Source organism: Polypterus senegalus, chromosome 9, assembly GCF_016835505.1.
Source record: "Polypterus senegalus isolate Bchr_013 chromosome 9, ASM1683550v1, whole genome shotgun sequence".
NCBI classification, from domain to species: Eukaryota; Metazoa; Chordata; class Cladistia; order Polypteriformes; family Polypteridae; genus Polypterus; species Polypterus senegalus.
This window is the reverse complement of record NC_053162.1, coordinates 87,077,702-87,221,880: the sequence shown is the minus strand read 5'-3', so window position 1 is coordinate 87,221,880 and position 144,179 is coordinate 87,077,702. Positions and strand designations below refer to the sequence as shown.

The 144,179-nt window shown below is 37.4% G+C and overlaps 1 protein-coding gene and 1 long non-coding RNA gene across 8 annotated transcripts; one reads left to right on the top strand and one right to left on the bottom strand.

Moving 5' to 3' along the window:
• Positions 1-31,352: 31,352 nt before the first annotated feature.
• Positions 31,353-35,369, bottom strand: foxf1 (forkhead box F1). The gene is made up of 2 exons (XM_039763395.1): positions 34,024-35,369; positions 31,353-32,049 (listed from the first exon to the last, which is right to left on the bottom strand). The coding sequence occupies exons 1-2, from the start codon at positions 35,006-35,008 to the stop codon at positions 31,889-31,891; spliced, it is 1,146 nt and encodes a 381-aa protein (XP_039619329.1). The 5' UTR covers positions 35,009-35,369; the 3' UTR covers positions 31,353-31,888.
• A 720-nt stretch (positions 35,370-36,089) lies between these two features.
• On the top strand, positions 36,090-87,883 carry LOC120535499. Of its 7 annotated transcripts, XR_005634911.1 has the most exons (7): positions 36,090-36,318; positions 50,739-50,826; positions 73,963-74,111; positions 77,809-77,865; positions 83,911-84,190; positions 84,342-84,611; positions 85,947-87,883. It is a non-coding gene; the product is annotated as an uncharacterized LOC120535499 (long non-coding RNA). The 7 variants fall into 7 exon arrangements; XR_005634908.1 differs by having other exon boundaries at positions 73,966-74,111; positions 83,911-84,611; XR_005634907.1 differs by having other exon boundaries at positions 83,911-84,611.
• The last annotated feature ends 56,296 nt before the right edge of the window (positions 87,884-144,179 follow it).

Sequence of the window (144,179 nt, the reverse complement as noted above, 5' to 3'; positions counted from 1 at the left end):
TGACCATACGTTCTGAACCCCAAAGGTCATGCGAAAAAAACAATTTCTCCTCGGGGATTAGCAAAAATCAAGCCCACAGGTTTACTTAAATCAGGACACAATGGTAAGGTTAAATAATAAGTGTTTTGCAACAGAGGCACGTGACATGCCTGCCTGCATCATGCTAGTGGCACTCTGCCCTGCTTTTGGTGACATTCAAGACATTAAAGAATGCACAGAAATCTTGCTAAGTGTGGCCTTTGTCTTGCTGGGTCCTAAGCTTTGAATTAAGGACTTTTTAAGGATGAGTTGATCAGGAATTGTTAAATCTGGATCTTATTGAACAAATGTGTAGCTTATGTACTATGGTGTGCTTGGGAAGCTGCAGTGCCTCACTGCCAAAGCAAAAATATTGGTCAGAGATTTTTGGTTGTGAGCAAGAAGTGCAACTATCAATTTGCATACAGGTCCGTGATACTGACACTAAAATTAGTTTTGCAGATGCTTTAGCAATTGTGAAATGCAAAATTCAATAAAAAAGACTTTGCTGGTGTTTTAAAGGCAGAGAGTAGAACTTTAGAGACATTTAAAACTCAAGTTTGTTATTTTGGAGGGATTTGTTGGACAGGATTGGCAAGCTTTGTTCATCTGAATGGCCTGTTTGGGTCAAAAATGTTCTAATGTTCGGGCGGCACGGTGGCGCAGTGGTAGCGCTGCTGCCTCGCAGTTAGGAGACACAGGTTCGCTTCCCGGGTCCTCCCTGCGTGGAGTTTGCATGTTCTCCCCGTGTCTGCGTGGGGTCGCTCCGGTTTCCTCCCAAAGACATGCTGGTTAGGTGGATTGGCGATTCTAAATTGGTCCTAGTGTGTGTTTGTGTGTGTCCTGTGGTGGGTTGGCACCCTGCCCCGGATTGGTTCCTGCCTTGTGCCCTGTGTTGGCTGGGATTGGCTCCAGCAGACCCCCGTGACCCTGTGTTTGGATTCAGCGGGTTGGAAAATGGATGTTTTAATGTTCTCCAGACCTTGTCACAGGTAGCTACCCCCAATTCTTCAATCTGAGAGGCTACTTTTGAGAAATCACTATAGCAATGATGATGATGAAGAAGACAGTTTGCATGACCAATGCAAACTGCTTTATTTGAATTGAACAGAAAAGCTTCATGAACTAGTGTATTTATGTTCACATAAAAACTTTTCAGTTTAATTGGGATTTTTTCAACGAGATTAGGGTCAAATGTTTTTGATAAAACCACGTAACTATACAGATACAGTATAAAATAAATATCAAAGGTTTCATTGAATGAGTCTAATTGCTCTTCAAAATATGTCAGATATGTTTTCTCTTTTAATAAGAATTAAAAAATGTAAGTGAAAATCTCCCCTGATGCTGTTAATTTAAGCTCAGCACACCCCTAGCCCGATTTGGATTTTGTAAGTTAGACAATGTTATGCTGTTTAGTTAAAATATGTTAAGTCCTGAATATTTGCCATTTGGGTGATAATGTTCTTTCTTTTCATCCCTCTGCAGACAGGAAGATTGGCAGCTCCCTTCCACCGACGTCACTTTCGCTATGTTTCTGTCTGTACTTGCCTATGCCTGTCTGGTTGCCATATAACCAAAAGAACAACCATCTTGGGCAGTCAATAGTTAGGATTTCAGTCTAAAGAAGATGCTTTTGCATATTTCGCTCATTTTCAATTATACGGGGTTCGCCTAAAGGTGCCCTAAGACTTCGATGGTCTCTTACACTACCCAAAAATATTTTCTTTCAAAAGTGCTCCTTAAATTGCATTGCCTATCATCCCATGATATACTTCATTATAATATATTTCAGATCAAATTCATATCATTTAAAAGTGTATAGAATTGTTTCATTTTCATTAGAGACTCTTGGTATTTCTTAATTTAGGCTAAAGCCCCAAATCTTCCTGCGGTCAAATATATGAAGAGTGATTTTTAATGTTTGACAGCAACAAACAAGGAATTCTGTAAAATGTTTACATACATTGTTTAAATAGTGAGAATATAATATTGCCAAACCCCTCCATCCAATTCATGATCATGAAATGCCACAACCTTTGCTAGAAGTCTTAGGCCAACTGGACCAGTCAAGATAAGTTGCCTCTCCATTTCAGGATCCTTACACAGGAGACAATTTACAATTGCCTAGTATCCCAACATGTATGTATTTTGGGATCTGGAAGGAAAAATGGTGTACCTGAAGAAAAACAGTCAGACATGTGAAGATATGCAAGTTCCTCACAGACAATGATTGGGAGCAAATTTTAAATACAGGATTCTTGATCCTTGAGATAGCAGTGATAAACCACTGTGTCAAAATGCCACATATATAGTACTATTCATACCCCACGGTAAACAAACAGGTATCGCTAGCTAAGCAGAAGCAAGGTACACAGCAAAATGCACAGGTAAAGCGACTTGAACGCAGGCTGTCATGTGAGTGAGGAGGGCCCTGCCCGAAAATTGCTCCAGGGGTGCTGTACTACACCTGACGTCACGCTTCCCCCTCCCCTCAGCCTGCAGCCTCTGTCTCAGATTAGTGCTAATATATCGCTCTTGCAAGCGAACTATGATTCTTAGCACAAAATCAACCAGAATGTTCAAGCAAATTATAGAAAAAAACCCAATCTAAAATAGTTTTCTCATTCACTAACTAAGCGGAGATAAGCTACACCCCGAGACTGGTGCGTGAGTGAGGAGGGCCCCGGCCCCCCTCCTCTTAGTCTGCTGGGTGTCTCTCGGATTCACGCAAATATATCAGTACCACAAGCAAACTATGATACATAGAAATGTCGCAAAATCAACCGAATCGTTCAAGCAAATTTTGGAAAAAACCCAATCTAAATCCGTTAATTTGTTCTATTGTGAAAAGGGGACAGACATACAGACATGCAGACAGACAAACAGATGTTGGACTTTATATATATCTCTCTATTATTAAAAAAAATCCTGGAGAGAAACACAAGGGCGTCAAGATGTGATCTTCAAGTAAAGATCACGGAAGAAATTTAAAAGAAACCGCGAGATGGCCATGAAGCGTCTTGTGGTGACCTTAAACATGAGACTTTGTGCCAAGAGATTGACCCAAGACTGTCTCGCGATGACGTGGAACATGAGTTTCTTGCAAGACATGCCCTACTTACAATCAATATCAAATAAGTCAAGAGGCAGCAAAACATTCAGTCGTCTAAAGGATTTGAGCACACACAGATCCAGGGCTCTCAGCGCATATAAATCGTATAAGGACAGTACATTATAAATGAAACATCGACGTCTAAGCGAAGAAGAAAGCAGTGCAGAGAAAAGAGACTCAGTGTGTGTCCGGAAAACCAAACATGGGGGTTGGCGAGCGAAGCGAGTATAGTATAGAGATATATTCATAAATATATCTTACAATAAAAGTACATAATCCAAATAAATATTCAAAAACATGGTTTGTTTTACCAAGGCCACAGTGATAAAGAGCTACTGCTAGAGTCTGTCATGTTCTTCATCATATTTTAATTGATTTGCTGTTGTGCATTTTTAAATCTTGGAGTTCCCCGTCTGAGGAGTTGCACAAGGTATGTGAAGTCTAAGTGTGACATGGCAGTTACTCAGTGATATCAGCAACTCTCCTGTGCATATCTCTTTATTTTTAGCTCTTATACCAAAAGCAGCTTTATGATCTATGTATGGTTGTGTATTATTCACCTTTTACATTTTCTTAATTTCATTACATTTAAATGTTTTGTTTAGGTAAATACATACACTGTATAATTTCCTAAAATCGAAAATTTTCTACATAATATAATGACAAATATTTTATTTCTCTGTATAAATATAATGCCTAGTGCTGCTAGGATAGATTATGGGCCACAATGACACCGGACTGTATTAGCAGGTTCATTATGTACAGTAAATTCATTTTTGTAAGACTGGTGTCAGAGACGGCTGGGGAGGCAACCCAGCCGGGACGCCCAGGATGACCGGAGGAGGGCTTGTGCCTTCCCCAGACCATGTGGGGGCGACCGCCCTGGTTGCTTTGGGGACTACCGCCAGGGGGCGCACCTATGCCTTTGGAGCCCTGCACCCCAGCACTTCCGCCACACCCGGAAGTGCTGGGGGGAAGAAGACTGGGGACACCCGGAGTGCTTCCAGGTGCACAGTCGGCACTTCCACCACACAGTGGAGTGTCCGCGCAGGAGTGTCAGGGAAACACCTGGAGCCCATCCGGGCTTGCATAAAAGGGGCCGCCTCCCTCTTTTTGATGGCTGGAGTTGGGTGGAAGAGGACAGAGCTCGGAGGAGAGGAGTGGAGGCAGACCAGAAAAGAGAAAGGCATTGTGAAAGGCCAGGACTTGAGGGGTGATTGGTGCTGCGGCACTGGGTTTGTGCACTTTATTGTATAAATAATTGTAAATAAACGTGTGTGTGGTGATCAAAATCATGTCTAACTGTCTGTGTCCGGGCTGTACCCCACATTGGCATATATTGAGCTTTTGAACATTAATGTGATAAATATTATGCTATAAGTATAATTGTTATATTTTACATGGTTATAAATATAATTTAAACTTGATGTGAAGAATTTAACATGTGGTGTGAGCAGGGCCGGCTCAAGGGTACATTGTGCTCCTAGACAGAATTGGTTGCAAGCTCCCAAAAAGACACCCAAAATACAATCCCCTGTTTTAGATTTGCACGGTCGGATCATCAATGAATGAAGAGATGGGTTCCCCTTGGAGATCAGCACCCCCACTATCACATATGAAACCAAAGAGCAGAGGTGGGTTCTGCCTTGGAGACTGCCACTGTCACAATTGCAGATAAAACTGACAAGCTTAGAGATGGTCATGGGTGTAAGACCAACCCTTCTGCTTTGCAGAATAAAAGTATGTTTTGGCAACCTACATGAAAATGGGGAAGATCTGCTTAATGCTACAACTTTTCTACTTGATGCACTTACCTATAATTGATACTTAGTCTTCAGTAGTGTTGATTCACCAGTTTTTCACAGAGAATATGCTGTGTTTGTCAGGGGCCTTTGTTCACTGAATATTTTTCTGTAAATGTACTGTGCTGTCAATATTGATAATGTTTTATTTCCCATTGCCCCATGATGTTTTGCAAGGCCAGCATGATATCACAAAGGTGTAGCAGCCAATGTTGGATGGGACTGTATATAGTATTGGACTAAATATTAGCAGAAAAGTTGTGAATAAATTCAAACACAAACATGCATGCAGAAGGAAAGTGGAAATTTGGAGGTGTATTCCTGTCCTAAAGGTATTATCTTTATGTATGGACTTGTATACGACTTGTACGTAATACTGAGTCTACCCCTTTAATATTATTATCCAGAGTGCTGTGCTGTTAACGCAAACAGAAAGGAGTGAAAATTATATTTGGGTCTTGTTCATTTTTATAGCAGAAACGTTAGGAAAAAAAAAACCTGTTTTCTGTTTAAGAGAGGTGAGTACCTGCTATCTGTGTGGGGCAAACTTTACTAAATTCATGCTACTTGTCTGTGAGATTTATAGATGCTATTCAGTGACCTATTAAAGACACCTACTACCACAGTAGCTGTGATATTAGCTTACTTGGCAGCTCTTAATGTTTGGCTCCAGTTTTCTTCTTCACTTTGTGTGGTTTAAAGCCTTTTTATTACTAAAGTTGTTGGGTTTCATTAGTTTTTGTATTTTTAAATTTTGGACTTTGTTCTCTAGTTAATTTTTGGTTGCAGATTATCGAATTCTATTCAATTCTTTTTTTTTTTTTGTATTAGCGTTCTTGACTTGAGTGCGGTGCACTTTACTTAAGTGTTTTTCTGGTTTGTTATCTTTATCTTTTAACTTGTAGTGTTTTCATTTTTTTAAGTTGCAATTTTGTAATTAAGTTGTAAATTTGTAATTATAATTGTCATTTAATTATTAAAATGAATAAATTCACATATTCAGGTTTTGTTTTGAGAAAGGTGTCACCAAGTCTTTGGCCTTTAGCTGTTTGGGTGAATTTCGTAGCAGGAAGCAGAAAATATTTTCTTAAGCAAGAATTCTTTCAGCAAGAGTAAATGACTTCTAATTAAGAAATTGGGTTGGAACAAAAACCTGTAAAAATACAGTCCCAGTGTACATTGTAAAAAAATACTAATTTATTACAGACCTCTTTAGTTTGTAACAGTTTATACATTAAAAATAAATATATATTCATACTTCAGAGGTGACCTTGTTTAACTTGTATTACTTGGCAATATGATATTTAAATTTGAAGAAAAAATATCTCTCAGTTATTTGCAACCATATTTTTTCTATTACAGACAGATTTTTACTTTTACTTTTCAGTTTTCACAGTAGGTTCCATTTTAGAAGGTGTAATATGCCTTTCTGAAGAGAATCTGGTGTGCATTTTGCCCTGTAACAGGGGTCCTCAATCACGGTCCTGGAGAGCCACAGTGGCTGCAGGTTTTTGCTCCAACCCAGTTGCTTAATAAAATGCACTTATTGCTAAAGTAACACTTCTGCTTCACTTTAGTGATTTTGAGCCCTTATTGCTTAATTTTGTCTTAAACAGCTATTTTAATTGCTCCTTATTATCAATAACATGCAAATGACAAGAGAGAGCAGCATTTCTCCATTTAGCTTATTTACATTTACACCTGTGTGTATTTATCTGCACTATTGGGTTTAATTAAATACTGGAAAGAAAAATGAAGAGAAAAAAGTGAAGGACTGAGAATTACTCGTCCATTTTAGCCTTCAAATCATTTGCATGGTAGAAAGGGAAAGAAAATCTAGGATATGAGAATGACCTGACATAGCAGAGTTAATTTAATTTCATAGCTTGTTAGTGCTTTATTGGCAAGAATTGCTTTCTAATTAAGCAACCAGGTCAGAACAAAAACCTGCAGCCACTGCGGCTCTCCAGGACTGGGATTGAGGACCCCTGCCCTATAACCACAAATAGAATGGTTATATCTTTGCATCCACAAGAGGGAGTAAAGAGTCATAAATGAAAATCAGTCAGGTCCTGAAAACACCAAATTAAAAATTTAGACTCTCACACCATATGTGCTTCATGTTGTTCTGCATTAGCTGTACAAAACAATCCCATAGCCTATGGGATCATGTATTCCATATTTGACATGGGTTTCAAGTAAATGTTTTGGATTAGTGAATAAAAGTATAGTTGCTCATCACTATTCAAATTATATTCAGATTATACCAGTCTCAAATTAAAGTTTTCTAACTTTTGTTTGAACCTGATTAATTGTTAGTTGTAACTTCTAATGTATGAACAAAGATTTTTCAGATGTGACCTTGCTGTTTATATGAATTATTCAGATGAATGACATCCATGGGCTCAGGTGTATGAATACCTTATTTCATGTCTAAATAGGATTTTAGTCTTTGAATAAGTTACTCGAAATTGGATTTATATAAAAACAGTCCTAATGTCAAGCTGCATGGTTTCGAGTAATATTCTAGGGCAGTGATGGCAAACCTTTTAGAAGCCGAGTGCCCAAACTGCAACACAAAACCCACTTATATATTGCAAAGTGCCAACACAGCAATTCAACCTGAATACTGAGGTTTTAGTTTAGATAAAACAACTCATACATTAACATCTTTTGTCTTAAAAGAAAAACACAATAATAAAGCTTTCAATGATACAAACAACTTTTTATTGAAAAGTAAAAGTTTGCATCTGGCATGCTTTTGAACAATTAATGTGATTTTTGCTGTTGTATGCATGCTGATAATTTGTCTAACCTTGGCTCATACTTTATAAGTTTGAGAGCAACACATGCAGTACTCAGGTCATCTGTTAGTCTGTTTCTGGTGTCAGATTTGATTTAATTCAAAGCTTTAAACAGCTGCTCACACGCATAAGATGATCCAAACAAAGTAAGGAAAGTAATCCCAAGTGCTTTCATTGACTTAAAATTATTTGGTAGGGAATTCCACACTTTAAGGATTTCATTTTCAGAACTAAGTGTGCTGTCCTTTGTCATCCCTTCTAGCTTCTCAAGTGTTTCACGCAGGTCTCCCCCACTAACCTCCATTCCTGTTCTCTCTTTTTTTCCCCTTCCATCTGCCTCGCGTTTCAATTATATATTATGGGGACGTGGATCAGGTGTGTCGATTAGCAGCTCTTGGCAACAGTTACAGATGCAGACGACCCCTCATCTATGCACTTAAGCGAGGACTACCCGCATCATTAAGCTTGCAGGAACTGCTCCGGCCACACTACCATGCCCCCCTCAAAGCTGTGAGTGTGGCGATTATCTATTAAAACTAGCCTTTTTAATTTTGAGCTGTGGACCCACTATACCACCCTCCAACCTAGCTCCACCCAAGACAGGGGAGGGAAGAAGTGCTCTCATTGGGCTGTTGGGCAGAAGGGCAGGTGATGTGAGAAATGTCCTCAGGAGAGCATGGAGAGGGGGAGGTGAGCAGCCCATCCCCGCATCCCTCTGGCTTTTTAGTAACGAGCTCTGTGCTGCGGCGATGGTTCGCCACCACTGTTAGGGCCTCATGTGTAAACAGTGCATATGCACAAAAATGTTGCATATGCCCGTTTCCATTCTCATTTCAAGATATATAAAAAATAAAATTTGGCGTAAAGCCACACACATTTTCACGACAGCCTGACACCATGAGTATGCACTTTTCTGATTGGTTTTGCAAACTGCCGGCACCCAGCGTCAAAGCAGTATTACTGTTTCTGTGGTCTTTCTTTTTTAGATTCACATCCATGACAGACTGTATCAAACACTCCGAAATGAATGCACAGAATGGCCAAACTATTCCAACTACCATAGCTGCTTTAGTGTTGTTACTCTTAGTGCACCACTAAGAGTAATGTAACCTGTTCATTTATGTGTGATATCACAGCTGCACAGGTTGTGTTGAGAGCGCAGAGGATTACAGCTTATGGCACAGGATACAACTTCCAGCCCTGGAGGACATTTATAGCACACACTACCTCAGGAAAGCCACCAGCATCTGCATGATTCCACTCACCCATGCCACAGTCTATTTGAACTTCTGCCATCCAGCAAATGCTTCAAAGCATCTTTGGTTCTTGAGGTTTAGAAACAGTTTCATCCCAAGAGCTCTAAATGCACTCAATCAGTTATCAAGTGCTCCCAGTAGAACTGTTTGTACTTATAATTACAATTACCTCACTGTAAACTTGCACTACAATTGTAATATTGCACAACCTGAGCCACTTATGTACCATCTGCACTATGTGTACTAAATGTACATGTATATTGTACTTATGCATTCATATTGTATATTTTTAATGGTTTTTGTATCATTTTTTTTTATCAATTTATAGGAAAATAAGTTAATGGAGGACTTGCATATTGAATCTTATTGTTAAAGAAATTATAATAAAACATCTTTAAAGTATCTGGTTCATTCTTAACCTAGACTTTCTCCATTTGTAAGTTAAAGCTTTGAATGTGGTTTAGTAGAGCCTCAGAAGCATAGAACTTAACTTGCTACCCTTTATAAACTTATAGACATCAACAAACGTCTATCCTAAGGTTTTTATTACATGTATATTTACATTTATTTGCTTAGCAGACACTTTTATCCAAAGCAAAGGCAAGCATAAGAGGTAAGCATGAATAACATTAGGCTAGGGTAATAGGACAGGTAATAAAAGTTGATTGCCACAAGTGAAAAGATGCAATGACTGATACATTTACAAACATAGATTAATGACCAATAAAGCAATTAAACTTAATTTAACAATAAATATTGTACAATAAGTATAAAAGATCACAAAGTTTTTTTTTGTTTTTCAATCAGTCAGATATTCATACAACAGATGGGTTTTCAATTTCTTCTTAAATACATTGAGGGAGCCAGCAGTAAAGGTGGAGGTGGATAGCCCATTCCACCAACTGGCAGCTACAAAGGAAATAAGTCAGGATTGAGACTAGATACCACACAGAGGTGGCATCACCAGACACTGTTCACTGGTAGACCTGAGTGGGAGAGAAGGAGCATAGAACCTCACCAGTGTCTCCATATACTCAGGTCAGAAAAAGACAGCTGCTCATCAATCACCACCCCAAAGTTGTGTACAGACTTGGCAGGTGTTAGTGACAGGGAAATAAGCTGGACAGAGAAGGGGTTGAACAGACTGGCTGGCCGGGATCACAAGAATTTCAGAATTTACCAGCTTGAGCTGTAGTTGGTGGTCCTTCAATACTATATACATAGACTGTAACTGATACTGCATTGAGCTCTTGATGGACTGACAGGTACAGATGGGTATCATCAGTATAGCACTGATAAGAGAACCCGTAGGATTCAAGATGGAGCCCAGCAAGGTGATGTGCACAGAGAAAAGTATAGAGCCCATCAGCAATCTTTGCGGTACACCTATGCATGTCTGGTGTGCCTATGTCAAGTCTCCCTGCCAGAACATGCTATAGGATCTGCCTGAGATGTAGGACTCAAACCATCTGAGAGCATTTCCAGTGATGCCAGGGTCAGAGGGGGTGGCAAGAAGGATGTCATGGTTGCATGTGTCAAAAGCAAAAGAGAAATCTAGCAGGATCACAACCGAAGACATGTTGATAGCTCTAGAAAGTCATAGCTGATTGACCACTGTTAGTAGGGCTGTCTCATTTGAGTGGTTGGTATCGAGAACTCCATTCTGTACAAGGAGGGAAGAGACCTGGTTATAAACAGAACGTAAGTGTTTTGGAAAGAAAGGAAAACAGAGACAAACCAATAGTTGTTAACTTGGGATGGATCAAGTGTTGGTTTTCTGAGAAGTGGGGTTATCAGAATATGTTTGAAGATGGAAAGGAATGTGCCTGACCTGAGTGAGATGTTAATGATGTGTGTAATTGCAGGAATGAGTGAGAGGGGATAGGTTCAAGTGGACAGGTAACAGGGTGATTGGAGAGGAGGTTGGAAACATCAGTGGCAGAGAGTGTGGAGAATGTTGGGTGATGTTTGGAAGGTGGCATAATGGGTGGCAGCGAGGGTGAGAACTGATCATTGATGGCAGCCACCCTATCCTTAAAAATGGTGGCAAAGTCATCAGCAGACAAGGAGATTGGGGGAGGGGTGGAGAAGGGTTAAGAAGGGAAGTGATAGCAAAGAACAGAGAGAGTGTGTTGGTGGTGCTGTTAATTCTGGTCTTGAAGAACTTTATTTTAGCTTTGATGGTGGCTCTGTCTGAGCCTTTGACTTCATCCATTTCCTTTTGTCTGTCTTGAGGTCGGTCCGTTGATTTTAGAATACTTCTGAAAGCCAGGGACAGGAGGGTCTTTCACGTGCAGGCCTTGAAGAGAGAGGATAAACACTGTCAAGACAGGAGGACAGAGTCAAGCATAGTGTGTCTGTAGCAGAGTTGGTGTTGAGAGTGAAGAAGTGATATGGTGGCAGGAGAGCAGAGGAGACTATGGAAGAGAAACGGGTGGGAGAGAGGGAGTTGAGGTGTCAGTGAAGGGATGCAGTAGGGGGAGGAGAAGAGGGAAGCAGCTGAGAGAACTGAATGAAAAAGTGGTCAGATGTGTGTAGAGGAGTGACAGTTGCATTTGTGGGAGTGCAGTTGCAGTTTTCAAAAATGAAATTGTAGTTTAATACATTTATTTATTTTTTAAGCACTTTAAAAATTACATCAAGGCTGACCAAAGTGCTGTACAATAAAGCCCAATATATCAGACACACAATAACCAAAGGGTAAAAGAAACAGAAACACATAAAAACATAAGAGCTGAAGAAATTCATAATAAAAAGTACACAGATAGTCAACATATCATACTGGGTTAAAGGTCAGGGATTAAAAGTGTGTTTTTAAATAGGATTTAAAGACAACAAGTGAAGGAGCCTGCCTAACATATAACAGAAAATTGTTCCAGAGTTTTGGAGCTGCAACTGAAAAAGCCCGATCACCTCTGAGTTTGCATCATGTCTTAGGAACACGTAAAAGCATCTAGTCTGCTGACTTGAGAGAGTGAGACGGTATATAAGGGTGCAGCTGTTCCGACAAATAAAATAAGGCACAACCATTAAAGGATTTAAAAACAAATACAAGGATCTTAAAATGGATTTGAAAACGAACTGGAAGCCAGTGAAGGGAAACCAAAATTGGGGTAACGTGCTCATGCTTGATTGTACCAATTAAAAATTGAGCAGCAGTATTTTGCACCAGCTGTAGGCGAGCAAAGGAGGCCTGGTTAATTCCAAAAATAATCGCATTGCAGTAATCTAGATGAGAGGTTATAAAAGCATGTATCACTGTTTCAAGGTTGCATTTAGACAAAACAGGCTTGATTTTTGTCTGTCGCCTCAACTGGAAAAAGCAAGATTTTACCTCTGTGTTCACATGGCTATCAAGTTTTAAAGTAGAATTGATTTTTACACCTAAATTTGTGATCATGGATTTCTTAAATTGAGCCACAGTGGAAAGGTCGATGCAGGGGGTCCCACTGGTGCCATTGGGCCTAAATAGCATCACTTCTGTCTTGTTCTCATTAAAATTTAGAAAATGTAATCACATCCAACTCCTTATGTTAATAAGGCAATCAAGCAGGGGCTGGACAGAACATCGACCAGGGCGCTTCAGAGGAAAATAAACCTGACAGTAATCTGCATAAAGATGAAAGGAAATACCTTGATTCTGGAAAACAGTGCAGAGTGGCAGCTGGTACAAGGAGAACAGAAGTGGTCCCAGGATGGAACCCTGTGGTACCCCTAGAGGTGGAGGTAAAATCATCAATGCTGACACAAAAGCTTCTATCTGAGAGATAGGACCTAAACCATTGGAGAGCTGAACCTGTGATGCCCACCCACTGCTCCAACCTGGAGATGAGAATCTCTTGGTCTATCGTGTAAAAGGCAGCTGTTAAATCCAGAAGCATGAGTAGTACAGTACTACCCTTAAGAGAGTGGACTCAGTGCTGTGGTGAGTTTTAAAACCAGACTAGAACACTTCCAGAATTGCATGTTCGTCCAGGAAGAACTTCAGTTGGGTGTAGATGACTTTTTCCAAGAGTTTGGACAAAAAAGGTAGGTTGGAAATAGGCCTAAAGTTTGACATTACAGAGTGGTTAGAATCTAGACTCTTAATGTTGACAAAGCTACTCTGATGATGAAGCCTAAATTTGGTAAGACTTAACTTTTAAGGAAAATTTTTAAAACAATGACTCTAATAAACCCCTAACTGGGAATTATCTCAAAGTACTATGAACGGCAAGGAAATTAAGTCATACATACCAAATTAGAGGACCTCGGTATACATTATAAAAATTATAAAAATTACATCCTCCATGACAGCAGTGGCTCCTGTATCGGCTATATTAATTATAAAATGATCAATTTATTACATACCTTTTTAGTTTTTATAATAGTTTATGCATTATAAATAAATGTGCTGGGGTGGCAGCATAAAGATGAAAGACGCCTCACGCCTGGACAAACTTGTTAAGAAGGCAGGCTCCATTGTAGGATTAAAGTTGGACAGTTTAACATCTGTGGCAGAGCGACGGGCACTAACCAAACTCCTGTCAATCATGAATAATCCACTGCATCCACTTAACAGTGTCATCTCCAGGCAGAGGAGTAGCTTCAGTGACAGACTTTTGTCACTGTCCTGTTCCACACTATGCGACTCTTCAATTCCACCCGGGGGAGTAAATGCGAACATTAATTTTATTTTAATTCTTTTCATTTTTATTACTATTTAATTTAATATTGTTTCTTTGTATCAGTATACTGCTGCTGGATTATGTGAATTTCCCCTTGGGATTAATAAAGTATCTATCTATCTATCTAAATAAATATATATTTATACTTTAGAAGTGTCCTTGTTTAATAGAGCAAAAATCATTTCTAAATTTCATAGAACTGTGGTATTTAAATTAGAAGGAAAAATATCTTTCAATTATTGTCAGGTTGTTTGTTTTAAGGCAGGAACCCTAGGTGGATTTGTATCCATGTGCTTTCTGTTAGGAAATGACAGATTTTTATTTTGTTACTTTTCCACAGTAATAGAATTCACAGCTCTAAAAACCTAAGACTCCGCCAAGCCCGGGCTATTCAATTACAAGAGCTGTCGGACTAGAGTTTCATATCCACGATGGACCAAACATTTTCAGCAGCCGATACAGGAGCCACTGCTGTCATGGAGGATGTACAGCAACAGCAGAAGCAGGAAGCACATAGTGTGGTGGAAAAAATGTTTTTACGATCTGAAACCAGGAAAGGATATGCCAGGATGAAATTATTAGGATGCAAAAGCAGGAAAAGACATTTCAGGAATATACTATTACATCCCAAAACCTGGAAAGGAAATGTCAGGATCAAATTATTACGATCCGAAACCTGGAAAGGAAACGTCAGGAAAAACTCATTGCGATCCGAAAAATGGAAAAGGAATGTCAGGAACAAATTATTACGCTCCGAAACCTGGAAATGAAACGTCAGGATGAATGCACTGAGCTTGAAAAAATCCAAAGAGAACTGCAAGAGGGCACGAAGCAGAAAATGGCCGACAGTGGGGTAACTCGCGTTGAAATCGTAGTTGACTCGACGAACAGATTCAGAAACTCCTGTCCCGACGGAGATACCTTAGAGATCTGAAGGCCCGGCTGCTGGATAAACCGTCCTCGCCATCTGGAACCGGCGAAACATCAACCAGCAGTGCCGACCTCACCCCCGCGTCTCGTAGGAGCGACGCCGCTGATGACCTCGGTGGATTTCAGCTATGCAGGCGGGGGTTCAAGGCCAGAGCACCTCCATCGGCACAGGCGAGCATTTATCTCAGAACCGGTTTGACCCTCTCCGCGTCCCCAGTTCGCCTTCAGCCCCTGGTGATGTAATAGTGGTAGGTGATTCCATCGTTAGAAACCTTAATGTCGCATGCCCTAATGCAAAATCGTTTGTTTCTTGTTTCCCGGTGCTCGTGTCCGAGATGTAATGAACGCGCCAGCAGTCTACAGAAACACAAGGAGAGGGCAGTTGGATCAATCGTCTTGCATGCCGGCGTAAACGATATAAGGCACCGACAATCAGAAATCCTGAAGGCTGACTTCGCAGCTTTGATTAAAGACACGAAGGAGAGGACCCCATCGGCAAAGATCTTCGTTTCGGGTCCACTACCTCTCGTCAGACGATCCAACGAGTACTACAGTCGTCTGCTAGGATTGAACAACTGGCTACAGGGTTTCTGCAAGAAGAAGGATGTCGGTTTCATCAACAATTGGAATCTCTTTTTGGAAAGGCCGCGTCTCTTCAAGCGTGATGGCCTGCATCCAACAGTTTCGCGCCGGTCCTCTCCGAAAACATATCGAAGGTAATTCGTTTTTCTTGACTATCTATCTCTGCTCTTAACCCCTTCCGAAATAATACTGTTGTGCTAGGACATGATGAATGTTTAATAGAGTCTTCCGTTAAAGTGCACACATTAATACTGTAATAAGCAATCTCAATGCACGTAGAAAACCTAGGAAATACGGCATAAACTCCAATAATCTAATTAAAATCACTATTTTAGAGGAACAATGTATTAAAACTATAAAACAGATCACAGATTAAACAAAAATACACACAGAGCGCGCTAATAATAATAATTTAGTTCCTATTCCAAATATCAATAACGCACATAGTACTCATCTCTGCACCTCCGAAACATTAAATATGGCACTATTAAATGTTAGAGCTTTAACTAACAAAACGTTTTTTATCAACGATCTTATTAGTGATAAAAAGATTTTATTGCACTAAGTGAAACATGGCTTAAATCAGATTGTCTGATTTAATTACAGTTGTACTCGTGCAGATTGCCAGGGGAAAAAGGGAGGTGGATAGGCTAACATTTAATCGAGCGATTAAAATGTAAAGATGTCAGTTTTGGTAAGTTCAAGTCCTTTGAGTATCTGCCGTTGTTATTCATGGAGATTCTCAAGTTCTAGTACTATCCGTGTATAGACCTCCTAAATATAACGCGTCTTTTTGAGGAATTCTCTGACTTAATGTCAATTTTAATTACTAACTATGACACACTCCTAATAGTTGGCGACTTTAATTTTCATATAGATAATCAGTGTGATCTAAAAGTAAAAGAATTTATGAACCTCCTGGATTCTTTTGATTTGAGACAACTCATAAATCAGCCTACACATAAAGCAGGTCATACATTAGACTTAGTGATTACTAAAGGACTGAAAGTTGATATAAAACAGATCATTGATATTGGTCTATCAGACCATTTTCTTCTACTTTTAATATAGAAATAATGATAAAAACACTCATGAGAAGCATATTGTTAAAAACGCTTCTTTGACTCGCAGCAGCTTTAAAACTTACAAACATTTTAAGCAATCAGTCCGTTTATAGTGCCAGCTATAATAGCGAGGATAATGTAAATAGTAAGGTGGAAAGATTTAATTCTAAAGTGAGAGCTGCTGTTGACATAGTTGCACCTGAAAAGACAGTGAAAAAATCTTCTAGCATTGTTATACCATGGAAGACCCAAAGAGTGTCTGATTTAAAGAGAACATGCCGTAGAGCTGAGCGTCAATGGAGGAAGACTAAACTTACTATCCACCATGAAATATTAAAAGTCAAAATAACAGAATACAATAACACTGTCCGTCTTGAGAGACGCTGCTATTTCTCAAGATTATAAATAACAATGCTAGTAATCCCAGAGTCTTATTTTCTACAATTGATGCCTACTAAACCCAGGTAGCTCAAAGGAATGCCTCCTAAGTGCTTCCAGTGAAACCTGTGAGGCTGTCGCTGTATTTTCAATCAAAAATTAATGATATTAGAAATAACATAGTATATCCTCCAACACTAAGGATCCTCCTAAACCCCAGCATCCTGTTATAAACAAATTAAACTCTTTCACTAGGATAGATTTACCTGATTTACAAAAATAATCTCTCAATTAAAACCTCCACCTGCGTCCTTGACCCGATACCAACAAGGTTTTTCAAAGAAGTATCAGGCGTGCTAATTGATAATGTTCTTGACATAGTAAATTCGTCACTAGATACTGGGGTCTTCCCAGACTGTCTTAAGACTGCTGTAGTTAAACCCCTACTTAAGAAACATAATCTTGACCCTCGCTCTTGAAAATTTTAGACCCATCTCTAACCTGCCTTCTTAAGTAAAGTTCTAGAGAAGGCAGTCATTATGCAGTTAAATGACCACCTAAATAAACATGCTATTCTTGATAAATTTCAGTCGGTTTTAGAACAAATCACAGCACAGAAACTGCACTCGTTAAAGTAGTAAATGACTTGCGGGTAAATGCAGACAGAGGCCATTTATCTGTTCTCATCCTCTTAGATCTGAGTGCTGCATTTGACACCATTGATCACAACATTCTTAGAAATCGCCTTAGTCAATGGGTGGGCCTCTCTGGCAGTGTCTTAAATTGGTTTGAATCCTACCTGACAGGGAGAAAATTCTTTGTTAGTTGTGGGAATTACAACTCAAGACACATGATATCCAATATGGTGTTCCACAAGGCTCTATCCTGGGTCCGCTGTTATTCTCAATCTACATGCTTCCGTTAGGTCAGATTATCTCAGGGCACAACGTGAGCTACCACAGCTATGCTGATGACACACAGCTGTACTTATCAATAGCACCTGATGACCCGATTCTATTGATTCACTAACACAATGTCTGACTTGTATCTCAGAATGGATGAATAGTAATTTTCTCAAGTTAAATAAAGAGAAAACTGAAATTTTAGTGATCAGCAATAATGGATACAATGAGGCTATTAGAAATAAACTGGATTAAAAGTCAAGACGGAGGTAAAAAGCTTAGGGGTGATTGTTGACTGTAATCTGAATTTTAAATCACATATTAATCAGATCATTAGGACAGCATTTTTCACTTAAGAGTTAGACCTCTTATATCACTGAAAGATGCTGAGAAATTAGTTCACGCGTTTGTTTTCAGTCGACTAGATTACTGTAACGCACTCCTCTCAGGACTACCCAAAAAAGATATAAATCGTTTGCAACTAGTGCAGAATGCAGCTGCTAGAATCCTAACTAGGAAAAGAAAATCAGAACACATTTCTCCAGTTTTGATGTCACTACACTGGTTACCTGTGTCATTCAGGATTGACTTTAAAATTCTGCTTATGGTTTATAAAGCCTTAAATAATCTCGCCCCATCTTATATATCGGAATGTCTGACACCTTATATTCCAAATCGTAACCTCAGATCCTCAAATGAGTGTCTCCTTAGAATTCCAAGAACAAAACTTAAAAGAAGTGGTGAGGCGGCCTTCTGCTGCTATGCACCTAAAATCTGGAATAGCCTGCCAATAGGAATTCGCCAGGCTGATACAGTAGAGCACTTTAAAACACTGCTGAAAACACATTACTTTAACATGGCCTTTTATAACTTCATTTAACTTAATTTAACTTAATCCTGATACTCTGTATGTTCAATTCATCATAATAACTATTCATGGTGGCTCTAAAATCGTACTGACCCCTACTCTCTTTTCTGTTTCTTTTCCGTTTCTTTGTGGTGGTGGCCTGCGCCACCTCCACCTACTCAAAGCTTCATGATGCTCCAACAATGATGGATGGATTAAAAGGCAGAAGTCTACGTGACCATCATCATCAAGCCCTTCCGTGAGAACCCTAAATCCAAAGAGGACTGTTTCATTTATGTTAGGTAGAATGCCCAGAGGGGACTGGGCGGTCTCATGGTCTGGAATCCCTACAGATTTTATTTTTTCTCCAGCCGTCTGGAGTTTTTGTTTTTTTGTCCCCTGGCCATTGAACCTTACTCTTATTCGATGTTAATTAATGTTGATTTATTTTGTTTTCTTATTGTGTCTTTTATTTTTCTATTCTTTATTATGTAAAGCACTTTGAGCTACTGTTTGTATGAAAATGTGCTATATAAATAAATGTTGTTGTTGTGTAGTTGGTTCCATTTTCAAATGTGTATTATACCTTTATTAACAAAATATGTTGTGCATGTTGCCCTATAGCCAGTTACAGAGTGGTTATATCTTTACGTCCACAAGAGGGAGTAAAGAATCATAAATGAAGTATAATCTTCTCATAAGAACGCCCAAACAAAAAAATCCAGGCTATCACACTATACATGTCTCACGTGGTTCCACATGCAAAGTACAAAACAATCTCATACCCCAGTGGATCATATATTCCATATTTGAGAAAGGTTTAAAATAAATATTTTGGATTAGTGTTCACAAAGCCACTCTGATGACAAAAGGCTTATTTTTGAAAGATTTAAATTTTAAACAAAATATTTAAAAGGAAGTCCTTAATAAACCCTGTGATGAACGGCCAGCAGCTCATCCCGGCTGACACATCCAGGACACTAGATGGCATCCTCCCTGTAGCCTTGACGTGCCCTGGATTCCCGCAGGGCAAAATGGAGTCAGTTTCTTCTGCCCTGTTGGGTGCTGTGAGTACCGCCAGGGGGAGCTCATCCAAAACCTGGGGATTTTTACAGTTATGCCAACCCGGAAATACTTCAGAGTCATGAGGATGGAAACCTGCAGTACTTCTGGGATACTTGAGTAAGGACTATGCGTAGTTGACCCGGAGAAGGAGTACTTCCAGGTCATGGACTTGAAAAGGATGATGGGAAATGATTTGTTATTGGGTATAGTGGAGGTGGAGGTGCTTGGTGCACATTATTATAGTAATAAATTCATTAGTGGGACCTTTTATTTGGTGTTTTGGCGTATTGTCGGAGGGTTTGGAAGTGCGAAAGTACAAAAGTTTGCCACTCCTGCAATCCACCCTATAGACTACTATAAAACATGAAAACAGCTCAGAAAATTCACTATGACAAATAAACAAAGTACACATATTCATACTGTGAGCAAATATATTTTTTATATAAAGGTATCAACCATTTTAGAGTTACTAGATAATCTAACACATGTTAGGTTACTAAAACTAAAATACTTTATAAAAACCGAAATAGACATCAACAAATGCTCAAATTCCATATAGATAATGACAGAGCTGACAACAGAATCCAAATCCCTGTATCTAAGTGCATCTTACTAACCACTGTTACATATTACTCAGATTAATGAAATATTACAAAGTATAAGCTAAAATTAAAACTAGTCATACCTATAAAGTACAAACTGAGTTAGAACTGTATAATCCATTTTTTTAACAGTTGTTGGTTTCATCATAATGGGGCAAGGGGTGAAGAAGCAGCATTCCAAGCAAAGGGAGCAATGAACAAAAGTCAACATCTTCTATCCAGGATGTTGCTTTCATCACTCTGTCTCTTTGCTATCTCCCATCTCTCATCTCTCCCTCTCTCTACATATCTTCCTGCTCTCTTTTCCCTAGTTTCCTCTGTAGTTTTCCAGAAAAATCATAGCTGATCAGTCTGAAGGAGACATTCGGTGGAAAAATGTACAATATAACATAGTTCAGTTCCACCCAAGTTAGCTAAATATCATTTCACAGCCAAGTCAGGTAGGAAAGTAATTGTAGGCAGGAGCAAAATAAATGTAATTGTATATTAAATGTGATGTTTTACTGTAAATTACTGGCCAAAAGTGTTTGTACATTCATGGATTTTCTATAATGAAATTAAATCTTATTATCAAAAGGACTCAAAAATGGGCACAACATGAAATTGATAGCTCACCAGAAGACCTTTGCTCTTCTGTGACAGTTTTGATTTTTGGGAAAAGAAAATTATAATGATGTGCCATCAAAAATGTACTGTTTGAAAGATATAAAGGAACATGTAGATGATACTACTGTATTTGCATAATTCTTTGTAATGGGTGACACTAATATTTTCACTAGTGTTTTACTCTAAAAGAAGTGGTAACTTGATCAACCCAACACACAGTCGATGGTACAGCTTTATAGGTCTCACAACATTCTGATGATACATTCCATCTACTTCCCTCAATATTCTGGAATTAGACTAAAAAGTCTTTCTGATGCAGAACACTTGCTCATATTAAAATTTCTTCACATAAATACATCTCTCCCTAATGTTGCAGTGGGTTATTATTTTAATATCTTGGAATGATTGTCTTTCAGTTATCTATATTCATATTCTATTTGACATCAGTTAACTGCTTTTTCCAGCTTTTCTCCTTCTGGTGGTCTGTTATGTCAAAGATTATTTGCAATAACAAGATACTCAACAGACAGCGCAGCCACTTTGTGAACATATTGCCGCCTCTGAGAATTTGGACTGCAGTTAATTCCCTTCTGTGGTGTTTTCTGTGTAAAAATTGCATTTTCTCCTTTTGCTGGCTTGTGTTTATTCTGCGTAAAATCCAAAGACATCATGTCAGATTCTTCAGAAGACTAAACTGGTCTTGTATTAAGTAGTGCATGTTGTGATAGAGTGGAATCCTCTCCATACAGATTCCTAGCTACTGCCAGGTTTTTGCCTTGGTTAATGCAATTATCTTCTGGGTAGCATGAGCGTATAAAATAAAAGAGTAAACTAAGAAGGCCAGAATAACTTCTTGTTTTCAGCTGCTATGGCATAAAGTTTTTTTTTTTTTTTTGTATGAAATCTACAGCAAACATTTGTTCACTCTCTTTTCAGACTGTAGCCTATTAACTGCTATGGGCAGATTTGTAAAGGAGTATTCATGTTTGAGAAAAAATACTTTCTGAAATGACATATGGTGGACATGATATTGTAAGACTAGAAATTTATCAGCTAATGGTAGATTTTCTGAAAAGAAATTTATTGCAACGCTAAGAATAATGTAAGCTCTGTCTTACGATCAGATGTTAATTTGTGAGTGTTTCCTGAAAAATATTGTAACTAAAATAGTGTGTTAAATCCTTCATAATCCATGGGCTCCTAATTCCGCCTAAGTGTTTCTTAATCTGGCTACCATTTGAGCCAACTGTAGCGACAAACTTAAATTCATGTCCTGAAAAGTCTTTGAACATTTAGAATACTTGACATGATGCAATTTACATGATGGCATTAATGCATTTGTGTGATAATTTAAAATAAATAAATTGTTAAATAAGTGTAAATTATGTGGCCTATTAATAATTGCAAATTTATAAGTTGACAATACTGCCAAATTCTTTGAAAGCTTAAGGAATCTATGCTAAGGTTGCTGCTAGCTTTGCTTTACTTTATTACAATTGGTTATTACAATACTGTATTACAATTACAATACTGTATTGCAGTTGGTTATGAAGGGAAACAAGAAAAAGCAAAAGAGAAAGAGAACAATTGGAGGTTAGTATATTTTAGGAGTGATTGTATGGCTGAAATAAAGAATACGTGCTCAGAACAACATCCATTCAATTCTGCGTCTGAGTCTCTGATCACCACCCAACAAACCCAAACCCAACACACACATTATTTAAATTAAAGTAGCTGATACCCATTCATATTCCCAGCCACTTGTAGTTTCTTCACATCTATGTAAAAGCTTCTCTACATTGAATGTGCCTGTGATTTACAGTCTAAGAATTTTAATGGATTTTTGGGCAAAGTGAACGGGGAGTACACACAACATTTTCAACTGCAGGGCATTCGGACTCTGTGCTGGAAGACAAGAAATGGTGAGCTTGTTAGTGGATGACTACTAGATCAAATTTGTGCGTACCTACTGACTTCTGTGGCTGACTCACAGAGAGGCTGCTGAAGAACAATATTATGTACCACATCAGTGAACCTAATACATGGTGGAGCACAAGGTATGGCCATAACTGGAAAATACATCACTGCTGTCTTCATGAATTGGCAGGTGGCATCTGATTTCCATCTTAACCTTGCTGAGGTATGACAACTATATGTGGAATACTTTACCGATAGAAATTTACCAGGCTAATACTGTACAGCAATTTAAAAAAACTGCAAAAAAAAAAATATTTAAAAATGGCTTTTTTGGAGCTATATTTTAGTCATTGGGTTCTGTCCTTCTGTACTAATCTGTTCTATTCTCTGCTGTCATTTCTGGTTCTTCTGTGGTGGTAATCTGTGCCACCATCCCCTGATAAAGGTACCGTGCTGCCCCATGTGTTTATAGATGAATGGGGGATGTCCCAGATGTCCACATGATCATCATGATCAAATTCTTCCATGTAAAGTCTGAAACCAATAAAAATGATTTAGAACATATGTGTTAGGTAGAATGCTCAGTGGGGGCTAGGTGGTCTTTTAGCCTTGGAACCCCTGCAGATCTTGTTTTTTTTCTCCAGCCTAATTTTTTTCATTTTTAGTTTTTTTCTGTCCTCCTAGCCATCCAATCTTACCTTTTTCTTTGTTACATACTGTATAATATTATTGCCTAACGTTGCTTGTTTATGTTTTATATTAACTTCCATTTTACTTCATCTTGTAAAGCACTTTGAGCTACGTTGTTAGTATGAAAATGTGCTATTTAAATAAATGTTGTTGTTGTTGTGAAATGTTGCCACTAGAGCCGATGTTCATCTGACAAAGGAGAAGAGAAGAAAGAGAGGAAGGTTGAGAATTCCAAAATTGCCTGATCTTAGGGCACAGGGTGTATACCAGGCTGGTGTTTATGCTAGACGGATCATCGGCACTATCATTTTTACACAGTGTTTGACCTGGTGATATCATGCACCACATACTCCAGGTTGACCTTATCTAACGACATAGCAACCACCAGCACAAAATCCCAAGGTGGTGCCCATAAAAATGCAAGATAAATGTGACAGAAAGCAAAAAACTACTAGTAGAAGAAAACAAATGCATCAAAACAAAAAGATGTGACCACTGAATTCCTGGGTCTTAAAAGCCTGCTGAAACAATTTATAGAGTCACATGAACCAAAATAAAAAGGAGTGGCAAATCATGGGTGTAGTGGTTAAGGCTTTGGACTTCAAGCCCTGAGGTTGTATGTTCAAATCCTGCTACTTGCACTGTGTGACCATGAGCAAGTCACTTGACCTGCCGGTGTTCAAACTGGAAAGCTAAAAAGAAGTGTAAAGATAAGCTTTAACAGTAAGCTAATTGTATTTAAAGTGTATTATGTCGCTCCAGAGACTATCTAAACACAATAATAGCATTTCTGGATGACCATGGTATTTTTTTTTATTAGATAGATACAGTGGTGTGAAAAACTATTTGCCCCCTTCCTGATTTCTTATTCTTTTGCATGTTTGTCACACAAAATTTTTCTGATCATCAAACACATTTAACCATTAGTCAAATATAACACAAGTAAACACAAAATGCAGTTTTTAAATGATGGTTTTTATTATTTAGGGAGAAAAAAAAATCCAAACCTACATGGCCCTGTGTGAAAAAGTAATTGCCCCCTGAACCTAATAACTAGTTGTGCCACCCTTAGCAGCAATAACTGCAATCAAGCGTTTGCGATAACTTGCAATGAGTCTTTTACAGCGTCTGGAGGGATTTTGGCCCACTCATCTTTGCAGAATTGTTGTAATTCAGCTTTATTTGAGGGTTTTCTAGCATGAACTGCCTTTTTAAGGTCATGCCATAGCATCTCAATTGGATTCAGGTCAGGACTTTGACTAGGCCACTCCAAAGTCTTCATTTTGTTTTTCTTCAGCCATTCAGAGGTGGATTTGCTGGTGTGTTTTGGGTCACTGTCCTGTTGCAACACCCAAGATCGCTTCAGCTTGAGTTGACGAACAGATGGCTAGACATTCTCCTTCAGGATTTTTTGGTAGACAGTAGAATTCATGGTTCCATCTATCACAGCAAGCCTTCCAGGTCCTGAAGCAGCAAAACAACCCCAGACCATCACACTACCACCACCATATTTTACTGTTGGTATGATGTTCTTTTTCTGAAATGCTGTGTTCCTTTTACGCCAGATGTAACGGGACATTTGCCTTCCAAAAAGTTCAACTTTTGTCTCATCAGTCCACAAGGTATTTTCCCAAAAGTCTTGGCAATTATTGAGATGTTTCTTAGCAAAATTGAGACAAGCCCTAATGTTCTTTTGCTTAACAGTGGTTTGCGTCTTGGAAATCTGCCATGCAGGCCGTTTTTGCCCAGTCTCTTTCTTATGGTGGAGTCGTGAACACTGACCTTAATTGAGGCAAGTGAGGCCTGCAGTTCTTTAGACGTTGTCCTGGGGTCTTTGTGACCTCTCGGATGAGTCGCTCTGCGCTCTTGGGGTAATTTTGGTCGGCCGCCACTCCTGGGAAGGTTCACCACTGTTCCATGTTTTGCCATTTGTGGATAATGGCTCTCACTGTGGTTCGCTGGAGTCCCAAAGCTTTAGAAATGGCTTTATAACCTTTACCAGACTGATAGATCTTAATTACTTCTGTTCTCATTTGTTCCTGAATTTCTTTGGATCTTGGCATGATGTCTAACTTTTGAGGTGCTTTTGGTCTACTTCTCTGTGTCAGGCAGCTCCTATTTAAGTGATTTCTTGATTGAAACAGGTGTGGCAGTAATCAGGCCTGGGGGTGGCTACGGAAATTGAACTCAGGTGTGATACACCACAGTTAGGTTATTTTTAACAAGGGGCAATTACTTTTCACACAGGGCCATGTAGGTTTGGATTTTTTTTTTCCCTAAATAATAAAAACCATCATTTAAAAACTGCATTTTGTGTTTACTTGTGTTATATTTGACTAATGGTTAAATGTGTTTGATGATCAGAAACATTTTGTGTGACAAACATGCAAAAGAATAAGAAATCAGGAAGGGGGCAAATAGTTTTTCACACCACTGTAGATAGATAGATAGATAGATAGATAGATAGATAGATAGATAGATAGATAGATAGATAGATAGATACTTTATTAATCCCAAGGGAAAATTCACATAATCCATATTATTATTGACTGAGATGAAAGGTCAGTGTTACATCACATCTCTAAGAATTTACACGCCACCGTTATATGAACTGTCCACCATTACAGCGTTGTAGACAGTTATCATAGAAGAGTTTACATGTTCTTCTCGTGGGTCACCATTTTGAGGAGCATCCACAGCTTTCCAATAGCATGTGAATGAAGTAAAATGGAGAAGATTCTTAAAGAGGCAAGAATGTGTAGCAGGTGAATGAGGAAACTGCAAAGGGGCAAAACCATAATTTTAAATGATTAAGGAAAAACTATACTTTCTTTTACACTATATTACTCATTTGTTTTTAATTTGAGTTCTGCTCTTTCGTACACTTTTAGAAATCAAGGTGCCAGAATGTTTTTTCAGAGTGATGCCATAGGGGAAGCATTTTTTGGTTGTCAAAAGACCCATTCTGATGAAGGCTTCAGAAAGAACCCTTATTTATTTAGGTTCATAACCAGCTCCATAGAGTAAATAACTATAAGCGGATTTGTGAAATACCAATGGCTCAAGATTTTAAAAGGTCTCTTGCTTCTTACAGTATCACAGGGGAAGTCCACATTTTCTCAGTCTGTTAGTGTCCTGCTAGGTAGCCTACCATACATTAAAGATTTCAGGTTTTTTCTACATATTAAGAAGTTTTTCAAAGCACAAATAACCAATTTCATAGGCAAAGAACCCTTCCCAGAATGAAATGGTGCTTTGTCGAGCAATAGTTCTACGAAGAACCACACAACCCAGTAAAGAACCATAAAGTTCCACTAAAGAACCATCATTTTTAAGAATGTACTTGTAAATTACCTGTGCATAGTGGTGCAGGGACTGGCACTACTTCTTCAAAGACAGTTGTCACAGTAGTTTGCATGTTATGCCATGAGCCAGCATAGCTTTCTCCATTCAATCTGTTTTCCCTCCACATCTCAGAGATCTACAGGTTGTGTGTTGATTGGCACAGTATGAGTGAGTGTGAGAAGGAGTGTTCCTGAACCCAGTGATGCCTCCTGCCTGGTACTGGTTCTGGTTTTAAGAACGATACAGTGAGAATACAACCCTACAATTACTTTACCCAGGCTGGAACGAAAAGCAAAATATCATGTGATTAAAATTATTATTTTAAATGACAACAGTAAAGCCTAAATATTCATTATGAATTAATATTTTGATTTGATATATTATTATAGTATCACCGAGAGGAAATTGTTTTTTTGCCTGACCTTTGGGGTTCAGAGTGCAGGTTTAGTCGTTGTGTAGTGCTCCAGGAGCAATTTTCAGGTTAAGAGCCTTGCTCAAGGGCCCAACAGAGTAAGATACCCTCTGACAGAAATGAGACATGAACCTGCTACGTTCCAGATACCAGCGCAGATCCTTATCCTCTGAGCCACCCAAGAGTGGCATTTGGGGGTGGCAAGTGGGGTGATTACCCTAGGCCCCGCGCCTAAGGGGGCCCCGCTTTTGAGGTCCACGTGTCTCGTTTGAGCGGATCTGTCAAGTTATATTCTCCAGTATAAATCAACCATGTCTCAAGACAGGCTTTGCGGTCTGGCAATCCTATCTATAGAAAAAAACATTGCATCCAGATTAGACTATGAAGATGTCATCAACAACTTTTCCAATCGGAAGGCAAGAAAAGTGGATTTTCATCTCTGAACCTGAAAACCAGTAAGAGAGTTCATGATGATACCGCTACGCTAATTTTACACTTCCTGTCGAAACACTGAAACTCAAATTTTATATGTAGGCCATAAACATGTCCGAATATCAATGCACAAAAACATGCATTGATAATGATAACTGGCTGACATGACATCAACGTGAGTTATGACTATGACATCCTGCATATCGAGTATACTTGCAATTTGGGTACTTTGCTAGATGAGGCCCTGCTAATTTCTGCATGACACCGCATCGCATTTCGTCATGGTATTGTCATTAATTATGAATTGCAATTTTTAAATAGATTATATTTTTATATTTTCATAAAGTTTGCATGTTATCGTTCAGAAATTTAGCTGAATACGGTAATGAGAAAATCTGGTGTATGTTAACATTATTTTTATTAAATTCGTGGGCAACTTTATACAGTCCACACATAGCGGTAACAGCATTTGACGTAACTGGCCCCACGTGGGGTTGGTCATCCCTAGGCCCTGCACACCCTTAAGGCCACCTCTGGAGCCACCACTCTGTCCTAAATACTGCTTAGTTTAGTGATAAGTGTTACTTCCTCACATACCCAAGGATCTGCATTCTATCCCTGTACCAGTCATTCTTTGCATGGAGTTTTGAAATTCTTCCTGTCTCTGTGTTTTGTCCAGTTACTCTAGTTTGCTATTAAGATGTGTTCGTTACATAAACCTCCTAGCTTCTCCAAGCTGGCCCAGGGCCATCTTAACAGCATCATTGGCCTGCAGACAAAGTAGTGGGCTGTGGCCCCTGTTTTGATAGCAAAACATACATAGACATTAGAAACATTGTGGGCCCTTATGTTCCTGGGGCCCCCAACCAGTGCCTATTGTGACCATACATTAAGATGGCCCTGAGCTGGCCCAGTGTGCTTTGTACTGTTAAAAGAATGTTGTCCAGGGTCACTTCCTGTCTTGCATGCTGTGTTGGAGGAATTACAAATAATGTAATCGCTATCTATCTATCTATCTATCTATCTATCTATCTATCTATCTATCTATCTATCTATCTTAGAGTATGATGGCTTTGTAAAATGGATTTAACATTATTAAATCTATCTCCTTACTTGCCATTAATGAACTTTTGTTTCCTTATTTCTTTTTACAAGAATTCTAATTTTTGTTTAATCCGAGAAATGCACAGTAACGAAAAACAGTTAATAAGACAATACTAAAGAACACATTCAATTCAACTATTTTTTTGTTGTTACTTCCACATATTGCCGCTGGAGGCCACTAGAGGACAGTTTAACATCTATTTCAGTTTAAAGACGTTTAGGGCTACGTATTCTACACGAATAAATCACGAAAGAACCTTAAAAGCCGCTGAGTTCTTAAACAAACTCGTGTGATCAAATATCAGCCCGTTTTGATGGGCTGTGGGTGGTCGCGGTACACTTATAAGAAACCTACTTAGCTTATTTTTGTTCCATATAAATATATCGTGCATACAGAATACGAATATGTTAAACGAATCATTAATCCAATCATTTGTATTACTTTTGTTGGCCTTTCCATCTTTCTCAACCGTACAATTAGGGAAACAAATAGTTGTAACTGTTGACACGCTGGCTGTAAGTTAAGTCTGGGCACAGGCATAATTTATAGACTCCAGTAAGAAATGAACGTGTCTGATGATGCCTGCATTCGGCACATACTGAAGAAGGCACAGAGGCCGAAACGAAACATTTCTTCCTTTTTCCCCTCCTGAAGGCAATTTAATTTCAACTTCATCTTTAACATTTTCATATTAACGAATGCGTTATTGTTTTCTTTATGATACACATGCCTGAAAAAGGGATTATTGCAGTTTCAGTTTTTTTTTCTCTCATTTTTATTATTAGTATTAGTAGTGTAGTAGTAGTTGCAGTAATTTTAGATAGTCTAGGGACTAGTACAGTATTACAATAATAAACTAACTAATGGAGCAACCAAGAATAGGCCAGTTCGGTTTATGATTTAAATACAAATTGAAATTGCATACAGCAAAATGCCACATCTGAGTATTGTGTAAGTCACAAAATCAAGATGTGTAAATACACTGAGCAGTAAAGCCTCACACCTTCTCAAATTCTTAAAATGTTACGATCAAAAGGTCTTATGGAGTCTCCTAATGCCAGCTTGGCTTTTATTGTACGCGCTTTTAATTAACTCATCAAAGTTATACAACCGTTTTAAAAAACTGTTAAATTCCTATTATATAATTTATACAATTTCATACAGGATTTGTATAAATTACTGTGGATTTGTAATGTGCAGCATCAGTGTTTCGATAAACAAACAAAATTAAATAATCATATGGATTATAGAAAAACTCACAAATTAAAGACTAATGACCCCGAAATCGACTTTCATTTTTTGCGCTAACATTCTGTAATTACTGAGGAAATAAACATAGCAGATTTGACAAAAAAAAAAAAGTCCGAAATTGGATGGAGGGCTAGATGAACAGATGGATGGAGGGATTGATATGGAGAGATAAATAGGAATACATTTCAAATTATGGATCAATAATAATAGGATCGACTATCCTATTAACGGCTCCACCAAAACATTATTTGTGAAATACAAAGTAGCTCCGATTTATCTTTTACATTGAAGATGCACAGAATTCTCGCTTGCTTTTCTTTTCTTTTTACTTATTGCAAGATACCGAATTGCGGGGCTTGTTTATGTCTAACATAAGTTTGGCAAAGTTGCTTTGCATTTTAAAATGCAATCAAAAATACTGGAAATTAATTACTTGTTAAATGCACTAAATATGTCATATTACTTGGAACATTAGGACTGCACGTTTATACCAATCTGACTTAAAAAACAGTGCCAAAATCTTAAAAGAGTGCTAAAGGAAAAACGCATACGCTTAGGCATTAAAAATAATTGTGCAGTAACAATATATTGTAATACCAATACTATAACAAGTGGGATCGTCACATTGACGGTAAATTAAACGTTTAGAATATGTCATGTTAATTAATATAAATTTGAAATGAAGAAATATTTATAAAGAAAAGGATCGACATATATAATATGTGCATGGGCATCGCCGCTCTTACCTGGATACGGCAGTGGCGTGATTATATATGATGATGATGATGATCGATGAATTTCCAACAAAGTACTCAATAAAGTAACAACACAGTATTTTTGGAAATATTTTGTTTATAGTTGTTTCTAACAGTTTCACTCGGTCTGCATGCCAAAATGTTTCGTATATAATACATTACTGTGTTGTATTTACAAATTTAAAATTGTCAGAGACTCACTTAAGAAATTACATTTACAATTTATACAGTGCAGAGAAAAATAACATGACGTGTAAAAATACAGATAAACACAAGGAAATAAGTCATATATAAACTATACGTAAATGAAACCTGGTAACTTTTCCAATACAACACATTCTATAAAAATAGTCCTTAACGGCAAATATTGCCTGTAAATAAAAATCATTCAATATTGTTACTTAGAAGCTATCGTGTCTTTAAGGTTAAAAGCAAGTATGCTGAATAAATAATATCTCATGGACTTTAGGAAAAAAGTGCCTTCATTTCTTTGCAAAGGTAATTTGGGTTCATTAAGCTAGATATCTGCTTTAGCTCATTAATAAAACAGCTTTTTCCGATGCCTGGATTTGCCTTGTATTTAACAGCAGTAGGTGGGTGGCAAAAAAAAAATGTAAAAAAAAATGGCGAGTTTGCAATAAACCTTTTTAGAGATGGAATACAGTCAGCAACTCGTATCGGAGTTTTTTTTTTACTTATATATAAGTAAATAACAGTAAGTATATACAAACTTGTGTACTGGTATGTTATATATATATATATATATATATATATATATATATATATATATATATATATATATATATATATATATATATATATATATGCACAAAAACAGTACGACACGTTCGTAAAGTCTATTTAGCACAGATACAGGTACATCTGTGAATTTATCTGCCAGCAGAATCGTGCAGTACCAAAATCCTGATTGTCGGGCTTTGATTTCAAAAGTCGCTAGTTGCACAATATGCGCAGTTACTTGATTGTCTTCAGTATTCAGTCATCACGGTATTTCACGTCTTGCGTGTCTTTTGCCTCGAGCAAGTCCGTCCTCTTTGCTGTGATCTGTCCCGCTGGTCTTTTTCAACTGTCGTAGATGATATTATTTCAGAATCTTTCTTTAGGACTTTTTTCCTTAGCCAACCTTTCTTCAGATAAGGCATTTACACGAACACAACTGATTTTCAGTATTTTCTCGCAGGTAATGTAATTACCTGTACTGTACACACATTACGGTCACTGCTATTTGGATATTACTTCTAAAAGATTTGTACTAAATGAATTGCTCCCGTTAAGAAAGGATTTTAGTGGCTTCCACTGATAATTGGTGTCCTTTGTGACAATCACATAACACATGGCTTAATGTCCTGATATGCCACTTGTTGGTGATAGTAAGAGCCACTGCCAGTCGAATGCATTGCCGAAGATGTCATCGCGTTGAAAGAGAAGACAAATTCTTTTCGATCGCACATGTTGGGTGACTGTGAATGATACCGCGGGATACCTGTTAATGAAAAAAAAGAATAGTTTCTGATATGGTGACAGAAAAGACCAAAATCCAAAGACGATGAATCACCACACTACAGACAAGGGTTTCAACTATTGTAAAACACGGTGCTTATTTAAAAAGCTGCGTATTGTAACGTCTTAAAAAATAAGTGTTAGTATTGTTATTGCTATTTTAAGTTATTTGCTGATAACGTACACTTTATATTCCCTAAGTACCCTATTTAGGCTGTTAAATAAAAATTCAGGAACGGTCTTTCATTTTTTAGTAAAAACTGGAAGTGTTACCCCCTTTTAATGCTCAAAGCGTTTCTTTACGGTCATTTTTATAGTATAATAATTCTTTTGTAAACATATCCTGAAATATGCATTACTTTTAACCTTTTCATTAATTTTCATAACTTACCAGTCATGTACCAAAATAGACTATTTCCTTTAAATAACGAAAGAACTTAGTAAGGTATAAGTTAAATAACTAAATTTCCTTACGCTTGACCTTTTTAAAGAATGATATTGGACAAAGATATTTAAATACAAATCTCAATAATTTCACTATACTGGTTCTCGGCTTGTGACATTTTGCTGCCAACATATAAGCTTGCCGGAGACCCCGACCTATAGGTGAACGGGTTGGAAGATGGAAGGTTGGAAAGATAGATGGATGAACTAATTCAACTATTGCATAGCTGAAACATTGTGATTAATCGCCATATAAGATGAAAGTAATCCTAATAATGTATCAACAGCTAATCGATTTTAAGTTCGGAATATTATGGAAATGTAAATTTCTATGTTCAAATTTTATTTAACAATGATCATGTCAAAGATCAATATATAAAATACATGTCCTTTATATGCGTTCGTATTTGTTCAGTTGGTTATTCTGAAAATAAAGAATATGGTGGTCATGTTATGTATTATTATTATTATTTATATTAACATTATAAAGCTTTATTTAAAATGGTATCTTTTTCGGAGAAATTTAACATCACTGTGTGGACAAACTTGCACGGGCGAACTCTGCCTAAATTAGAGGAAATGAGAGCAAATCAGAATAATAATAAAAAGTCTGATTGCTAATAGTTAAGAAAAGCAGAACTAAGAACAAATTTTACACATCGCCTGCGCTAAATAATGACCAGGAATTATATTACTTTGCAAAATATGGGTTTGATTTTGTTTTAATTGACAGCGGAGAGGACTGTCTAGTTGCACGCCATTTAATCCCCCCAGACTGCTGAGTGCTCAGGGGATCCCCGTCTGGCTTCACTGCTGACTGTTGTTCTTGCCTCTGGATTGGCACCCTCTGTAAACACTCTCCCTGCAGAGATGCCCCATGCGTGTTTTCTTTAACCACCTACAGGAATGCATTAGGAAAACAAGAGGCAGGGTTAAACCTTCTGTTTATTATTTGGACAAACCCCTGCCCAGGACAACCAGGACAGGAAGCTAAAGTACTTGACTTCCGCGGGTATTGGCTAATTAGTGGTGTCTGCTTCTAGATATTTGTCCTGGTCATTTTGTTTTCTAATACCTCGGACCGTTAAACGTTATTTGTAAAGGTCTGACGGTCACTGTCTTGACCGCACCTCATATTATTGAAGTTGTAACGGCGTGATAAGTAACAACACAGATTAAGGTTTAGTAGTTTTCTTCACAAATGCTCTCATAAACTAGGGACCACCAATATGGTACTCCATATAAATAAATCCTTGCTTCTATTTAAGGTCCATTTCCATGGAAATTACCGAATGTTACTAAATGGCAAAATCTACAATTAAGGCATTGTATTATTTTACGAGTGATGGCATGGCTACAGTAATTTTTAAAAATGCAAATGCTTTTTCTTAGCAAAATATACTGAGGTATTATATTAACTAATTATTTCCATTTGCACAAGGCTTAAGACTTCATATTTCTAGATGAGCAACAATGACCAAATTCGGCCCTTTAGTTCTTTAAAACTACTTACCTTGTAAGTCTGTATTATGGCCGTTCTGGTGAAGATACGACTGGTCAAGCGCGTGCGTTGAAAGACTTGGCTGCAATGGATTTGTCCCGGGGTTGCAGGGTGACAGGGACTGCTGTTTGATGTAGGACGCTCCGTTATTTAGAGCTGAAGAGGCCGAAGGGGCCCAGGCCGAGGCCGAGCTAGAGTACACTGAGTGGGGCTCCATGACACCGCCGCTGGTTAGCAGAGGCGAGGCCGGCACCGAGTTGTCATGATGCGTGTAGTCTCCAGCTGATGCGCCGGTGCAGCTTCCCATATAGGAGTGCCCAGTGTTCGCTGACAAATGTGACACAGAGTGGCCCCCCAAACCCATTCCTTCCACGTTGCTCGTCAAGTGACCGTTCATCATTCCAATCCCACTGTCTAGAGACAGGCTGTTGGGCGGACAGGTAAGGGCACCTCCAGTACCCTGGAAGTTGTAGGTGTCTGGGAGGTGATTGAATCCTAGTCCGTTCATCATGCTGTACATAGGTTTGAGCGCTTGGCATTTTCGCCTAAAGCCCCTCGGCCGTCTTCGGAAGGAACCCTCCTCAAACATGAACTCGCTGGCGGGGTCAATGGTCCAGTAGTGACCCTTTCCTGGTCTACCAAGACCTTTGGGGAGCTTAATAAAGCATTCGTTTAAAGATAAATTGTGACGCACTGAATTCTTCCAGCCTTGGTAGGAACCTCTGAAAAATGGAAAGCGACTTTGAAGAAATTGGTAGATCTCACTGAGTGTCAGCCTTTTAGTCGGTGAACTCTGAATTGCCATTACTATCAGAGCAATATAAGAGTAAGGAGGCTTTTCGGGTCGCCGGATCCCGGCGTTTGTTTTCTTGCTTTTCGTAGTGGAAGAAGCTGTCTCCATGACGGTCGTTTGGCTGTTAGGTTTATCCGCAGCTGTAGACATCGGGCTGCTCTGGGCGGGGGTCTGGGATGAAGGTTGCTGAATTTCCGCCGTCATTTACAAAATCCTCTTTTTAGGGCAAATTTATGTTCGTTACCTGAGCTTCAAGCTAGCGGTTCAAGTGTAAAAAAAAAAAAAAATCAGAACTGTTATCAGAAGAAACCGCGTGCTGCTGATGCCAAAGAGAAAACCAAACAAAAACAGTGCGTGGGAAAAAAGAAAGAAAGAAAGGAAAAAAAAAGTCTGGAACTCCGCGTTCAAGTTGCTTCCTCTGTAACTGACGTTTCTGAAAAGTTCTGCCGCTTTCAGCGTAGCTTGCCGGGTGGCTCCTTTAATTTCCAGTGCTTTACTCAGGGAATCGCCTTTCATCGGTTTAGGTCTGTTCTCTCCCTTACAGGGGAGCTCGCCTTTTACTTATCTCTTGTCATCGGCGTCTTGTGCACTCTTGACAGTCAAAGACGTAAGAAGCGACCGATCCCCGCCCAGTCCCCCTCCCACACAACAATCTGGGGTGGGCTAAAGCGAGCTAACCGCAAGTGTAATTCACTAGCTACGAGATGCATTTCTGCTTTTGCTTTTTTATATTGTTTCTCACAAATATTTTTAGATAGTATTTGATTGTGTTGTTGGCACCTTAACTTATAATAGAATACACTGATTACAAAATGCAACGCACTAAATGTATTTATCCAGGCAATGCTGCTAAAACACCAGACCCTTCTTGTTTTGTTAAAGCTCTGTGGGGCAAATAATCTCTTTTTGATGTGAACAGAATTGAGTTGAATTGTCTATATATAGGTTGTCTCATCTTAACAACGTAACATTCTCAAACCAGTTTGTTTTGTGAAATTGCAATTATGCGTTGCATTCTGTGGCCTATAAGCTATAAATTAGTGCTTGTAATACCTTGTGTAAGTGCTTAGGGTACATGGTGCCTTAAAATCTAAAAATAATAACAGCAACAATACTAATAAAGTGTTTAAAAATCAAAGAATGTGTTAACAGAGAAGGGCATATCCATTCAAATGTCCAGTTTCTGATTTCTTTTCAAGATAGACAGGAACATGGGCAGGATGTTTATACTGCAAAATGTAAACATATTCGCTGGGCTTCTTTAAATAAAAATGCAGGCAAAACCTCCCGCTAGATCTCCTAATGCCCCTTTCTGATCCACGTAAAACATGCCATCTTTTACTCTGTTTAGTTACTTACGCTTTAAAAATAATGCATGTTTCAGTCTCTCCCCAGACCTCGTATGCATGAAAAGAAAAATCAAATCAGCTCCACCTCTGCGGCGTACGGAAAAACGGAACCCAAACGGGCATCTGACACTTGCATTGTTGATCAGATATCACTGACAATCAAAGGTAAGTCACTTTCAAGGGCTGGCACTTTCCTCCAAGACAAGTGACGGGATTCACAAATTGAGTGTCACTCTGTTCCCATTCGGACTTTTTCGTTGCCTGTCAGTTCTAAGGAGGGTGGGGATTTATGGGCTGTATCAAAGCGAAGACCTCTGGCGCCTTGTAATTGTATTAACCTTGCTTAAGTGCTGCAATTATTATATTTGTAGGTCGGACTCAAAAAGTTTTTTAAAAGCATGCTTTCACGACATTTGTGTATACGACTCAATTTCCCACGCTGGAAATGAGGAATCGGATTAAAATATTCAATCTTGAGAAAAGGTGAAGTGTAAAATGTTAAAGGAATACATATAAAGCATGACTCAGAATATAACAATCGCGTAAAAATATAAACATGACTAAAGTTCAATTAATTTGTTTAAAGAAGAGTCAGTAGTTCGAATGAAGTGCCATACTGCTTAATGCAAAAGTTTAGGATTACTTGAAATTTTTTCCCAACATTTAGTAAATGGAAAGTACGTTACTATTATTACACAAACTCTGGACTTTTAAAATCGAACCAAACTAGTAAGGTTCATTATTCGCCAAATATTATGCGGCGTGTAAACGAGTATTTATTCATGTATTAATCAATATTAGACGTTTCCTGCAAATGGGCCCTTTCATAGCACAGAAGTAAATACGGTTTAAAGTGAAATTCTAATTTGTAATCCCCAAGAGGGTGGAAATGTTCTTCCTAATCAGCTCAGCAGAACGTTGGGCCCGCGGTGCTTTACAGGCGACGACCGCTTCGTTTTGACCTAAAGCCCACAAACTGAAGAAGTGATTTGTTAGCTGAATTCATTCATGTTTTAACTACCTGAAGAACAACCTAGATAAAACTACAACTATATAATGTAATATAATATAAATGTCTACTATTTTCAATGAAATTACTAAACATTTGTTTAATTCGTTTGGCGTTTTCAAGTAAAGAAATCCAATAAATGTTAAATGCTGCAATTTTTGTAAAGTTGTAAACTAAAACAATTCAGTTTACATAAGGCTTACGCAACTTTAAGAAAACTTGAAAGATTTAAATGCAATAATGAAAATTAAATACAGCTCAGCGTTTCTGTTTGTTACAAGATGCAAATATAACAAATTTAAACTAAGCTAATATGCAAATGTATAATATAATATAATATAATATAATATAATATAATATAATATAATATAATATAATATAATATAATATAATATAATATAATATCTTCAATAAAACATATAAACCCTCCTTTGCTTCTTTTGGCGTCTATAAGTAATCAGTAAGTGTTACCCGATGCAGTTTTCAGTTTTTGCAGGTCTATCTATCTATCTATCTATCTATCTATCTATCTATCTATCTATCTATCTATCTATCTATCTATCTATCTATCTATCTATCTTTTATGGTTTCTCAGTTCAATCTTGTTTCGATAAAAGAAAAATCCGCCAAACGGCAAACCGTAATAATAAAAATTAGGGAGCTTGTATAACAATCGAATTTACAAGAACTTTACAATGAGTGTTTTAACTAGTGAAACTTAAAATAACGATTATAAAGCCCGATAAATTTTCCGATTAAACACTGCCATTTAAAAATAAGCTTACCCGAAGGTAATGATGACAATACTCAATCGGGCTTTGTTGTTTATTGACAAAATTTCTAATTAAGAAAACAGATTGTATGGAGAACGCACTACAGGTATAATTACACATATATTAAGCAATTGGTTTTGCAAAGTGGTCATTGTATGAAGTGAGTGTGTAACCTGAGGACAGCCATGTATATAGGTACTATTTTCTTAAGTAGCCTGTGCACTAGGTGCCCCCGGTTGCATGAGGCCAGTCCATTTATCAGTGGTGCAGACCACCCAGCGTGAGGGCAGGGGCACGGGCAGGCGCGCGCCCCTCTCTCCTCTCCCTGCTTTTAATTAACGCTGATGACTTCACTCCAAGAAGACCCTGTGACAGATTTCGCTCAGACCCTCCCCGCTCGTTCTGCCTACGCACTGCAGACCATATAGTCTTTTCAGTCTTCTGCAAATTGATCCCCAAAGGTTTACATAAACCAGAAGGGGAGTGACAGCACTAATTCCACCCGTTGGTAAAAAACAGAAGATTGGCATTTTGTTAACTTGTAAATGTTCCAGCTAAAAGGTGTTGACAGGACAGAGTAATATTTTACGTGCACTTTGGACAGCTCCTTGGCATTGGCAGAGCACGAACAAGATCCCTCTAACCGAGATTAGTCCCTGTCATATACCGGGGGCTGACTATTAATTAATACACACATTGTTTACTGAAAAATGCTTTTAATTAATGTTTGGAACAACTGAACTTTAAAAATGCTGTAGCAAGCCAATTGATTTGTCAGATAATATGGAGCAGCAATAACATTGTATCTAACGATCTATCTATCTATCTATCTATCTATCTATCTATCTATCTATCTATCTATCTATCTATCTATCTATCTATCTATCTATCTATCTATCTATCTATGTTATTTGTCTTCTTAAGAAGTATCATTGTAGTATATAAAACAGGCTGCATTTGAAAAATGTTCGGTCTCTTCAGAACTATAAGGCATTAATCTCAAAAACGTTTCGCATCACTGTTTACATATTACAGTTTATGTGTTATTTCTAGTGAATGTATATGCGTCTATACATTTGACACATGCCCTTAACATTAAGTTCATTTTTTGGTCATACATAAGTATTTTTTTTCTGACAGAGCCCCAAGGTTACCCCTTTCCACTTGGCCCTTTAAGCTGAAAGCACACATTTTCCATGACGTTTTTCAATGAAATATTTGACAACATTGCATCCCTCGGAATTTACAGCCACTTCGCTGAAGGAATTTTTCAATCTTTGGCATTAACGCTCGGATATTAGTCACTAAACTGACTTGCATTCCAGCTAGCATCATTAGTTTTAGAGGACATGCATTTGCAGGACCTTCTGAGGTTCGCTGGAAAGTTTGAATTAAGTCAAATTATGAATATTAAGTAACGGTAACTTTAAATCAAACGCCATTATTGCGCCATAATGCAAAGTTGTTTTTATTCTCCGTAAATTTCTTTCCATTCAAATAGGTAAAATAAAATTAACAACATAATATAAATGTAACTTAAGCAAAATCGCATTGCATTATTGTGAATAATCTAACATTTTCACTCTGAGTTCTTTACTTCGCAAATTGTCTAAAATATTGCCATTTAAAATATGTTAAAAGAGTGAGACATATAACGGTTCCACCTTTTTGCTTTAGAGGGAGTAAGATTTAAAATCAGCAATGTAGTTTAGTATTGCTCAGTATAAGCTCAAGATGTGAAGCCGGAAAAAAAAGACAATAATAGGGCAGAATAATTTACGAGACACGCTTTTCAAGAATGGTTATTCGCATTCATTAACTTTAAGATACCATGCCGCACAGTAAATTTTTTAATAATATTTCAATGTTGGTGTGGTTGTGGTGATGGTGATGCATTATCTAACAACACATTCACAAACTCGCTTCTGTTATTCGTTATGTAATATATTAAATGATCTCAAACTTAATGCAAGACTATACGCGACAAAGCAAGTAACGTGTGAGCAATTCTAGCGACTGATCACTGCTGAAAATTAACTTGGAAATCAATCGTTTCTTTTTTATTGTCTCGTAGACGAGCATTTCGAGTTGAAATGCTGTTATTGCCATATTTAATAGGTCGTGTCACGTGGTATATATACCCTTGTACTTTTTTTCCCCAAAAATAAACTCATCGCATCACCCTTTATCTTTCTATATTACCATTTGATTAAGAGAACTCGATGGAGGAAATTAACTTAATTTTTTGGAGACCAAAGTAACATGTAACAATGATTTATATATAAAAAAAAAAAAAAATATTCCCAATGACGAGCCGACATTGACATTTTAATAGTAAGAGAATCTAGTAAAATTTTGCAAAGTACTAAGCGTAAGTCCGTTGTTTTTTCATGTGTGTGACGAAGAATCGAAAACACGTACACTTATTTATTAAAATAGACAGACAGAAATTCCTTAAAATAAGGTGTAGGACTTTTACATTTAATACTCGGCTTATGTCATCTGTTAAATTACACAAATTGGTTCAATTGTTTTTGTTTCCGGGGTGCATTGTGCACTCGAACCTTTTGTGATATCAGAAGCACAGAATGAGACCCCTTAAATATATTTTGCCTATAGTTTTAAGCATTTGGTTTCGTTGCTGAAAAATAATACTTAAGAGATAATTATCACATTTCTTCGACATATTCATTGGTCACGGGGTATGCGGAAATGATTCTAGAACGAAAAACCGCCTGAGCCGTCACTTTCTTCTGGGCACTTCACTCACTGCATGTGATAATGCCGCTATAGTGCTATATTGAATGAATGAATGAATGAATGAATGAATGAATGAATGAAATTGCAACAATATTTTTTGTCGTACCTTTTACTGTATAGCAGATAAAATAACCTAATTTATAGGTGCATTATCACTAACATGTTGAGAAAAATATTTCCAATTACACCTGCAAAATACAGTAATTGTGGCATATTATGGCATATAGGATTCCGTCATTAGCGATCGATGTTACATGTAAATTTTTGAAAACCAATCTTTCAGAGCGCATAGCACATCCAGTAGCTTCACCATTTAATGTGAAAATGAAATGCTCAGCAAATAATAACTTTTCTTTCGTTTTGAAAATGGCTGTTTTACCTATACGAAATAACACATTTTATTAAAGGTATGTTAGAAAACAAATTTATGATAAAGTTTGTGAAATTGAATAAGTGAAAGAAAGGCATCAGTTTAGAATGTTGGTGGCTAGTCTCTGCGTGCGTGCGTGTGTTTCTGTGTGTGTAGGTGTGTGAGGACACACTCGTTCACACACCGATACTCTTTCATACAAACTGACACTGGGTCTCCAGTTAACCTAAACTACGTTTGTTTACGGTGGAAAGTCGTAATCCATCCGAATTAAATCTGTAAGAGACATAATGCAGAAATGTCACGAAGTTCACACCGCCACCGGACTATTGGAACCCAGGGAAAGCCACCGTTAGACCTTGAGCCAAAGTGCAGCCCTAGAACTAAAATGCTCTTTATGGACGGAAAGTTTAAAAAAGGGTGTTGTTGTTGGAGGTAGCAGGGGATTTATTGCGTTAGCTGGGTTATAAATACACACAAGGATATAATTTAAATGCTTCCTTTGCAAGCAGGAGAAAAATAGGTAGACGTTAATTGCATAGTACGGCCGTATTTCAATCACAGGTTCTAGTTTTATTTGCTAAAGATTAAAAAAGGGAGATTTTCACACAAGGGTTTTTTTTTATGTTTACAAAAGCAAAATATGTCACAGCGAAAGTAAAATAATTTATTTACATTAGAGTAAGTTAAAAGGGTGAAACAGACAAGTTTCTAAAATATAACATTTTAATGCGCTATTGCTAAACTAATAAAACCATCAGGAAGATTATGCTGAAAGTTTTAAGACCCTGCTCAGGAAGAAGCGGGTTTAGAAAATGTATGGAAGAATGGATGATACAGCGCAGCGCATTATAATATGCATTTATGCCGAACGTCTAATACAGCTAAATATTAAATAAAGGTATTCAGTTTAAAAGTCATCATTTGCTATATCAGTCCTTTTAATTGCCAGTCTTAAGTAGCAGGCTGCAGTTATGCTGGTGCAAAAATCCGGTAACTTAAATCAATAGCAGTTATATTTTGTAAGTATTACCCGAAATCTGTAATATTTGCAACATGCCTGGAAAGTGAATACAATTTAAAGAGAGATAAACCAGTTTAACGTTGTGTTTAAAAATATATGCCTCTCCATCAAAAACTTAACAACCCACAGTATTGTAAAGCTCACAGTACAATATAAAAAACTGTCCAATGAATGCAACGTTTCAAAGAGAGAGTTAAACATATTTAATAATAGAATATCATGTCAAAATATTAAAAATCAAAAAGAGAGTTTCATTTGATGTAATATTTTTTGGGAAGTTTAGATATTTGCGTGGATTAAAAATCAAGAAGGGACTATTTTTTGGGAAGGTTAGAGAAAAGCCAAGCAAAATGACACCTTTTATTGGCTAACTAAAAAGATTACAATATGCAAGCTTTCGATTCGCTACTCAGGCCCCTTCTTCTGGCAAGATGTAATCATTTGCGTTTAAAATTAATATATAATGGTATACTATCTATCTATCTATCTATCTATCTATCTATCTATCTATCTATCTATCTATCTATCTATCTATCTATCTATCTATCTATCTATCTATCTATCTATGCACATCCGCACAACTCCTAGACTGTCGCATTTTGTGGTGCTTGTTTCTTTTGTCCCCATGCTGATTCTTAGAAATGTCTTTATCTTCGTCCTCAGACACATTGCATTGTTGTCATATAATTGAAAACAGTAAAAAATCATCGCCACTCCTTCACCACTTTTACTTACTTGGTAGGTGGTCGTGTATATTTTTGTTCAAGTGGTGTATATGTTATTGAAAAAGGATGGGATTACAAACAGACCACTGATTACACTCATTGGCTGCTGGATTGATTTAAAGTGTATGGGTACCACCCTTTATGCATTCACTATTACCAACATTTTACTCGCTTTTGAAATTCCTGTTGATATTAAGTTCTTTTTACTTGTTCAATTTTCTTTTTGTGTTGATAAAACAGAAGAAAAAAATCACCGAAAAGTTTTTCAAGATTCATAGCGAGTTAACAGTTTAAATGTGTTAACGTAAACATCCTAGCCGTAGTATCTTCTTATCTTACTCATATGCATGCATTGAACTGCATTTTTGCTTTATGTTTCTTTTATAGAATGGCGTTTTAATATGTTGCACTAGCATTGACCAATGTGACTGTAATTAACAATGTCGAATTCTCACTTGAGAAAATGCTGTCTAACATATTCAAACGTGGCAAGTTGATACCGATTGTTGGCTAATTATATTAATAAAATAATAATAACTGAGCTCGCAAGCCTGATTAGTTGGTAGGGCACTTTGTCCTTGCCTGTTAGCTTCTTATAGTCTAAACTACTGTATCTAGAAGCTTTATTAGGACTTCGAGACGTATGCTATAGAAATAAAATCTGAAAATGCAGTAACACGTCTTAGTAAAGGCACCGGGGAAATTAAATGGTACTGGAAGAGATTAATCCAGTATATAAGAAATGTAAATTTGTTCCTCATTCATCCTCTGTACACACACACACACACACATATGTGTGTGTGTTTTAATTTTTATTTATTTTTTTAATAACAATTCGCAATAAATCCGAAACATAACGCAGTTTCATTATCATATGGTTGAATGGTAACGGATGACTATCATACGCAAATGATTCACTTTGTAAAATGTACATGAAGTCCTATTTACATTACTTTTGCAAATCCCACACAAGTTTAACCTTCGGGCAAAATCTTTTGTACATTCAAACATGCTTATTATTTTATTGTTGTGGTTTAAATTACCGCTCAAGAACAACATTTAACTTATTAAAGTCGGTCCGTGCCTCACAACACAAAGTATGTTTCTACTTTTGCATTTATTTTTTCGTCAACATGGGAAAAACTGCTTATTTTTGTTGGTTTGTTTTACGTGGCGTTATGTTAGAAAACAAGAAGTTTGTGTTTCATGGTTTTTAAAATGCAGATAGGGTGTGATATACGGTATTTAAAACGTGCAATAAAATTTAGGTGAAGCAAAATCTGAAAGCTGTTGAAGATATAACGTGCAATTTGTGAAAAAATCATTGAAATATGTGACAAACCACCGCCTTCATTTTTTACACTAGATATTATAAGGAATCTCTAAACACCGGTGAAAATTAATTTCCATCCATCCATCCATCCATCCATCCATCCATTTTGCTGTTGTCTTGAGTTGCTTCACATTGTATTCTTGGCTGAATTGTAAATCGTAACACTATTCTCTGTAAAAAGCATGCTATATATGGATATCCATCCATCCATCCATCCATTCTTCTATCCAATCATCCCTCTGCTCGTCCGTCCATCCGCCCGTCCACTTATCATCCGCTTTCAGTGACCGCTTTTTGGTTTACACGGGTCAGGGGTGACCCCAGTATCGTAACCGGTGTAAAGTAGGAACCAATTCCCAAATAATTGAACACGCAATTGCTTTTACTGTAATAGGAAATGTCCATTCTCATCCGTCTAAAAGAGAAAGCGCGCAGTGTATCCTTTGGTATTTTGACAGGTGCGTGGCACTCATAAAAGTGACCGTCGAGTTGAAGACATGAGTTGGTGTTTCTAAGCACAGAGTTCATTCGCTCTCTGGATTTACAGCAGAATCGAATTCCTCTTCATCTTTGTAAAAGTTTTGAAATGTTTATAATCGCCGCGTATTCACTGCTGCGCGAAAGCGGATCGTTTTTTTTTTCAAAGGTATAACCGATCAAGAAAATCGCATTAGTGCTGCCACTTCCACATAGTTAATTGACATCTTAAGATGTTTATGATGTAAAAAGCCTTAAAACAGACATGAAAATGAAACCATCATAGCAAATCTTACCAGTGATTTCTGCATGTTTTGAAGACTTATCAGTCATCGTATATTAGTTACGCCACAAAGATAACGAACACCTACAGATTAGAGGTTTAAATAAGAAATAATAATGATGATAAAGGGTTCACATTAAATACACGATTTGATTGAAGTCATTGCCTTTCTTAGTTTCTTATAAATTAATTTTCTAATAACACTGATGTACAATTCGTTTTATATAAATGCCATATTATCACGTAAGAGCTATAGTCATAGTGTAACTTTTAGTAAAATCATACACTATGTAGTCATTTTTTAAATTTTGTGACTTTTTGACATACAAATGATATGGATATAGAATTTACATCCATTTACAAATAGGTGACATTTTAAAATGAACTAAAGGCAAAATAATAAGGTGATTTGATTTCAAATGTTCTGAATTTGTTTCTTTAATTCCCTTTATTTTGTTAACTGTTTTTTATATAATAACATTTGCGAAACAGATATATAGAAAACTATGGTAGTTTCCTTCCTTTAATGCGGTTGATTCCTCGTGTGGAATTGTTTCCAACTCTGAGTGAATCTTACAAGTGCATGTCCGAAAATCACCAGGTAGCATGGATAGCGTTTTGATTTCTCATGAATCTCTGTTATGTCTGGCATTTGTAGCATACTAACTCAAATATTTTGACTCTCAAATCAAGGTCTTCGTTTAAAGTAGTTGCATGTTAACGTTTTCCTCCTCGAATATGGCTTTATAGCTACAGCTTTGCCAGGTGACCAATCACAATCAGTTCTGAAGCTCCGAATAGCTCCCTGTGAAGTATCGACTATAAACTCTTCCCCATCACCTAACCCGATGACTGCTTTTATTACTGGACCACAGAAAAGGTTATTTCATGTCTCTTACCTAAAACTCGCTAGACCCTCAACTTCATGTTTCTTAGAGACAAACAGGTGCATAGCATTGTCGCTTGCTATATAATAAACTGGACTGACCCTGCTCACGTTTGTGACTGGCAATAACGGCAACGTAATAGCAATACTGTACTGTTTTTAACACGGTATGCTGATTTGATCTTGCTCTTTAGTCACTTTGGAAAAAAAGAGTAGTTTATGGATTTATACATTAATTTAAAGCTGAATTGTTCAAATTTAATTTGCCATGTATGCTTAAAAAGTTTGGGGTATTTAACGTATTTAACGTAAGAAACATTAAGTATTTTAAAGCTTGTAGTCTGCAGAGAGCGTTTCCAAACCTAAATCCCGAGGCGTGAAATCTGTGTCCAGTCCTTTGCAATTGTAAAAACTGTCCTCTTCAGTGGACTAGTGTGTTCTTCGCACATTCATCAGTTTTATTATTGAGATCTCCTGTCTGCCACTGTCAATGTGTACTTTACACCTTCCCATCAGAAAAACATGCTGGTTAGTTTGATTGGTGACTCCACGCCGGGATGGTAAGGGTGTGTGACCTGTAATGGACCTGTGCTCCACCAAAGGCTGGCTACTGCCTTGTACCCTGTTCTTCCAACACAGGCTATGACCCCCGCAATCGGGGATCGGAAAATTAAATTAGCTGGGTATGAGTGTATGCCCTGCGATGGAACTGTTTCCTGCCTTCACTTAATGTTTCCGCGGTATGCTCCGTCGCCTACGCAACCCTACAATTAAATGAGCAGGTTTGAAAACTGATGAATGAATGAATGAATGAACTCGAAGAAATGCGTATAGTGCTGTAATGAATTGAATGAAAACAATCCACAGCATTGAACAATTAACATTTTTCGCTTTTTAAATACAAGCGAGGGAGGAAAGTGCTGTGGGCTGCGACTTTTATACCATAAAAACGTTTAGGGTGAAAACGGATGCGGAACAACGTTGGCGTAAAAGACGGTGAAAATAAATTAATTGTTTATTAGTGGTAAATCATTCCAAAGAAGGATATGCATTTTAATGGACTATATATACATTAGATCACAGTGCATCTATTTGCAAAGTGCGTATGCAAAACAAATCGTTACAAATATTAAGAATTCTTAATTTTTTTACTTTTGATATATAAACATTTGTATATAAATATGTATTCAAAAAGTTCAGAAAAATGGCTGGATTCTATAATTTCACATATTTTTTGAAAATATATGTGGTATCAGTAGTATTATTAATACATTGCAAAAGGTCAATATGTTCATTTCTGTACATTTGCTCTCTTTAGCCTTTGTTGCTCTTCACATATATAAAGGCAACAAACACACATTAAATGTCTTCTGACAGCACATAAAATGTGAAAAGAAAATGTGTTTTTAAGTCAGGGAACCTTTGAACGGTTAAATAATGGCATGCATTAAACTCCTAGTAGTGCTGGATATTAGAATGTTCTAAAGGAAGCTGGAGAAGATTTCATAAGTGTGGTACCTGCTTTTTTGTAACACTTTTAACAAAACAGAATTTTTACATTACTTTTATATGTGTCCACTAGCATCCAATTTTGATTTATTAAAGTTTTTTGCTTAGCTCAAAAGTTTGTAAGACCCAAAGAACACATCCAGTTCTGGAAGCAAGCATTCAGTATTTATATGACCATTAACATAGTAAACATTACAAAATTATATTTTATTTATGGCATTGAAATTCAGCTAAACCAATTTTGTCCACTATCTTATTGACTTTAATTGTAGTAGACAACAGGTCTGGTTTTATTTTCTGCTGCCTTAAGGAATGGTTTATTGGTTCAATCATTGCATTGCATGAAACACTGAGTGATGAACTCCATGTGAGATCTAATTTTGTTTATCAGTTATTTTATTATAATGGACAGACTATGCTTCACTGCTTTTGTCCACATTTGTGTAAATGATTGAATTTTTTGGCACAAGGTATTTTGTCAGATTACAGAGGACTTGATTCTTCCACCAATCATGGTCTAAGCAGTGGCATACGTAAATATAAAGAAGGTTTAAAAGTAAAGGGGATGGTTGCCATACATTAAATTTAGATGACAAACTTAGTTTTTGGAAATCTTTTATTCAGACAGTGCTAATGATAATTGAGAGGTATGGGTTCAAAAGATTTGACATGAACATAATTCCTCCTCCTGTGAAATACCGAAGAAACCGCTATAAAATTGCCATTTTCCTTCTCACGCACTACATAAGAACTCAACACATGGTAATAGAGGGCTGAGTGAAGGAAATCTTTATGATTTCTGTTTGTTTCCCTCCTTAACTACAAAAAGTCTATTCATGTCAGTTAATTATGTATCGGCAGTAAAACATCATAGGCATGAATTGAACCTGAACATATAAAACCACAAGTTCTGGTACAGGCTAGTTTTAAGACTGCTTTGAAACTGATCTTGACTTTCAGTTGAATAAAAGAAAGAAAGAAAGAAAGAAAGGAAGAAAGAAAGAAAGAATTTATATGTTAAATATAAATACATGGTACAATAGCTGGTTCTCTATTCCTTTACTGATATAGGTTATTTGCAATTGTTTGATTGGATCAGAATAAGATGTAGTACAGCATTGCTTTTTGATCTGTAATGTCTCCATTGTAATGAAACCTTGTAATCAATTAAATAATTTTAAAAATGAAAGCATTACAATAATTACTATTATATCTGATACCACCTTTCACTATTGCATCATTAAGTAAAATAAATTGCAGTAATAATTCTACATGTCAGTGAGACATAATAGTCAGACAATGGTCTTCAATGAATTCAATGCTAAAAGTAGTCTCTGTCACCTGCTGAAATATATTAAACAACAGAATACACACATTTAATTCAGTTGAGGGTTGTAGGGAATCAGGGTCCAAGGTAAGTACCAGACCTGGATGAAGAACTAGTCCATCACTGGACCCCCTCATGGATCAAACCCATATTCACACTTGGCCAAGGCTAAACGCCGGTGTTTCACCAAGATGCTAGCATGACGGTTTCAGATGGATTACAATTCCTATTATTCCTTTCACTTCTCCTGCCATTAACAATGTTGACAGCCTTCTTGCAGGCCAGCCCTGTCATTTTAACTCTGCATTGCGCTGCAATGTTTTCATGTTTTGTAAATACTGCACTGTAGGTATTTTTGTATTTATCCAAACTAAGCAATCTCCCAGAAACCACAAGGCAAATTAGTATACAATTAGTAAAAACATGCCTTTAGAAAACCTTTGAAACTATTTAAATTTGTGGTGTATTAAGAGAAGCGCGTTGAATGTATTTTATGATGGCAAAAGTGAATCAATTTGAAAACTGCTTGCTGCATAAAGCAGTGTTGATGGCTCGCTGGAGAATCTGCAAGTGTAAGATGTCTGATGTGAACAAAAACAGATATCTGTTGCAGCAAGGCCACCAAGTAACCTTTTCAGTGTCTTTTTCTGGCTCGGAAATATGTATTGTTAGACTGCCAGGACTTTGCTCACGGAAGCTTATACAAATGTTGAAAGGAGCTTGAAGGGAATCTTTCTTGAAATTGTCAAAGGGCTTTTAATTTCCACCTGCTTATTCCACTTTCCGTCTAAAAGCCTTTAACAATACAAGTGGAAAAGCTGGATAGTGCAGTCTGGCAGTTTGGAGATTAATACAGGACTACATTTGCTGTTTTTTTTTCTGAACTATAAACCTGAAGGGAAATAGAGTATTTCCCCTTTTAAACATAACTCAAAAAAGTAAAAATGCTGATTCTGGAATAATTTTTTTCTTCCACAGAAAGAGTGCCTTTCCCTACTCTAGACGTTTGGCAGGCAAAGGCAAACAAGGTTTTCAATACTTGTAAATGAGTTCACCACTGCTTTTATAATCTGTGCTCTCCATTAAGAATTAGTCAGCACATTTAATTGAATTTTAAGAGCTAGCCCCATTTATTCATGATTACTTTGTACTTTTAAAGTTTATCATGTATCCAGCTAGTATTAAAATGTAATTTATCAGAATACACTGTGGACTTAGGGATTTTTTTATTATTATTATTATTAATCTCCCCAAAGACTAGTAATAAAAAAATGGCTGTCAGCAAATTTTCACTTGTGTATACGTTTCCAGCATTCAGACTCTAGACTCTCTGGATATTTTTTTTTTAGCAGCTATAGTTTACAAAACATCTTAAATGAAAGGCATCTTTTTTTTTAATTTAGTATGTGGGAGGTGCTGATCTTTCATCCCTTTTTTGGTTTAGGAGAAACAAGTTTAATTATTCTACAGAAAGTTATTTAAAGATTGCAAGTAAATAAATGTAGCATTTAGCTGTCATGGTCGTCATTGGCCATTTCCACAGAGAGAGGAGCTCAGTAAAATCCCAGGCCTTCTTTGCGCAACAAGCCTGATTACTGGAATGACTTAAGGCATCTTTAAAATGCAAACAATTTTATTGGCTGAATTGTACATCATTACATACACTACAATACACAATGCAATAAAATTAGTACACGCTCTTCAGGTATAGATGCTGCTTTATGTTTACTGCATTCAGATATCATTTGGTTCACCTGTCCTTCATGGTCTTGGATTACTAAAAAAAATAATGAATAAACAAACATTATAGTGGTTTAAAATTTAGTATTATGTTTTTCTGCTCTTTCAAGTATTGCCACAAATAACATGTCCAAACTGTTATTTTTTTCTTTCCTTTCCTCTCCTTTTCCTTTAAGAATACATTTGGTCCTAACACTGCCATACTTTATGCAGGGGTGTCAATAATATAAACACAGAAAAATCCAAAATATGAAATATAGTAATGCTCCTCGCGGATCTTAATATGTACAAGCGGTGACCTGTGCTAAAGAAAGTGATTAAAGTAAAAAGAAAACATGGGTGACACTTTCATTTTGTCTCTTGTTACAGCTCTGTGCATTTTCTAACCCACTTATATCAAGGTCAATGTACTTACATTAACTCATCATCTACTCATCTGTTTCAATTAATGGTACAGGTAAGTGCAAATTTCTCATTCCTATTTATTGTTTCTGCTACCTACCTATTCCATTACTGCTTCTGGACTGTAATTACACACAAATACTATTAGCTGCACGATAATTAGGGCAGCACGGTGGCACAGTGGTAGCGCTGCTGTCTTTCAGTAAGGAGACCTAGATTCGCTTTCCAGGCCTTCCCTGTGTGGAGTTTGTATGTTCTCCCCATGTCTGTGTGGGTTTCCTCCGGGTGCTCCGGTTTCCTCCCATGGTTCAAAGACATGCAGGTTAGGTGCATTGGTGATCATAAATTGTCCCTAGTGAGTGTGTGTGTGCGCAGAGGTGGGCTGGTGCCCTGCCCGGAGATTTGTTCCTGCCTTGCACCCTGTGTTGGCTGGGATTGGCTCCAGCAGACCCCTGTGACTCTGTGTTAGGATATAGCGGATGGAAAATGACTGACTGTATGATAATTAGGCGGGTAGGTATTAAGTAATCACAGTGATAGGTGCAATATAATATGGGACTTCACTGAAAGTGTTTCCTAAACAAATTGTAATAATAATCTCTGCATATTGTGCTTATCAACTCAGCTGTGAAAATAAAATTTCAATACACTAGCATATGATTGGTTTGTTTCCCTACATATAGTACACATATAGAGTATTCAGACATTGCTTACCAACATATTTAAATTATAGTGCAACTATGTGTTTTTCATGTGCCTAATGTGTAGCTAAACACACAATTTGTATTCTGTAATGTTGATGACCAGTTACTTACTTCATTATATCAGTTTTTGGTACATGCACCCCTTTCACTCTCACAATTCAGATTGGTGGGACACTGACCCAAGTTGGTGTTTCATTTCATATTATCCTATTACTATTATGTAATATATAGATTTACACAACACACATATTTAATTTACATATACAATATGTAAATTAGGTTGACTGGCAGTTCTGTACTGGTCATGTGGGAGTGTGAGTGTGCATGAGAGGGTTAAGTTTTCAGTTGACACTAAGTTAGGTGAAATGGCATATACTCTACAGTCAGCAGAAACATTAGACATAGGCTTGGACAGAATTCAGATTTTGGCTGGTATGTGGCAAATGAAATGTAATATAAATAAATGTAAAACGTTACATGTAGGAAGTAAAAATATTAGATAGGAATGGGGTTTGATTCTGTAACTTGTAAGCAGTACTTAGAAGTTATAGTGAACTTTTCACTGTCCAAATCTAGACAGTATGAAAAAGTGATTGAAAGGGGTATTAAGATGGTGTGCTACATACAATACAAACTGTACTGATTACAAATTATTTCTTAAATAATACAACACTCCAGTGAGGCCTCATCTGTAATATGGTATGCAGCTGTTGTTTCTGTATCACACACAAAATGTAACAATGCTAGAGAAAGTCCAGAGATGCTTTTAGGCTTCATCAGTGATAATGATGAGGCTGCCTACAGGAGGAAGGTAAAAGTCCTGACTGTATGGTGCCATAACAACAACCTCTCCCTGAATGTCGACAAAACAAAAGGAGATAAATTTTGACTTCAGTAAGAAGAAATGCAGACACGCTCCACTGCACATCAACGTCTCTCCTGTCCAGACAGTTAGCAGCTTCAGGTTCATGGGTGTCCAGATCTCTGTCTTTCGTGTTCAGTCAATACCACCAGCATACTCGTAACGGCTCAGTAAAGCCTCTTTTTCCTGGGGAGGTTAAAGAGCTGTGGAACAGGAACCAAAACATCAGCAAACTTTTACCTCTGTACTATTGATAGCATCGTAACTGGATGCATGTGAAAATAATTAAAAAGATGAGTGATTCCCTTGCCATAAATGTTGTGTTCCTTAATAAAAAAGGGAAAACTCTTGTCTTTTTAAATTATTCTTGTTTTCGTATTGTTTCATTTACATTCACTGCCCATAATCTCTTTTGTCTTCCCGACTCTCTCCCTCATCCTTTTTTCGCAATGTCTACATGCTCTACTATATCAAGCAAGTCTCATCAACTGAATATATGACCATGTTCATATGAGATGCTAGCATACATGGCAATACTATATGGCAAAGTAAAATTCACTTCTACATGCAATAGTCAGAATGGAGATCTTATAGAATACTTTCAAGAGCACCATAGTATTCTTTTGTTTTCACTACTCAGATTTCAGTTTTTCTAAGAAGATTAAAATTCTTAGTAAGAGAACATGAGTAGAATAGTGTGAATAAGGAGTACTAATCAGGCACACGGCAAAAAAATTAACAAAACTGGGTTTTAAATTTTAAAATTAAGGAGACCAGATATGGAATTATGGACAGGACAAAATATTTTGTGAGTGCATCTGAAAAAAAATTGGTAAGTATGTTAGTTGGCTAACAGATACAGAATGTGACAGTAGAACACTTTTAGAAAGAACAACCACAAATCGTACTATATATAAAACAAACAAAAAGTTACATAAGTGGTTATATTCCTGAAACAGAAACACCATGCAAATTGCATATATATTTAAATATGCATGTAGGAGCCTTACATATATTGTGTATGTGTTATGTGTAAATAAATACAGTTATTGGTTAATAGCCAATAATTTCTATTCTAAGCAACCAAGCCTTTATCTCATTTGTGGACTATTATGGGCACTTCTGTTCTGCCCTTGAATCTAAACAATGCCTAAAGTAGGCCCAAAAGACCCAATGTAACACAACTAGGATTTTCTTTTAAGAAAAAATGTTTATAACAAGGAAAGGGAAACAAAGAGGTCACAAAAGTGTGAAAACATCAAACATGTTGGTCCTCAAAGCCCCGTTACAATATTGGCACTGGCCGGTCTGCTTACCCACTGTATGCAACAAAGAATAGCCTGCCAATTATCTTTTCCAATAGCACTCTCCTACGCCTGGCTTTCCTTCCTCCAGTCAGAAGCGCTTTCATTAAGGACTCTACCCAACTCTAAACTCCCCCTGTGTCAATTCAGATGGGCAATTTAAGACTGGGTCATTGTCTGCTCGTGGGTATGCCTGATTATTACTTCCGGGTCCTAGAGTATGTGTTGGAGCTCTGGTGCCAAACATGAGGAACACCCTGTGGTGGTACCAGATGTTCCTGCATGCCTGGAACACAAACAATTTGGGGTGTGCTCTAATCAAGTCGAGAAGCCCATAACTGCTCAAAGCTGCTTCTAATAACTGAATTGGGGGTTCCCCACAATTTGTAACATATCTTCCTCAGGGTCTTCATAGACTGTTGTCCAATAGCACATCCTACTGATAAGTGAGGGAGGTAGTTGGTTAACAGCCACACTTTACAAAATATGTAGATACAATTTTGTAACGATTTCATACACTAGTATTTTGGGTTGTTTGGATACATGACTGCCAGTAGAGTTGTTCAATAAGCATCCATCCATCCATTTTCCAACCCACTGAATCCAAACATAAAATGGAAAAATGTATTTGTAAAGCTTTAAATGCATTAAAATAACTTTTGTGTTAATTGCATAGCCATAGCCTCAAAAACACCAATTCCTTTTTTGTGCATGAATATGATTTTATTTTGGTGGAGTGCAATTTAACCTAACGGAAATAATTTATAGTTTACCTTACAAACTTGTCCAAATATATGTGGTAATACTTAAACAGCATCTCTAGCCTGACTTACAAATGATTGCTTTAAAAAGTATGTAGTTAGAATGATATGTTATGTATTATTACTTACTCAGACAATTTGACATCTATTCATAGAAACTGATAAAATGTAACCATGAAAAAATAAGAAAAATAAGAAGATATCTCGTCTCCCCATTGTAACTGCTGGATTTAGAAGGCAGTCTTTTCTGGCCTGTTCTTAAGATATCTTTCATTAGCTTTCAAAACTTCAGCCATTGATTTTCAAAACTTGACTAGTCCGGCACAGGATCAGATGGCCAGCGCACATTCAGAGAGTAAGGCAGGAAATTGCATTCACACACGTGCACACTCAACACCTTCAGATTAATAAATCACCCTAAAATCTTTTCTAGTACAATAAAGGAAGAAATTTGAATACCTGAAGAATCATAACAAAGTCTGTAAATGTTTGCCATGAATGATTTGGATATAATATGGTGTGTTTATTTATCTGTGCCCCTGTTTACTTGTGTCCAGTTTAGAGGAACAAAAGATCCTGTCTCAAGAAAGAGTAGCATCTTCGTGCAGCGGGTTGTTTTCCTCTGGAGTAGCCTATTTATATTTTTCATTCTCTTTAGTCTGTGTGGACACTCTGCAAAGAACTGTAACTAGTAAACCGCTCTTGAGTTCTGCCTTATTTGTTTCTGCTCATTTTTTCTATGTGTTATTGACAAAGGTTTTCATTAAAATGCAATTCAATATTAAACCTCTTACTTCTACATTTTATTTCTTTGACCAGCCTTAATAAACCCATCTACAATTAAATATTTTACAAGAAATGTCAGTTAACCCAAGGCAGCCTCTAGTCTAAATAATGTTACTCCAGTAGCTGTTGTTTATCTCTATTTTGCCTAATGCTTACATTTTAAGCAAACAATAACTCTGTGCACCTGATGCCCCTAATCTTAAAATTTGGATTTTTTCCATTTGTCTCTACAGAAAGTGTAAGCCTCCATAATATATTATGAAGTGGCAATTGTGACGACAGATAGTCCAGTGGAATAAGCATGTTTGATTATTTATAGCACTTCCTCTCTTCTGAAGATATTTCTCTTTCACCCAGGGACCACCCACAACGATTAAGTTTTAAAGGAAGAGTATGCAGCTAAAAAGCAATAGAGCCTAAAAGTTCTACCTACCAATCCTGGAAAAGTGCAGCATGTACTAAATGCCATACTTCTTAAAGAATCCAATATTAAGAGCATGTACACTTATTTCTTGTGCTATTTTTTTTTTCTGTTTTCTCTATTTATTTGCTCCTTACCATTTAGTATTCACATGCGTATTTAACATTTTTATGGTAGTTTTTTTCTTCATTGCCTTTCATTCACTAGTTCTTCTGATATGACAACCAGACATCTGACCTTGAAGTTGTATTCATGACAGTGAATAAAATTAACTGGATTCCCAAAAGACTTCACTTGGTTTTAGAGTGTGGGAACTATTGAACAAGTGACCTTGTAGGATTCTGAGACATAATTCCCGTAATTGTTTTATTATTGAATATTTGTCTTTCCAGACCTCATTTTAAATGTTCTGTAATTCAGAAAAAATACTTCCTTAAAAACAGGCTGTTTTACTCAAAAAATACAGAAAACTATGCCTTAGTTTTAAATTACATTCTAGATTTTATGACATAATTCATTTAGTTTACAGTTGCCTGAGTGAAATTCATTGAAAAAGAAAACCGTCAATGAACTTTTTAATCTGTAATTAGCTAGCTATTATAGGCCAGGGATGTATGAGATGGTAGTGAAACACACACAATTAATTTCTTTATTTTTCTCAAGGTCAACATGCTACTTCTGTATGCAAAGCCACAACCACCGTCTTCTTTACTCCCAGGGCTGCCTATAATCTGCCTGCCCAGGTCCTGATGAATATGCTGTATTTCATATAAAGACAGAAGTAATAAAGACAGTCATATCAAGACAGATGTAATTGTTTTACATTTTATGTTGGACTGTTGCTATAGATGTCCACTCCTAACTCCTCTTCAGTTAATGTAAATATTGTAACAAAAGGCTAGTCTAGAGGGAGAGAGAAAGAAAGAGAGAGAAACAATATTAAAACGGGCTATACTGTCAAATATTTTCAAATACTTTTGCTTTTTCATATTTTATTTTGAGCAAAAAACTTAAATGATGTCAAAGTGAAAGAAACACGCCTGCTAGACAATTATTTAGGTAGCTGTTTGTGTTCAAAGGTTACATAATTAGTTAACTACAGTTCAGGATTATTATAGTTATTATAGCAGGAAAAAACACAGAAAAAGAAGAATAAGCCTAATTCCAACAAATAGAGGTGCATTCAGAGCAAATCTGGAATGAGGATATTCCAATGAGGCAAACAGGAGAATGTTATTAGAAAATTTCCATAACATTAATGATCTCAAAACTTAAGAAAAGTCCTTAGGTATTAAATTAAGAAAATAAGGCAATTCTGTGAGTCTGTGTAGAATAGGAAAATCTTAGAGAATGTGTGTCGACGCAAGAAAGCCCCCTAGCCAGGGAAACCACATAGAATACTATGACAACTCAATTAAATGTTTAATTCAATGCATTTATATGTGGACCTAACTGGAAGTTGGTTCAATATTTGGAGTGTCGCTATGGTTTGTTGGTAAAACATATGGAGTGTTGCTAAGATCTGTAAATATATACATTTTCTATGACATACATTCAGTACTAGTGGGTGGTAAAATTAAGAGATTCAATTGTATATTACTGCTGATACACAACATTATGATTTTGAAGTTTTGAAATGTATGTAATTAAATTCTATGATCTGTTGTGTATTTATTTTTGCTTCATCATCATTATTTTTGTATTCTGACTACATACCCTGGCATTTTGTGTTGGCTGAAACCATTTTGCTTATCATTGCCACAGCCAAGTCATCAGCAGCAATGCATCATGTTAATGCCATTTTCTAATTATTATAACCATTACGGATACACAACTCGCTATGTCTAAGCTTTTGGATCTATGAAAAAAACCTTTCTGCGGCATTTAGTTACAGAAAGCCCTTTAAGGAGTCAAGACATCGCTGTGCTTTTTGACAAAGAGTCAAGATTTGTGTAATCTACATTGATATTTTTGGTAGAATTGATCTGTTGGTTTAGGCTTTTGCTTGTTTTTGATCTTTGAGTTCCTGTCCTCTCTTAGTCTTTCTTACTTTAGTTTCCCTAATTTCTTCTAGGTATAACACATCATTACTGTCCGCAGTTTTACAATAATTTATATTTTGACATACAATGACGTATCGATATTTAGATAAACAGTAGATATAGATGTAGATAGAGATATAGTTTGTGAATGTAAAAATAAATAGCAATTAAAAGGATGAACTTTTCAGATGATGAAAGCAATTTCATATACAGATGTTTAGTATTAGTTTGTGTTTCAATATGTTTTTATGGATTCTGAACATATTCATCTTGTGGCTACTGAAATTTATGGAAACTGGCTTTACAAAGTGTTACAGAGACTCAGTTCAAAGAAGGTCATGCTCCTTGGTCTAAGATTTAAAACTTTACAAGAATATATTATTAAATACATTTTGGAGAAATTTTAGAAGTTCTTCAAAACGTGAAGAAGTCTGCACATTTGAAGAAAAGGTGACCAATCACTTTGCCTAACCTTAACTTGGTTCATTTTGTTAGATCCTGCTCTCTTTTTACAACATGTACATCGTTATAATTCAGTTAAAGGTAAAAACTGATTTTTTACAGAAATTCTTTTTTATTTCTCCAAATAGACTCTTTCAACGGATCATTCCAGACATTGTTTTCTTTATTATGTTGATTGTTTAGAAATATGTTGTATCTTCTTTGCTGAATAGTATTCTTAAAAAGAACCAAATTAAAAGTGAGTGTTATGAATCTGTGGGTGCATATAAAAATTACTATTTATTGTTACTTTACCACAATGCCATCGTTTGTCACCATTTTGTGCAAGGATGTACATTCAGGTTGTTATCGAACTGGAAGCAGAGGTCATGTTTAGTGACATTATTGAAGCATAATACTGGCTCCTCAGTACATTCACTATCCGAGTCTGACTGCTCCTACTTGTGCTGTTTAAAGTGTTTCAGGATTTGAATTCTTTGGCTATGATCTTACGGTGGTTTCTTCATTTTGATTTTAGTTCATGTTATGGGTTTAGATGTTTATTATGCTTACTTTCCTGATTTTGATCATGATCATTTATTTATTTACAGTTCATCTTTCGAAACACTTTTTCATATTTTTTTCTGTGTTTTGCTGTTTTCCTTCTCTTTATACAACAGATAATGCTCCCTTCTGGAAAACTTATTTTATAGCTGGGACGGAAAAATATTGCAAGTTGGAAAAGTATTCTTAATTATAACCTCCCCAAATAAACCTTTTTAATATCATTATGAGAATGTGTAAGGGTTGCACTTCTGTGACGTACATTGTAGAACATCAGTAAAAATGAAAATGGCAACAAAAATGACAATGAAAAAAGCAAAAACTAATAAGGTGAAAAACAACTAATGATAATACAAACAAATAATGAAAATCAAAACAAAAATAAAAGTACAAACCATAAAGGTTAAAATTCAAACAAAAGATCCAAATGGAAATGGTGGCACTAGGAAAAGGGAAGTGGGTAGATCAGTAGCACGACACAGGAAAATTTGAAGAAGTTATTTCATTGAACTTGACAAGCCCTCTCAAAGCATTTTATCCAGTTTTCTAATTCACTTGTATGAATTTAAAACAGTAACATTAATAAAGTGCCATCTTTGGATTTTCATTCCATTATATTGTTCCCCCACTTCCTTTTTTCCAGTGAAATAATTTTTATTTGGATTTTTCTTTGCATTTTTGTTTGAGTGTTCATCTTTTGTTTATAGTATAAATGGGAAAAGAATAGGCAAATTTGATAGATACAGTCTAAACTATATATTACTGCAATGTTTGCATCTATGTTTTCACCATCCATCCATCCTCTTCCGCTTATCCGAGATCGGGTCACGTTGGCAGCAGTTTGAGCAGAGATACCCAGACTTCTTTCTCCCCGGCCACTTCTTCTTCCCAAACTAGCCAAGAGGCATAGTCCTTCTAGCATGTCCTGGGTCTTCCCCGAGGCCTCCTCCCGGTTAGACATGCCCGGAACACCTCATCAGGGAGGCATCCAGGAGGCATCCTGATCAGATGTCCAAGCCACCTCATCTGACTCCTCTCGATGCGGAGGAGCAGTGGCTCTACTCTGAGCCCCTCCCGGATGACTGAGCTTCTCTCCCTATCTTTAAGGGAAAGCCCAGACACCCTGTGGAGGAAACTCATTTCAATCATTTCAACTTATTTTCAATTCTCAATCTCGTTTTTTCAGTCACTACCCATAGCTCATGACCATAGATGAGGGTAGGAACGTAGATCGGCTGGTAAACTAAGAGCTTTGATTTACGGCTTAGCTCCTTTTTCACTACTACAGACCGATGCAGAGCCCGCATCAATGTGGACGCCGCACCGATCTGCCTGTCGATCTCACACTCCATTCTTCCCTCACTCGTGAACAAGACCCCGAGATACTTGAAGTCCTCTACTTGGGGCAGGATCTCACTCCCAACCCTGAGAGGGCACTCCACCCTTTTCCGGCTGAGGACCATGGTCTCGGATTTGGAGGTGCTGATTCCCTTCCCAGCCTCTTCACACATTTAGCTGTGAACTGATTCAGAGAGAGCTGAAGATCATGGCCTGATGAAACAAACAGGACAACATCATCTGCAAAAAGCAGTGACCCAATCCTGAGTCCACCAAACCGGACCCCCTCAACACCCTGGCTGCGCCTAGAAATTCTGTCCATAAAAGTTCTGAACAGAATCGGCAACAAAGGGCAACCCTGGTGGAGTCCAACTGTCACTGGAAACGGGTTCGACTTACTGCCGGCAATGCGGACCAAGCTCTGACACGGATCATACAGGGACCGAACAGCTCTTATCAGGGTGTACGGTACCCCATACTCTTGGAGCACCCCCAACACACACACACAAGATTCCCTGAGGGACAAGCTCGAACATCCTTTTCCAAGTCCACAAAACTCATGTAGACTGGTTGGGCAAACTCCCATGCACCCTCCAGGACCCTGCTAAGGGTGTAGAGCTGGTCCACTTCCGAGATATTTTTTCACTATTTTCTATTTTAGTTTAAAGTAAATGTATAAAAGTATAAAATGTATAAAAGTAGTTGTATAAAAAATCTGGTGTTAAAAAGAATCCATGACAAAGTAGTCCTGCATCTGAGATGGTGGGATAAGTCTGCCTTGTTGCCAAACTGTGAGACTCCAAGGTCATACTGTTATTAAGTATGAGTCCCAGGTTGATAGGCTAAGTTAACTGGTTAGCAGGATAAGCTAACTATGCAAGATTTACAAAATGGAGTCAAATAGAGAACGGGAATCCCTACAAAAGAATATTGTCTTCCTAACATAATTTGAGGTTGTATGAAGTTAACAACAGTCGAATGGATTTCTTCAGATACAAACATTTACAATACCATTAGGGAGTCCATCCTTACAGAGACTGGCACAAAGATGGAAATAGCTCTAACCAGGATGGCAGCAGGTCTCACTAATTTAGAGTTGTTAGACAATGTAGGAATATATCTTAATCTATGGGAGTGTGATGTCTTATTAAAGGACCATTATACAAATTTCAGTGTCATATAACATACATAGATAGATAATATCTGAATATAATAAGGCTTGTGCTACTTTGTGAAAATACTTCTGGTTTCCACATTGTACTGAGTACACAGGGAGGCAGCAGTTTAAAATAAGATTGAATTAGAAGGTGGAATTTTATGTGTTGCAACTAGCCAAGGTTGTAACTGGAAGTATATGAATTAAGTAAGCAAAATGCCAAGATGTGAGACAAAATCAAAGATCAAGAAATTCTGCAAAAGAGTAACCAGAATATTTCACAAAGTCAAAGCAAAACTAAAACATAAATTAAAGCTGAAGAACAGAAAAGAATTTTTAACCAGAGAAGGCTCTTAATAATAATAACACAAGGGTTTTATTTTAGTTACCAAGAAACTTGGACAGTCAGGAAGTGTATGATGCTGATCTTAATACACTTGCAGTAATGATGTCATGTTTTGTACACTCCAGGTCAATCTGCCTAGCAATAGCCTGGCAACCCTGCATCAAGAACAGCAACAAATGTGGCATCTATAATAAAAAATATGGCAAGGTGACAATACATATTTCTTCAAAAACATTCTAAATCAGAAAAATAAGCAGAGTATTAAATTCATTGACCTCTAAAACCCACAAAATGATATATGCATTATTTGTAGAGACCATAGAAAAGTTGGAAATATATTGTAAAATAAAGTTAAAATCATGACACCCACACCTTTTCATGGTAGCAAGAATACTAAAAGCTTGACTTGCCCACTATCAGACTATTCAAATATGTAACTAGTGCATCACAATTTCCTAAGACAGAACTGTAGGCTGATTAATATGCATTATAACTAATGTTCTTCATCCTCTAATAATATTCAATAATAGAGACACTAATTTAAGGTTAAAATGAACATTCAATTTGCTTGTTCTGGTGAGTATCGTGGTTTCATACAATAAGTCTGACAGGTCGCTTCACTATATTCCCTAACAACAGCTCTTCCCTGGAAATTTACAGTTGTTCACATAACAGACAATATATAATATAGCATGTTACATAAACTGCTTCTGAACCAGGATTACTTCTTATTGGCTCATGTCCGATACACTTGCTGGATGACTGCACCTATTGGCAATATTCAGTAAATGTCCTTCTTCTTCTTCTTCTTTTGGCTGCCCCTGTTAGGGTTTGCCACAGCGGATCATCTTCTTCCATATCTTTCTGTCCTCTGCATCTTTTTCTGTTACACCCATCACCTGCATGTCTTCTCCCACCACATCCATAAACCTTCGCTTAGGCCTTTCTCTTTTCCTCTTCCCTGGCAGCTCTATCCTTAGCATCCTTCTCCCAGCATCTTCCCTGTACACATGTCCAAACTAACACAATCTTGCCTCTCTGACTTTGTCTCCCAACCGTCCAACTTGACCTGACCCTCTAATGTACTCATTTCTAATCCTGTCCATCCTCGTCACCCCCAATGCAAATCTTAGCATCTATAACTCTGCCACCTCCAGCTCTGTCTCTTGCTTTCTGGTCAGGGCCACTGTCTGCAACCCATATAACATAGCCGGTCTCACTACCATCCTGTAGACCTTCCCTTTCACTCTTGCTGATATCCTTCTGGCACAAATCAATCCTGACACTCTTCTCCACCCATTCCACCCTGCTTGCACTCTCCTTTTCACCTCTTTTCCACAATCCCCATTACTCTGACTAGTATTTAAAATCATCCACCTTCACCAACTCTACTCCTTGCATCCTCACCATTCCTCTGACTTCCCTCTCATTAACACACATGTATTCTGTCTTGTTCCTACTGATCTTCATTCCTCTCTTCTCTAGAGCATATCTCCACCTCTCCAGAGTCTCCTCAATCTGCTCACTACTATCGCTAAAGATCACAATATCATCAGCAAACATCATAGTCCATTAGGACTCCTGTCTAATCTCGTCTGTCAACCTGTCCATCACCATTGCAAATAAGAAAGGGCTCAGAGCCGATCCCTGATATAATCCCACCTACACCTTGAATGCATCCGTCACTCCTACCGCAGACCTCACCACTATCACACTTCCCTCATACATACCCTGAACAACTCTTACATACTTCTCTGCCACTCACGACTTCCTCATACAATACCACAGCTCCTCTTGAGGCACCCTGTCATATGCTTTCTCCAGGTCAACAAAGATGCAATGCAACTCCTTCTGGCCTTCTCTATACTTCTCCATCAACACCTTCAGAGCAAACATCGCATCTGTGGTGCTCTTTCTTGGCATGAAACCATACTGCTGCTTACAAACCATCACCTCACTTCTTAACCTAGCTTCCACTACTCTTTCCCATAACTTCATGCTGTGGCTCATTAATTTTATCCCCCTGTAGTTACAGTCCTGCACATCCCCCTTATTCTTAAATACTGGCACAACTACACCTTCTCCACTCCTCAGGCATCCTCTCACTTTCCAAGATTCCATTAAACAATCTGGTTTAAAACTCCACTGCCATCTCTCCTAAACACCTCTATCTGATACGTTGAACTTCTTGATTCACTATCTCCACATCATCCATCCTCTTCTCTCTCTCGTTCTCTTCATTCATAAGCCTTTCAAAGTACTCTTTCCATCTGCTCAACACACTTTCCTTGCTTGTGAGTACGTTTCCATCTTTATACTTTATTACCTTAACCTGCTGCACATCTTTCCCAGCTCGGTTCTTCCCATCTAGCTGATCGGAACAGGTCCTTTTCTCCCACTTTAGTGTCCAACCTCTCATACAACTCATCATATGCTTTTTCTTTATCCTTCGCTACCTCTCTCTTCACCTTGCACCTTATCTGCTTGTACTCTTGTCTACTTTCTGCATCTCTCTGACAATCCCGCTTCTTTTTTTACCATCATCTTCCTTTGTATATTCTCCTGTACTTCCCCATTCCACCACCAGGTTTCCTTTTCCTCTTTCCTCTGTCCAGATGTCACGCCAAACACCCTTCTTGCTGTCACCCTTACTACATTTGCTGTAGTTTCCCAACTATCTGGTAATTCTTCACTACCATCCAGTGCCTGTCTCACCTTCTCCCTAAAATCAACCTTGCAGTCTTCCTTTTTCAACTTCCGCAATTTGATCCTTGGCTCTGTCCTCACTCTTTTCCTCTTCTTGATCTCCAACGTCATCCTACAGACCACCATCCTATGCTGCTTAACTACACTTTCCCCTGCCACCACTTTGCAGTCTTCAATCTCCTTCAGATTAACTCTTCTGCATAGTATGTAATCTGCCTGTGTGCATCTTCCTCCACTCTTGTACATCACCCTATGTTCCTCCCTCTTCGTAAAATACGTATTCACCACAGCCATGTCCATCATTTTGGCAAAATCCACTTGTCTCCTCTGTTCCCTTCACCAACATGTCCATTGAAATCCGCTCCAATCACCACTTTCTGTCCCTTGGTTACACTGTTCATCACTTCATCCAACTCACTCCAAAAATCTTCTTTCTCATCCAGTGCACACCCAACTTGCGGGACATATGCACTAACAACATTCATCATTACACCTCCAATTTCCAGCTTTATAATCATTATTCTGTCTGACACTCTTTTCACTTCCAAAACACTTTGACATACTGTTCCTGCAGAATAACCCCTACTCCATTTCTCCGCCTATCCACACCATGATAGAATAATTTGAATTCACCTCTGATCCACCTGCCCTTACTCCCTTCCATTTAGTCTCTTGCATGCACAATATATCAGCCTTCCTTCTCTTCATCATATTGGCTAAGTCTCTCCCCTTACTAGTCATACTGCCAACATTCAAAGTTCCTACCCTCAGTTCCACTCTCTTTACTTTCCTCCTCTTGTCCTGCCTCCGGACACGTCTCCCCCCTCTTCTTCTCCTTCTTCTTATTCAGCCAACAGTAGCCCAATTTCCGCCAGCACCCTGTTGGCTAACAGTACTGGTGGCGGTCATTGTTAACCTGGGCCTCGACTGATCTGGCATGGAGATTAGTATTGTTGTCCACATATTGATTTGGCAATAAATGTCCTAACAACCTCAAATGTCTCCTCTTGACCCAGAGAAGCAACAGTTTTATCCTGTCATGTTGCTATTGTTGTAAAATGGTGACAAAAATATGGCAAAAGGGTCTAAGGCATACTAGAAGTTCCAAAAGTAGGCCACTATCCTCATCAGCCTGCCCAGCCATGGCCTTATCCTTATTAAGTTGTGTTTAACGTCATCATCATGATGACAGCATAAAATATCATCATTTTGAATAAAACACTCTCCAGTTTTGTGAATATACTAAAAGAAAGTTTGCAAGTCTTCTTTTGTATTTTCTGGTTTAGAGTTCTCCATGTCTTTCTACTATAACTAATCCTTTCCCTTTGGTTTTAGTTGTTTTTTATTTTCCCTGTGTAATGTGGTTCAAATTCATGTTTTATTTCTGTTTTTGATTCTGTTATTTATGTTAATGTTACTTTGTGCTGATTTTGTACATTATTCTTTGATTTTGTTTATATATGTAAGCTGCCTGTGTTATGTTTCATGTGTTTTGTGGGTGGTCCCCCTGTAGGTGAAGCAACCTGCCAATCACCAACAGGGACTGCCCACTGCCCTATAAATTTGGGTGGTATCCCACAGTGCCTTGCACTTGGGAGTGGTGCAGTAACTTGTGTTTTGCTGTGTTTATTGTGATTACAGATTTTTTGACTTTGTGCTCTGGTTTTGACCTCGCCTTTGAATTGAAATTATGGAATACTGTTCACCTGGGATTGCCTTGTTGTCAACTCATTTATGGTTTTTGTGCTCTTCAGAGGTTCCTAGTGAGACGGAGCATTTTTGTGATAAGAAATCTTTTTATTTATAAAGACTTATTACCATAATTACTAGCTGAGTTCTGACGGTGGTGTTCCTCTTTAGTGGGCATTTTTTGGAAGTCCTTTTGAAACTTATTGGGACTTATGTGCTTTGGGACTCCTTGTCCACTACATCTTGCGGTTTCTTGTGGATATCCCATTTACCTTACTTCCTCGTCCTCATCTCCTTATTTTTGCACATCTTACCATTTTACTATACTTTATATACATGGCAATAATCACTCTATGGACCTATATTTGCTAACATTAACAAATGTAAACCAAGTAAAGATCACCTCAAGCTTTTAAATAATGTAGTGAGTCAACATTTGTAGTAATAGGTGAAAACGATCACTACCCTACAAAAATTCACAGAATCCATAGAAAGACAAACAGCCAGGCATACTGTATCTTTGGACTGAATCTTGAACACAAATAAGTTTGCAAAGCTCTATCCTGGATGTTAACTATTACCCAAGGGCTGAAATAAATTAGGGAGAATTCCTTCTCCTATTGAAATAATGGGTGAAAAGATAGACTCAGTCAACCAACTCAAAGAATCTAGGAGAACATTTGTACTGGCATCTAAAGTTCTTATTTTATTAACAGCATTATTCAATATGAAAACAACCAGGTCTGATTATTAAGTGAATTAATTTATTTTGTATATGTTTTGTAGAGAAAAGCCAAGTAAAATGACACCTTTTATTGGATAACTCAAAAGATTACAATATGCAAGCTTTTGAGGCAACTCAGGCCGCTTCTTCAGGCAAGATGTAATACAGAAACTCATATGTATATGTATATGTTTTGTTAAATAATTCAAGTATATCATCAGCCATGAGTGAGGACATCAGAATCAATCTTGTGTACTCAGCATGTATCCCATACTAGTTAAAGATTAAGCCCTATTTCTGATCACATTCGTGCATGTATATTCTTAACATTAAATGTAATTGTGTTTTATTTTAATGCTTTGAGGAAATTATTTGTGAATTGTTTTTAAATAAACATAGCGATACTGTAGTTAATTCTCCTGTCTCACAGCTACAAGAACTTAAGTTCAGTTCTGGGTCTGGTCTCTGTATAAGGGAATTTTGCACATTTTGTGCATTTTCTCCAGATATTCTAATTTCCTCCCACATTCCGAAATAATGTATGTTAAGCTAACTGCCATCCCTAAATCATGCAGGCATGAATGAGTAGTTTGTGCATTCAATGGAGTGGTATCCCCTCCATAGGTTTCAGCTCATAACACACCAGGAATGGTTAATGTGGGGTTAGGAGCAAATGAATGATTTCAATTGAGTAATGGACTCTAGCCAGGATACTCCATGGTATTTTCAGTTACTGAGATACTGTGTAGCTGGCTGTCACAACAATATTTGCATGATTCTGAAATATGAAAAGTTTAACAGTGGTTTATGAAAGGTCAACATACAGATTTGCTGAGACACTTGCTGACAAAACAGTGACAAAGCAAGGAAGCAATTAGGTTTAAGCTCAAATCTGAAAATGACATTTGTAGAAAAATATAATGTAACAATTAAACACTTAACAGGACAAGCCAATTAACTTGAAATAAACATAGCAATAGGAATTCTGAGTAGACAAAGCAGGTTGACAGCTTGGCTTTCAGCTCCCCCTACTGTTTATTTTCATTTCAATTAATCAAAACATATCTTTTTAATAAATAAACTGACGCAAGTTTTGATTGTTTCTGTCCCTCCTTTGCCAAACTCATTTTGATACACTCATCAAAATACAGGATGTAATTATCAAATGCCACTTTTATTGTGGTTTATTTTAGAAAGTGATCATGTAATAATAATTTACTGGCAGACTTAATTGGACTAAATCTGTTGTTAGTTTTCTTCTTACATGAGAAATTAGCTCTGAAGACTATTCCTTCCTAAGAATATCATTTAACAGCCCGATTCCAAACTTTTTTTGTGCATAATGGGTCAATTTATGATTTATGACATTATGCAAAGAGACATTTTGGTTTTTAATCTATTGTTATTACCAGCAGATCAAATAAAATCATGACATGTATGGCACTGACATTTTCTTAGGGGCAGCAATCAACAATAGACATCATAAATGCATAGTAACTGGCTTGCTTTGACTTCAATGCATACATAGAAAAAAAGTGATGTTTAAATAGAACAGTAATCAAGTATGTCTAACACTCTGGCATGTACCACAGGAGAGAATGTAATAGGCAGATTTTTGAAATATTCAAAAAGTGTGTTAACATTATGTTCTTTTATAGAACTCAGTTTATAGTATTGATTATCTAACCATTGAGCAATCAAAATGTTTTCTGAACTTCATCTGGTAATTTCCGCAAGTATTGAAACTTATATGTTTATGGTCCAATTATGATCTACTAGCCACAGTAATAGAATAATTTTAAAATATTTGCCATCTCTTGCTCTACATTTACTTTCAGTGTGTTTCCTCTGTATTCATGTTAGTCTGACTCTGTCTTTACCGCCGGTCCCTTTCTCCAGCATGTTCCAATATATCCTGGTTCTCAGATTCTGTCATTTCTCACCTCCTGTCTGATGTTATACTTTCCGTCTTTAAAGGCTCTCAGCATGCACCTTTAATCCTTCTTGTGTTTTCTCACACTCACACATTCTCTTTTGTCACGTAACCATAGCTAAACTGACCAATCAAAACAATCCAAACTGACCAATCAGATTACTCGAGACTGGGCACACAGACCTTAGTGTTTTATTATATAGTAGATATAGGATATATTTCTTCATGCATTGCTTAGTCCTTTTCAAGGTCCCATAGGACAAGACTCCAGCATCAGCAGTGACATTGTTGCACATACAGTTCCATTAAAATTACATGGTCGTATTGTTGCTCCTGCAAGTCATTAATTAAATAAATACATTGCCTGAGATGCTTATTGAAATGTAAAAGGAGTGTTTCCAAGTTTGTTGCAGGAGAAAAATCTCTGCAGTCAAAGGAGCTCTCAGTCCATTATGCACCACTTGCATATAATAATTCACTAGTTTTAATTGGTGGAATGTTGATGGGGATATTGAGTTTATTATAAACCCTGCTGTGTACTACATGATCAACAATGAATACAGCAAAGTAAATCACTATTCACAAAAAACATCATGATTATGCTTATTCATGGGTTTGAGCAGTATGTTTTATTAATAACACGAAATTTTTAAATTTGCTTAATTCATTTTGAGTAATGCATTTGGCCAGATTACTAATGTATGTGTGACGTCTACATTGCTAAACACATATGAATCATGAACTGTAGAAGCATGGAAATTGGGAAATTTAATATATTTGAAATGTGATGATAGTATACATGAAAATAATGAGAAAATGCTGGAGGGACATGGTTAATAACAAAGAGATCAGAGAAGATAGGAACAGAAGAACAATGGTTGTGGCTAAGGTCAAAGTAATGAGCCTACGACATTTTGGGTATTTATGCAGAATGAATGGCAACATATTAATACAAACCATGATGTTTGGAAGAGCTGAGGGAGTAGGGAGAAGAGGACCACAAAAAAGAAGATGGTTAGATGATAATGAGATGGATTTAACATTCTAAGAGCAGAACCAATATAGGAAAGGAATATGGGCAACGAAGAAGACTCCCACTGATAGCCCCAATAATTCACACTGATTATGGGGTGCAATGATGATGATGATGATGATGATTGGGCCACAGTAGATTCAAGAAGCATCAGGTATAAAACAGGAACCAACCCTTGGTGGGCAGCAATCCATTACAGAGCTACTCATTCACACTCCTACTGGACATGTTTAGAGGTAGGAATTAACCTAACATGTATTTCTTTGAGATGCCATAGGATAAGAACAGCACTCAGAGTAAAAATCACATGGCGAGAAGAGTAGCATACAAACTCCACACAGATGAGCCTAAGCCATGATTTTAACATACCACTATGGAGGTATAAGACAACAGAAACTAACTGCTGTATCAAAATATAGCTGCTTCCATACTCATTTTAGAAAACTAAGTTTTATTGATATTCTTCATGAATAATGTCAATAAACAGAATGATTGATCATGCTTAGTTGTTTCTGTCTTCTAAGAACACTGATAATTTACAGAAAATTGCAAAATGTACAACAGGCACATAAGATCTATACATTTGGTTTTTCTGCATGTTTTGCATACATTTCCCAAAAATGTGAAAATATTGTATTTGGACATAAGGTAAGGCAACCCTTTTTTTTAGAGGGAGGTCAATGTAAGATAGAAAGTCTATAAATTCTCCTTGGAGTTCTGTTTTTTGTCATCCATCTGGATAGTTTCAACATGGTAGTTTATATGCTGTGGTTCTCTAGTAAAATCTTGCACAGATACTACTTCAGATAACAGGCACAAAAATATGCCCTTTAATCTCTCCAAGGTCTGGTAGTAAGAAAGGATGAAGCAAGTGAGCATGCAGCCATAACCCAGTCACAATCAGACTTATCTTACAGGGGTCAAGAAAGACAAATCAGACCTTCACAGAGTGTCGACTGGAAAAGGAGCAAAAACCAATTCCAACAGACCACCTAAGACAACTATGTCATGTGAAGATGCAAGACTATATTTAAAGGCAGCTCATTGGGGATTACTGTAAATAGAGTTATTACCTCTACCTGGTGCATTTATCATTATTACTTTTCTTTACAATCATTATCTGAATAACATTATCTGTTTGGTTTATATTTGGGCTTCAGACTTCAATTAGATTTTATTTTGTTTTGTTGTTTTCAGTATAGTAAGACAGTTTACAAATTTATATCCACATCATAATGTACCCGTGTCAGAAATTAGCACAAACAAAACTGTACTTTAAACCAGCTATGGCTAAATATAAAAAAGTGGTTTAAAGTCACAGCTCATTAAGCTTTTATGATTTTAACAAATTAACCCTAAAGACTTTGGATATATGAGGACAAAACCCTGACACAGTAGTTAGTTGTGTGGCCTCATTGTCTCCTGGGGTTCAAATCCTGGTTCATTCAGTGTCTTTGTGGAGTTTGCATGGCTTTCCTGTATCTGAATGTTTTTATTTTTGGGATATTCTAGTTTAACCCCAAAAAAGCAGGCAGGTTGACTTAAACGATAGCTCTAAAAAACCAATCTAATTTAAAGGATGAGTGTGAAGGTTTATGTGTGGTGCTTTCACAATGTTGGTTTGAGCTTGGCCCCAGTGCTGTACGGCACTGTGGCAGCATTGCAGGTGGGCTATGGCTGACCCTGGATGAAACCCTGCCTTTCCCACTGGGTCTCAGTCAATCCTGGAAGACCTCACTAACCCCCGCTCTGACAACTGTGATCAATTAACCATGCGGTGCTCACCTCATTTTTACAGTCTTGCTTGATTTGCTAGTGGGGACCACCCCACTACCCCTGCTTATACGATCATGCTAAATTCACGAAGGGGGATAAGCTCATGAACACACTGGCATGTGAAAAACTGGGTCGTGACACCACAAAGGTTGGGAAACATTACGGGACAGGCTTGTCCTTACTGTGTACCAGTACTGGCCTAAGCAGTTACAGTAACTGGATGGATGGTATATATGAATTCCAAAATACACCAAATTTCATGAACCAAATTTCATAAAAGTCAGGGTAATTGTTTCTTATTCTGAGCTCTTGCATTTCTTGTCCCGCACAAACTGTAATTAACAATGTTATATACACATCATTGCTATTTCCTTACTATTTTCAATTTGCGTCTGATTATTCTAATTATCATTGTTATTTTGCTGCAGTGGACATGTTGTCATCCCTCATGGTCTGCAGATTGGCCTACGTCTAAATGACATCACATAAAAGGAAGGCGAAACAAGCAAGGAGAATAATGGCACCAGAACACACTCATTTGAAGGCACATAGGTTATATCTACACTACTACGTTTTCACTTATAAACAAAGACATTAGTCTACTTTTTTCCCTTTCATCTACTCCACCCCATCATTTTTAACCCAGAAGACTTTTAAACAAAATACTCTCCAGAGTCATATATATCTAAAAATTTTGACTCAACGCTGCAGTGTGAATGAGTGAAGATGAAGAGTTTTGAAAATGCAGACTCTAATCACTCTCTGATTTGTTCGTCCTTCTAATGTAATCCTTCCCTGATTGGATCCTGCTTATTAGGTTTGCTTAGCCACTTTGCCTGCCTTGTATGCTGTGGAACATGGCTCGGACACAGACAGGCAGACATCATTTTAAATCACCCAACACACATTTATTTACAATCTCTATTATTTATGGTGCACACACAACCCCAAAGTCCAGGCCTCACAATGCCTTTACCTCTTCAGGTCTGCCTCCACTCCTTTCCACCAAGACTTCGTCTTCTACACTCCTGACTCCAGCCATCGAATGGAGGGAGGCAGCCCCTTTTATCCACACCCGGACATGCTCCAGGTGCCTCCCAATTAGCTTCCGCTGGCACTCCCCAGTGTGGCGGAAGTACCGGCTGCATACCCGGAAGCACTCCGGGTGTCCCTGGTCTTCTTTCCACCCAGCACTTCCGGATGTGGCGGAAGTGCTGAGGGCCAGGGCTCCTCAGGCATTGGGGTGCCCCCTGGTGGTGACCCTATAGTCCTTATAGGGTTGAACTTCTAAGCTCTGTTCCCATGGTCCCCAAAGCCATCAGGGCGGTCGCCCCCTCTTGGTCTGGAGGAGACGTAAGCCCTCCTCCGGTCCTTCTGGGCATTCCGGCTGGGTACCACTTGCCACAAGGCATGCGTTACTCTAAATAAAAATTCTTCCTCATTTTCAATGCAAAGAAAAATAATATTTTTTTTGATTTTCCAATTCAACATTGCTGTTCTCCATGTGTAAATGCAAGCTGCCGATGAATGTCTAGCTCGAAGAACACTTATTCTTCCTGCTTCTGTCAAGTGTCCAGTTTAGGTGAGTGGCTACATTGTATGTATTTTCAGTCGTCTTTGTGTGAGGGGAGAGATAATTTAAATAATGAAGTGAAAATACTAGTGCGGATGTGGATCATTGTCATTTTAGAAATAGTTTATGAATGAGAACATAGTGTGTCTGCGGTGGGTTGGCACCCTGCCCTGGATTGGTTCCTGCCTTGTGCCCTGTGTTAGCTGGGATTGGCTCCAGCAGACCCCCGTGACCCTGTATTCGGATTCAGCGGATTAGAAAATGGATGGATGGATGGACATAGTGTGTATGTAGCTTAAGAATTTTAATCTAGGGGAGCCTTAGGGAGAAAAGCATCAATGACAAGCAGGTAAATTTACATTGATATTTTATTGGGGTCCAACAATGAAAAAGAGCAATTAAATAAATGAGAAAGTGTCAACAAAATGCAGGGAGTTATACACAAGCAAACTGAAAACACTAAAAGCAGTCACAACCTATCCCAAAAAAGACAGTTAAAATATCGAGAAACCAGGGAAACCAAAAGTAAAGGGTGAAGAGCTAGTAGCCAAACCCTTTAGGTAACTGCTGTCTGGTTAATGGACTCAGTAATAAATGAAGATTGGCAGGACCAGAGATTAACCTCACATGGAAAGTGAGGCTAAGGGTGGACAGAATCCTGACACTAATGGTCCCAGGAGGACATTTTTTGCTTTTAATTTTAATGTTTTAATGTTTTATTGTGGAAGTTGTCTTTCGCAAAATTTTTTTTTTATCTTTTGACATTTTTGTTACATGACTTATGAAGAACTTCAATTAATCAGACAATAGAGGATCTTTGAACATCTAATTTTTTTTTAATATATTATTGTTCCGATTCAGTATGAAAGTTAAAGTATCTTTTAACAAGTTAAAATACATTCTAAATAATTAATCCTCTATGTCCCTTTTATCTTTCCTGATTTTATACATTAAGAATGAAAGCTGATCACTCACTTTCTCTTTGTTTTCTCTAAAACTCCCTTTAACTCTGGTCTCTCTTCTTCCCTCCAGTAGAACCTCTGCCTAGACTCAGCCATGTCCAATTTACATCTGACCATGAGACGGTGAAGAACCCTTTCTCTGTGTTTGCTGATGGGCAGCCAATATATATCCTTGGGGAAAACCTTCTTTTGCCTCCATAACATCCTGAATTGTTCAAGGTATACATTTAATGAGATTCAGGAAACACTCCATTTGATTTCGAACTATGCAGAAACAAAAGTAGTTCCTGAAAGTTTTTGGTCACAGATTCATGCTAACAATTTCCAATTGCACCTTCTTTCAGGGGCATTCTTTTGGCTTGAGATCTGGGTGCGATAATGACTGTTAGGGAACGCTCAAGTCATTGTCCCATTCATGGAGACAGCCTGAGATGATGCATGCTTTGTGACAGTGTGCATTGTTCTATTGAAAGTATCCATTTAAACTTTGATACATTTTGTCTATAAAAGGATACACATGGTCAGCAAAGATGGTTAGGTATGCTTTGGTATTGAAATGATGCTCATTTGGTATTTAAAAGCCTAATGTGGGCCTAGAAAAAACTTCCCCTAACTATTACACTACCATCATTAGCTTATACCATTAAAGCAAGGCAGGATGGATCCATTGGTTTATAATGTTTATACCAAATTCTGACATAACGATCAGAGATTATCAAACCAAAGGACATTTTTCTAATCTGTTTTGTCCATTTTTTGGTGTTAAGTGCCAACTGTAGCCTCATCATCTAGTTATCATCTAGTATTTGCATTAACACATGCCCCTATGCACACTACTATTGTAAAGAACTGTTGTTTTTGGATTGTCTTTTAGCTTGAATGAGTCCGGCAATTCTCATCAAGTGTTTTGTTTATCACACTGTGTGGTCTGTAAGTATGTTGTCACCAACAATTATACCATCATCAAAGTACCTTAGATCACATGTCTTGCTCATTCTACTGTGTGCTTGAACAATAGTTAAACCTGTTCTTTGTGTCTGAATGCTAAATTCAGGGCCTTCCATAATGTTTGGGACAAAGACATTTTTCCTTGATTTACTCCACTTCTCCACAGTTTAAAATTACAAATCAAACAATTCAGACATGATTAAAGTGCACATTGCAGATGTGCATTTAACAGTATTGGCATACATTTCGATCACACCACATAGGAATGACAACACATTTTTTTTTATGATTCCCCCATTTCAGGGTAACATAATGTTTGGGACATAGCAATGGTGGTATATTAAACCAGTCATATTTAGCAATTTTTTGCATATTCATAGTCAGCAAATCATAGTCATCTCCGGGTGCTACACTGTAAGTATTTTCTCTGGAGATGATCTGCCAAGCATCTAATGCAGTCATCTTCAGCTTCTGTTTGGAAGGCATGCTCAAGTAGATTTAAATTGGGTGACTGGCTTGGCCAATTGAGAATTTTCCATTTTTTAGCTTTGAAAAACACCCATGGTCACCTTAGCAGTATGTTTGGGATCCTTAGCAGTATGTCTGGGATCAATATCTTGTTGTAGGATGAAGCACCATTTAATGCGTTTGGAGGTATTTACTGGAACTTGAGCAGATCAGATGTTTCTATTTTATACACCTCAGACTTCATTGTGCCACTGCCCTCAGCAGTTCCATCATCAATAAAGATAAGTGTGTCAGTACCTTTGGCAGCCATACCTCCCCAAGCTACAACACCCCCACCATCATGTTTAACAGATGAGGTGGTATGCTTTGGATTTTAAGCAGTCCCTTTTCGTCTCCACATGTTGCTTTTGCCATCAATCTTATACAGGTTCATCTTTGTCTTGTCTGTCCACAAGATCTTTTTCTAGAGTTCTGCAGGCTCTTTTAAGTACTTTTTCTCAAACAGTAATATGGCCATTCTGTTTTTGTGGTGGCCCTAGTAGTTTGCATCTTGCAGTGTGGCCTTTGTATTTCTGTTCATGAAGTCTTCTGCTTAGAAGTCTCTGATACATTCACATCTTCTACCTGAAGACTATTTTTTGCTCTGCTGGACAGGCTTTTGGGTCTTTATTTTACCATGATGAGGATTCTTCTGTCATAAGCAGTGGAGGTCTTCCTTGGCCCTTTGCAGTTGATTTAGGTGATCCTAAAGTTTTACTGATGTCTCTTTTGGTTTTATTCTTGTTTTTCAGCCTCATAATGGCTACTTTGACTTTCATTGACACAGCTCTTGTCCTCATGTTGAACAATGGTAACTGCAGACTCCAAAGGAAGTCTGTAGGTAGAAGCAAACGATATATCTTATGCCTGCACTCATGAAGCAAAGAAACACACCTGAGTAATCACAAATACCCGTAACACCAATTGTCCCAAACATTATGATGCCCTGAAATGGGAGACCAAGTTTAAAAAGTATTGTGATTTCTATGTGGTATATGCAAATACCCTTAAATTAAAGTCCACAATGTGCCCTTTAATCACGTCTGAATGGTTTGATTTGTAATTTTAAAACTGTAGAGCAGAAGAATAAGTCATGGAAAAATGGATCTTTGTCCCAAGCATTATATAGGGCACTGTATATTGATTTGCAGACATGATGGGCTATTTACCTGTTATGATTTGGATTCATTTAAAACTTTTTCTAGCCTTTGTGGGAATTTCATTTCCATTATTTATGTCAATTTTTTACATTTTCTTAATATGCTGATAGTGATTTTCTGGCTTATGTATAGTATCAGAAGCATTGTGTAATTGATTTTATTGTCTTTTGACCCTGCCATTTTGTTTTTCCAATAGGTGATGACATTTTGTTTGCATTTGTATCCAGTTGCTAGCCTGTTGTCTACACTGTGATGCATGATGTTGTCAAGGAAATGGTATAATGGGCAGTGCGGGGCACTTTCCAGTTGTTCAAATTACTAGCTTGTAACAAAGAATTTTCAGTGTTTAGCAGTGGTTAGTCTAATTTTTGGTTTTGAAGTTTTTTTTTTTTTTTTTTTTACCACAGGTTGGTTAGCATTTTGGGCTTAAGTTCTTGATAATTTTTGATTGTTTTTTTTCCCAAAGTTTAGATTTGCCCATTTTCTATACCTTTTCTGTCTCCACCATCTGCCAATCTGGTTATTGGCAGAAAAGTAATGAGTAGTCACAACTGTACTGATTTGAAAAAGACCAAACATGCAAGTGGACTAAAGGAGACTAGACTCTTAGAATTTTAAAAATTGTACCAGGAAATAGAAAAGTGCTATTAGGGGACAGAAAGAAAAGTGACAAAACAGAACTGCAAGGCAAGAAAGTAGAAAGTACACTCACTTAAAGGATTATTAGGAACACCATACTAATATGGTGTTTGACCCCCTTTCGCCTTCAGAACTGCCTTAATTCTACGTGGCATTGATTCAACAAGGTGCTGAAAGCATTCTTTAGAAATGTTTGCCCATATTGATAGGATAGCATCTTGCAGTTGATGGAGATTTGTGGGATGCACATCCAGGGCAAGAAGCTCCCGTTCCACCACATCCCAAAGATGCTCTATTGGGTTGAGATCTGGTGACTGTGGGGGCCATTTTAGTACAGTAAACTCATTGTCATGTTCAAGAAACCTATTTGAAATGATTCGAGCTTTGTGACATGGTGCATTATCCTGCTGGAAGTAGCCATCAGAGGATGGGTACATGGTGGTCATGAAGGGATGGATATGGTCAGAAACAATGCTCAGGTAGCCTGTGGCATTTAAACGATGCCCATTTGGCACTAAGGGGGATAAAGTGTGCCAAGAAAACATCCCCCACACCATTACACCACCACCACCAGCCTGCACAGTGGTAACAAGTCATGATGAATCCATGTTCTCATTCTGTTTACGGCAAATTCTGACTCTACCATTTGAATATCTCAACAGAAATCGAGACTCATCAGACCAGGCAACATTTTTCCAGTCTTCAACTGTCCAATTTTGGTGAGCTCATGCAAATTTTAGCCTCTTTTTCCTATTCGTAGTGGAGATGAGTGGTACCCGGTGGGGTCTTCTGCTGTTGTAGCCCATCCGCCTCAAGGTTGTGCGTGTTGTGGCTTCACAAATGCTTTGCTGCATACCTCGGTTGTAACGAGTGGTTATTTCAGTCAAAGTTGCTCTTCTATCAGCTTGAATCAGTCGGCCCATTCTCCTCTGACCTCTAGCATCAACAAAGCATTTTCGCCCACAGGACTGCCACATACTGGATGTTTTTCCCTTTTCACACGATTCTTTGTAAACCCTAGAAATGGTTGTGCGTGAAAATCCCAGTAACTGAGCAGATTGTGAAATACTCAGACCGGCCCGTCTGGCACCAACAACCATGCCACGCTCAAAATTGCTTAAATCACCTTTCTTTCCCATTCTGACATTCAGTTTGGAGTTCAGGTGATTGTCTTGACCAGGACCACACCCCTAAATGCATTGAAGCAACTGCCATGTGATTGGTTGATTAGATAATTGCATTAATGAGAAATTGAACAGGTGTTCCTATAATCCTTTAAAAGCCGCAAAATCCTAACATTAATGCTGGTTCAATTTCCCTTAATTCACACTGTAGTAAAGTTTGTTTTATTTCAGAAGAGATCCAATACTAGGACACTGGCTACATCGTTACATCATCTTTTATAGGCACAGAATTAAGACAATGCATGTTGTGATCTCTGCATTGTGGCAACAGCAACAGGCAGAGAAATCACAAACTAAACGTCCTCGTCCATGCACAGATACTACAAAATGGTAGGAATCAAAATTGTTGCCATAATAATATCAGTGTCATAACATAAAAAATATTGCACAAAAATAGATACAAAAAATATCCCAAAATTATAATGAAAATACTCCTAGGAAGCTATAAAAATTTACCAATTATAAAACTAATTAGTAATTAAAAAAATGATTTTAATAGTGCAAGATAATTTTCTTCTGACCCCCAAAAAACATTCACTGCCATTTTTTCTAATGTATTTATAATAATCAGTCCTTATTTTGAATATTTCCTGTGAAAGAAAACACTATTACAGAATACTTTCCTAAAGGCAATAGTGAAAAATAAATAAAATACTTTGATATACACAGTATGGTTAAAAAAAATTGCAACTGGTGAAAGTTGTAGGGCTTTTACAGAGCTGTTGCCACAAAGCAGAATATGTTTTTACCATCTGTGCCAAGTTAAGGTTTTTTAGGTCAAAGTCAATATGTACAAAACTTCAGCTATTTTTTAGGGAATATATAAAGCACAAAATAATAAATTTGAGAACCAAATTGTCACGTTCTTCAGGAAATTTACAAGAATGAGGCAGAAAATCTGAAAATAATTTATATTAGTAAGCAGGGCCACTTGTTATGTGCTGACTTGACTTTATAATTTTGTGTGCTTTTCAGCTAAAGAACATTTTGACAGAGGCAGCAATTTTGAGGATGGAACGGTTTCAGCACAAATCAGTGTGACACACAATGAGTCACTCGGCGGCTTTCTGTTATGTTTTTGAGGCAAAAGTCTTATGTGAGCACTTCATCTGAAATTATACTTTAATCTCTATATTTTTTTGACATTACACTGGATGTAAAAGACAATGCTTTTAACATCAATATCATCATTTCTTCTTTTTCCTTGTTTAGTTCATCCAAAAGTGTTTTCTTGCCATGTTCATAATTCTTCAGTGCTTTCAGAACTTTCTGGGGCTTTAATAAACTGATGCATAGATACAGTAGTATTTGTACCAAAAAGAAACTTAGCTTTTAAAGAAGCTCATCTAATATAATATATTATAACAATAATAATAACAACCCCCTTGAAACACACACAAGATCTGCAATAGAAGAAGAAGAAAAAGAAGCAAAAAAAAGGCTGTGACTTGGCCAATGATAAAAGAGCAGTCACAGTGAGGTATATTGGTATAGTTATGAAGAAGTTCCAATGGTGCTTTTTGACATACGTCTGCTGAATAATTTGTTAGCCAAGAGTCTCAATGTTTTAGTTCATGATAGTCATCAGTTTTGTCTCCACTACTGTTTTCAGTTGGTTGAGAGTGCATTTCATAACTGAGCCTGCTTTTTTAATCAGTATATTGCTTCTGTGGTCCTCTCTTGAAGTTATATTACCAACCCAGTGCAGAATATCGCAGTAGCCATCACAGAGTTATAGAACATGTAAAAAAAACACAACCTCCTAAGAAAAAAAAAGACTTTATTGTTTCTGCCCTTCTGTGATAAACTCAGGGTGTCAGTGAGCCTCAAACCCCAACATGAACACACTTGTACAGACTCCTTTCTCCCTACCACACTACCCTCCTCCACTCAAGCGTTGCTCCACTACCTTCCAGCTCCTTCTCGCTTGAATAAGGGAGTGTGTCCCATTTATTACTGACCCAGGAGTACTTCCGGTACCATGGCGACTGCCCGATGAAAGCATGGAAGTCCATAATAAGGAGTTTGTCACCCTGCAGCACCCTCTCATGGCACCCAGTAACCCCAATAAGGGCTGATCTGCCGGACTACATATTCCGGCATGCCCTGCTGGCTTCTTACTGTGCACCGACCTCCGGGGCTGCTGCCATCTAGCATGTTGGGGGAATAAAAAGCCTCCAGCAACTTCTTCTCTTTTTAATGGGCTGTCTGTCCACCCTTTCTGGTCCTTCCTTCCAGGTCTGCTTCCTCTCCTGGCCGAGATGCCCGTCCAGCCTGTTTGGCATCTACACAGTCCAACTTGTCATTGATGTGGACACACAAGTACTTGGAGCAGTGTACTACTTCTACATCCACTCCCTCAGAAGTCACTGGGTGTAGAGAATGTTTGGTGTTGTGAAAATCAATAACCATTTACTTGGTATTGCTGATGTTAAGCTGCAGACATTTTTTTTGTACCAAGAAACAAAGTTCTCCACCCAACTCCTATACTCTGTCTAATCTCCCTTATCAATACACCACATAATTGCAGAATCATCTGAGAGTTTCTGCATGTGACTTAACCTGGTGTTATATTTATAGTCAGAGGTGTACAAAGTAAAGAAAAAAGGAGACTGGACTGTTCCTTGTGGTGCTCCATTGTTTCTAATATCTTCATCAGAGTCCTTGAGCTATGCAAACTTTGGTCTGCTGGGCAGATAGTCCATTGCGCAGGACCCTATATGCTCATCTACCTGCAGATCCCTGAGATTACCTCCAAATGTGAATAAGCCTTGTGGAGCAGATAGATAATTGCATCGGCCACTCCACTCTTTGTCCAACAGGCAAACTGTACTTGGGCCAAGTGGCCTTTCACAAAAGGATCATACAGTCCAAGGCCAGCCTGTCAAAGATCATCATGATCAGTGATCTATGACAAATAAGCAGTGAGCAGCTCCTTAAAGCCACAAGTTACTTACAGTTACTGAATGCAATCTTCACTCTTGTTGAAGAGTGTCTTCCTTCTGCATATTTGTGAAGCCTGGAAAATTTGTGTTGATGGCATTAATTGTGTTTGTCAGTGTGGCATTTTGGAATGATAGTGTGACAAAGAAGGAAGCCTTGGTTTACTGAACTGCATGCATTGCTAATTGTGCCATCCAACATGTAAAAGGCCTCAGTGTGTCACTTTTAATTTTATGCTGTTACAGTCTGGGGACCACTTGTGGTTGACAAGTATCAGTCAAGTGGGCTGCCTTTACATTTAACTAAGTGATGTTTAAGTCACTCATATACTTTAGCTGTTATGTTCTTAAATTATTAAAACTATTAAACACACTTATTATCATCCATCCATTATCCAACCCACTATATCCTACCTACAGGGTCATGTAGGTCTGCTGGAACCAATCCCATCCAACACAGGGCGCAAGTCAGGAAACAAAGCCTGGGCAGGGCGCCAGCCCACCGCAGGGCCACCTATTTCTCACTTACTATATATAAAACTCTCCCTTATTGATATACTGTATATCGTAATGAAAATATCGTATTAACGAACCACATTATTCATCATACCTTAAAAGGCATTGCAGTTTCTTGTTTTATTTCTTTGAATTCTTGTATAAAAACAGGGAAAGAGCAGAACTGAAAATTATGGAGGAGGAGGTTAGGAGCACAGCGGATACAGTGCTTTGCCGCACCCACCACATTACAAACCATCTGAGGATCCCAGATTTGGACCCAAGTGAGGCCATGCAATGGGTGACACCTCAGCACCACACTAGTTCAGACGGAATGAAACCAATGTCAGTTTTTTTATGGTGGCTGGAGTGCCAATTCTGCCACCAACACCTAGGTTTTTCTCTGCAGGTTGGAAGGCCTACAATCAGGGCTGGATGCAGATTAACGTCATACCCAGGACAGAGCAATTGCAGGTTAAGGGGCTTGCTCAAGGACCCAACAAAGCAGAGTCCTTCATTAATTTTGATGTAATTCTTGTTTTACTAAAAACTGGTTTCCTCCCAGGATTCTGAACTCCTATTGCTATGGCCATGGAGAGGAACTGTAAAACAACAAATTACTGTATGAGTGCTCCATCCAGCTTTGTACATGATGATAGCCATTTCTTCTCCTACTCCGTTCCACTTCTGCACAACAACAACACTTATTTATATAACACGTTTTCATACAAATGATGTAGCTCATTACTGATGGTCGCAGCTCTAGTTGTCAATGCGCTAAATAGGCTGCACAATAAGAAATCAACATGTTTCTTTGCAAAAAACAATGTTAGGGTTACACATAAAAGGGAATATAATTATTTACCCAGTAATGCCACCAATATTTGTTTATTAAGAAAAATGAGAAACAGCACCAAACAAAGAGAAACTACAACGCTTCTTTATGGTCAGTAAGGGAACTGCATACCTTCTCAGCACTGTATAAAATAAATAGTTAAAGGTGACTGCTACAATTTACTTAATTAGCTTTCTAAATAAAATTTAGTTGAGTTTTCATAAATACCTAATGGTTATAACAGTGAGCTGTCTGTTCTCTTCTAGAGGAGGATTAGTTCTTCATAGTCAAAGGAGGGACAGCACAATGAAGTTGTGATTGTCAATTACTCTCCGTGAATTGAAAAAGTGGCATGCAAAAGTATTTGATCCCCTTGAATGTCATTATAATTTTCTGCAAGACAAAAGATGTGTACACATATTTATCCATTCAGTATTTTTAATGTGAACTCTTATGCTGTAACAACACATTTCCAAAGTCAAAATAAATTATTTCTTGCAGGGGGTGCTCCAGCTTCCCCAAACATAAAATAAACAGTTGCAGACAAAAGTCCAGCAACACACAGGCTTTTATTTTGTTGTGGTAAACTCTTCCCAATCATTTCCCACATAGCAATGCAAAGTACAAAAGCACAGCACTACAAGCACAAAGCCGCTCACAGCACTTTGTCTTCTTCGTCTCTGTCTTTCTCTGCCTCCACTCAGCCTCCAGCAAACACTGTCTACTCCCTCCCGACTCTGGCTCCTGAAGCACTTACAGCTGGCTGCTTTTATGTAATACCCGGGAGTACTTCGTAAGCTCGTAAGCTTGGTGGAAGCACTTCTGGGTAAGGTGGGAGCCCAGCAAAGCAGGGATCTAAACTCCCTGCTGCACCCCACTGGCAGCCCCTCCAGCACCCAACAGGACTGAGCCACCAAACTGCAAGTTTTACTGTGCCCTATGGGAAACTGGGGTGCTGTAGCAACCTGGGGTGGGCTGCCATCTAGCAATCTAAGGGAGATAATGCCCCTGAGCACACTTTCTCCCCAGGTCCTTCCATCACATAGGTGTCCTAGCCGGGTAAGGGTGCAGGCCTTCTGCCACACCATGTGCATTTTTTATTAATTTATGTATCAATGAAAATTACAAAGTGCAGACTTCCAAAGTTATTTGTTAGGATAGTTTAATCAATTCAAAACATTTGCTGTAAATAAATATCAGATTTCAACAGGTGTCTTTAACTTTCTCTGATATTGTTAAGATAAATATTATTGTTAACTTTTATTATTTTAGTCAAGCTGTTCATGTATTCTTTTCTTTAAATTTCAGAACGGGAACCAGTCCTAAATGGAACACCAGGCCATTGAAAGATACAGAGAGACTATTACAGATGCCAATTACTGCAACATAATGTCAAAATATTTAAGATGCAAGAGAAAACTGGCGTACTGGGAGAAAAATGATGGAGATCCTGAAAATGTGTGAACTTCACACAGGCAAAAATCAGACTGGGAATCTAATCGAGGTCCATTAAGTCACCATAGCAATCCATAGTTGTGTTTATTTGAAAAAAAGTATGACTCTTGAGGGAATACTCCATCCAAAAATGGTATTTTTTTAATATATTACTTACTCCATGTAGCTTATAGCAATGCCCAAGAAAAAAATTATAATCTCATGTTTTCATGCAAAAAGTTTATTGACAGGGTTTCTTAAGCTATTTTTGTTGCGACCCAATTTTGTCCTTTTCATTGTTTTAGAGACACATTCCTTGTTGAATGGGATGGAGGGATTGAAGACCAAATTGGAGCAATGTCGATTGCTTAACCCAATTTGAAAACTGTCTGTGACCCATCATAATTAAATCCAACAGTAATTCGCAACCCTACTCCGGCAACATGCAACCCCAAATCCTGGTTTATGATATAACAGGACAGCAATGGTGACCAACAACAAATGACATGAACAACATCCAAAAGCACAGTATTATGGGAATGAATTTCCTGTTTATAATGTCTGCTGAGTTTTCTGTAAGTAACCATTTAATCACATTTAAGCAAAAAATACATGGGTTTTGCATGTTTTGTTCATACAACTGGATAACTGACTTGTGGATTATGAAACACCAGTAACGTGAGTTTTCTTTTCTCCATGGATGTTTTTCACATTGTTTGCTATTATACAGCATTGATCATAAATGGGTTCTGTTATATCTTAAACTGTTTTGTCTCTGTTCTGCATGAAAACATGAGATTAAAACTTTTTCTTGGCCGTCATTACAAATGACATTGGAAAATAACATTTTTGTTTGGGTGGAGCATTCCTTTAAACTTACGCTTAATGGATTTCCACCCCAAACATTATTTAAATAATGTTTGCATATAATACTTCATTTGCATACTTTTTGCTGGCACTTATAATACTTTACCAAAACAGATGTCTAGTTTATATACCAACATTTTTTACTTTATCCTTTTGAAAGGTTCTTAATGTGCTGTTCACATTTCTCTTAATGTGTAAAGACTGTGTCAGCTATCATTTCTGTAACATGACTCTTTAAACATAGTCATTTTCACTCAAGCCATTTCCCTGGCTTATGACAGTGTTGCTGTTGAAGGAGTTCATTCATTCATGTAAAAACTCTGAATTGGCGGTACATGTGCACCTCAGCACAAATGAAAAAATGTTAATTGGAAAGATTGGTTGCTTGCTTGAAAGAGAACTAGAAAGTTGCTTATCTGAACAAAAAGGAGGTGGACCCAAGATGAAAATATGGCAGAGTTGTGGGATAAAAATGGACTTTGTGTAAAAGGTGGGCAGTTATCTGTCAGAGTCCAGACTATACTGGGTGGACTTTGGGTTTTAAAAGGACCTCATGTCACTGAAGTCATAACTGGATAGTCTTTTCACACTTTATGCTGTAAGTGAATAAAAAACATCTTCAACAACATACGAAATGCTACTGTATAGTTGGGAAAGTCAATGGTTATCATTCTGTTCATTTCAAGTTCAATTATAAGGAAGATCAAGTCATTAGTCTGATGGCTCTGTTTTCTAACCTGTTATTTAGCAATCAGAACATGCCACATTTGTTTTGAGAAAGCCTTAATTCCAGCTAGAACATTTAGATGTACAGTAGGTATAATTAAAGGCCATGGCTAAAAATGTTTATTTTCAGCTAACTCTGGAAAGTTCCTTTCTTGGTAAATACTTAGCTGGGCTTTATCTTAGCATATTTGAAATTCCTAAAGCCACACATTTAGAATCTCATCTACTTGTATCTAATTAGAAATAATGAAATTATGGTCAACATTTTTCGGTGTTGTGCTCATACTGTTTTGTCTTGTATTTTTTCTCTTCCATAGGTTACCGATGCAATTCAAAATATGATGTCATTGCCACCCAGACCTGAAATGCTGTAGGCAGCTTGCACCTTCTTTGATGGCACTGACTATTTCATCCAACTGTATCAGTGTTGTATGGGCCCTTAAATAGGAAATACTCCTCAGCTGCCTTCTGAGTATTAACTGGAGTTGGTGCCTCTTACACAGGACTTACATGGCTACAGTTGTAAAGTTTCAGAAGCAGTAAAGTCGAATCACTTTATGCATACTCTAAGAAAGATCATATTATTATAAAGAAATATAAAGATAATAGTGCTGCAAGTAAAAATGTATATGATGTGGAGTCATTCAATTTCCTTTCACTAAGAGATATTTGAAATAAACTGAGGCTTAGGGCCTTGTGGAGGACTGAGAGAAAATGAGTCTTGCTTGGTTGCACATAAATAGTTTTTGAATTGCTAACTTGTTTCTGGATACTGCTTACATTTTCTTTCTGTGTGTAGTAATAGCAGTAGCAACATCATAAGTAAAGTAGTTACTGCTGCTGCATCATACCTTGAATAGGCCCTGTTAATGGTCTACTCTGGTTTTTTTTCTTTCAGATCCTCCAGACATATGTGACTTGAGATGATAAATTCCAAGTAAGTGAGTGTACAATGTGGGTTGACTTAGCCTTCCGGGGTTAGTTTCTGTCTTGCACCTAATGCTTCTAGGACAGCCTCCAGGCCCCTGCGACCTTATAATTGGATTAAGAAGCTTTTGATGATGGCTGTTTACATAATTTAATTACATTATGGAATATACTAGGAGAATGACAAGCCAGCAACTCACTAAGAGATGTTTGACAGGTGCTAAATTGAGGCTTGGGAACATTGTGGAGGACAGAGAATCTGAAAGTACATGAGTGGAGAAAAAAAGTGAGCATTATGTGGTTGATCAGAAACAGTCTGTATTACTTATGTTTTGGATACTATTTAGCCTTTCTTTCTATGCATCTGTGTAAGAGAGAACATTAGTCTTTCATTGTTTTTCACTGAATTATAATGTTTTTCATTAATGTACTCATTGAAAGAATCATAAGAACACATATTGTATTACTACAAACAGTGTGTACTGTCTGAAGAGGTACAGTTATTTAAATGAAGACAACCAGGAGATACACAGTCAGAGAACAACCTAAGGTCAAAACTGAGAGATAAACCAATCTTTCATCTGAGCCAAAACACTAACCAAAAACAAAACTGACATAAAGAGAAAAAAAAGTTTTGTTAATCAGAATTTCAAAATCAAAAAAGGTCTTTTGGAAACTTACAAAGATTAGGTATCTGCAAACTGACCTTTACACTATAACTTCTATGACATCAGAAGCATTGTGTCACCTGAGAAATTCTGAGAGATGCTACCAGGATGACACAAAATGTCAATGCCCTTGAGAAAACAAAGATGGTGATGCATGATTATAAAGTGTCAACTTTGTTAATGAAAAAATGAATGTAAAAATCAATATTAAAAAAATCCAAAAACACCAGAATAGACGTACAGATCATAATATTTCATGCAGAATACTTACAAATACATATTGTATATATCATTTATAATTGTATATATACTGTATATGCGTTGCATGAGATGTATACTTTTTTATAAGATGTATACTTATTTATTTATTTTTTTATTGTTTTTAATTTCATTGTACTATGGACTTATGCAGACAGTGCCCATAGAAGAGTGCAAGGCAGGAACCAACTTTCAACAGAGCATTAGTCCATATACTGACTGACACTGTTTTGATTAATTATTTAATTACTTCTATTTAGTTTTATTAAAAACCTAATTTATTTTAAACACGTGTACAGACACATGTATAGTCTGATATTTCTCTGTTAATATCATGTGAATTTCTCCTTGGGATTAATAAAGTATCTATCTATCTATCTATCTATCTATCTATCTATCTATCTATCTATCTATCTATCTATCTATCTATCTATCTAATATCACATGGTGATTTTGTATTTTGCTATATGGTATTTTATAATTTGTTTTAACTATATTTGCAATTGTATATGTCATGTGAATCAAATTCTGCAACCTATAGTGAAACAAAATAAAAATCAGGTAAACTGAATGTGAAGTGAAGTGAATTTATATTTTTTATATAACTGCATCCAACTGGGCATTAGAAATTAATTTGTTTAAAATTCCCCGTGTGCTTAAAGAAAAGTAAAAAAAACAGTAAAATATACACAAGCTTATTTTAATGCATGATGTTAAATAAGTACTACTGAAAGCAGCCCATTGACACACATTCTCTAAAAAAGAGTTGATTTTCTGTGTGTAGTAGTTGTCTTTATTCATTCGAACAGCGATTCCAAATTCCATGCAAATTTTTTTCATGTTTTATGGTCTTTTTACAGGATTTATCTAAACCCAAGCAATTGAATAAAGGCATGTTTTAAAACTAAATTAATTTATTTTTATTGGTAAACACATCTACTTTTCTCTCATTCCAGTCTGTTGGAATTCCACAAACTTTGCTAGAAACATCTAACATACCCCAGGCTGTTACAATTCCATGCATATTTCTATTACAATGCCAGCCATCCATCCATTATCCAACCCGCTATATCCTAACTACAGGGTCACGGGGGTCTGCTGGAGCCAATCCCAACCAACACATGGCGCAAGGCAGGAAACAAACCCCGGGCAGGGCGCCAGCCCACTGCAGTCTATTATAATGCATTCACATAAAATAGCTATATTCAGTGACCATAGCAACACACAAACATTACAAGAACAGCCAAAATGAAATAGCTACAATAATGAACAATAAATAACACCTTCATAACAACTCAGTGCTTTAATGTAATAGTCTGTATTTACAAGGTGTGACAATTTAATTCCTGGAATGGCCTGCATAGTGTCACTCGTGACATAATTGTATCAAAATCACATGAGTATTCGTGTTTGAACATGTTTGAACAAATATGTACGTAAATTGCAAGCTGATAGAGGCAGTTGTTAGTTAGCTATTGGGAAGGTAATAGATATCTGTGTGTACACTTTGCCAAAAAAATGAGTGATTGAAATTTACAGCAAGTATTAATATTACATTTTGTGTGATATTCAGCAAATGCGCTACTGAAATGTTACAACTGTTGCAAGTGGCATATGGGATGATGCTATGAAAAAGTCGAGTGTGTTTGAGTGGCATAAGAGGTTGAAAGATGGGTGAGAAGATGTGACGGAACATGCAATGGAAATCCCTGGGTTCACTGTGCCCTAAAAAAGCACATGTCACGCTCACAGTTTAAAACCATGCTGGTGTGTTTCTTCAATCACAAGGGAATATCCAACAAGAATTTATTGAACAGGGACCAGCAATCAACCAACAAAGCTATTCAGAGGTACTGAAGAGATTATGAGATTCTGTTAGAGGAAAAAGACACAAATTTGTGGACTGACAAGTGAATCATTCATCATGACAATGCACTAAGTCACACTGCGCTCACTGTGAGAGACTTTCTGGCCAAAAAAACAATTACCCAATTAGATCATCCTGCCTATTCAGCTGACTTAGCTCCCTGTAATTTCTGGCTAGTTCCAAAATTAAAAGCTGTGCTGAAAGGACAAAGATTTTCTAATATAACTGATATCCAACTGAATGTGATACAGCTGCTGAACAGTATTCTGGAAAATGAATTCCAGGCCTGCTTCCAGGAATGGGAATGCCAAGAGGAGTACTTTGAAGGCGACAGTAGCCACTAGTGTACAGTTCCATATGTATATTTTTTAAAGGTGCATTCTGGAAATAACATTGTTATTGGACTTCTGTGCTTGTCACGGATTGTCCATAATGAACAACATCTTTTGGCATAGGGGTGTCCATATGTGCACCCGGCACCAGGACACCCTAGGCCTCAGTTCGATGATCAAATTTGTGGTCGCGTCATCGGACTTGCGGCCACATGTCCTGGACACTCGGGTGAAGAAAGGGGTGGAGCTGTCAACTGATTACCACCTGGTGGTGTGTTGGCTTCAATGGTGGGGTAGGATGCCGATCAGGCCTGGTAGGCCCAAACGTATTGGGAGGGTCTGCTGGGAACGTCTAGCCGATTCCCCTGTCAGAAGTAGCTTCAACTCCCACCTCCAGCAGAACTTCAACCACGTCCCGAGGGAGATGGGGGGCATTGAGTCTGAATGGGCCATGTTCCGTGCCTCTATTGTTGAGGCGGCTGACCAGAGCTGTGGCCGTAAGGTAGTCAGTGCCTGTCATGGCGGCAATCCCCGAATCCGTTGGTGAACACCAGTAGTGAGGGATGCCATCAGGCTGAAGAAAAAGTCCTACAGGAGCCTTTTGTCCTGTGGGACTCCAGAGGCAGCTAATAGGTACTGGCAGGCCAAGCAGAATGCGGCTTCGGTGGTTGCTAAGGCAAAAACTCGGGTGTGGGAGGAGTTTGGGGAGGTCATGGAGAACGACTTCTGGATGGCTTTGAGGAAATTCTGGTCCACCATCTGGCATCTCAGGAGGGGAAAACAGTGCAGTGTCAACACTGTATATGGTGGGGATGGTGCGCTGCTGACCTCGACTCAGGACATTGTGGGTCAGTGAGGGGAGTACTTCAAAGACCTCCTTAATCCCACTAACATGTTGACACGCCTCTGGAACATAGCATGGACATCGGGGACAGTGCCTCTGGATTGGCAGACCAGGGTGGTGGTCCCCCTCTGTGTGTTCCAACTACAGAGGGATCACACTCCTCAGCCTTCCTGGAAAAATCTATTTGGGGGTCCTGGAGAGGAGGGTCCATCAGATAGTTGACTTTCGGATTTGGTGTGGTTTTTGTCCTACAGTGAACAGTGGACCAGCTCTACACCCTTGGCAGAGTCCTGGAGGGTACATGGGAGTTTGCCCAACCAGTTTACATGTGTTTTGTGGACTTGGAAAAGGCGTTCGACCAAGTCCCTTTGAGAATCCTGTGGGGGGTGCTCCGGGGGTATGCGGTACACCCTGATAAGGCCTGTTTGTCCCTGTACGACCGGTGTCAGAGATTGGTCCGCATTGCCAGCAGTAAGTCAAACCCATTTCTGGTGAGAGTTGGACTCTGCCAGGGCTGCTCTTTGTCACCGATTCTGTTCATAATTTTTATGGACAAAATTTCTAGGCAAAGCCTAGAGGGTGTCCGGTTTGGTGGGCTCAGGATTGGGCAACTGCTTTTTGCAGATGATGTTGTCCTGCTTCATGCCCATGATCTTCAGCTCTCTCTGGATTGGTTTGCAGCCGAGCTTGAAGTGGCTGGGATGGGAATCGGCACCTCCCAATCCGATATCCATGGTTCTCAGCCAGAAAAGGGTGGAGTGCCCTCTCAGGATTGGGAGCGAGATCCTGCCCCAAGTGAAGGAGTTCAAGTATCTCGGTGTCTTGTTCACGAGTGAGGGAAGAATAGAGCGGGATATCGACAGGTGGATCGGTGTGGCGTCCGCAGTGATGTGGGCTCTGCATTTGTCTGTTGTGGTGAAAAATGAACTAAGCCGAAAGGCAAAGCTCTCAATTTACCAGTCAATCTACGTTCCTACCCTTACCTATGGTCATAATCTATGGGTAGTGACCGAAAAAACAAGATCGCGAATACAAGTGGTTGAAATGAGTTTCCTCTGCAGGGTGTCTGGTCTTTCCCTTAAAGATAGGGTGAGAAGCTCGGTCATCTGGGAGGAGCTCAGAGTAGAGCCACTGCTCCTCCGCATCGAGAGGAGTCAGATGAGGTGGCTCGGGCATCTGATCAGGATGCATCTTGGACACCTCCCTGGTGAGGTGTTCAGGGCACGTCTAACCAGGAAGAGGTCTCGGGGAAGACCCAGGACATGCTGGAGAGACTATGTCTTTCGGCTGACCTGGGAACGCCTCGGAGAGGGAAGTCTGGGCATCTCTGCTCCAGCTGCCTGCCCCTCGACCTGATCTCGGATGAGCGGAAGAGGATGGATGGATGGATGGATGGCATTCCGGAAATTCAATTGTCACACCTCATATGTGTATTTTATGTCTTATTGTACCATTTTGAAATCATTATTCTTCATATTTTTAAGTTATTACTAGCCGACGGCCACCGTAGCATACGCCGGTGTAAGAATAGGAATGGAAAACGGTGAGAAAGGAATTCAGAAATCAAGAAGAAAGAAATACTTCTAAAAAGACGCAGTTGTGAATAGGTGTTTTGCTGGAGACGACAAATGATGAGTCGAAAGATCTAACCCTAGAAAAAGCCACGTACAACAATAGTTTTGTTGCATGTATCTTGGACTTCCTAGAAATGTGGACGGTAATATGATCATTTTGCCTACACGTATGTTGTTATTTTCAGCCTTTGCTTGCAGTGCGTCTGATAGTCCTTTGTATTGTTCCACGCGCAGATCTTGTTGATGTAATCTGAGATAGTTGAGACAAGTGCCTTCTGTTTTAACATATGCATCTACGACATACTGTTGGAATAGTTTGCCGCTGGAGTGCAAAATATTAAATGTATTCCTCATTGATAATCTGTACGCATAAAACTGGCATTGAGTAAGCCTGATTCAGTTGGTGGTTCTTTTAGTGGGAACATGTTATAAATCTTTGTGCCAGCCAATGTCTCTGTAAGGGAATAAAAGTGGGCAAACCATAGGATCGCAATTCATATTGTGTGTGGAAATCTGTTTACAGGAGTTTCCTCTGGGATAGATGCAAATGTCCTTTTCAGCAGGGGGTTCACCATCTTCTCCAACGAAAATCACTGCAACATCGGTGTGACATGTCGGGGCATTGTATTGTCGTAAATCCTGCTCAGGGTTTTCCTTGAAAACCATTCGCACAGATGCTGTTGGATTGGACTGAGCAATTTTATGCATGTGTTTGTATGATTTAGCAAAGGGGTTGATTGTTCTGAGCATGGAATCTTGCTGGAGAAGTAAATTTTCGCTGCATACAGAGTTTGATTTATTTTGTAAGCGTACTTTAGTAGCTTGCGCTGTGTCAAAAACATACAACTGTCCATATCCTGGAGAGGCAGAAGTGTTAGCATATAGTGGAGAGATTTGGTGATAAATTTGCCCGTGTATTTTAAAACAGTAGAAATGCCATGTCAGCTGCGTGTGGCCGGAACCGGTTTTGAAGAGGAAGCAGGACTAACCAGAAGAGAAAGATATATAAGAGAGGCAGTTGCTGGATCCCAGAATAGAGATGACGTTGTACAAAAACCTGTTGACAGAGAAGATGCTGTCATTCATTTTATAACAAACGCTTAGGAAACAACCATAGCAGTATAACGAAAATAGCAAGGTGTATGGGAGGCTGCAGGCAGCGGGGGGAAGGTTTTGGAAGAGGACGAATAGGAATTGAATTGAGAAATGCCATGTCGGTCTGCATGTGGGCGGGACTGGTCTTGAAGTGGAAGCAGGATGAACCAGAAGAGAAATATATATAAGAGATGGATATATCATTTATACCTGCGTTTAAGTCCTCCCGCATATGTTAGGGCTTGATTTTACCATATAATTACCGGTATTTTATAATGTCGGTCATATAAGTTGAATGTGGAAAACTCACACTATTGGTCCAAGGTATTATGATATGCTAACAACCACCTGAGAGAGTAACCACTGAGCACGCTGCCTTTGGGTAATACCCAAACTATTCCAAAGCGATGTTTGCACTGTTTTGTGTTTTTTGTATCTCACACCCTCATACACCTTTATAGTAAGAGTATCCCTTATCTACAATGGAGCGCTCGATCAGAAGGAAATATGAAGCTGATTTTAAATTAAAAATCTTTGAATCTTTGAAGTGGTGAAAGAAATTGGTAACTGCGCTGCTGCAACAAAATTTGGTTTATCTGAGAAACTGGTGCGAGATTGGAGGATGCAAGAAGATATAAAAAAAAAATTGAACTTTTGAACGGGTGTATAAGTCGGGGTCTGATTATACGTTTTGTATATACGGTAATAATGTTTTCTTACTTTAAGTGTGCCTCCATTTTTTTCTGAAATTTATTTGAAGAAAATAACATTTCATACGATCAAGTCTAACTTATACATCAAAGAAGATAACATTCCGTACAATCAAGTTGAACTCAACAAACCAGAATTAAACCCCCAAAATCAGTCTTGAAGTCTCAGATAGCATCTCTATAATATATAAAAACATTTTAAAGTTCTTTCCTTTCAAAGTTCCAGGAATACAGGGGGGAAAAGGTACTTCACTTAATATTTCAGAAAAGGAGTGGAGGACAGCCATGCATAGAATACATTCTAGCTCAATATGTGCAAAGCATTCAGTCATTCAACTTAAAATCTTTATAAAAGCCTTTATAAGTCTGAGACTTCAAGACTGAACAATATTTCTTCTGGAATAAAAATGGGTGAGAGGTGTGGAAAATTAGGCAGGTTCCTTTTAGCAAAGTTTCTAATTTGAAGTATTATATTGCTCTACTTTCCCCTCTTGTACTATTAATATGTAGCCTTTGTCAGAATGCCTCAAATTTCCCAGACTTACCACTGTTTATAAGGTACTGTACCATATAACTTCTCCCCACTTTCCCTTCTACATGTATAACCTCAGGCAATTAGGTTTAGTAAAAGACAAACAGGAGTTAAGTTCCAATTTAAACAATGTATTATTAATAATATTCATAAATAATAACAATATGCAAAGTACATTTGAATATCAGGAACCATACAACCTGATAAATGGTGATGTGTAGTTTCAGGTGGCACACTGACTTTTTAGTTATTTAAAATGTCTCTAGTTAAGGCATCACTTGTGGTCAGCTTTCTTCAGAACAGGTCACATGCCTGTCTCAATATGGCTGCCGAGCTGTGCTCTTCATTGTGCTGTCCTTTTCAGTTCATGATGTGAGATGGACTTTCATCAGTTTTGTGTGAGAGAGAGGGTAAGGTAAAGCAAGAAAATGTATTGGGTTTCTGTCCAACTCCTAGAGCCAAAAGGGCGTTGTAGTACTTAAAGGCTTTTGATACAAGCCAGTTCCAAACAGCTAAACTTCAGACAATGGGGGGTTGAACATCTTCACACCTGCCCTCCAAATCATTTGTTAAGGTAAAGCTTGGCAGTTAGGCAGCCTGACTTTCCTGTGGGGGTTGACTGAGAGACTTCAGCAGAGAAATATTGGTCCAACTTGTTTGAGGCACTTTCCCCAACCCTGTTGTAAAATTACAAAGAGACTCAGTCCTAAAACGAGGCGATGTGGCTGGGGGAGAGTGTCCTTAAACCATTGCTGTTATTATCAGTAATGAAACATTAATATTACATTGCTTTGTCTAAGTCACAAATAATGCACTCAAGGCTTGAGTATATTCATCAATTTGTGACAATGTCCAAGTCTTTATAGCTTGTATATTTACTGCCAAGTAATAAAATTAAGTTAAGTAGTGCCATATCCTATTCTGCTTTAGGTCTTTGTAAAGTCATCCTTTGGATGCATGGATGTCTTGATTTCCAAATAAATGATGTTATAATTGAGTGCAATTTCTTAAAGAACTATTTATTAATGTATATGGCGATGCTCTGAAATAGAAAAAGAAGTTTGGTTCGAATTTTCATCTTGACAGTATTGATTCTCCCTGCTAATGTGAGATGGAAAGTAGACCGTCTGTTTACATCTTGTTTAATTATTTCCATGCTGATTGCAAAATTTGTTTGAAAAGGATCTTTATATTACTTGTGATGTTTACTCCTAGATATTTAAACCACTTTAATAAAATAAATGGGTACATTTCAGCCTAATATTGTGTGCCAGCGAGTTCACTAGAAAAGCACAATTTTATTTAAATTAATTCTGAGTCCAGATATCTTTTGAATTTGTTTTAGTCCATTAAAGACTACCAGTAAGGAAGTTTGTGGGTCTGATATACAGGTATACAGTACCATATAATTTGCATATAGTGATATTATTTGTTCCAGTTCTTCTCTGGTAATCCCCTGTATATCTGATGTGTTATGAAAGTGAATGGCCAATGACTCAATGGCAGTTGCAAAAAACAATGGTGACAGGGGCATACTTTTGTAGTCCCACGTTGTAGTTTGAAGTAGTTTGAAAAAAAGATGTTAATACAAACAGAGGCTTCTAGACTGGTATGAAGTAGTTTTATCCATGCACTTATGTGTAGGCAAAACCCAAATTTGTGCAATGTGGTGAATAGGTAGTCCCATTCAACAATGTCAAATGCTTTTTCTGCATCCAAAGATGATAAGATCTCTGAAATGTTGAAGATTAGAAGTTAAGTCTCTGGCTTTAATAAATCCAGTTTGGTCTTTTGATATTACATATATTTTGACATTAGATAAGGAAGCACTTACTTAGTCCTTCTATTTAGAACTCTGGAAAGTATTTTAGTATCATTATTCAGAAGTGAAATTGGTCTGTATGATGCATATTGTAATAAGTTCTTATTTTTCTTTGGAAATACAGTAATTAATGCTTGGTGAAAAATTTGAGGTAGAATTTTCTTGTCTCTAGCTTCTATAAATGTTGCTAATAACAGTGGACCTAACTTATTTGAATTTTTTTTATATAATTCTACCGGGTAGCCATCAGGGCCTGCTGCTTTCCTACTTTGGAGTGAGTTCATAGCATCCAGTAATTCTGAGAGTGTCAGAGGTTTGTCCGGTTCCTCTACGCTAAGAGTACCTAGGTGTGGTATTTATAATGCACCAAAAACTCGTTACATTGTGTCTTATCATTTTTAAACTGAGTAAAATATAATAACTATAGTACTTTGAATATGTGTGGGTTATATTCTAATGGTCAATGATTTTATCTCCAACTATGTTGGTAATTTCTGTCGATGTATTGTGAACTTCCTGTTTGCGGATTTGTTGAGCTAAGATCTTATTAGCCTCCTCTCCATATTCATAGCAATGATGTTGTAAAATAAAGATGAGCTGTTCCATTTCATTTGTTGTCAAGAGGTTTGATTGCAGAACCTGTCTTTGCTTATAAAGTGCCTCATTCGAAAACCTAATGTTTTCTTAATCTATTCTGACGCCTTCATGATCTCCAATTTATTTTTATGGGAAAGATATGAAACAATATGTCCTCTTAAAAAAGCCTTGAGAGTTTCCCAGAATATTCCTGCAGAGACCTACAAGGATGCTTTTGTATCCAAAATAATCAGTTTGTTTGGAGGTTACTTCTTTAAAGTTCTCATCTGCTGATGACAGGGGGGTTAAGACCCCAGCTACGAAATGATTGTGTGATAGATATTCAAGCTCCAAAGTCAGAGGGGCATGATCAGTGATAACAATGGCATTGTACTTGCAAGATTTGATAGCAGGCAATAAATTAGTATCTATAAAGAAATAATCAGTTCTTTTGTATATATGATATACTGATAAGAAGAAAGAATTTGCAGTTGAGTTTGGATTTAAGACACACCATTAGTTTGCTAAGTTATGATCCATTTCAAACTGTGTGATTGTTTTTGTGGTATTAGATATTATCGCCACTGTAGTTGGAGACCTATCCACACAATTATAATTTTATGACTGTTCATATTGGTCATAGATACAAATACATTTTGGATGAAATATCTGTCATCCACATTAAGTGCATAGATATTTATCAAAATTACTTTAGATTTAAATAAATTACCTATCACCATGACATATCTTTCTTCAAGAACAGATGTTATGTGTGATTCTACAAATGAGATTGTTTTAGGAATTAAGATTCTTACGCCTCTAGTTTTCTTTGTAGTGCTGGAGTGAAAGATTTGGCTAATCAAATCTCTTTGCAATGGAAACTTGTCCTTACTTGTTAAGTAAGTCTCCTGTAAAAATACTATCTTACCGTTTAGGCCTGTTAGGTGAAAAAAATCCCCTTTAGATGAGATCTTTGACATTCCAGCTTAAAAAGTTCACTGCCTGGTCAGAGAGATACTGCTTCTGAACTTTTGGAGATATTTTGTAATGTTAAGTAAAGGTAGTACATTGTTTCATAAAATAGCTTTAACCTTGGTATCATATTATTGTCAAATATTATGGCCAAGGAGCTTGTTGTTATTATGGTGGCTATGTTGGCACTTACAGTTTTAGGGGTAAAATCAAATACATAACAAATAACTTGCTCTCTTTCTCTCTCAATGCCATCCCCTAATTTGCATCCCCAAGTGAAGCTGACTATGCTTCACAAAGTCCAAGTGCTATGACCTGCACCACTATTCTTTGTATTTTGTGGCTGGAGCCCCAAAGAGTTGGAGTCACCCTGATATCACCTCTCCTGACCCTCCCTCTGCCTATATATGCCAAAGCAGAGAAGGCTTAGATTAGGAGATCATTGAACATGTATTTGGAGTTGTAAGTAATGTTATTTATATTTGAATTTTTGTGTTACTGTTAACTTCTTGTTTCTATTTTGAGGATTCTGATTACTGCATTTTGTATTGGGACTTGTTTACTTTTTGTTCTGTTGCTGCATTATTTTTAAATTTTTTTTGTAAAAAAACTCTTTATTTATAAAGACTGTTTTCCCTATTATCTACAAGCCAGGGGTTTATGGTAACACCTCCCCCCCTTGTGGGGATTTTGATATTTTTTGGGATATTTCTAATTCTTTTGTAGGCTTTACTTGTTTGGGGACTTACTAGGTCCTATACTGCAGATAGAGGCGAGGAGTAAGTTCTACTGGTCAAGTCTATTCTGGACTGGCTAGCGAAGATCCTGGCCTACCATTTGTCTATATTTTGGAGACCTCATACCCATTTCACCATGTTTTTGACTTCATCTCATAACAAGTTCAATTGAAATTACAAAATAGGAATAATTATGCAATAGATGCCTACAAGTGCAAAGTAAAGTACATCAAACTGGGGACAAGACTAAAGTAGAAATACTTTTTTTTTCTTAATTTACAGTACATATTAATGACCTGAGAAGGATGGACGCTTAGTGCTTACCTGATATACTTTGTCCCCAAGGCTCTGAACTGGGTTGAAATAGTTTGATTATGAACAAATGGATAGAGGATATCAAAAGAGCTGCCACTTTACCCTGCCACAAAAAGCTGAGTGTTAAAGAAATCCATGTACAGACAGATATTAGGAAGTATCATTTACTTGCTTGTTTATACTTTAAAGAGACTTTCAACCACATTTTTTTTATTATATTCTTGCAATCGTTTTATAAAGATTGGTTAAAATTAACATTCAGAAATAAAGTTCAAAAAGTACCTTATTAATCACTGGCATCATTCACATTAAGTGTTTTAAAGAGAAAACATATTAGGAATGTGTAAAACAAATATTTTTAGTTGTTTTTTAAATGGTTTGATAGCATTTAGGATTAAGAAGTGACCAACATGAAAAAAGAACGTGAATGAATTTTTACCATATTTCTAAATTACATCACAGGGCATAAAATAATTAGTGTATGATTTGTTACACTACACATTGTACCTTTATTTAATTGTCAAATTATGTGTAAATCTATGAAAATATAGATCAATTGCAATCGATTCACTTGAAAATATAACAAAAAAAGACTTTTCATCTGATCTTTTGAAGCAGCTTTTACTATGATGAAAAAATGACTGTGAATTAAACATGAGAAATATGCCTGGAGCTGCAGTGGTTCACAGCTAATTTAGGATAGCTATAAAATGACTATGCTCAATATCATGTTGGTAATGATCAAAATAGTAGGTAAATAACCATTTAAGCCCTTTACCTCATTGCATTCCAATGGCTGATTGAATCCAGTTATCCATCACACAAGAGATGGCCTTTGTTAGGAATATTAGTGGACACTGGAAGTATACTAGTGGCCACATGGCCTCCTAATAAGCTACTCAAAGCTTATACTTATGTGCCAGCCAGTGACTGAGTACCTGTGACTGACTGCCAACAAAGACATTTGAGCATAGAAAAGGTGCTACATAAACAAAATTTGGTCTTACCAGTAATAAGGCTTGGAAAGCACAAATGTAACCTTTAGAACTTTGTGTTACATAGGAAAAAGCTACACCTCCCCTTGCTCTTTCATTTTTGGGTTTGTTGCATGTCAGTGTTTGTTATACAGCAGGTATATGATGGAGATGATGGGGATTTGAGAAGAGCAGTCTAGGACAGTGACATTGCATTGCTCCACAATATCCAGTCTTACCTTGTCAATAGTGATTATGCTGGTTTTTGTTTAGCATTCTGGTTCTTTTAATCATTTTCCCTTTTCTTTGGAGTTTTCCAAGTTTACCTTATATTTTATTCTCTCTTTTTTATTGTTTTTGACAATTTTGCTTATTTCTGTAATTTTATTTAGCATCTTGTGCCTTTAGAAATATTTTCATCTGAGTTTTTTGACTGTATGACCTTCTGATAGTATTTTGGATTCTATTTTTTTGGATTAAAAGCTTACTTAAATAAATCATTTTAACTTTTATCAACATGTCTGATTCATTTTGGGCTTGCCTAGATCTGTTTTTCTTTTTGGGAGTGTGCTTAGATGTTCTCTATCGCGTACTCCCCATGCCTGCTGTTGTCTGATGGAGATGATGGGAGGCTTTGTTGTGCACACTGATCCCCTGTCCATGCAGTGGTCTGTTGCACAACTAACATCACCAAATCAAATTGTATGCAATGTATTTTGTTATTGCAATAATGTTTTCATTACTTTGATGGTTAAAAAACAGCAAAAACGTATTCAAACAAACAGTGAATTCCATTGACAGAGCACAGAATTACAAGACACAATGAAACAATTGAAAATAACAAAAAAAAAAGTGCACTAAAAGTTAATCAAATCCAAAGTAAAGGGATCTAAACACTAGAGAGGGTTTCGAAATAAAAAGTAAAAATTAGGTGATAGCTGAGAGCAGGCTGATGATAAGACTTGATTATTGCCAGCCGAGTCAGCTTCTCTACAGCAGATGAAGAAGTGTCAGTTAAAAAAATAAAATAAACAGAGGAGTAGATGATCAAAAAATCACAAGGCGGAAAAGGTGGTATATGAATGTTAACACTTGTGGAGCCTCATGGACAGATGAAAGGAGAGAGCAGGAGTCCCAAAGCTAAAAGACTATTTAGCCACAATTGCATAATGAGAATATTAAGTAGTGAGGACGTCTCAGGTGTCTGGCAGCATGATACAGGGAAAGCAATGATGGCAAGTAGCCTGGAAAATCAAGAATTTGCAGCTTTGTAATTAGGCATTAGAAGTCTGAAGATAATTTGATATCAGACAGGAAAACAGTGTAGTCAAGCCAGCGATTTCAAGCGATGATGAGCTCATTGCATTTGGTCTGAGTCAGCTGTTGGGTATCTGTGTTATTAACCTATTGTGTGTGATCTACTTATGCTCTAAACAGGGAGCTTACTGAAAAGAGAACTGCATTAACCCAAGGTAATTTTAGACAAAATCTATCTATCTATCTATCTATCTATCTATCTATCTATCTATCTATCTATCTATCTATCTATCTATCTATCTATCTATCTATCTATCTATCTATCTATCTCCTCATCTAAAGCACAGTTTTGCACTTTTTATTACAAAAAAACGGAAGAGCAGTGCCACAGAAAATCACTAGAAGAACACCAAGACTGATTATAGGAGCTATACATTTGAAATGTTTAAGAAGCAAGTAATGATTCACACACATAGAGTAACAGCTCATAGAATATGAACCATTTAACATGGTGCTTTAACTATGATGGGATTTGAGAAACTAGTAAAATAAAAAATTTTAAGATTAAGTTTATTACGTTCTACTTTAATCACTTAGTTTATTTTGTCATTAAATTAGAAATTTCAAGATTAAAGTTGACATTCCAAGCTTTTTTTCCCACTGTGCATCTATTTTTTTTCTTTTCTCTGTACCCTAATACGCTTCTATAAGAGACTCAGATATTGGGCTACGACGTGCCTTTTCACTGCAAATTCAAAATCTGACAACTTCTTTTTTATTTCGGGCACTGTGCGACTTTCTGAACTTTAATTTTCGATCAACATCCTTTTGCTATTTATACAACTGCTTAAACCAACAAATAGTACATTTTTCCTTGCCTCTACTTGGCATTCGCTGATATTCTTTTTTTTCCCCGTGCTTTTGCCATTGTCTTTCACAGAACACTGAACTTAACGGAATATGATTTGCATATTCAAAGAAGCGTAATTCTGGGATGAGCAGGTACGTGCCATGAGTGTTACATTTCACGGAGACTGGTATTTATGTAGTGGAAGTGTGTGAAAGTTGGCTTATGCAGCTGAATTTTTTTGTGCGTATGCACATTTCAACTTTTGTCCATATGCCATGTTTTTGTGTGAATTCTACGCACGGTGTTATGCACAAGGCCCCTTTTATTTCATTTCATTATATTCCATTGACATTGTAATCATTTTGTAATAGCTTACCTTGGTATATGTCCTCCAACTAGAAGATTAAAAATTATTTTGTTATGGGTTTAATCAAGTGAACACTTGATGATGGCAACTAGAGCTGCTGTCTCACAGCTCCATGTTTAATTCCAGGTTAGGTCGCTATCTGTGTCTGATCCAATGATTTTCATGAAAGATGTGCAGCTTAGATAAAGTAGTGACTCTAACCTTATTATGTGTGTGTGTGTATGTGTTTGATGAAGAGTTTTATTTCTGCCTTACAGCATTTAGTTTTCTGCAACTCTATAATGACAAAAGATGGTTTAGAAAATGGGTGTGATGGATGTAATTTTCTGAGTAATTTAAATTTATCTGTAAAACGAAAAGTTTGAATAAATGCTCTTTTTTCAGCAAATTCAAGAAAAATTAAAAAGTAAAGGAGTACAGATGTTAATAATCTATGCAAAACATCTTGCAAATATGCTGGCCAGATGTATTTATACCACAGGTGTGCAGGATTATACTCTATCTTTGTTATGTCAGAAAGTTTACTATAAAAATGCTGTAAATCTCATATTGGAGTGTTAGTGTTGTAATTATAATAACCACTTAAGAAGACAGCACTACATTATATTTGACAGGGAAGGCTCAAGCAAAATGTATTTCCTTAGAAACAGATGAACCATGACATTGCTGTGCTGTAAGTCTCATGTTCTTTCCACAACTGTAGAAATATGTATGCTTGTCTGCTTCTCTAGCCTTCCATGCTGTGTTCTTAACTATTGCCATTGAATCACTGTTTTTTTTAAATGTATGTTTTGGTCAATATGTAGGATTGTCTGTGGCAATTAAATATTAATAAAACTAATATGCTGGGAAACTATACGCCCCAGGGGAAACATTAGTTTCCTAGGTGGTTTATTGCAATACACATTTATTTCAGTTACATGTTGAGTTCCAATTAAGCAATCTGAAAAGCTGACTTGTATGCAGCTTTAGTATGCAATAAGATAAACAGGCAAAAGATATTTACTGTAACAGTCTTTATCGCTGAGTAACAGTGTGCGCTTATTGAAGTAGGCCTTATTTCAACTTAAAGGAATTTCTCCATGGACGGTACAGTGGCGTAGTGGTAGCGCTGCTGCCTCGCAGTTAGGAGACCTGGATTTGTTTCCCAGGACCTCCCTGCGTGGAGTTTGCATGTTCTCTCCGTGTCTGCGTGGGTTTCCTCCGAGCGCTCCGGTTTTCTCCCACAGTCCAAAGACATGCAGGTTAGGTAGATTGGCGATTCTAAAATTGGCCCTAGTGTGTGCTGGGTGTGTTTGTGTGTATCCTGCAGTGGGTTGGCACCCTGTCTGGGATTGTTTCCTGCCTTATGCCCTGTGTTGGCTGGGATTGGCTCCAGCAGACCCCTGTGACCCTGTGTTCGGATTCAGCGGGTTGGAAAATGGATGGATGGAATTTCTCCACCGTAAAATTTTTTTTTCATATTTAATTTACCTCATGTAGTTTGTAGTGATGGCCAATAAAAAAAATGTAATCTCTTGTTTTTCTGAAGGACAGGTAGATAACAGTTTATTGACAGGGAAACTTTATTTGTCATGACCTAATGTTGTCCTTTTTAACATCTCTGAGACCCATTCCTTGTTGAAAGTCCGGCTGATGGTGAGAATGGGGAGATAATCCAGGATGATCATTGGAGCAATGTCAATTGGTTAATGAACCCACAACGACCCAATCTGCAAACCATCTGTGACCTATTACCATTAAATAAGAAAATTATTATACAAACGTTTATGATGTAATAAAACCCACTGGTGATCAATGCTGTTCAGTGGCAAACAATGTGAAAAAAAACATCCATGGTAAAAAAGAAAGAAAAATCACGTTAGTCACATTGTGTAATTCTCACGTCATTTATCCAGTTGCATGTTCAAATATGCAAAAAATGTGCTTTTTTTTGCTAAAATATTGTTAAATAAATACTTCTGGGTTTTATCAGTGTACATCATAAACAGAAAAACATATTTTCATAATACTGTGCTGTTAAATTGAAGATCTGCCTCTTATTCTTAGGTCAAGATTCTTGCTTTCGGTATCATTTTTGGGTGGATTATTCCTTTAAGAAGTTTGATCCTTATCACTTATTTTTATTAGGTTATGTTTCTTTAGATTGTTTTTTTTTTTGTTGTTGAACTTTGAGACTCATCTCTCTGCTGCAGTTAATGCTGGATCTCACTACTGTACCTTGGTGTGAACCTACCTCACAATGTGGAAAATACAGGTTATGTAATCACTGGGTGGGTTCCTGCTATTCTCTTCTTAATGGCCACCTTGCAGAATGTATCATGAGAAAACAACAAGCAAAGTCTAGATAAAACACAATAGCTACATCACTTTGATGTCTAACTTCTTGCCCAACACAACCTACCTCAATGTGGGACATCATGAATGGCAGTTAAAAAAAAGCAACTGCTTATCAGATATTTATGGGAACAACAAGTCACCTCCATTATGTTTTTAACAAAATACACATATAAAACTGATTTTCCTTTGGAGGAATTGATTAAGAGGCTTTAAAAGGGTAGGTTCCTTATCAATATATGACTAATCAAGAAGCTTATTGTGTATATTCGCTTGGAGTGTATAGTTTGGTATTTTGGATTAAGAAACTATGTGTTTGGCATAAGTACAGTGTCTTGTTTTGTTTATTAGCTTTTGTTTAGACATGTTTTTGATTTAGTTTTCAAACTTTACACCCACATTTGTATACTAGCTCAAGTTTTATATGGTTACAGGGTGCCACTCAAGACAGAATAACATCAGTGGTACAACAACCAAAAATTAAAATCATATTTTTTTAAAATTTTCAGGTCCTCCAGATCATGATATTAGAACACTGAGAAATTAGATCTCCTGGTTTCTGTTACAGTGTCTTTTGCTTCTTTTGTTTTGAATGAAAAGAATTTTTTTAAATTGTTGCTCATTTTTGTTAATTAAACACATTTTGCTAATCCAGCTATTTGAGTGGCTAAAGTTTTTTTGCATGGTTTCCCACTCCATTTTGGTTTTTTTGTAGAAAATCAAACATAATTTAATAATAACGTTTTTCTTCAAATTATATCCAGTGGTTTCCTGGTTTTAGAAAAATTAATTGATTAAAATGTTGTACTTTTGACCTCTATGTACATTATTTTATTTTCCGACGATTCCATGACTGGATAATTACAGATTCCACATATTTCTTAAAATTTTCTGTCATTTTTCTTTTATTTCAACCATTTTGTAACCTAAATTAACTTATGTTGCTTTAAATTACATTTGTTTTTGTTTTATTACATACTTTACATCAGTTTTATTTTTCTGTGTAACATTATTTTTGCCTTTTAATTTAGGGACTTTCTTTCTTTATTCTACTTACAACAAATGATACTTAATTGCAGTATCCTGACCCTTGCCTGATCTTCAACTTCGCTTTTACCTAGCATGTTATAATACTAAAAGTGCTTGCTTTTATTTACATATTCATATGGTGACTGCATTCTTAATCTCACGGCTTCTATGAAAACTACCCACAATACCCAGCTAAAACACAAATAGAAGTATGAAGTGCTTCTTGATATGTGCTACCACTTGCATCAGTGGTCTTATTTAGGAAAGCCACCATTCAGTTATTGATTTACTTTTGCTCAATATATACAGGACATGTTCCCATCAAATTATTGATTCATATTACACTTGTATACTGAGGATATTCAGATTTTTGTGAAATCTCTCCTTATTAACTAAACAGCGAAAATCAAGGTCACTGCTAGCCTCAATAGCATACAACAGCTGGACACAGAACTGAAATATTTATTGAGGATTTTCAAGGAACCTGGTTCTTTCTCATCAAATTAGCCCATAGTTGACAGCCACTACCCTGAACAACATTCTAAATTTTGAATATCACATCTTGGCTATAGTTACTGCATATTTCTGTCATTTATGAAATTTTATCTGTCTGATTTCGTTGGGCCTTGTGTGCCCAAAAACCTGGCATCTTCCATTTCCTGGGACATCGATAGTCATGTATTGAGTATGCACTAGGACAATGAAGACACAAACTACAATTACTGGTTCAAAAAGTACATCATTATATTTATTGGAAAGAATCCAAAACAATGTGCAGGAAAAGCATTGCAAATTCTTCAATAAATGCATTTTTCCAATAATATAATCTTTAAAAACAAGTGTTCCTGTGGGAAACAAAAATAAGCAAATAATGAGACAGAATAAATATTTTAAAAGGAAAGTTAAAAACACAGAGTTAAATTAGGTTACCTGTGTCTCTCTCTGTGCCTCAGTGCCTCCCTCCTGTCTTCTCTGCTTACCCTTTTGAGCCTTCTCAGCAGAGCTGAGACATTGACAAGCCTGGTCATCTGTTATTGCCTTTTTCAGGCCACCCTAGGTAGTAAACCTTTGGGAGGTTCAAAGCCTGTCTCAGTCATCCCATGTCCGTCCTTTGATGTCCGTGAGATGACCCTTGAAGCCATCGGCCACTTCTTCCGTATGCCTCTCTTTTTCTGGGGCCATGGGGCTTTACTTCCTGTTCGCCACACCAGCTCCATCTCCTGATTTTTCTCTGCGACCTCTCCTGATCATCTTTCTTAATTTTCTACCTTTATTTTTCACCTCTTGATTGTCCTACTCAGATTCCTTATGTACTTTGTGGGTGTAGGTGTTTACCTTAACCACCTGCGGAGCATCAATGAGGAATGGCTGGACTGATCGTGCTTTCAGATGATCTAGCAAATAACTAATTTTCCCACCGAACACCCAGTGGCTGTACAGCTTTCTAATGGCATGCACCAAAACAACCAAACCTAAGCCACACTGTTTTAATAAAAATTACGCACTGCCACAGGGATCCATTACAAGTTTTACCTCATTGCCTTTAACCCACAAAGTGTATAGAACCACCACTGATACTAGAATCTCATTGTACCTTCATTACTGTTATGATTATGTTCTGTTTATATTATATGTTGCGCTCCTCTTTGTTTGGTTTTATTTGTTGCTGTTTTTCTTCCATTCAAGGCTTAGTTTTACATAGAATTAAATCTTGTCATTAATATCCATCCAATATCTAACCCGCTATATCCTAACATATTTCCTTTTATTTACTTTTGTCAATATTTTTCAAGTCTTGTTTGTATTATTACCTGGCAGTATTTTGTGTTCTGTGGATTCTACCATTATGTGGACCTCTGTTGACTTGGTTGCTACATTGGAGTGACAGGAAGTGCATGACACATGATGTCATAATTGTGATGATGTAAAGGTTGGTGTGTATTGTACTTCTAGATTATCTAAGATTGTGGATAAAGCAGTTCCTTAATGAGTTGGTGTGCTGCTTTCTGGTGTTTACAATATGATTTTAGTTAGAAATTCTGGATTATGACACACACATTATCACTTAGTTTTGGACTTAGCCTGTCCTTGGTTCACTTTACCATCTTCCGATCCACTAATTAACTAATTGTTTCCCTGACTCTGTCCTAAAGTCTGAACAGTTACACATTGATGTAATTGCATTTTATAGTTCAGATGAAGTACAATGAATACATGGCTCCTACACTAAATCCACTATACTGTATGAGAGATCAGTTGTGGATGGAAAAACGAGGAGGTTTATTTTATACATGGGAACACAATTTGAAAGGGAGTTTCATGTTGGATTTTAGAATTTGACCTGAAGATAAAAATACAGAATGAGAAAGACAGAGTCAGAAGCAGAACATAAGCAGTGGATCCGTACGCTAAGAAACATACTAGGAAACCAATTACCAGAACACAATATAGGAAGCACAGAAGATAGGGAATAGAAAAAAAGTCTAACACTTAAGTCTCCTTGGATTTGGTGTATATCAAGGATTAAGGACATGTACGTGGCCATGAAAAATGAGTACAAAATAGCAGTGTCTAGTAAACTAAATGAACTTGTGGTGAGGACACCATAATAATAATAATAAAAAATCAGAATTCAATAATCGGTGAACAGAGAACCATATATGTGGGTCCAGAAATGCAGATCATGACAGCGGCTCCACTAGCTAGAATTGTGATCTGGTTTTCTTGTTTAAGGGACAGACTAGAACTTACTCTGGTAGTGTTTTCTTGGAGATTGAGGGCAGCTCCAAAAGGACTTATAGGCTTGTGGTTGAATGACACTGCTAGCTACATGGCCAGTAAGCTTGGAATCAGATGGTCTAGTGGTGCAAAACTTGTTGAGGAAAGAATAGCCAGAGGTGATTAGAGAGCATGGGAGGTATTCATAGGAGCATATTGTTGCTGCTGTAACAAAAAAGAATATATGCACCTTGTGCATATGCAAAAATAGAGACATTATGAGTGCACCTGGATGATAGCCGTTGAGTTTAATTTTGACTTATGAGCACTATATATTAGCCTAAAACCTTTAACAGTGGAATATATTTAGAATAAGTGGATATTACAATAAGACGGATCAAATTTCATTTCCATTGCATGCTTCTTTCACCTGTTTTGTACATTTCCTTGATGGCTGGTAGATGGTAGCCAATAACCATTTTTGCAGGCGGAATAATTTGCTACAAATAGCAATATCGAGATCTTTACTGTCGAAGACTGGAAGAATTTTTTAGGCTACCTCTGAAAAACGGGGTCCAGGTTTATTTTGAGGATTGTTTCATGTTCAGGATAGAACTTAAATGTCTTATGCATGTCAACTATTGAGCCATCTACAATCAGTAGTAGTGGAGAAGACAGATGCGTTCAAAAATATATGTTTATACCTTTTGTATTTTGAACACTTAATGCTGTTGCGCCTTGTTGACATTCAGTCTGCTCCAGGGTGTTTATGCATAAATGGTGCGTATGCATAAAAATGTTAAATACATCTGTTTCCACACTCGCTTTGAGATGTAGAAAAACTAAACCCACTTGTTTACTTTCTTTTCCATATTCGCATCCATAATGATGGCTTTATCAAATATACCAAAATGAATTGAATATTGTTTACAAATTTAATTCACTTGATTGTAGTCATTCTGCAGCAGTATAATAGTGCATGTAATGGCCAAACTATTCCAACTACCTTAGCTGCTGTAGCATTATTAGAAAACACTGTGAAGAATTAGAAGACAGGCAAACTCTAAGGAATTATCCTCTAGCTGCTTCTTTACAAGTTCTGTCCACTCTCAGGTTTTTAGCTACAGGAGCTTTTGAACATAAACTTGCCGACTGATCGGTGAGCTGTATAGGATGGTATTATCCGCTTGTCATCCAGATTTATAAGATTTCCTTACACTGTGGTTGAATGGGGAAACATCAAAGCACAATTCACAGCAAGGTCCACTTTTCCAAATGCAATCAGAGCAGTCAACTGCACGCACATTGCTATTGCAATGGTGCTGGACAAGTTACATCACCCAGGGATAAATCACCAAAAGAATGATCTGGCATTACATCATCTATAGCCTATAAAAACTGCATTTTCTCGAAGGTGCTTTTTCCAACTAGTGCAGCAAAAGGCAAGCAGTCCTTTTAAAGATAGCGAGTCACTTCAAAAAGCCATGTTAAGAACAGAGACTTGATCGGTTGTGCTGCTCGGCTCTGACGCTACATTATAAAGGCACCTTCAGAGAATGAATTTGCTTGTATAAATAGAAAGCATTTCCACTCTATTAATGTTCAGCGTGCTACATAATGTGGCACACATTCATGGCTTGCCCGCACCTGAAGAGATGCGGTATGATGAACCTGACCCCCCAAATGATCAACCAAATTGGACAGCGTTACAATTTTGTTTGAATGTAATTGGCAGAATATAAAAACTTGTAATCAGATGCGGCATTTATTTTTTAACAAATTAATTTCATTTGTACTCACATAGTTCAGCCCTTATATTCCTTACTTCATTGGCCACATCTCTTACAGCATCCACTATTGCATATTGTGACTCCAGAACAGCATCTGTCATGGCACAGCAGCACCATCATCGCATGGAGTCGTGTCATGGAGACTGGGGTCAGCTTTTGTAATACTGTCTGAAACAGAATAAACATATGGCGGGCTGAGACTCACCTTTTTATGTCAACTTTAATATCTGACCAGTTCTTTTTTTATTTTCGGGGACTGTGCAACTTTCTGAACTTGAACTTTTGATCAACTTCCTTTTCTTGCTTATATCACTGCTTAAGCCAACAAATAGTATATTTTTCCTTGCTTCCACTTTGCATTCGCTGAAATTTTTCTTTTTTTCACGTGCTTTTGCCATTGTCTTTTAACAAAACACAGGATGGAAGGTGATATTTATATTGATTTGCATTTCAAAATATGCAAAATTCTGGGAGGAGCCAGGGCGTGGCTGTAGGGACACTAATGTGTGTTAAATTTCAAATTCATTGAGATTTATAAAGGGGAAGTGCGTGGAACTTGGCATACGCACAGTTTTATGCATATGGATTTTTTTGTTTGTATGCACATTTCCACTTTGGTCCGTATGCCATGTTTTAGTGTGAATTCTAAGCCCGTCTTTATACATTAGGCTCCAGGTATGTTCATAGACTCAGTGTTGTTGGGGATGAGACCTATCAAAGTAACAACATCTTTGCTTTCTCTGCGTCACCCTACTAAACAACAGTGAGGTTCTCATGCCAGGTGTCTCACTATTCCAAAACGTTACACAACAATCAGTAAACATCTGTTTTGCTTTGTGGCAAAAAAACTTTCACATATACATACTATAAGCATACTTCACCTTATATTTTACATCACTGAGTGTGATGTCACTATTCAACTGGTACTCCAGCCAGATTTATGCCCCACATATGTTAGTTTAAAAAAAAAGAAAAAACAAAAGCATTTTCACTTAAGGGATAGATTAACTGACCACAATAAGAATACTCATATTATGAGCACTGCACTGCTCTTCCCTGTTCGATCATGCACTTACCCCTGCATCTCATGGGTAATTACACATTCCAGCCGAATGGATGTGCAATTAGCCATGCTGCATGGTAGCTAGTCAAAACAAAATATAAAGGAGTCCTCCACCTTCCTGGAATCAGAAAAATCTTGTGAGATTCTGTTAAATATTAATAATTACGGTAGACTTATTGCTATTTCTGCGGTGGGTTGGCACCCTGCCCAGGATTGGTTCCTGCCTTGTGCCCTGTGTTGACTGGGATTGGCTCCAGCAGACCCAAGTGACCCAGTGTTCGGATTCAGCGGGTTGGAAAATGCATGGATGGATGGATTATTGCTATTTACAAGGTGTTTCTATCTTCTTGTGGGAAGAAAAAAGTGCAAACTATACAGATAGATCGAAAATAAAAAATATGCGCCAGCTGTGTGCTGATGACTTCAAAAAATACTGAGTGGCATCACCAATGAGTGCCCTGAAAATGGGATCTCTGTGAGCACCATATTTATTTTTTTTACTTATTGCTAGTTTGTGGCCAAAGAGTATTTTATTTATGGTTATTATTCTGCCTGCATTTTTTGTTGTTTGAGGCATGGTGGCGCAGTGGTCTGTGCTGCTAACTCACAGCTCAGGTCACATTTTCATCCAAAATAATCAATTCAACATACGTAGTTGGCAAATGATTTTCTAGCCCTCAGAGGCACTTAAAAGACCTCTGCATCATTATAATCCACTCAAAACTAGTTCCGTTCCTCCTTCCCTATTGACTTCAATGTATTTTGGCGAGTTTGGCAAAGTTCCTGAACATTTCTGCGATTTTGCCAAACTGATTATTCATCAGCTTTTTTGTACAGTTTTGTTCATTTTGCATTGGTAGACTTAGCTCTGTTTATTTCTCATGAACTTCAATTACCTTGTATTGAACTTTTGATTCATGCAAGGGAGCAACATGATGTTGTGAAGAAGATTCTGGCCAAATTGGTAAGGAAAAAAATACTGATGCCGGTCACAAAGTTCAGACCTAACCAGTTTCAAAAGTTAACTTATTTGAGCCATAAATTGTATATTGCTTTAAGATTTTGCATGCGTTATATGTGTACTGTCTGCTTCATGATAATTACTCATTGATATGCTTGGAGTTGTTTCTTTAGCACCCATTCATCCGGGCTCAAACTTGGTTATTCCAGTTTAGGGTCACCAAAGTTGGATCAGTCCAACTAGGGTTAAAGAAAGGTTAACCAGGGGGGCCTAAGCACATCTTGGCGAGCAGAAACATGAAAGTAAAACTGTTGGTTTTTAAATCTGACAGCTATACCCCTTGTAGGATCACTTTTTTAAAATTCATCTTCATAATTTAAACCTTTTTGATATCTAAAACCACAGTAAGAATAATTTAAAAAATGTGTACATAAATGTAGAGCATCATAGTGTTGCCCTAAATATTTTTGGTCTTTTTGCTTTAAATTGCTTTATAAATTCAGTGACAGTTTACTATATCTATTACGACTTCAGGGTTAGGGGAACAAAAACATGAAACTATATTTTTGGCTCAGACTTTATATAATCTGCAGAACAATATTTATTTGGTTAGGGCTTTAATAATACATATGGTCTTCTGATGAAAACTAAGTAAAACACTGGTCACTGTTCTCTGTTTATAATTGCTAGAGGGCAGCTGGTTTCACGTTCCTTCGGAAATGCTTCACCACAAGCCATCGTGGTGTTGGTGTTTCAACATACCACGTAAGGAATGAATGGTGAACCTCATCTGTTGGCTTAACTACTGTGGTCCAGTTAAATGTTTCAATAGGATTTCTGTGAACCTGCCTGTCAAATTCTTTGACTCTAAATCAGGAAAACTTAAAGAGATGCAGAGGTCTATAAATATATATTTGATAAACATGCTTGATGCATTACTGATGTAGAATATCACTGACAAAAACCTGGACAAAAATGAAGCTAGTCATGTCTTCATAGCATTCTTTATTATTAGCCAATGTAGCAGGGAAGCCACAAACCATTAGACCACCTACTTGTGGTTTGCCATGACCTCATAAATTCAAAGGTATAATCCCGCCTACTCTGGACAGCACTGTCAAACTGACTCATAGCAAAACAGACGGAGGTAAGAAAAAAAAAAGCTGTCTGTTAGTGTGTAGGCCCGACTGCAGAATGCTCTTTCTTTTAATCATGGAACCCTGGCAATTAACTGATCAAGCTTCAGCTCCTTTTATGTGGCAAATGTCATTGTTCAAATCCAGTCTGAGAGAGCCACAAGTCAGGATTTGGTTATGTGTGCTCACATTCCTCAGTTTTAATTCCACTTATGGGATCCTGTCTAAAAAAATAAAGAGCCTGGCAAACACGCCAATGACAGAAAGAGGGAAATATAGCAAACAAATAACTGCATTTACGGTATTTCACTTTCTAAAACAATTCCTGCCTATATAAGGATACTGATGTGTGGCCTGCAGGATACTCTTCATTGCCAGGGTATCAAGGTACTGCCTCAACAGTTATTAAAGGAAGCTTTTGTTAAATGCTTTTCTGCTGAGGCACAAGCAGCCAATATGTGTGTGTCTGCTGTGCCTAACCTCCACTTATGAGAGGCCGGCTGAAAGTCAAAAAAGAGCACGGGAAACATGTTAGAAAATGCTTGTAACTGAGAGATATGCTCTTGGTCATTATCTAAACTCTTGTTGTTATGGTAACCTACATGTGGCCATAATCATGCATTGTTCTAGGGGTTTCTCTCCTACACACACTGCACTGTATATCTATTCATACATTTTTATAATGTGTCTCTATCAGTGTATGGTGAGGGAGAGCTGAAGCCTTTCCCAGGAACAGTGGACACAAAGAACAAATAATCTCTGGAGGTGGTGCTACTTTATTGCAGGGCATGTTTAATATAGATTATTGTATCTGGAAGTCATTGTTTAATATAATTAGAGTGTATCCAATATAGCACAACTGTAGTTGTTTTATATTTACAATACAGAAAAAACAGTTCAGACTGGACAAACATTTGGACAAGCTTGTATTCACAAATTTTTCAAATATGGTTATTCCATCAGAAGTCCGAAGCGGTACTGTACTATATCTCACAGCAATGCTTGCACCCCTGAACTCATGTAAAACTCAACCATTCATGAACACATTCAGAATCACTCATATCATGTGTAAATACGGCCAGGTAAGGGTAGACAGGGAAAAAGGATGCCAACCAGGCCACCAAGTGTGGCCAAAATAAACAAAGGAAAAATAGTCATTTGGGTTAGTTAAGCATTACAGGAGCTTTTCAATGAGCCAACAATTAAACAAAGGATTTTAACAGGAACAAGATGGAGCTCTGCCCGCCTCAGAGGGTAGGGTCCAAATGAGATGCTTCCTTGCAGGAGCAGCCCTGTTTTGGACTTGAAGGGCCAGGTCCTCATCAGGTCATTGTCCTATGTTATCGCAAAAGGAAAAGGGACTGTTAGCTTCACCCCCACCTCTTGTTCCGGGGTGGAAGTGCTTATCTCTCCAGAACCCGAAAGATGGTTCCCAGGTGCACATGTGTGACACATGTCAATGCAGACATTCCCATTACCCTAACAGGTATCTATTGCTTCATTTTATCTTGCTCTGATACTTAAAGAAATACTCCATCCAAAATGTTTATTTTTATATGTTACTTACACTATGTATTTTAATGGTAGCTGAGTAAAAAATTCAGTTGTCTTTTTTCTGCAGAATGGAGAGGAAAAAAATTATATGATATAAGTCAATAGTGACCAATGCTATACAATGGTAAACAATGTGAAAAATATCCATGGAAAAAAGTACAAAAAAAAATTCATGCCACTCATGCTCCATAACTCACATGTGAATTATTCAGTCGTAAGCTCAAAATGGGCAACACTAATGCAGTTTTGATAAAATATTGTTAAATACATACTATATAAAATTCATCATTCATCATAAACAGGAAACTACTGGTAATACTAAACTAAAGCCTTCTGGGATTTTCTTTTTAAACTAGCAAATTAAGGGATGAGGCAAGTCTTGAATTTAAAAACGCAATCCCATGAGGCTTTAGCTTAGTACTAATTTCCTGTTTAGGATAGATGCTGACTTTTGCAAAGGTATATATTTAACAAAATTTTAGCAAAGAAACTTGTGTTTCACCTTTTACCTTTATGTTTCATTTGTTTTCTTAGCATACACTTTTATCTAAAGCGATTTACAAAGGAGGTCAACATAGTTGAGTAACTTCAGTATATGGACAGTTTTGAACAAGTAGGACACGTTAAAAAAGCTGATCACCACAAGTAAACAGCTATAAATCTAGCATAAACAAAAGTATCAATTAAAAATATGACAGATATGCACATGGTAAAAATCAGTCATTGACAATGTGACAGATATGCACACAACAGTGAGGTTTTCAGTTGCATCTAAAATACATTGGGGGAGTATGCAGTTGGGATGGAAGTGGACAGCTCATTCCACCAACTAGGAGCTGTATGTGAAAGGACTCTAGATTAATATTTAATACAGTTACTTATTTGGCTGACACCTTTATCCATGGCGACTTACAACATTTATGATACAATTGGTTACATTTTCTTTTTCCAATTGGAGCACAGACTGGTCAAGTGACATGCTCATGGTCACACAGTGTCAGTAGTGGGATTTGAATCTACAACCTCAATGTCTAAAGTCCAAAGCTTTAACCATTACACCACACTGCACACTAATACCATGCAATGTGGAATCACCAGATGCTGTTTACTGGCAGACCTAAGTGACTATAAGGAACATAGAACTTCACCAGTGTCTCCACGTACTTAGATGCTGATCCATTAACTACTCTGTAGGCAAGTATCAAGGAATTGAAATGAATACATGCTGTTACACAGGGAGTCAATGTATAGTGACCTTAAGTGAGGAGTTGCATTTGCCTGTCTTGGTTAAATACAACACAGGCTGCTGCATTTTGGACCATCTGCATTGGTTTGATAGAACAAGTGGGTCCTCCTGCTAGTGACAAATTGCAGTAATCCAGATGTGATGAGACCAAACCCTGGATTAGAAGGTGTGTTGCATACTCAGTTAGATATGGTCTGATTTTGCAGCTAAGCTGTACAAAGACGGGGAGTTGAACTGACTGGCTGGCATGTCTAATGCTCCTTTGAAATTTCCCCTCACCAGGACACATGGTAGGATCTACCCAAGATGTAAGATTTGAACAATATGAGAGTAGTTCCACTTTGTCAAAAGCGGTGCAGAGATCTAGCAGGATCAGAACTGATGACATCTTGCTATCTCTAACTAGCTGCTCAACCACATTCTGGAGAGCTGTCTCAGTAGAGTGGTTCCTTTTGAAGCTGGACTGGATGGGATCGAGCAATTCGTTGATTATAAGGAAAGAAAAGACTTAGGCACAGCACGATAAATTGTTTTGGGGAGAAAAAAAGGCCTATAATTGCTAACTTGGGATGGTTCGAGTGTTTGTTTTTTGAGGAGTGGGGTTATCAGAGCATGTTTGAACATGGTAGGAAAGGTACCTGAACTAAGTGAGATGTTAATGATGTGTATAATTGCAGAAATGAATGAGGGAGAAATAGTCTGAAAGAAATGTGAGGGGATGAAGTTAAGTGAACAGTGTGGACAGTAGGGGGCACTCCAGCTCCCCAAACACCCAACACAAGCAGGCTCAGGACAAAAGATAAAAGGCAGACAGAAAGAGTCTTTTATTGTGTAAACCGTTTCAACCAAGAATTTCCCATCATAGCCACAAGTACAAAACACGTTTTTCCCTTCTTTCACGGGTCACTGCCTCCTCCGCTTTTCTCACTAGCTTTATCCACCTCCACCCGACTCTGGCTTATTCCAGCAAGGCAGGCAGTTCCTTTTATTCTAGCTGCCCTGGAAGTGCTCTTGACCTTTTACACACCTGGTCTGTCAGAACTTTCAGGTGAGGCGGAAACCCCATAACAGGGATTACCCAATCCTGCAGCTACCCCTGATGGCCCCCTGGGACTACAATACCCGGCATGCCCTGCGGGTACCCACGTGGAGATCCAAGCCTGGGCTCACTGCCATCTAGTGTCCTGTGGGAGACAAAGCATTGTATAAGCTGTCTACCCTTGTCCTTCCATCCTAAGGGCACCTCGGCCAAGTAAGGATGTCGGCCATCCCTCATAACAGGTAGTGGGTTGGTTGGAGATGAGGTTGGAAATATTAGTAGCAGAGAGTGGAGAGAATGTTGTATGATGTTTGGAAGGAGGCATAATGACGGAGTGATGATGAGAACTGACTTCTGATGGCAGCCATCCTTTCCTAGAAAAAGGTAGCAAATTCATCAGCAGTCAAGGAAGTTGGAGGAGGTAGTGGAGGAGGGTTAAGAAGGGAGGTGAAAGTGGAGAACAAAGTGTGTATCATTAGTGCTGTTAATCTTGGTCTGAGTGAGAAGGGGGAAGAAGCAGAGAAAACTGAATGAAAAAGTGGTCATATACAGTATGTGTAGGGGAGAGACAGTTGTATTTGAAGGAGTGCTTGAGAGATTTAGCAGTTTGCTTGCCTTGTGAGTTGGTGAAGTGTGGAGCTGTGTTATGTTGAAGGAGGATCAGCAATCTCTCTTTTTGTTTTATCTTTCAGCCATCACACTCCACAGCATCACTAAAAAAGACTAGCATTAACAGTTACATGGGGCTCCTATTTATACTCTTTTTCTCTGAAACTCTTAAGTCCTCTTGGGGCTTGTCAAAGAACACACTTCTGATCCCTGCCAAACGGACTGCTGCCACTCAAACTCCTAGGTTCCCCCACCTTATAAAGTGCATGCAGAAAGCTCCGTTTCAGCCCACTTCTGATGATCTGTTTACTGACTACCAAAGTATTTTTTCACAAATGCTGTAATGGGCATTGTATTATTTATTTTTTTACACTCCCCCACAATTTTGATTTTCAGGTTTACAAGTTGTCCACAATTCAGGATGCTTCACGCTACAAACCTCTCGCCCCCCCAAGGATCCCCCATATTTTGCACTTTTTCCCACCAATGTTCATACATTTTTTGAATCCAGAAAGGTGGGGGAACCAAGAGTCAGAAATCAAACCCTGCCAGGATTTCAGGCCATTGCAGAACCTACCCTACCTCTGCATCCGAAAGCCAATTTATTTTAAATGTAGAAAGTGAATTATTTTTTTACTTGTGAGTTTTTATTTCTCACCAGTGATTAAAGGGGATACATGTGTTGATGAACAATATATCAGCTGTTTCTGATGCAAAAAGTTAACACCGGTATAATCTTCAAAGTTATGCTGTTAAGTGTTCCATAAGACAATGCAATTCCCTAGTCAATCATGGAACATCACAAGAATATTAATGAGACTACCATATGGTACAAACAATGGTTAGTAATTTCACATTCAAAAGCCTGCAGGAGACAATTAGAAACAAAAGTACTGTTTGGTATTGGAGCATTTAATCCACATGTGTATGCCTTTATTTGATGCATTTTCCATTTGAAATCACTTTCATTTAAAGAATTACATGTTTGTGTCTATAGCATTACCACTAAAAGACTTTAACTGCATTGTTCTAAAGGAGACAGTAAAACAAAAAAAAAAAAAACACCTCAATGTTGAGTTCTTTTTTTTGGTCTCGCCATTAGTCAGCTTCAGCTGCTGCCAAATATGCTCCCTGCAAAGAAGCAGTCTTGTTTTTCTTTTGCAATTGCTAAAATCTTACAGGAAACTCAAAGAAGTTCTTAGTATTTATAATTCTGGATCAGTGACATGTTTTCTGTATGGTGTCATCATGTCATCAAATGCTATTGATCTGATTTCTTTTCTTTTCTTGCTGTTACTGTTCTACTGTAGTTCTCTTTTCAGTAGGCATAAACTATTTTGCTACCAAAGGAAATTTAACTTTAATTGGAACTGTTGTCTTGCTAGCACTCACAACTGTGTTAGTGTCTCAGAAACTTCTGAAATATCTGTGCAATTAAAGAAAATCAAAACTTTTCCAAGCTTTGTATTTAACTTGGCAGTATGCAAAGTTCAAGCCTAATTCATTGTTAATTCTTAAGGTGATTCACTTGGCTCCAGTTAATATATCAAAGCACTCATGCATGGTGCACGTAATCATATATTTATTGAACAGCCTTAATGATTATACCAGATATAAGAAAAGATTTCCATTGTAGTAAAAACTGACTCATGTGTTGCCAAATGACTGCATTTATTTTTGTCTCACACAGATAGCAGGGATGTGTGGTCAAATGGTAAGTTGCTGAACTTTTTACTCCAGGAGGCCAGTTCAGTTAGATTAGATGACTCTTTTTGCATCCCAGAACAAATCACTAATCCTGCCTGTGCTCAAGTTGTAAAAAAATATCATACAGTTGTCTATGTCAGGCCAATTTAACATTTAATGTTTCAGATGTCAGCAATTGCATTTTGTCAAGTCCAAATTTCAGTTAGCAGTAACTTCATTACATTTTCACTTAATTGATCATATATGAAATTTAGTTTTTTAATCAATTGCTTTCAAAATGTCTTTACAATACATACATTAAAGATCAATACATTGCTACAAAAATAAGTTACTATTTATTTACACAGGACTAAAAATACAGCATAATTAATATGAGATTATTGTTCAGAAATACTAATAGAGCCAGAGCAGTTAGTAGTGGTTAGTGATGAGTAAAACGAGTCACAAAAAATAAATTGTGTTTTGCTTCAAGCAAAATTCAGGCCATTCATTCAAGAAGAAAGGAGTTTAGCTCCTGTCTGCAAATGTTTGCATGCATTAATTCTGCATATGTCTGCCAGTCATTTAATATTTTAACAAATATCTTTAGTGAACAAATTAAATCACCAGAAGTGCACATAATCCTCAACTAGAATAAGATGGTTGCTATGTAATGGCGGCTGAGGAATGGCAACAATGACTTTCTGTGTAGCGAGTTTTCCTTTAGAGGAAACAGTGTAATGTGCATGATAGTGCATTTTGCTGTGTTTTGTGCGAAAAATACGCAGCATGTCACAATTAAAAAAATGTACTGCTCTCCTCCATGGTAATACGAATAAGAGGCATAATCAGAAATGACTTTTTTGGTCTGGTATATGCTTTATGCAGCTGTAGAAAAGAACACAGGTAAACACAGAAATGTGAATAAGGCTTTTTATAGCAATGCTTTACACCCAAACAACTATTTAAAATGAAGAAAAAAAAAAACTATTTAGTGAGTTTTGTGTTTCTTGTCTCCAAGACAAGTTTAGTTGTCCGTTTTGCTCAAGTAAAACAGCAGTACTGCGGTGGGCTGGCGCCCTGCCCGGGGTTTGTTTCCTGCCTTGCACCCTGTGTTGGTTGGGATTGGCTCCAGCAGACCCCCGTGACCCTGTAGTTAGGATATAGCGGGTTGGATAATGGATGGATGGCTGGAAACAGCAGTATTTGGATTCATAAAAAGTTTTCCCAGAAAATTCACTTGGCATGTAATTTCACAATTATATAACACAAAGCTTATCAAAATTAAGTTTTTTTGGGTTTTTTTTGGATGAAAAGCAAAGAATATTACTTCCTGAGTGCCACATCAGAACTGAAACTTCTGTCTCCTTCCTTGGCCACCCCCAGTAATTCCACGATCTTTCATGGCTTCTTCCATGCAGCTACACATGCTCTAATCTTCTTTGTGCATGCTGCTGCTTCTGTCTTGCACCACTCATTTGGGGTTAGAGGTAACACCATCTGCATAAGGCAAACCAAGTCAGGATCTTTCATTAGTAGCCACATTCCCAAGCCACTGTATTTTATTAGTGGAGAACCACCTCCTGAAGTGCTTACAGGCATGCATTCTGTAGCTGTGCCCCACTTCCCACACTCTGCAACAGAATACATTGTGAGATGAGATGAAAATATACGTTGTCATGGTGCAAATTTTGCTTGTGGTGAATATAATTTGTTTCACAATTTTTTGCAATGCCAAACTCTAAGTTTCACTGTAAATTGAAGTTGGCATAACTTGTTTCTGTCATCACTAATAACAGTTGAGTATGTTCAGTTACTTATGTTTAACATATTTCAAAGATAGTTTGTTCCTCATAAGATGAATATTTTTTTCTAATTTTGAATAAAATAATACACATTTTTAAATTGTACAATGATGGGTTAGTTAAGATTCTTCAATTCAGAAAGTTATGATGGTATCGTGTAAATGTAATCTAGATTATCAAAACAGACTGACCATTATATAGTAATGTCTGATCAGGTGCTATTAATGGATTAGGATTTATTGTGATTCTTAGGCTGATGGATGAATAAGTGAAGTCACTAATGTGACAGTGCGGGTTGGCTCCACTCTCCCTGTTGCCTTCGGGGAGCCTCTTGATCCTACCACTGTCGATACCTTACCTGAGATGAGGCAGGCAAATAAGGACACATATGCAGCATGGGGTAGGTTCAAAAGTGAGCATGTGTTTTTAAAACAATCCAAATTGAAGTGTTCAAACAGTTCATACAGTGCAGTGCTCCATCCATTATGTCAATAAATTAAAAAAAAAATCCAAACAAACATTGCAGTCTATGGAAGTTAAAACAAGTCCAATAAATAATCCACAAAAACGAGGGTTAAAACACGACAGGAAATTGTCCTTTAAAATCACTGTGCATCTCTTTAGAAAGGACGCCTCCTCAGCTTACCCTCAAACAGGACCTTGTAGCTGAGGAGACGCCTAACCAACAGTTCAGCCACCCAGCCTTCTTATACAGACCTGTGTCTCTGCAGTCCATGGTTACCCGCAAGGCTCCTAATCTCCACCTTACTCCATTATTCTCCTGCTGCCTCTCCCCAGACTTATGAGGGAGCAAGCACTGAGTCACTCCAGCTCCCTGACCCACTCAGCCGGAGTGACCCTCAGCAACCCCGAGCGTCAGCCTCATGCTACACATGGGGCTCTTCTCCTGGCTGCCTGCCTCCTCTATTGCTTTACGGCTCTCTCCTGTTCCTGCCTTTCCATCTTCCAACTTTAACCTCTGATCTTCAATTTCTCTCCTTCTTTCTCCCTTCTGCCATGCCATCTCCCCCTTATATGCCTCCAGTGATGCAGTGCCTCATTTGCAAACCGCAGAAGGCCAATGAAGCATTCCAATGGACCACCCCTCACGTGCAGGTGTACTCCGTCTCCACTACCCCACCAACCTCCTGCAGCTGCACAATCACACACCCACAGAGATTGAGCCGACCATTCAAATATACATATATTTTTAAAATGGACCCCATGTTGCTTAGCCGCAGACCCACTATTTCACACCAGTTCTAACAAATTTTAAGACAGAAACATAACTAAATTGATCTTATCCTGGGTATATTTTTAATAAAATGAGAAATATGTTTACAGTTCACAATTTTAAACTGAATTCAATGTTTAAGACATATTAAGGAAGTATCAATTTTATTTAAATTGCACTTTCATTTAATTAGCTGAAAGTCACATTGGCAGCTAAATGGTGTCTTGCACTATTTAGGCTGCAGTGGTTTAGAAGTGATGGTAGAATCCTGAGAGATTATACATGACTGCATTACTGCTAAGGTGTAAAACTTCCACTGTTAATGGTGAGAAAATATTAGAAAAGTTAGAATGTTTTTTTCTTGCAAAATCAGTAACTTTGATGCAGTAGAACAGACATTTAAATGAGACAACATCTTTGTGCTAGAGCTGTTCCAAAAAAGCAAATTTATTATCATTATGAACATCTCTAAAAGTCTCACATTTCATACAAGCATGGCAAACTCAGATGTAGCACATTCAAAATACAGCTCAAATTATTATAGCTTGATAAAGGAGTAAATTCAACTTTGTCTAATACATTGTGGGACAGATATGCAATCATGTCATATAAGGTTAAAAATTCATGATTGATTTAATGATAATATCTAACTTTGATAACTCCAGTTTTTTGTCAATTAATAGAGGAAATCATTTTTTCAATTAACATTGATGTTGAGCAGGGATATTGGTCTAAAGCAGTTTTTCTTAATTTTTTTCAAACAGAGCTCTATATCACAAAACTTGATCTGCTGAACAGTATACATTTATGAAAAATGATGTATAGGTAATAAAAACTATTTTATGTTGCAGGCATGATAAATGTACATGTGTGCTGTCATTGTCAAACCTTCTGATGTAAGGTTTGTTAATGTAGGTGTCAGTGACATTCAAAAATGTACTCTCACATAAGCACATACAAACAAATGAGTAGGATCCTAAATGCTTATTCATGTAAAGAACCACAGTCACGAAGATTTTTTTACCAAAAATTTTTCCAGAAGTAAATTATTAACATAAAGTCTGAGGGAAACTCAATCATATCATCTTCATTTATATACACATCATTCTTTACTTGTTCTTTGAGATTAAATGGATCCAAAATGCACAAAAACCTTCTCTTGAGTCTTAACTTTTAGGAAAATAGTTATCAAATTTAACTAATGACATCTTGTATAGGTTTTAGTTGGTTAAAATTGTAATCTTCATTTTTTTTCTGTCCCATTCAGTCAGTCAGTTGTGGTTTGAAGTTATCAAAGAATATGTTTTCATTTCTTTGTAACCAAAGCTTTATTTTTTTCTTTGGGCGTTGTATTTTGTTATAACTGTCAAACATTGTCTAATGTGTTTTCTGAAGTAATAAGTTAAACTTGTTCAAAAGCTGAGGTATGCACTCAAGGTAATATAACTTCATGTTACAATCTGTATCTTTTAAAAGATTTCACAAGGTCACTGTTTTCATTTCATAAGAATATTATTATTTTATATATCAGATGATCACAAAGACTTTTTAAAAATTTGACCTCATAAAACCTAGCAAACATTCGTATGTAATAAATAAAAAATCTGAGTTGTTTACTAGAATTGGTAACAAAATAAAAAAGGCAGAATAATAATAATATGTTCAGTTTAGTTAATGCACGCAACCTGTGCTTTCTGGTCTGGGTGAGCTCAGATCAGAGTGGTAAGAGATACAATCAGTGTTGTGTCAAATTCAGGGAATTTGTTGATCAGTGCTACTTTTTCCAGTAGCTACAGATTATAAGGCATTAAGACTTATGAAACTCTTATAAGTTTTCATGGAACTAGTTCCATGGAACACACTATAAAAAATACGGGACTATAGGATTTACATTCAAAGAGTTTATTATGTTTTATGTACAGAGGAAAATACATGGCTATTATAACATTTTAGGTAGAAAGGGTTTTGCTCTGGCTTTGAGGAAAATAGCATTGAAAGACTTACTGAACCAAAAGAAGTGTACAAATGTCAAATTATCTGACCCTGTGGCTTTTTATCTTTTTAATGATTTAACACCTATAAAACATTCAGTTAGGATAAAGAATTGTTCATCATGTTTGTAATGTTGTGATATCTCAGTATTCACTTTAAGGTTTACACTTTTGCCAACCGTCATACTCTTGTCACACACATGCGAGTAGGAGACAGCTAAAGGGCCTGACGAGTAGGAGACAGGTAAAGGGCCTGAGTAAATGTAATAATACACCAGACCAGGGGGTGGCAGAGTGTGCTGACTGTCTCTCTCAGTTCCTTGCAGACCATTCCCAGGAAATCTGGCCCGGTCCCAGCACCTCTGATGATGTCACTTCCGGCTCCAGCATAGATGACATAATTTCCTCCCCCAGCCCTTAAAACTGTCACCTTACCTCCAAGTATTCAGCTCTGTTTTGGACTCAGTCTTGTGAACATCTCTGTTCAATAATTTCAAACTTTTGCAACCAGGATATAATATAATGGGTTGCTGCCCCAAACCTTTATAATGTCTGGAGATTCATTTTTCTCACACTCTATATCATTTTCGGACAACCGGTGCAGTGTGCCGCAGAATTTTCTAGGGGCACCGAGAAAACTTTTGTAAAATGTTTAAAATTACTAGTGTTTTTGAACTTTTGGTTGATTAAAAAGATAATGTTTAAAAAAATATATTTTAAATTGGAAAAACAGATAACGGTTAATCAGATTGTTGAATAAACAAATGTATTTATTTTGAATGCAAGTTAAAATTTTCGCTGTTCACCATTCATCATAATATCAACACCAGCGGTGTCAAAAACACATCTAGTGAGACTTAAAAAGTCTCGTTGTTAGAAGATCTCGTTCACTGTACGGATAGAAAAAGGTGGAGTAAATATAGAACAAGAAAAAATCGCTGTAGCTGCAGCTCTCACCACTTAATTGTCTGAGTATTACTATGGAAAAATTAACCTTATTTTCGCTCTGATACCGCTGATCAACACAGTAAACTTTGTAAACTCAGTGACCTTTTCCAGTTCTTTGTGGTGAAAAACATTTTGTTGTGACGCAAGCATTCGATATTTCCTTGTAATTTAGTTCTCAATGATTATCACTCGCTTTTTATTTACGGTAATTTTAATTAAAATGTATCTAGAAAAATTCATACATAGTTTGTTCTCGTCACGACTTTATTTATGGGTAGTCCCTCAAGTGTGCCACGAAAGAAAATTTTTGGACTTGAAAAAGGGTTGCCTTTCACTGCTCTATATTTTAGTTCTGTTCATTTCTCTTGTGTGCTTGATTTGCTGTAGGTCTATGTGTTTGATTTCTTATGTTGATTATCTCAATATTCATAATTAGAATGTTATGATTGAAGTAACATTTACTCAGTATCTTTTGTGTTTAATAAAACATTTTGTTAGAGGTTTAAGCCTCTTTTGTAAAGTTCTTGGATAAGATATCTTTCATCATGGTGTATTGAAATATGGTTAAATAATTCTGTTTTCCTTCCTGTTTACAATTTTATTTTATGTAAAACAGCAACTTTTTTCAATTCATTATTGTTTCATGGAGGCCCATAAACATGAGGTATAAAAAGCCTTTTATCAGTCAGGTTCCCCACAACTGTAATATAACAATCTTCCGGCTCATAGTTTATGTGAGTGGCAAAGGAGATTGTTTTTAGATTATTATTCCTTCAATAGTTTAATGGCCAGCTGTTCAATTTTTCCATTCTCCCTTCAATTGATCTTTATTGTTCACTTTTGTAGGAAGGCAATATCTGCATTCAAAAAGATGATCTTTATTAATGACAGTTCTTAGTTCCTTGATATTCTAGCTGCTAAGATTCAATAGGAAGTCTTCACAAACTTATCTTTTGTTTTTTGCAATTGTTTAAAATTGTTTAAAGCAGTCAATTGCAATTTCTGAATTATTCTCATAAAGTCACAAAATGTCTTGTTTAGATTTTGTGGTTAGAAAGTTTCACAAGCTGTGTATTACTGTAAGTAAAGTCCTAAAGTCATAAAGTCAGGTGTTTGGTGAGTTAAAAAAGCAGAAAAACTCCCCTCACTTTCCCTCCCCACACCTCCTGCACTTTGTACTTTCCATCTGTGTTACCTCTCCAAATGAGGTGTTGGCTGAGTAAGTTCAGCTCAACTTCATGTATCATGTAACTAGAGGTGCACTGCATGTGATCCTTTCAATTTAGGCTTCTGGCTCCAGTTCCATATAGTTTTTCACAACACAGTTTTGAATTGATAGGCATCAAGTAAAATTTTTGGTAATAAGCTACGTTGTAGATAATAATCGTAGTAATGGCCTTTGGAACAGTAAAATAAAATAGTTAAGCTGTATCAGAGATCCATCATCTTAGGTTTAAATCGTGTGTTGGAATCCCATTCCTGTGTTTGAATCCTGTGCTTTCAAATCCTGGTTTGCACATTGTCCATGTTTCTTCCAGTTACGTTATTTTTTTTTTTCCAAATACGTGAGACTAATCTCCAATTCCACATTGACCCTTTTTGAGTGTGGGTCTTTGTGTGAGTGAGTTCTATCCAGGTGTTATAATTGTGTTTATTAATTTTCTTCACTTTATTTCTTGTTAATTTGCTCTTAGGGGTTTTGAACAACAGGGATTTCAAATGTAAAGGTTTAATTTTGAGAAGTTGTTAAAATAATGTATATTTTATTTAGATGCCAATTTGTTTCTTACTGGTGCTGCCATTTTCTTTTGCTCTGGTGTAGCATTATTATTAACACTTCACTGTAAATGTATGATGTACACCATATAGCATAGTAGGGTCACCATAATGCACTTCTGAGTTTATGGGTAAAATTCAAAATCTACTTGGTAATTTTCTTCAATTCTTAGTTTTCCTGGTTCACAAAAATAGTACTTTGAATTTCCTAATCAGTTTTTACATTAGGTTTGGGGTTTGATGAAAGAGAGAAAGATTGCCGGTTAGTCAGACTATTAAGTATTTATTTAACTACATATTTTCTTGTGGACCCTTTCAAAGAAATGTCTCTGTCCATTTCCACTGTGACCGAGCAACAGAGCTGTCTACTTCTTTAGACCTATTACTTCCAGGACAGGACTCCTTACATCCAGAAATGGATTAAGCAGGTTTGAGAATTTTATGTTATTTTATTATTAATGCTGTATAATGGGTGTTCATACTATAAAACTATTAATAGTGTCTATCGAGAGCAATAACAAATAAATAATATGTAAATGCTAATTAACCAACTGCGGTGGGCTGGCGCCCTGCCAGGGGTTTGTTTCCTGCCTTGCACCCTGTGTTGGCTGGGATTAGATCCAGCAGACCCCCATGACCCTGTAGTTAGGATATAGCAGGTTGGATAATGGATGGATGGATAATTAACCAATTTAAAGCTAATTATATGGTAGCAATCATTCCAGTAAACTATATTAATACAGTAAATAAAAAAGAGAAAGGGGTCACTAGTGTTGAGAATAGGACACATTAATAAGGGTAAAGGGGAAGAAAATAAGAAGAAGTGTGTAGGATGCAACAAGCAGCATAGTGTTTTCCTTTTTGATTTGTCCTACTCTTTCACTGTCATGATTTAGGTGTTATGTAATGTTCTTAACCATGTCTACAGAATGCAAATAAGAAAGACAAAGAAGGAGCTAAAACCCCTGGGTTTCTGAGCAGCACACAAGTAATGATCAGACATAAAGGATCACATGATCTTGTAAGATTTTGGATGTTTTTGTTGGTCTGTGAAGTTTAATGAAGCAGCATATCTGCCAATAACTTTAGCAACAAAGGACCGGTATCACTCTGCTAAGGAATCACTCTGTAGGAAGTGGTCACTTCTATTTCTTTCTTTAGGAGGACACAGTCTAGGCTAAATGTTCATTGTATGTATTTTGCTTATAAAATGCACAGGTGTGTATGTATACATGCATATACAGTATACATACAGTATGTATGTGTAACTTTATACATATACCATATATATAAACATGTACACCAGTTATTATACTCCATAAAACAGCTATCACATTACACTTGTGAAGTATGTGGCCAGTTTTGCCACTCTGATTGGCCTGTACACTTCGCAGTATTCACAAATAACACATGAACACAATAACCTGTGAAACGAGATCATCCTTGATAGCGATGAATTGCTGATATACTGATGTATACCTAATTTATCTAGTACTGTGATTGATTGGCACCCTGTCCAGGGTTTGTTCCAAACTTGCACCCCTGTCTGGATTAAGTGGGGTAGACAATGACATGACCTATTATATACAAATGTAATATGCCCCTTTGCTATTGTTAACTACAAGGTAATCCATGAAGTACTAGTAACCTCACTCATATTTTATTAAATTTATTAATCAGGAAAGTGTTCTGTGTTTTGTTTCTTTTCTGTTTTCATCTGGTTTATTGGACATCATTCTCTTCTTTTTGAGGATGTTCAAGTCCTTTAAGATTTGTGACAAGCTCTACAATTGCTGGATTACTGTTCCTCTCTGTGGTCAGCTGAGGGATTAATACTAGCTCAGGTGTGTGAGATTTTTTAATAACATCTCAAAAATGTAACCTGCATTACAAGACTGACCCTAGGCTCATTGAACACAATTGAGGAAGGTCAGAGGTAAACACAACTAATGTAACCCATCTTGTCTATGATGTGTTTATCCTGGAGCAGTATATGGCACCATTAGGTTCCACAATGAAGTAATGGGAGACACTATTTGTGCCCTTTTTTGTCATCATCCATCCGATTATGTAATTCCTTTCATTATGCCTGTCAGTTATAACAGACATGTTAGCTTAGAAAGAGTACTTATTAGAGTCCTTATATATAAAATGCATACTGTTTATATTGTGTATACAGCCTTGACTCTTTCACCTGTGTAACAGTTTGCCTATTGTTATTAATGTTATGCACAATGATTTTACATTGATGCCCCAGTAAGTGAATTTTACTCAAAGATCAATATGTTCATATTATATAGTGTCACTCATATCTATCTATCTATCTATCTATCTATCTATCTATCTATCTATCTATCTATCTATCCTTTTGCATGCTGATACCTTCAAATTGGTAGCTACTTTTCTTCAATGTATTGATTAATTTTCTCAATTAGAGGTTAATTTGACTAGGCAGATATTTCTATCCTCTAGCAATGCTCCACATGTGTTCTGCTTGAAGTCCTGTAATTAGTAACTGAAGACACATTTCTGAGGTGTTTAAGAAAACTGCCTTTTTCATATCCTTTTATACTTCCATTATCTAGACACTCACACATGAACATACAGTACATACACTTAAATGGGGCCGATTTGGAGCTGCTAATTAATCCAGAATGCATAACTCTGGGATGAGGAATATTTCTGTAGTATTCATTTAACACTATAGCAAACTGCCACAGTGTTCATGTGATGAGATTTCTGGTAGTGAAACTGTAACTTATCTGGTATGTACTGGTTGTGTACTCGAGGCTGGGGATAAAACCAAAGTAACTGACAAGCTGTAACAAGAGCTAGAGGTAATTTACAACTGTCTATGTGCTACAACTGTTTATTTTGAAGTGACTACCTGAGTAAGATAAAGGGTTCTGGATATGCTGCTTACTGTCGTTCTGTATTTCTTTTTGCATTTATAACACATGAAAAAACATATGCAGTAAGTAGATCCGCATTAGTTATGAAGATGTAGAAGATTAAATATTAATGTGTTAACAATGTCATTTGCCTTCTTAAAGACACTTTTATATATATATATATATATATATATATATATATATATATATATATATATATATATATATATATATATATATATATATATATATATATATATATATATATATATATATATATATATATATAGGGTGATCCAGATTTAATTATGCAATTTTCATTACGCTATAACTTATTAAGTTTATTACATAGAAAATCACCCGAAAAATCCCAGACCATCGACAAGTGTGTGCGAACTAAAGACATAAAGAATAGTCTCCGCGCCAAACTGGAATTGTCCCCGCATAAATCAAAGTCATTCAGACAATCTGGATCTGCATAATTAGATCTGGACCACCCTGTAGATCAAGTGCAATGTTACCCAGGGACTGGGTGAACATTCTTTTGTTCTACAAAGTACTTCTGTGTGTGTTCTTTTGCTACCTTGTTTCTATGACATTTTTTTTCTTTGTTAATTTTTATAGCTTGTACAAAATATTGTACAGAGGGAGCACCTAGAGATCTACAGAAACAGAAGTGCGACCAATGTACAGAAACTTTGCCATCACTATGAACAGGAAAAATTGGAACTGAAGTATACACTTTCCCACATACCAAAAAACAGGATAATGACAATTTCACTTTCAGAACACTTTAAAAAATTCCATTCTAAAAAATGTGGTCAAAATAAAACTATAATTTGGAGAAAATAGCTAGGCTGCTTAACTACCAGCCACAAATGTGAGTCTGCTGAATACAAAGGACCCCCCCCAAAATGAAAACATCTTTAGGGTTAGTTAATTTTTTTTGAGTTGTGTTTTTCAGCCCAGTGCAGTAAGACAAGATACAGTATTATGAGCTATGCTTCAGATATGTCTGTGTCAGCACTACCAGTGTACTCTGCTTTGCACTTCAGCCAAACTGATGCTCAGAAAATATTGTTTATGTTTATCTGTTTGTGACAAAAGGACTACTGCGAACTAGGTGTCCTTCTTATGGTGCCATTTTTGAGTTGTCGCATGTGGGATTGTTTTCCTGATAAATCCATATCAGAATGTCTGACACCTTCAGCAATGCAGTACTACTCAATGTTGTTAAAATCTGCAGTCTTGCCCTTTCTCCTTCTAAGATCTATTGCTACCTTTATACCCACCTGAAAAGCTGGTTCATTTTTCTGTTTCAAACAATGCTTCATGGTCAGAATGTTAACATTATTCACTTACCATTTTGCAGTTAATTCAAAACAGAGCAGAAAAGATCATAACTAGATCTAAGATTTATTGATGATACAACTGAAATTCTTAGACCAAAAACAGCAATAACATTTATTTAAATAGCACATTTTCAAACAAACAATGTAGGTTAAAGTGCTTTACAAAATGACAAAGAGAAAGTTACATGAAAAGAAGAACCAACAATGTTAGGCAGATTAAAGAATAAGTAACCAAAAAAAAATGTCAGATGAACAGGAAGAAAACAACAAAAACAAACTCCATATCAATTGAATATCTTCCAATTAGGCTTAAAGCTAATATTCAAAGCCTTCTCATCAGACATAAAGATGTATTTGGTTTTGTCCCATCTTCCCATTACAGAACTTACTGTATACCTGCCTATACTCCAGGGCCTACAGTGAGATGTAAGGATTCAGGTCTGCTTCAAATTTCTTGGATAAATTAACTTTGTGTAGAAGGTAGAACCTATATGTAAAAGACAACCAAACTATGTAATGATCTACATGTCATTATTATGGAAAACCCATTGGTCTGATCATTATGAATAAGACTCATCATTTGTTAAAATTGCTGCTGAAGCTGTTCATAATTCTTTTTTATATTGGTATTTAGTTAATTGTTGTAATTGTAGTTATTGTTTTGATTGTATATATATAAGCCTGTCCCATATTTTTTTCTCTCTCATTTTTGTAAATAGTGGCAGTTAGACAGTCTTAGAGTGGGATGCCAGCATAAATGAAAGGTTATTTATATATATGTTATATATTTATGTTTTTATATATATATATATATATATATATATATATATATATATATATATATATATATATATATATATATATATATATATATATTCGATTCAAGTGTGATAGACAGGTTCTTTTGTGTTATACCCAGAAGTACTACCAGTGTTTTGAAGCTGTAGCTCAGAAGCACTCCTGGGCAAGGTGAGAGCCCGACAAAGCAGAGCTCCCCAGTACCCACAGCACCTCCTGGCAGCACCTATGGAACGCAACAAGGCTGAGTCTACCAGTCAGGGGGAGACAAAGCGCTGTGCATGCTGTTTCCCCCTGTCCTTCAATCTTGAGGGTGTCCCAAACATGCCAGCCATCCCTCACAATATATATAAAAATATATAAATATCTATCTATCTAATCGATTTCTTTGTTTAATAGCTATTCTATCAGTCTAAGCTTGGCTGAAATCTAAGTAATCAATGTAGACATCATGTTTTTTTATTTGATACATGGGTTGTCCATTTGGTCTGGTATAATAATACCCCTTTTGATAGAGCTGCCAGTTTTCACTGTTTCCTCTTGCTGTTGATGGTCGAAATGACCTCTGTGGCGAGTCGCTGGGGCTGCGACCCACCCGGGACACCTAGAAGGACTGGGAGGTGGCATGTACGTCCTCTGGGCCACGAGGGGGCAACCACCCTGGATTAGAGAAGGACCACAGGAGAAGAGCAAGAAGGCTCAAGCCTATTGGGGCCCGTGGCCACCGCCAGGGGGTGCCCTGAGTCTCAGAGGGCCCGGGACTAATTTATTTACGCCACACCCGGGAAGATGGAGGAGGATCCCTCCAGGGACACCCGGAGTGCTTCTGAGTGCTTTTTCGCCACACCAGGAAGTGTCGTCAGAGGGAGCACCTGGAGCATATCCGGGTGAGAATAAAAGGGCCCACCTTCCTACAGTCTGGGAGCTAGAGTCGGGAGTGGGTGCAAGACGAGGCTCCCGTGGAGAGAGGAAAGCGGTCCAAGGACAGAGAGAGAAGTTCGAAGAAGTGGTGATTGGTGTGCTGTGCAGGACTGTGTATGATGAAGGAAAATAAAACGTGCTGTTTTATAAAGATGTGGTGTCTGTTTGGTGGTGTTCGGGCATGTCTCACACCTCTTATAGTCTGTGTTAAATGTTTTGCTGAGAAATTTAAAGGTGGTTGCTGCCGCATTGGTTTCTCAATGTTCACATCAATTTATAGTTATTTTCACTCACCCATTGCCCACCATATGAAGTTGTCAGTTGTTAGCATTTCCTTTATAAACCTCAGGTAATCCAAACGGCTGCAAGAAAGATGCTACCATGCTGCTGTTGCAGGTGTATAACATCAGACAAAAGAATAGGCCTGTAAGACCAATTTTCTTCTTTTTAGTCCCTTATTGGGTATTCTTATCATTATTTTTACTTAATTTCATGTTTCTTCTACGTGTTTTGCCTATTTTTAAAGTTTTCTTCCTAACTCTAGCAATGGGGGTGGACACACAGACACATAGACATAAACACAGACACTTATCCTTATATTAAGGTGGAGGTAGATCCTTATTTATAATTATAGTTTATTGTGTTTGTAAATATTTTAGTAATACAATTTATCATCTTATCAGTTAAACTTGTTCAAAGGCTGAGAAGAAATTTTAAATTGTTATTCTGGGGTTCTGTTACCCATGTAAAAATCTTATGAATAGGAGCTGAATGAAATATCAGTCCATTATAAAGCACATTCACTCACACTCATTCACACTAGGCAAATTTAATATTACTAATATTACCACTAACAACTAAGATATGGTGGGAAGCATAATAGCTGACGTAATTCTGCTAGAATTCTAAGAGAAAGTGACAGCTCCACTAAAACATTTACTGGGGTAAAATGTCAGAAAAGTGCGGATGGCCATTCTGCGCACTCGATTCATTCATTCCCACTAATTCCAGCAGCCCTGGATGGGGTGAGAGTCCATCACAGGGCACACTTGTTCACACCCCACCCTCACTGCTGGTCAGTTAACCTAGCATGCATGTCCTTGGGGTGTAAGAGAAAAAACTGGACAATACGGAGAAAAAACCCATTGTATCTGGAGAATCTGTTAAACTCCAAACAGGCAGTGCATGTGATTAGATCTCAGTACAGTGGAACCTTGGTTCACGAATGTCTCGGTACATGTACAACTCTGTTTACGACCAAAAAGTTCACCAAACTTTTGCCTCAGTTCACGACCACACACTTGGTATACGAACAAGCCAGTTTCCCTTTCGGTTTGTACATGTTCAGTCTCTCCCTGTGCATTTCCTGTGCAGCGAGCAAGAGAGAGAGAGCGCGACACACACACACACAGGCAGCGAGAGAGAGACAGACGCACACACACAGGCAGCGCGCGCGCGCACACACACAGGCAGCACGAAAGAGACGCACACACACAGGCAGCGCAAAAGAGAAGCGCACACACACACAGGCAGCACGAGTGAGCGCCACACACACACACACACAGAGGCAGCGCGAGATGCAGACACACAGGCAGCGCGAGAGAGAGCTGGACGCATTAAGGTAGGAATGCAGTTAAAGAATTTACTGGGCTTGATTTTGTTTACACTTCTGTTTCCAGCGATCTATTCGTAGCGTGCATTGTTACAATGTTACTTTTCTTGGAGGTTTATTAAATTACGGATTTTGTCAAATGTTAATTTTTTCCCTGTGCTTAAAACTCATAAAAAAAGTGCTTTTAGCCAGCGGTTGGTAGCGCTATAGCGCGAACTATTGCAGTGTTAGTTTTCTCTGTTGTTCAAGGTTTTCTCAATGTTATTCAATGTCTTAACATTTAGTTTACTATTACGCTGTGCATTCTATGGTTTAATTAACTATATTTGTGCTTAAAAACTTAAAAAAATACATATTTACATACAATTCGTATGGTCTGGAACGGATTAATTGTATTTACATACAATCCAATGGGGTAAATTGCTTCGGTTCACGACCAAATCGGTTTACGACCAGAGTTTTGGAACGAATTATGGTCATGAACCGAGGTTCTACTGTACCCTATGTTTATTATTATATTGATCTCATTTAATTTGACTGAATAACATAAACAGCATGAATTTACCTTCATTGAGGAAACCCACATGAACAATAAGGCATGTAATCCCATATTAGAACTCAGAAATCTAGCCACAGCAGCAGCATGTTGCATAAGTTCAATTTGATTTTAATTTAAAACAATTTATTTTTATTAAGTGCAGTTATGAGCCCTCTCCAATATACAATAAATACAAGTATGGAAATAAAATATGAAGCATGAAAAGAACACAATCTTGAAACCTAAATATGCAGTAGATACTGATAAACACAAAATTATGTAAGAACAGATACATGGAAAAATATATAATAAATAGGGTTGTTATCTACAATATATAAACTTTGTTTTTTTCTTGCTTTAAAATTACTTCTGCCCTTTCACTTCAATGGCTAAAAGCTTTTTTTACTGCTGTGTTAAACTGCTCTTTACATTTAAAAACCTTTTACTCATTTAGTTAAAGCAAAATTTAAACATGTGGTTAACATTTCAATGCACTAATAGTTACATTTTTTGGAGTGGCTCATAGGAAAGGTTTGACTGTTTCCAAGCTTTTCAACAAATTTAGGAAAGCTGAGGTGATGTAACTCAATCCAGTTCCTTTCACTTCTTTTCAGTGGCAAAAAATGAATGCAAGGTCTAGTGGTGTATTTGTAAGCTTTGTGCTTTGCCATTTAATGTCATTCAAAGTTCTACATTTGGGTCACCTGTGGAACTTATAAACTAAACATGCAGCTTGAGGTTATTTATACCTTACAGTTTTTTGTTAATACTTTAAGCCCTAAAATGACTGGCACTCTAAATGGGTTTTGGATAAGAATAGGTTACACTGACCTTGAACTGGTTTAAGCAGGTTTGATAAAAGATAAATGCAAGTCCTTGAAATGATGTTTAATATGATATGGTGTTAACTATATCTCTTGCAACAGTGAAGAATGACACTGGCAGTGAGTTGGCAGGAATATAAGATTGGCCTTCCATTATTCAAATGGGCAACTTCAATGCCAGCTGCAATGAGCCTATAAAAAGGGTGAACCTGCCACAGTTCCATGATCACTGTTCTAGTGTGGCTAAAGCAAGTGATTCTGGGAGATACCAAAAAGATTAATGAAATTGATAATCCACAGCTTCTATGTTAGCCAGACATTAATGAAATTAATAAAAATCCACAGATGCTGTGTTAGTCAAACATCCTATTAATGAATTTTCAGGACATGTATATTTAACCACAGAAAAGCAACAATAAACAAAATTGGGAAATGATCACAGGTCACCACTCTGATATATCACCATCAAAATCTTTATGGGATTTCATGAATATTGCTTGATAAAGCCTTAAATTCCTTGTTTTGATCATCATTTATATAACTTTTTTGCTTTATTTTTAAATGAACTAAGGGGCTTCACCCCCTGCTCGCTTTGCTTGCCTACCCCCCTTCTCTGCCGCCTGCGCTATGCACCAACCTCTTTTCGTCTCTGCCGCTCGCGTTGTGAAGAGGGGGGCTGAAGGCACCACCAAGGAGATGCAATCGCTCTTCTGACACACCCTCTTAAACGGTGAAACAATGGGAAACACATACAGTTTTTTTTTACCTCATATTTGCTCAGTCAGCTTCTGGCTTGCTGCTGCTGCTGCCGTGCCGCGTGATCTGTATTTCGTGCAGCGCACTTCTGCCATATCAGCTATGTTCATATATTCAATCTCTTTTCGCTTTTACCTTTTCATCAATATCGTATTGAATTTTGATTCCGTGTTTGGAATTACATCATGACAACACAACTTATAACTGCCCATGAGTCAATATCGTTTCCTCCTCTCTACAGGAAATTTGTCTGACATTACCATGCAGGACTTTTCCAAACCTCTTTGCATAAGCTCTTGTCTCGGGCATGGTTACATCACTTGGCAGGAAGGCTCGTCTCGCGGAACATGAAAGTGTCTCTGAGACAATCACATCTCAACTCCTTCCAAGATTTTTTTTTATAACAGAGAGATATGAGATTTATCTTTTTGTTATAAGTAACATAAAAATGTAATAAAGAAGGATGACAGGCTATTTTTAGGTATGAATACCACCTAGCTGCAAATTCCAAGTTCTGACAGATTTGAATAATGTAAATGGTTAGTTTAAATATTTATTTTCTTTTTGCCTCTTTAGATTTTCATTTCTAAGCAACTTTAGGACAATTTATGTTGTGTTTATTTGTAAGTTGCTACATGAGAATTTAATATAAAACTCTCACTAAAGCAGTGTTACCATCCTCTATTTTATTTTTTCAGGACAAAGTTTAACAACAATATTTTAATTTTGGTTTCATTACTTGAAGTGTGATGGACTGACCCACTGCTGCTATGACAGGTTCCAGGCTGGAATGACTCAATAGTGGAAGAAAATGAGGGAATGAATGATTATCATGTAGATTAATAATATTTTCCCTTTGTTTACATGCACATTTTTTAATATATGACATTTTCAAATGTATTTTTTTTTCATAGTAATAAACTTTAATGTTTGAAGCTTTTGAATTTGAGATGTGTTGCTTTAAAATGAAACAAGTTCAGTTTTTGTTGCTCCTAAAGTTCACCTTCTTTCCATAAATGAGCAAACTAACTGTATGGGTTAGTCAAATGAAATCTGGTGCCCACCATTTCAAAAGGAATGCAGATTTTACTTCAAATATTCTGAACAGTTTTCTTTTTGAACTGTTCTTCAAATTTGTGTACAAGAAGCAGTCATAATGATCCAGGTTTGGGAGGCTAGTGATAATCATAACCATTACTTTAACAGCAATGTCTTAAAGATCAACTAAACTCTATGATTAAAATGTTTAGGAGTGGTGGCACAGTACCAGGAGATGTGTAGAGCCTGGCACTATTTTTATTAAAAATGTCAGCCCACCTTCATTATATTGTCATTTTCTATCAGCAATGGAGCAGACTAAGGTGAAAATCATCATTTACTCTTCCTTAGAAGAACTCTGTTTAAATCCTCTATCACAAGAAAATGCACACTACACCATAACTTACTAAGAATACAGTGGGGTGGGAAATGCAGTCGATCACTAAAACTTTTAGTTTTGCATGTCAGTGTTGCTTCTTGATATAGGAATATGAATACTAAACTTTTATCATAATTTTTTAAGGGTTGAATGTGCTGGAAACAGATTGTAAGGGTAAAGGGCCACCTTAGGATCAGACCATTTTCTTCTACTTTTAATATAGAAATAATGATAAAAAACACTCATGAGAAGCATATTGTTAAAAAACGCTTCTTTGACTCGGCAGCAGCTTTAAAACTTACAAACATTCTAAGCAATCAGTCCATTTATAGTGCCAGCTATAATAGTGAGGATAATGTAAATAGTAAGGTGGAAAGATTTAATACTAAAGTGAGAGCTGCTGTTGACATAGTTGCACCTGAAAAGACAGTGAAAAAATCTTCTAGCATTGTTATACCATGGAAGACCAAAAGAGTGTCTGATTTAAAGAGAACATGCCGCAGAGCTGAGGGTAAATGGAGGAAGACTAAACTTACTATCCACTATGAAATATTAAAAGTCAAAATAACAGAATACAATAACTCTGTCCGTCTTGAGAGACGCTGCTATTTCTCCAAGATTATAAATAACAATGCTAGTAATCCCAGAGTCTTATTTTCTACAATTGATCGCCTACTAAACCCAGGTAGCTCAAAGGAATGCCTCCTAAGTGCTTCCAGTGAAACCTGTGAGGCTGTCGCTGTATTTTTCAATCAAAAAATTAATGATATTAGAAATAACATAGTATATCCCTCCAACACTAAGGATCCTCCTAAACCCCAGCATCCTGTTATAAACAAATTAAACTCTTTCACTAGGATAGATTTACCTGATTTAAAGAAAATAATCTCTCAATTAAAACCTCCACCTGCGCCCTTGACCCGATACCAACAAGGTTTTTCAAAGAAGTATCAGGCGTGCTAATTGATAATGTTCTGACATAGTAAATTGTCACTAGATACTGGGGTCTTCCCAGACTGTCTTAAGACTGCTGTAGTTAAACCCCTACTCAAGAAAAATAATCAGTTCTTGAAAATTTTAGACCCATCTCTAACCTGCCTTCTTAAGTAAAGTTCTGGAGAAGGCAGTCATTATGCAGTTAAATGACCACCTCAATAAACATGCTATTCTTGATAAATTTCAGTCGGTTTTAGAACAAATCACAGCACAGAAACTGCACTCGTTAAAGTAGTAAATGACTTGGGTAAATGCAGACAGAGGCCATTTATCTGTTCTCATCCTCTTAGATCTGAGTGCTGCATTTGACACCATTGATCACAACATTCTTAGAAATCGCCTTAGTCAATGGGTGGGCCTCTCTGGCACGGTCTTAAATTGGTTTGAATCCTACCTGACAGGGAGAAAATTTTTGTTAGTTGTGGGAATTACAACTCAAGACACATGATATCCATATGGTGTTCCACAAGGCTCTATCCTGGGTCCGCTGTTATTCTCAATCTACATGCTTCCGTTAGGTCAGATTATCTCAGGGCACAACGTGAGCTACCACAGCTATGCTGATGACACACAGCTGTACTTATCAATAGCACCTGATGACCCTGATTCTATTGATTCACTAACAGAATGTCTGACTTGTATCTCAGAATGGATGAATAGTAATTTTCTCAAGTTAAATAAAGAGAAAACTGAAATCTTAGTGATCAGCAATAATGGATACAATGAGGCTATTAGAAATAAACTGGATACATTAGGATTAAAAGTCAAGACGGAGGTAAAAAGCTTAGGGGTGATTGTTGACTGTAATCTGAATTTTAAATCACATATTAATCAGATCATTAGGACAGCATTTTTCACTTAAGAAACATAAGTAAAGTTAGACCTCTTATATCACTGAAAGATGCTGAGAAATTAGTTCACGCGTTTGTTTTCAGTCGACTAGATTACTGTAACGCACTCCTCTCAGGACTACCCAAAAAAGACATAAATCGTTTGCAACTAGTGCAGAATGCAGCTGCTAGAATCCTAACTAGGAAAAGAAAATCAACACATTTCTCCAGTTTTAATGTCACTACACTGGTTACCTGTGTCATTCAGAATTGACTTTAAAATTCTGCTTATGGTTTATAAAGCCTTAAATAATCTCGCCCCATCTTATATATCGGAATGTCTGACACCTTATATTCCAAATCGTAACCTCAGATCCTCAAATGAGTGTCTCCTTAGAATTCCAAGAACAAAACTTAAAAGAAGTGGTGAGGCGGCCTTCTGCTGCTATGCACCTAAAATCTGGAATAGCCTGCCAATAGGAATTCGCCAGGCTGATACAGTAGAGCACTTTAAAACACTGCTGAAAACACATTACTTTAACATGGCCTTTTATAACTTCATTTAATCTTAATTTAACTTAATCCTGATACTCTATATGTTCAATTCCTCATAATAACTATTCATGGTGGCTCTAAAATCGTACTGACCCCTACTCTCTTTCTGTTTCTTTTTCCGGTTTCTTTGTGGTGGTGGCCTGCACCACCACCACCTACTCAAAGCTTCATGATGCTCCAACAATGATGGACGGATTAAAAGGCAGAAGTCTACGTGACCATCATCATCATCAAGCCCTTCCGTGAGAACCCTAAATCCAAAGAGGACTGTTTCATTTATGTTAGGTAGAATGCCCAGAGGGGACTGGGCGGTCTCATGGTCTGGAATCCCTACAGATTTTATTTTTCTCCAGCCGCCTGGAGTTTTTGTTTTTCTGTCCCCCCTGGCCATTGAACCTTACTCTTATTCGATGTTAATTAATGTTGATTTATTTTGTTTTATAATTGTCTTTCATTTTTCTATTTTTTAATATGTAAAGCACTTTGAGCTACTGTTTGTATGAAAATGTGTTATATAAATAAATGTTGTTGTTGTTGTTGTTGGAGGATAACATAGTGAATGCCTCACAGAGACCTTCACTGAAGAGGCAGTAACACATTGCCAGTTGGAAAGGTGGAAAGGTCTAGCATATGACACTAGCAATGAATAAACCTTGTAAATAAACAGATGGAGTTTGGATGACTAGATGTGATGTTCCCTCCAGGCAGTGAAGGTTGGGCAACTACAGGTAGCACAGGTACAAGTCCCTCTACATTGGCAGTGTCCAACTCCAATCCTGGGGGGCTACAGTGGCTTCAAATTTTCCTTCTTGCCGCTGAGAAAGAAAGCTAGGCCAGCAGAGTAAAACTTTAAGCTAGTAAAAATAAGTGAATAGATAAATTAATAAATGAATAAAGATAAATGGAGTAAAAGATGAGAGAGAACCTGCTTCCTCAGTTTAAAAGCTTATTTTAAAATGTTATTGGTTAGATCCTGCCAGGTTTTGAAAAAGTTTTGTACGGATCCTCTAAGTGCGAATTTGATTTTCTTCCATTTTCAAATAGTATATAACATCAGTTACCCACTGACTTAGAATAGGAGAGTTAGGATTCTTCCAGTTGAGCAAGATTAGCCTATGTGCCAATAGTGTAGTAAAGACAATTAGTTTGTTTGTCTTTCTCCACTTTAAGCCCATCTGGAAGAACACCAAACTCAACTGTTAGTGGATTAGGAGGGATTGTGACACCAAGGCTGTCTGAAAGGCATTGAAAGATTCTGGTCCAGGATGATGTTAATTTGGTGCCCAAAACATGTGGCCCAATGAGGCTGGAACTTGATTGCAGCATTTGCAGCCCGGTTTCTGTTTTTATTATTATATCATAATTATGTGCAGCTACATTTAAATCCAACTCATTTATTTTATTCTTAATACTTGCATTAAAACAACTATTTTTAATTGTATTACTTACTGTACATTAGCTTTTAAACAGTGAATTAGAGCAGTCTAAGTTATCTGTTATATTTGCATCTATACTGCTGCCTGTCTCTTTATATGAAGTTCTAAACCTGGCTTGTCCTAAACGTACCGCCATTCCCTAGTTTAAACAATCCTCAACTAACCTGCTTTTTTTTTTTTTACAAATACAATGGTGACCCTCCAGTTCACATATTAGCTGTCATGGAGGAGCTGTTAGCTGTTGATATAGTGACCTGTTTAAGATAAATAAAATTGTATTTGTTTCCAGAGGTAAATTTTGATTTTTACAGAAGCTCTTTAATAAATAAATGCATATATAGGTAGATAAGTAAGTACAGTAAGTAAATAAGTAAATGTACACAAAAAACAAGCTCAGTTAGCTTTTCTAGTCAAATCAAGTGGCTTTATTGTCATACCATTCATACACAGTACTGCAGCATACAGTGGCACAAAATAACTTTCCGCAGAACCACCGTGCATCAAATACATAAACACAGAACAAGTGCAAAACAGGTAAAGAAAAAAAAGACAGTAAAGAATTAAAGAACAATGGCAGCCCAGCGGTGAGCACCTTTATCTCTCCATTCCAGTGACATGAGGTGAGGTTCATGACTGGTGAGGCACTAACTCCTTCAGGGTCAGAGTTACAAATATATGAACCCAAAAGAGTAGCTTATTCACTATTCAACTGGCAGCATGCACATTGACTACTGGTTATGTTTCATATCTCATCAGCGTTCTTTACACACACATAGGTAAGGTACATATTTGGCTAAGAAAGAACATTACATTTATAGTGGTGATAGAGGGCGGAGAGAGCACATTTGCTCTGCTGTACCCTCCATGTGTTCTAAATTTGCCGTTGCAATTCCATAATTCATACTCATTCAATAAAAATGAAAGTATAGAGTGGTGTACAAAAAAAAAACAGATTTCAGTTTTGACCTTAATTTAGTTTTTAATTAGTTGTTTTTAAAAGCTTTTAATTCTGATGCTTTAATCAATTTTAATACAGACTGTTCAAAAAAAAGGATAACAAGAAAAACAAGATATTTTATTTAAGGTCAAAATGTAGTTTTCAAATATTGGATTGTTTTTTTCTTAGTCTGATCCCAGTTTTTTATAAAATTGAAAACCATTTATGGTCTTACCTTTGTTTCTAAATAAAGTCCATGCGCCTATGCTTCACGAAAATCTCTTGTCACTTTCTTGTAAAAGTCCTCCTTATTTTCGTTTATATTAATCTTCCATTTTGGCAGTCAGTCAGAACAAAAAATAAAAATAAATGGACAGCTGCAGTGCACTTGTTTTCTGATATCGCTAACATATTGGCACCTAGAGCCTCTGCGTAGAAGAATAGCAGCAACAAGCACCTGTTTGGCTCACGTCTGCCCCCTTTGGTGCGGCACTGTATTGTCTGCCTCACCTTGCACCTTTCCACTGCGGCTTTATGTCTGATCAGCAAGACTAGATATGTCACATATATTCATTCAAGATATTAGCCAGGCTGTGTAAAGTCAGGGTGTATAATAAACTTGTCTGAAAACATTATATTGGCAACATACAGAGAGACAGCAACAGGCATGTGCCAAATGCATGCATCAACACCGTGTGTGTGGGATAGCGCAGTCCGAGGTGAAGCTTCGCTCGTCGTTGCCACACCTCACATTTCGCCATTGTATTTGAACAGGAAATGTGCAAATTCAGCGATTTTGACTTTAAAAATTATCTAAATTATTGGAATCATACAGAAAACAAATTTATAGCACAGACCAGTGGACACATTTATTTTATGCTATCATTATTATTTTTATTACTTTTCATGATGACAGGTGAGGCTGCCTACCCTGACTGCACGTCCCTGCTCCATTCCAGCGACCAGAGTTTAATTCTTGTGATATTCCATTGATGAACTTTCATGCCCTCTTTGTGTATGTGTAGGCTTTACTTAAATTTCCTTCCACGTCCTAAATTTGAATAGATTAATCTGCAACTGTAAATGGA

Bases quoted from the DNA above. Each gene is read 5' to 3' on its own strand.
- foxf1 (XM_039763395.1), bottom strand. From the start codon at position 35,008: ATGACGGCGGAAATTCAGCAACCTTCATCCCAGACCCCCGCCCAGAGC. The intron at 32,050-34,023 runs GTAAGTAGTTTT...TTTCATTAACAG, and splicing joins CCATAATACAGACTTACAAG to GTATCCCGCGGTATCATTCA.